Source organism: Anas platyrhynchos, chromosome 3, assembly GCF_047663525.1.
Source record: "Anas platyrhynchos isolate ZD024472 breed Pekin duck chromosome 3, IASCAAS_PekinDuck_T2T, whole genome shotgun sequence".
Lineage (NCBI taxonomy): Eukaryota > Metazoa > Chordata > Aves > Anseriformes > Anatidae > Anas > Anas platyrhynchos.
The window spans coordinates 105,880,624-105,994,346 of NC_092589.1; the positions used below are offsets into that span (position 1 = coordinate 105,880,624).

The 113,723-nt window shown below is 38.3% G+C and overlaps 1 protein-coding gene across 4 annotated transcripts; it reads right to left on the reverse strand.

Moving 5' to 3' along the window:
- Positions 1–2,590: 2,590 nt before the first annotated feature.
- ROCK2 (Rho associated coiled-coil containing protein kinase 2) lies at positions 2,591–105,624 on the reverse strand. 4 transcript variants are annotated; one of them, XM_038177773.2, is made up of 34 exons: positions 105,043–105,624; positions 62,014–62,095; positions 51,416–51,516; positions 44,385–44,522; positions 41,572–41,832; positions 35,979–36,123; positions 31,493–31,631; positions 29,701–29,792; positions 28,681–28,840; positions 27,895–27,958; positions 25,946–26,025; positions 25,610–25,658; positions 24,736–24,871; positions 24,518–24,609; positions 24,028–24,274; positions 23,579–23,685; positions 22,784–22,943; positions 21,536–21,696; positions 20,954–21,138; positions 19,652–19,721; positions 18,219–18,322; positions 17,895–18,081; positions 17,474–17,567; positions 17,264–17,358; positions 16,618–16,797; positions 16,214–16,382; positions 15,651–15,833; positions 13,091–13,161; positions 12,060–12,148; positions 11,417–11,495; positions 10,943–11,204; positions 10,083–10,296; positions 5,959–6,068; positions 2,591–4,732 (listed from the first exon to the last, which is right to left on the reverse strand). In XM_038177773.2, the coding sequence occupies exons 1-33, from the start codon at positions 105,214–105,216 to the stop codon at positions 5,972–5,974; spliced, it is 4,467 nt and encodes a 1,488-aa protein (XP_038033701.1). In that variant the 5' UTR covers positions 105,217–105,624; the 3' UTR covers positions 2,591–4,732; positions 5,959–5,971. The 4 variants fall into 4 exon arrangements, with proteins under 4 accessions (XP_038033701.1, XP_038033702.1, XP_038033703.1 ...); XM_038177774.2 differs by lacking the exon at positions 5,959–6,068 and having other exon boundaries at positions 105,043–105,622; XM_038177775.2 differs by lacking the exon at positions 15,651–15,833 and having other exon boundaries at positions 105,043–105,621.
- Between the last annotated feature and the right edge of the window lie 8,099 nt (positions 105,625–113,723).

Sequence of the window (113,723 nt, forward strand, 5' to 3'; positions counted from 1 at the left end):
AGCTGGCAAGCTGAGGGAACAAGGAGGATTGGCAGCGATCCCGCAGGCCTTGCGCACTCCTTGTTTGGTGGCTGTGCTTACCAAGTGGTGCAACAGCATCCTGGGGGAAAGAATTCCTGGAGAGCTGGAAGGGGTGATGACAAATGACAAGATGAAGTGGATTACCTAAGAGACACACTGGGATGTGACGGTGTAAATCTACGCGTACAAGCAGGCTCACATTTCTGAATGTTCAAGGCCTAGACCTCAAAATGGGGGTGGTACAACTGAAGTGTCACACTCAGTTGCCTTGGCTGTGAAGGCATTGCTACGTAGCTCCTCCAAGCAACCAAAAAAGGGCCACAGGGACATAAAATTGCTGCTCTCTGCCCTTTCATTTCAGGGGGAAGAGGTGTCTTTCCAGAGTTCTTTAGTTATGCAGGAATACATACAGTTAAGGCTTCGTAATTTTGCTCCCTCGTACAGCAGTTCTTTAACTTTCATTTTGAAAGATCACTTTAATCGTGTGGCTTCTGTAAGATTAATGGAACAAGAGCAGTATTGATCAAATCTAGCTGCACACTTGCAATAGCAAGTATTAGACAGTAACTTGACATTCATACCCTGCTAAAGCAACACTTCCTGCCTTCCAAGGGGCAAAGGTCCAAAACCCCAATCTTCGTAACAAGACCTGGTAATTAGCAGCCCTGTGCTAATAAATTACAGTTCCTCTCATCAGTATCTTGGAACTATGGTTTTACATTCATTGTAGTAATTTCTGGAGTGAACTAGACTGGATGTGTTTAGACAGTGTTCCCATACATCTCAGCAGACATGTCCCATGTTTTAGATGAACGTGTCTGAGTACAACATTGTCTACTTTATAGGTAACTTAACAAAAAGTATGAATTAGTCTCCAAACTGCTCTGCCAATATCTTTTACAGAGATCCAGATGAAAACTCCTTCCCACTCTCATAAGGGATAATTCAAAGCAACAAGCAAAACCCTATGATCTAATGGGACATTGATAATCCCTGAAGTAGTTTATAGTGCTGTTGCACGATCATATATACATATGCTCAAATTCCTAACAACCAGCTGAAGCTTCCTGCGACAAAGCACATTATTTCTAGCAGCAGCTTTGCTGGCCGTGGTGACTCAAGGGAGCCACTGAATGCCTGTCAAAAGTTCAGCATCCCCAAGAGAGCTAGTAAGAGATTCAGACACTTGCAGAGAAACTTCAGTGATGTTTTAAATTTGGCCACTATTGCCGACTGCCAAGATTCTTGAGCTTCTTGCATGTTTCCTAATGCTTGGTGGAACTATGTTCCACGTCATGTTTTGGTTACAGCATCAATCATGCTAAGAAGAGCAAGAATGACAAAGTTTTCTGTCCTACACAAGCTTGATGTACCCAGCATTGCTGTGAGGGGCTGAGCTTTGGCAGCGGTCCCTGGAAATAGGAAAGTGCAGTACACAACTAGGACAGAAGTGGAAATCTTTCAGGAAGGCCCTTGTGACAGCTGACACACACTGCTCTGATGGGGTCTTCCTGTCCAGTTTCTGTGCTGGTGAGCTGTTGGCTGGGAACCAAAAAGCAACTTCCCCATGAATGTCTTGAGTTTCTGGCTCCCGGTCTGACCCCTGATATTTCCAGAAGGTTAATTTGCAGCTTGGCTATGCCATCTGTGCACTCTTGCGAAACAATAGGACTTGGAATAAGAGAATTTCTATAGATAGATTGAGCCAGGCCATAAAAATGTCCTGTTTGCTGCAACAGCCCTGTTACAAAAGTGTTTAAACTTCAGTGACTTTAAAACAATGATTCCTTAGTCCGGTAATATTTTCCACACCTCAAGAATTTCAAATGGTTACTACAGGACAAAAAGGAAACAACACAATCCCCAGGAACTAATGGTAAAGAGTTCTTCGCAATCCACAGCTCAGCAGATGGAAGCCCCATCTCACACAGAAGGACAAGTGAGAAGGACAGAGGGAACTGTTTTCCCTTTTCTGTCCTGGGTACAAAACAAGGTTTGCTCAGCTCATACCATTGGCCAAATTGTCTCCATGTTACAGCTCAGTGTGGCCCACACCATTCCTTTGAGACAGGATTGCATGAAGAAGAACTGAGAAATGCTACGGTACTTCCATCCCCAGAGGCACTCAAAACCCAAATAGACCAGGTCTTGGGAACCTGTTCTATATTGGCCTTGCTTTGAGGGAGACGTCAGGCCAGAGGACCTCCAGGGTTCCCTACGAGCCCGTATCATTCTGTGATAGCTTCTCAATACAGCCTGCTGTACAAGTAGCTAATAACTCATTTATCTAAGTATAGAATGTATAAATACTATAATACAGTACATTTCCAAAAACGTCAGGCTTAACAGGGCCCCAGGGATTCACAGTGAACAAGGGCAAGCCATGCAGAGAAGGTGCACCAGACCCATCCCCGGTACCTGATGGCCTGCCAAACCAGCTCCGCTGAGCCTGCCCTTCCTCCACACACAGCCTTTGCTTGGCTTTCTTTTGAGCAGCCTTTGCCTCACATATCTGCTGCAGTAGTTGCCTATGTATTTAAATATTTTAATTAATTACCAGCTTGTCAAGTTCAGGAACTATTTTACCTTACTCAAATAGTTTATTTAAAAATATATATATAATACTCTCCAATTCAGAAAAGGATAGAACTTCCCACAATGTAACATTTTTTTTATATATATATATAAAATATTTATGCATTCAGTGAATGGAAACAGTTTTACTGTATACATTTTTAATGTTGTACTCTATGCAAATCTGCATTACCTAAAAATATACCGTACTTCTGTAAATCAAAACAAGCAGGGAAAAAACACCGTAGCTGTGCATTGGGTTATAATACCTAACAGAAATGATATGCAAGTTTTAGGTTTGGATTTAAGAACCCACAAACAACGTTTTACTTTGCGAGTGCATAAATAGAAGACTGAATACATTCTGGCTCCGTTAAGATGAACTGTAGTAGAGGTTACAAAATGCAAATATATTTATTCATTTTCAGTATTTCAGTGTTTCCAAGTCCACCTTTCATGATAGTGTTAAATAAATCATGGTCCTATCCTTCCAAACATTTCAACACTCTTTTAAAAAAAAAACAAAAACAAACAAACAAAACTTTAAAGTGAAATGTCCTCCTTCATTGAAGTGTTAGATCATATTTTAAATTACTGCACTCCCACACAATAGTTTATATATATATATATTTTAAATATATATATATATTTATATATATAAAGAGACCAAATAGGAGACTACATTTTTTACTGTCAATATGTTTAACATAGCATACTGTAGTTGTATAAAACATGCATTTTCTGGGATAATTATGAACACATCATGAATGAGCCCACATAAATTATATTTTTTGTACAACTCCACGTAAAAAAAAAAAAAAAAAAAAAAAAAGTCAGATTAAGTGCCTCTGAGGCCCTTTATTCCCAGCTATCAGTTCTCAAAACACACTACTGGAATATTTATCTATGCCTACAGCTATGTGCTGGAGAACCAGATTAAAAATTTTAAAATACATCTACAGTATGTTTTATTTTTTCTTTAAAGTTTGTGACAGTCCTTGGATACTGTTTTGTGAAATGTAAAAAATAATCACATATTCTCTTTTTTTTTTCAGAAATAAAAACACATCTAGGAGAGTATGCAAAAACAAGGCAAAATGAAGTTTTCATAGCACTTAATGAGGGTTAATATAAGTTGATAACTAATATTGAGGTTTGTAAAAAGGGCTGGATGAGCAGTTACACATATAAGCAAATGGTCTAGTAATTCCAATGTTATCAGACATTGTTTTTGTAACCAACACTTCTCCACCCTCAAAACCAGTTGATATACATTCAAAATAGGTTGACATTGATATACTTACTAGGTGTAAAAATAGTGCACTATTTTTTCTGCCACGAAGCAAAATTGCATCCTAAGAGCTGGTAAACCTTCTTTTCCTTAAATACAGAGAATGGGCAAAAAACTTGAAAAAAATTAAATTAAGGCAATTAGGCAAAAACAGGACTGCCCATGATGACAAGCTGAAACTAGTATATACTTCAAACTTAAAACTAGCTGCTTAACATTGATGTGCAGCTTCTGATAGACGTGTATGAATGATATAAACTTCAACATTATGGCTTTATACAAGTGCATAGTTGCAACTGCAATAAGTAACGGTATCTGATTAATAAGCATAAAAAAATAAAGTGGAAAGATTTTTAAAACCCTCTTGCAGTATTACAGTACAATATATATACACAGTATAATGGTCACTTCTTACAGATGCAGTCTATATCACTGTGATTGATCTTCCTCCTGTTCTTCTTGCAGACGTGCTGGTGGCATCTTTACGAAAGCTGAAAAGTCAGTTTCTTCAGTTTAAATATTCATTCCTCTTAATCCTTTTATGAAATGTAGTGTGTGTGTCTTGCCGAGAAAGCTTTTGTGGAACAGAGTTTAAAAGGTTACCTAACATATCCTTTTACTATTTACCAGCCATTCCTCATTTGATCAGTCACTCAGGGGAATACAGGAAAACCCTCAGAGATTAGTAATTTATATTGCAGCAAAAATGTAAACCTCTGATATATATAGCACAATCTCTCAGGAAAATATATATTTTTAATATATTTTGGGATATGTTTCAGTCTTGCTGTAACGGGAAGAAAATTATCACCTTGAATTGTGTCTGCATTCACGGAAAGCAGTTAGCTGAAAAAGAAGCAGGAAGTTTGGTCAGTAAAGGCAGTGAATGAAAATTGGACAAGAACATACTTCCCCCAAACCTTCATTTAGGATGGGCTCATCAGCATACTAGGGAGAAGTCATTCCTCTGCATTCAACAGCATCACGTTACTCAAGTATAGTGCATCCTTATGTATTACAATTCCAAATCAATTAACCCCCCTTGTAATATATGAGGGTCAAGTACAACAGCATAATTTAATAGTGAGTTATGAAAGATCAGTAATTTAAAGGTTTTTTATACATAAAGATGCATTATATTTAATTAACGTAATGATCTGGTATCTCAACTGAGTCCATAGCTGAGGCACAGCCCTTGCGGTGCTGTCATTGCCCATTCTTTTATAATGCTGAGACACACCTACAAACTATTTAGAAAAATTCTTAAGAGGTCACATTTTAATATTTAGGTTTTTCTGCAGTGTAAACACAACATGTAAAACGACTAAACATTGAGAACTATGAAATAATTTCATTAACTCTTTCCAGTACATTCACGTTGCATATTTGAGTAAGCCACAGGGTAAATTAGACCAACAGAACAGCTGTATCTTTTCTAAAGCACTCAAGGAAACCGTGTCACAGAAGCTGCAAAGCCTGCTTGTTTACATAGTTTTCAAATGCATTGTTAGGTACCCAAAAAGCACAGCACTGCAAAGAGAAGCCAAGTCAAATTCACTTCACAACACAGGTAGAAAAAGCAAAATGCAGAACTCCTGGGATTTCATGTCTGCTAGCCATGGACAAGTGAGTTCATCTTAAAAGTTTAAAAAAAGAAAAGCATTTGTAAATACTGACTCTAATTCAGGTAAATATTCAACTTTTAAAACCTCTCATTTAGGCTTCAGAAATTATTTGCAGAGGTTAGCACTTCTAAGATTACTAATACTACTAGTATTAGCACTACGGATGAACAACTACTCTGACAACAACAGGTATTTTGTTTTGGGGGCAGGCAGACATGAATTTTGAACAAAGATCTAAAATTAGAAAAATAAGAACATTGAAAAGGCAAAACCATCATTTTAATGAAAATAAGTCCTCTAAAATTTGTCACCATCAACAGAATCTCATTTTTGCTGTAAAAAATGTTAAAATGAGATCTTGTGTTTTCTCTACTTTGAGAAACAAAATCCAACATAGCATGCTGTATTCAAAGGCAAACAAATCCATTCCTCACTATTTAGATTTACCCCTTATACTTCTTCAGAAATCAAAAACATCGTCATCATCATCATCACCATCAATATCATCAACATCATCAAATGACCAATCCCAGTCTTTAAATGCCAGATCAAGTAATCTGCAACAGGAGGGTTTGATATTTAATGTGTGTCACGCTTCTTACAGAAGAGACTTCAAAATTCCATTTGTTATCACTAAACCTTTTTATATAAGACTGTCTTAAAAGAGGTGGGCTCCTTCCTTTGCATACCATGTAATATGAAGATTCAGTTACTGTTCATGTAAGCCACGAGTGCTGTATTCAAAGGAAATTTATCTCACAAATCATTAAATTCTACCAAACATTTCCCAGATTGATTTTTTCCCCAAATTTTCAGTAGGAAAGACCAACATTTACATTCCATAAAATTAGCTGCTGTTTTGCTGCAGCTATTGTTGACCCAGGTGCAGTTTTATGCTCAGCTGCCGCCCCTTTCCAGACAACAATGCAAGACTAAATTTTTCCAGCAAAACTCAGTAATTTGGTTGTTGAACAGAACATCAAACAGAACAGTGTCGTCTGAATTCACAAACAAATACAGTGAGATTACACTTCACAGCTGTCCTGCAGCTCATTATTTCACGTTGGGCAATGCCAAAAAAAGAGGATGTATCACTGTGTTCTCTATGCATCACTGCTGATGCTCCTTCTATGGTCACCACAGAATGGAGGAGAGAGAGGCAGGCTTTTTCAGCAAATGAGTCATTTCACCTATTTTAGGCATTCGTTTTGGGATGGGATGAATCATTGTCTAAAGGAATTCATCTTTCTGCTATTATAGAAGGATTTTAGACAAACATCTCAAGTACTAACTTCTCAACTTACAAGAAATGAAATCCAGTCTAGTCATTTCTCCTCTGAGCTCAGTGGATTTGAAATCAGGGTTATATGCCAACCATATGTGGCAGAGATGGAAACTTTATTCTAAAGAAAGCCTTCAGGATATTTTAACTAAAACATGTTACAATGTTTATTATAGTTAATTGCTTGCTTTAAACAAAGCATGTTTCAGTTTTTATTGGGATTTCAGCTCTTAGAAGTTTTTACGCTTAAATGATATATCCCTAAAAAAGCTCAATATTAATCTATTATATGAACTGTGGTTATCATCTTCCTAAAACACAGAAGTCATTAGGTATTATATTAGAGTTGATTTTTCTATTTTGGAACGATCCTTTTAGCACAATCTAGTTGAATGCAGAAATTATACAGTCTGTATGACAAAGTTCCTAGGACAGATGGCATTTATAGGACCATGTGGCTTCCAATGCACTTCAGGAAGTCTCTCGGCCGACCTTCTGCTCAAAGCAGGGCCAGCTGTGAGGTACAGCCATCGGTTCCTGAAAGCCTCCAAGGATGGAGCCTGCCCAGCCTCTCCAGCCCTTCTCCCTGCTGACTGTGCTCATAGGGAAGAGGCCTGGTGGCCTCTGCTTGATTTTCACCAGTTGGTCAAAGTCTTTCTTGAATTTGGGGGTTCTAAACTGGACGCAGTGTCTCGCCGTAGAATAATGAGTGGTATCTCCTCCCTTAATCTGGCAGCTGAACTCTTTTAGTGCAGTCCCAGAGCCTACCTCGCTGCCAGGACATGCTGCTGGCTCATCTCCAGCTTGTCCCCAGCCACTCAGCTCCCACATTTAGCTGGCAACTGGATCTTCATTCTCAGCGAAGTTTGTAACAGAAAATTAACTATTCCACACTGTAAGTGCTTGCACAAAAACCTCACGGAAGCACTGGTGAGATATTAACTGACTATAGCAGTAACAGTGATTTTTAAGTGTGTGGTTTCTAATTTAAAGTGTTTACATCTGTACAGATTTCCACAGAACTTTGACAAACCTGCATTAAGATGAGATGACCTCACAGAACTACACTTTCCTGTCTGCAACTCCTGAGGTGACAGGTGCATTTGAAAAGTTAACTTGGAAAGTTTAACTGCAAGCATAAAACTGCTTATACACAAAAATATTCATTCTCCTTTTTTTCCCACCAGTACTAAATATACAGACAGAAAAATACACTGTTAGGGAAAAATCATTAAAGACTGATTTGGAGTGGAGGAGAACCACAATAGAAAGAAGGGCAAGCTAGATACAGTTCTGAAAGCATTCTGTAAAGAAACATCATGAAGATTAAAAGAAGGGTGCTACAACAAGAAAAATTTCTTTCTGAGAACTCAAGCACAGCTGTGGAAAAAGAATCAGAGTATAAAATATACCCTTTATATGTCACCAATAAGAAAGAGAATAATGCTGATGAATTAGAACATAAAAATGCAGAAGAAAAGCATTTTACTTGTCCCCCAGGTTGTCATGAATAATGTTTCCTTGCTTCAATCCAATAGTTGATATTTTCATTGATTTTGCACAAAGAATCCCTTCAATAATTAATCTCTAAAATGTGGAATTAAACTTTTCACCTCCATGGCTATAATCAAAAAACCTAATCATTTAAAATTCAAATTATTAGGTCAGACTTTCTTTAAAGTATGGAAAATAAATCATCAAAAATTAGTTTGTATGGAAATTAGGAGGGAACTGAAGTTATTTTGAGTCCTTTCAATATTTATTTCCACATATTAAATATATATAAATATATAAATATATAGAATATATTTATATATATATTTTATTACTATCTAACTCTTTCTACCATAAGGTTGAAACAACATCACAACACCGAGCATTCTTGCACTACATGCCCCACTGTAAATCTGGTGACTCTTCCAACCCAATTTTCAACCAGCCATCTTAGATACTGGTGGCAGTCTGGTCAGAGGGATAAGGAAACCAATGCTAACTAGCCACTCCCAAATTGCTTCTTGAAGGAACAATTTTAAACCTTTGTTGGATTGTCCATTGCTGCTGGAACACTGCAACAAAGCATGTAAGACAGACCAAACCTTTCACAGGCTGTCAACAACGATTATTATGTTTAAGTATTAGCTTTATCACCTTAACTGTTCCTTCCTTCTTAACTAACTCTGCAGTACTCAGGTGATAGAAAAATGCAAACTGGAAAAATCCAGAAATTCTGTACTGTGCAATCACTTAACTGCAATCTGCAGAATGTTATCACTTCTATGGCTGCAACATAAGATTTTGCTCTTTAAAACTGATCCAATAGTAGATTACTGGGTTTTATATGCATATTTCTTTCCCAAATTAGAGGAACTTGATGATAAGACTACTCTTTTAGGAAACATGAGACATAAGCATGAGTACTTCTAGGCTAAATAAGGAATTGAAACCAATTCTCCCTCCCGTTGGCAAGTGCTCCATCTACTTGTCCAAATGGTGACCACCACTTCCCATCTACCAGCTCTTTCCAAAAGCATGAGTGATGCTCACACAGATGCCTCCTGCTGCAGAAAATGGCACCACACTGTGGATCCTGCATGGGCAGAGATGCAAAAGTGAGATTCATCTGAACTAATTTTTTGCTGTGGATGTCCAAGAGTGCTTTATGCTCCCTTTCTTCATTAGGATGCTGTGAATTCAATTCTAAAACCAACTCTTCCTAAATACCAACTGTAAGCAGAGTTAGACATACATTTGGTCAGATGAATCACACTTGAACACACAAATTCTCAGTCACAGTTCTAACCTCAGAATGGGGCAGGAATTCAACACATTCCTCAAAACCATCCAGTATGAAAGAAAAGACATGCAGTCTTTAGGTATGTGGAAAACCTTCTGGATTGCTTTTTAAAGGCACCAAGTTCTCTCCTAGGTTCATTAGAACCACAAATACCTAATCATAATTCAACCTCAAATCATGTACAGTAGTGGCCATGTTGAAAGTCACTAAACCTTTTTTTTTTTTCCTTAAAATCTTCACAACCCTCTCACTGACCCCTTGCCTAGTTAAACCCCACTTTCCCTACCAGCTGCAGGGAACAGTAAGATACATTATCAATGCATTAGGTTAACTATCATAATGGGTCTTATAACTTAAATCAGGTTTATAGAATATGACATATTATATCAAACATCAGTAGTCAACAACACTAGTGGTCAGTTGACCATATTGACAAGTATCATTGTAATTGCAGAATGTTTAAAATAATAAAGTAAATAGCAGCTCTTGTGTCACCTTGGTTTGTTTGGAGGAAGCTGTCGACTTGGTCGTCTGATGGACTGGTTTGGCTGTACCTTCATGGAAGTTCTGGGAGAAGATCGAGCAAAGGGGTCTGGTGCTGGAGGCTTCTTGGGTATTTTTTTCACCAGTCGGCTCACCCATTTTTGCTGTTCTTCCGTAGAATTAGCTAACAGTAGTAGATTCTTTGCCGTTGAAATATCATAATACACTGTAATAATAGTTTTTCAAATAAAAATTAATATTGTTGTTTTTCTAAACATCTACCCACATCAAAAATTAGTGGTCAGATTACCATACTCTCAGAATCAACACAATGAAATCTGCAGAGAAATCAAAAGCAAAGTGAGGCAGATTTTGCAAACTTAAAGTTTCCTTGCTGCTGAGATTGCCTCCTTATGTTTGTTTACTGCATAACAGTTTAGTACTACGGAAGACATATATTCATATGTTAAAAAACAAGAAAAGGTAACACAAAGGCATGCCTGATCACCAGAAACCACAACCTAAGTCACAAGGAGCAACTTCACTGAATATCATTCATTTCCTAACTCCCAATAACATTATCATGTCACATAGCAATGCTGCACAACACACAGCAGTGTGAGCAGTCTTACAGCTACTACGCTTTGCTGCATGAAGCTGACAACACAGCATGTATGTACCTAATTAGCTATAAGCCATTCACTCACAGCAGGGAGACGATCCTCTTGTAGACACCTTTAGGAAGCTTGACAGCTACATACCCATAAAAGAAAAACCTACCTATTCAAGTTTAGTTGGTGTCACACCACTACTAACATTAGAATGTTTTGTCATTCCTTGACTGTACACACAATCAAATACTTGCTAATTACCTTTGCAAGGTGCTATAATCTCTTCTTTTTTATCCATGTGGTCTTTGTGACACTTGATATGGCAACGACGACATTCTAGAGCAGGAGGAGGTTTAAACATATGCCACAGCGGCTTCATACAAGCTTCACAATTGGTTGGAAAGTGATAAAGAGTAGGTATAAACTCATGTCCTTTGTGACAAATGTAATTTGACTTCTCTCCCATAGGCTCCACAGGAAATTCCTGTTCCTTTTTGCTCTCTCCTTCATTAGCATATAGAATCTAGAATCAAGGCAAAATAACCTCAGTACTCCTATATGACAAACATATATTCAGAGTAATTATCTAATTAGAAAGATTGAGGAATTACACCAGAATGGATCTTTTCAACAATTTTGTAGTAATTACTTCATTTGATAAAGTTATGAAAATATTTTTGACAATGTGATATATCATGTGTGTTACATTAGAGACATTTATTTATTATTAAGTACCTGGAATATCCTTGGAATTTCCTTGGCATCTGCTCTGTACACATCAGTCTGAGTGACTGGCCGGACGTGGAATAGTTTGCTATAGGAAATTATTTCAATAAATACAAAAATTAATGTTACCAAAATGATAGGCCAATCTTTGAATCCTGCACATGAATTTCCAAACCCTAAATAAAAACAAGTCACAAGTATCCAGCTATACTTACAAAACAAAATTACAACACTGAAAAACTGACATCATGTGACTTGAGTGATTGCTGGTAGCTTTCTAACACAATCCGCTGCCCACGCTCCAACCTCTGAACAGCCACAATCTGTATTTGTTAAGGAAATAAATTAACTACACCACCTGCTTATAAGCGCATAAGTGAAAATGTACAAACACTGAAAATTACAGCTACAGATTTCTTAACGTTTCTTGCCACAGTGTGTGAGGTAAGCCTAGCTCAGCTAGTGGAAGCAGTTCAGTCAGGTCAGTTCAGTGGTCTGTGTGGGTTAACACACGTCAACAGAGCTTATTGCAAAAGTATGTCCCATTTGACATTGTGGTCTAAGACTGGGTCTTTCTAAAAGGCCTTTTGTCAAAACCTTTCTAACAAAGTCCACCTGCAAATCAGAGGAAGCAATTTTACAGCATACTTACTCTATATCTAATACCATATAGGGATTAGATTGTTCCTTATCTTGTTCGCTGTCATAGAACAGGATCTTCTTACTGCTTACAATTACATACTGTTCAGAGGCAGAAAAGCATACAACACACATTTTACTCCAACTCATCACATCAAAGATATCACATCAATTATCACAGATGTCAAAGCAATATTTCTCTATCTATTGTTTTGTTAAATGGTAACTAAAAGGACAGTAGTAGTACTGTATTCTGAGTCCATGATTTGCCAATAAATTCACTGGATTACAGATAAGATTTTTATTACTTCATGTATCAGTTTATGTTATCAGATTAATTGGTATTTAAGCAGATTTAGTATATATGAGGAGACAAAAATAGAAGTTGGGGAGAGAGTAACATAAAAGCTTTTCCTTTCTATTTTACAGACTTAATTTTCACTTGGACTGATAGAATAGTTATCATCTTATAATGCCTGTTTTACATGTGCAGTTCACAACCAATAGGCATCCTGCTCACAAAGATCACTTATCAGTAATACTAGCAATTTTCATAAAACAGCTATTTATTTGTAAGACCTCAAATTTCTAGAATTTTGTCCAGAACGAACACAATGATGGAGCAGTAAGCGAATTAGTATAAAACTGTGCAGGCTATTCTTTGGGTAAAGACCCACTGAAGAGGCTACTGAAAAGCAGTTACCAAGTGAGGGCTGCACACAGTAGAGGTGCAGCCACTAGCTTTATCTCCTAAATAAAGTATTTCTCCAGGGCATCTGCTCCCAGACTATGTTAAGTTCCAGATACACGATGCTATTCAGAATGCTTATCACTGATTGTACAAATGTCCAACCTGTTACTTTCAGACACAGCTATATTACCTAACATATAACATATATATTTACATATATACACATTTAAGTAATGAGTGAAGATGTATCAAAGATAAATGAAAGTGCTGAAAATCTGTGGTGAGTGTACAATCCAGACTACACATGAAAAAATATCATATATATATATATATATAAATATACATATATTTACCTTTTTAACCCATCCAAATTTTTTAGTGTTATTTCGAACAGGTAGTGATAACCAGCCTTCTAATCGTGATTCTGAAAATAAGAGAAATATTAAAGAACATAATTATTCACAAAACAATATTTTTGAGATTACTGTTCACTTAAAAATAGTTATTGAAGATCAATAATAAAGCAACAGAGCAAACATTCTCATGAACTAATTAAAAATATGATGTCTTGAAAAGTTTATCTCAGTAAATCTTCGGGAATAAATTAAATTGTGTATTCCTGAATACAGCAATAACAAACAACAGGATTATAAAAAACTAGTAGGTAAGAGGAAGAAGGGGGGAAGAGCAAACTTGCTTATAGCACACACATTCCCTTAAGTTTTTGCTGCTGGCTTTTTTTTTTAAAGACTTTACAGTCTACCTTTTCCACTTAGAACAACATCCAAAGATATTAGTACAGAACCCATGACATCCAGTTCTACACAAAAGACAAAATAATGCAAACTACCGTCAGTTAACATATATCCTCTGTGTTCCAGGTAAAATTTCAGAAGCTTTATATTCTTATTCATATATTTTTGCTCTATACATTTTTTCTATTTTTCTAGTTCTGCCTAAATGTCCTAGACTTTCTAATCCAAAATAAGTAATTTTTGGCTAAACCCTAGGCCTTGCCTGAATTCAACTATGCTTTCACACACTTGTGATATTTTATATTTCACCATTGCATTAGTCAAATGAGTTTTATCAACAGTATTAATAGCTGAACTGTTTTTTGACATACACATTTCAGCAGCAACTAAAAGCTCAACAGGATCAGACTTTCCTTGGGCTTGGTAACACATAGTAAATATCTCATAGATTTTGACACTATTCTTATAGTTCCACTTTATACAAGATTTTTTTTCTCCTATGATTTATTAAGAAATACTCAATTGTAAACATGATTGGTTTCCCACCCTAGCAGTTAACCTCTCCTGCTACAGACACCAAGGCTAAAATTACAAAGCCTTTAGTATAAACAAACACAAATCCATGAAAGGAGCACAAAAATGCCCCCAAAGTGCAAATGTTATTTTCTTTCTCATCAGATGGCATTTGCAATCCCATGCCCATATTTAGTATAGTGTAATAAATAATTATTATTCATTGATTTTTGTTACATCTAGAGAGACTTGAAGAGTGGTTATTTATTGAGAAATGTTCTGTCTTCAAATTTCATTTCTCTTTAACAATTGCTGCTGATGACACAGTTTAATGCCAAGCATGTGAAGCAGTTCTCTAACACGTCACTTCAAATTATTCCTCTCAACTACACCTGATATAAGGAGTAGCAAGCATAATGCTGATGCAAAACCCACATGCAGGAAGCATTATGGATTTCTTAATGTTGAGATTTTTTTTTTCTAATCTTTCTCTGTAGTCTCTCTAACTATAGCATGAAAGTGAACAAAATGAGTTCCTTATTATATTTTGTCATTTCTGGCATTCATTCTATATTAACAGACCAGAGAAAAGCCAAAATGTTCCCAAATTTTCACAGCACGTGTTTGTAAGAACTAGGAGGAAAAAAAATCAAACCTCAAATCTGCTGCAAATATCTTAGTGAACAGTCCTAGCTTAGCTATGATTTTTACTTTAGAACAAAATAAAACCATGCACATAACACAAGAGCAGCTAACAAGAAAAAAATATGTAAGTACTCAGTAATTCTTTCACCAGAAGCCTCACACACACACGAAAAAAAAAAGAGAATGAAGGAAATATAGGAAATGCCATATGCTTTACTCTAGTCTGAAGAAGTAATGTCTGTATTAAAAAAAATAAAATAAAAAAAGCCTTTGATTGAAAGGTATTCACACTTTAGAAAAGCCTCAAGTAAAATACAGAAAATTGAATGCAATTAAAAAGCTCCGCTTCTGACATTAACACTAAGTACAACTTTTATTCAAGACAGTGTTCATGTAGTCAAGTAGAATGAGTATATAATTAATAACACAAAGCTCTGTTTTACCAGAGCTCTTTAATTATATTCTTTATGCATCTAGAAAAACAAATAGAAGTAATTTTTTCTTGATTTATCATACAAGAATCAAATTTAAGATTCAAACTAAGGCAAAAAGAAAAATGAAAGGTACACTCAGAAGGACTGAATTTCTATGAACAAGTAATGAACACATTTAGATTGTGAGAAGAGGTATCTTGACATTTCACTGAAACACAAATAATTTGATGTTTTGGTATCCAGTACCTTAAGGTCATGCATATAACTTATATAACACATAAGATACTGCATAGAGGCTACCCATCTGAACAAGACAATAAGGAATAAGAATTTATTCAATGCTTTAATAAAAATGGTGTTTTATAAATGGCAGCAAGCATCTGAAAACATTTAGATGAAACAGGTGAATTATTTCTTCATGCAAAATTTATCATGCCTTTGATTACAATGTTTGCTGCCAATTTTTTTTTTGGTTTGTTTAAACATATAATGTATTAATAGTGTTAGTTTGAAATTGAGAAAAGAACACAATAAAAACAACACCAAGCAGTTCTCAGGAATGTCACCTGTACTATCAACTTCTGTAGGGCTGTGGGAACAAGACAAAGGTTCTTCCTCTGAGTCAGAATCAGAATCAGAATCAAGAAGCATGCGAGAACTGGAAGGCTTAGTGGCAATACTGACAGAGGTGGAAGAGTGCTGGTAGGTAAAAGACATGGATTCCACAGTGTGGGATTGAGTGATATGGACTAAACATAAAGAATAAAGGAGGAAAAAGGTAGAAAAGAAGTCAAAACAAAATTCCTAAGAAGAGAGTATTAGTTTTACATTTCATCACATAACAAAATGATTGCAAATTAACTACTGTCATACAGATGAAAAAAAAAATTAGTTCCAATGTGAGACAATACATTTTTTTCAAGATTTTTTTCAAATAAATTTAAGAATGAAGTTTGATTACATATAGATGTAGTTAGTATGTGGATAGTGAACACTATCAAAGCATTGATAAGATGACAGAAACACAAAGATAAAAAGCCCCAGAAACATCAGAGGAGTATTTCAATATTTCTGGTAAAACACACATATACAACCAATTAACACAGAAATATTAATAAAAATAACATACCAGGGAATCCATCATCTGTCTCAGTATCTCCAGGTCCACTGCCTATGCTACTGTTATCTAAACCAATGTGCAATGACTGTAGCTGTGAACGAAGCTGTTCAATGTCGCTATCTTTGCTGTCCAGAGTCATCTGGAGTTCAATGCGTATCTGACTCTCTTCTGCTATTTGCTGTAAAGATAGATGAAAAGATTTCCTATTGTTACTATATTCAGTTACTCAGAGAAAACTCGAGTAGATAATTATGGAGACTTTGCAGCCAGTCTCAATAATATATACTGCATGTTTCTTTCAGACATGCAAATTCAGGAATAGACACTTTATACGCTACCTTAAAAACATAAATCAATTCAACACGTATTACAGCAAATGCTATCAAAGTTTATATTTGCAAAGAGAATCTTACTGCCTGCATTTCATTGATTTCTTTCTGATATTTGATCATCATTTGCGTTAACTTCTCTCGTTCAGATTTCAGTTCCATATGCAGTTTCCTATTTTCCTTTTCCTTCCGCCGTACATCAGTGTCAGCTCCACGTTTGACTGGACCCTTCCGATTCATGATCTCAGCCAATTTATTCACAGCCTTCCCATGGAAGAAAAAGAAGAATTAAAAAAAAAAACCATCAATAAGTACATACTGCTATACTGTGAAGAAGAGCATTCTCTCCTAACCATGACCAGGCACTAGTAACCTAATAGTTCTCTTCAGTTTCTGTTAGCTAGCCCCAAAATACATTTTTGGATGAAAATGCCAAAAACTCTAAAAAGCAACTGAGATTGACATCAGAAATTTCACATTTTATAGAAATTACAGAGGAATATAAATTAAGAGGAAAACCATATGAATTTAACTGAAGTCTAGATTTATGCTAGTGGACTGCATCCATGAGGAATTAGGATTAGGACGATTAGGAATTCCTCTATGATGAAACATGAGATTGAAGTTTCACCACACAGTAAGTCTACTAAGTAGACTAAGTAAGTTTTCTACTAAAAATTATTTGTTTCATGAACACTAGCTCTTCATTCATTTATACACATTTGCTTACCTGGGTTTTCAATGTTCTTTCATTCAATAACTGTTTCTCATATTGTGCTTTAATATTTCCTATATTTGCTTCTTCTTCTTTTAGCTTCGTAATTTCTGTAGCAAGGTAATTAAAAAAAAAGAAAACAATTAAAGTTCATTACAAAAGAAACAGTACTATTAAAAATGATACTGTTCTCATTTAACTGCATTTGGTTCAAAGAATACATACGTTCTTGTACTTCCTTCAGTTTATTGTTCAGTTCTTCTTTCTCATTAGCCAGATTAGCCACATCGCTAGTTAGTGTTCTATTTGCTTCCTCCAACTGCAAACAAAAAGTACATGTGACTATGTAACTAAAAACATTTGTCATATGAAAGCATTACACTATGGAAGGAAATGCCTGAGAGCTAAAAACAGACAATGTAAGAGGACTAACTATAGAGAGGTAGGAGCACAGAAAACAGTGATCCGAGAGATTCATGGAGGAAACAGGGTATGAGATTTTGTTTTTAGTTAAGTCATAATAAAGAAATGTTTTTAAATATCATTTGTACCTTTAAGTATGCTAAACAGTGTTGGATAAATCCAACTGCAAATGAAACTATCGCCCACATAAACCTTTACCAAAATTAGGATGTGTATTACTCACAGAGGCTATGGTGGCATCTTTCTCAGTAAGTTCCTGTTTATGCCGAGCCATCATCTCCTTAATCTCCAGTTCTTTCATAATCTTCTCTTTTTCCAAATCAGAATACTGTTCTTCAGCAATGGAACGTGCAAGTTGTTCAGAATCTGCTTTTGTCAAAGTAATCTCTAGCTGAGCCGCCAAGGAATCTCTGCAAATTATTGGTACATACTATTAACTCAAAAAATAGAAAGTTACTTAAAAAACAAACAAACAAAAAACCATATGTGAACAAAAGCAGTAAAAAGCCATCCTGTTCTATGCATTAATAGCAGTAGTAAAATCTACCTCTCATCCTGTAACTCTTGTATCTTTTGCTGTATTTCTTTACAAAGTTTGGTCTTTTCTTCACATTCTTCTTTAAGTTCTCGAACTTGTGTCTTATAAAGAGTCTAGAATTTAAAGTAGGAAAAAAGGACGTGACTTGCATATTCTAGCTTGAAGGTACATAAAAATGATGTGATGATACAAGATGATGTAGTGTACAGCTCCATAATCACACACTCAGTTCAAGTACAACAGTGCAATGCTTTCTCTAAATTTAACTAAAAGTCATCATCATTTCCAAATATGTCTTCATTTAATGTTTTTTGTTTTGTTTTGTATTAAACTTGTGTTGTTTGTGGATGGATCTATGAGATACATTTTATATGTTTGCAAGCATACTGTGCATAGGACTCACAATATGAATTTTATTTTCTCTACTAATTTAAATCCCTGTCAGAGGTAGGTTAGGTAGAGCTTGGACTCCAACCATACAAATGTTTGAAAGCAACATGACAGCCCAAGAGATAAAAGACATAAAGGAGTAAGAGAAAAATAGATTAGTAAAGTATTTGAAATTTAGATTTTTCTGAAAGGGATACAAACCTAGAGATATAGAGGAAATGAAAGAAAAATTACGCTCTCTGTGCACTAAGAATGACTGAAAACAGACAAAGTGCAAGTGGATTTAGTGCAGGACTTAAAAGACAACTCTCAAAATTCTCTCTCTGGCCCATCCACAGCAGTCAACTGACCTCAACTTTCCCGTTCTGTCTCCTTTCAGATGTACAGCTTTTTGATCAGTTAGTCCTTTTACTCACTGACATAAAGACCACAGTAGAAGCATAAGTTTCCTTTAATTCTCAAGCAAGCTCTCTGGCCTTTCCATTGTGGCTGGCTGTGCACTATTAATATAAGTTAACCTTCATATGATAGCAATGATTTCTACCAGCAATACCTATTTACTCTATTGTACCTATCACACTGAAGCAAAAACTCTCAACGGGTCTTTGCCAAGTATAACTATAATGCAGAAATTTCCTTCAAAGCCTTATATGAATGTTTCATAATGCCACATGATTCTGATAATACAGTTTTTTTCTCCCATGCAGCATACATGTAGAACAGATGCTGAATGCAAAATGCTTGAAACAGGCACAAAATCATTTACATTGTAGAAAAGAAGGAAAGAGCTGCTTGACTACTTCTCCCTAAACTGTGCTTGGGACTCCCTTCCAAAGCTGTTAGATTTCTTAACACAACCTCTTTTACACTGCTCAGTGATCAAGAGCAAAGAGTGGTAACAGGGCTGCAGACAAGACTGAAGACAGACAGAAGGAAAAGAACTAGCCTAAGATTTGAGCGGTGAAATGACTCATGGCTGAGGAGGAAGAAGAAAAGCTAACATTACACCTAATAAACATTTTAGTATATAAATAAAGAAGCATAAAACATACCGAGAAATACTGTTCAGCTTCAAGTTGGTCTTGAAGCTCTTTCATTTGTCCATCTGCATCTTGACGTTCCCTAGAAAGGAATATAATACGTTTAAAGAAAAGATAGGGAGATATTCCAAACAAGTAAACAGAAAGGAGTTCATTTTCACTCTTAACATCCTCAGTCTGTCTAGATCAAAGTATGATCTGCAGTTAAACTTGACACCTCCTTTGGGTACCAGACTTCCTCTCATTTTCACCTGTGCAACTCAGAACGCTACACTAATGAGACACCAGTTTAATACTACTCACATACTAACTACAACAGTCTGACAGTTGAACCACTAAGATACACTGATAAAACAAACAGCCACTGACAGAATCTTATTTCCATGTAAAACATCACTGATCTGACAGACTGTTTTGTTTCTTGTTTGCTAGAGCTCAGACTCTGAGAATGCCTTTATTTTTTGTCAGGCATCATTTCTTGAATTTACCTTGTAAAACAACTCAAAGTCACTTAGTCACGTAACGAAGAACAGTAATGTAGTAGAAAAGACTTCCACTGTTATTTTATGCTATAGAAATCATCATACTTAGTCTTCCAAGTGAGTAACTGCATCTTGCTCACAGAAAAGACAAAGCACAAGGTACGTCATCAGAAGTCTAAAAGAGCAAGGAATAAAACACACCTGATCTACATATTAAACTTGTCTTTTCAGTCACAAGAATGTTCTTTGTGTAAGAAAACCTTAATATTTATTTTCAGTTGCAATAATTGCTTGTAAGAACTTGAAGAAGAATTGCTAGGATTTAACACAACTCCAATTTGAAGGTCTAATGTGTGATTAAACTCCCTTAGCACAGGTTATTTCCAATGGTTACACTTCACAGCTCTGTATTAGCATTACTGTCCAACTCTAATAACCTCTCCTAGACTAGTAATGACCGCATCTTTCCTCTTCACTGAAGCACTCAGTTGTTTAGAAGAAAATTTCCTAAGCGTTCTCCTAAATAAATGTTTCTCAACTCCTCACACTCTTGTGCTTAAGGTTTTTCTTTTCTTTTTCTCTTTTTGTTTCTGATTTTAGGTCTTCAGGGAAGCAAACACTTTCTACTGTAAATCCATCCATACGTTGCTCAATCACTAAGGCTAGAGTCGCTGTAAATTATATTAAACAACAATTAAATTTTGCATTATGGAATAGCATATTCTGTGTAAAAATCTTTAAAATTAATGTGGCTCTCAGCTTTTGCAAAAAGAAAATTACAAATCAACATTACTTTAAAAAAATAAAAAATAGACCGAGCAACTCTGCTTACTTGCGAAGTTCATTATTTTGTTTTTCCAGACTTAATTTGATTTCCTGAAGATGGTTATTCTCCTGTTTTAGCTGCTTCTCTGACATTTTTAAGGTATTGACCTGTTGTGTTTGCATCTTGAGGTCATTTTGAGTGAGACAACGCTTTTGTGTTTCTTGCTCTATTTTTAATGTCAGGTTTTTTACCTAAAAAAATAAACAGAAAGGTAAGTTTTACAAATCTACATAAGGAAGTAACAGTGTTTCTTATCAACTCTTTCTACATCTTTTTACAACTTGCACACATCTTTTGATAGACAAATCTATCTTGAATAAAGTTATTAGTATAGAATAAATAAGCTAGTTTTTCCATGTCCATCTCTTAGCATTTTACATTCCAGAAGAAAAACTTTTTAAAATCAAAAATGCCAAAATACTTCAGAGAAGTGAAAATACAGAAAGAAAATTTAAATGCAAATACAAAGGAGAAGTAAAAATTGCTGCCATTTACTTTCATATACATCCCTAAATACAGATATAACAAGGAAAATACGAAGACATTCAAAACAAGGTTCCAGAGAATTCTTTTGTCATTGTTACGTACATCTTCATTTAGTATATCCTTTTGCCTAAGGAGTTCATTTATTTTCTGTTGTGATTGTTTGAGATCACAGTCCAACATGGAGCGTTGTTTTTCAGCTTCTAACAAACGATTTTCTACTTTCTGCTTTAAAGCTCTCTCTTCCAAAAGTTTCTTCTCCATTTCTGTGAAGAAGGAGATTTAGTATCAATGTAAATCAGTCCATGTTTCAGAGGGTTTCAAGAGTGAGAAGGAGGTGGGAGGAAGGAGGAGGTCTAGCCCTTCTTAAGAACAAATAAAATGTTTGTTCTTTTAACACTGAAGAGAAAGATTGCTGAAGAGTAATTCATTAAAATTTTCACAGTAAACCATGAAAAAGCATCCAAGAGGATGCTTTGCAAGTATTTCTGCCTGAGACCTATTTCCTACTTCTGAGTTTCAAGATAACTTCTAGCTTATCCGCAACACATCTGGAATGGATAAAAGGGTGGTTACTTTTTAAAGAAATATTTTGTATCAATCTACGAAGCGTTGCTTTGACGATGATAATCTGAAATCAAAGAATTGAAGCTGTTCAGGAAACTGATAGACGAAGTGACTCATACATTACCACTGAATTGTTTGTGCTTTTCTGAAACATCTGCAAGCTCAAAATTTTTGTGAACGCTCTGCAATTGGAATGATACGGCATATAGGTTGCTTTTTAATCAGTCGCAATAGACATAAGCAATTCAATTAAAAAATAAGAGCCATCTTCTGAAGTTGTTTGCTAATTAGTCTTCTCTCTGAGAGACTTTAATTGTTAAGTGACACCAGAATACGCATGTTGACAATGGAAGCCTAGAAAAGGCTTTACTATTTTTAACACTATCCACTAACCTCAGGTGTTACGTTGCTGACATATTCTATTTAGGAAGACAATAAGAAATTTGACTACATAGATAAGCTCTTGAAAGTTTGTATTATTAAAACTGTTTGAAAGATTAAAGAAAAATTAGTTCAGAATACCCTAGCACAGAAAATGAATTAGTGATGTCAGCAAGAGAGAGCCTGCTTTACTCAGCAACTAACTGTCTTTAGCCTAGCAAAGCAGAGGGATTACAACTGATTTTTAAAACTGCTTTACAATGCTAATCGTATTTAAAAAAGAACAGAGGAACTGAAAGAAAGAAAAAAAACACACTACATTTAAATTCCCAGTAACATTAAAAGATTATATTACCTACATTCTATAATTTATACTTAAGTCAAACTGTAATGTCAAATAAATACCTTTCATGGCTTCAGATTTTGCCTCCTCTATAGATTCATAAATCTTATTTTTGTCTGCTAGTCGTGCTTTTGTGGCTTTATGCTCAGCTTCCTCTTGTTCAAGATTCTGCTGCATAACTTTGAATTTGTATGTCATATCTATTTCCATGTTGCTCTTTTCCTGTTAAAGAAAAAAAAATATTAAAATTTAAATACATCAGGTTAAATACAAAATTTTGGACAACAGTAATATCCTGCTTGGAAGTAAGCTAACAGCAGAAGAAAGACCCTAAGGTACTAAGAATTCTTTCATCATATGTTTTTCCGAGGATAACAATGTGCTCTAGAAGTTCACGGCAACATTACCAGTTACAAAACCATATAGAATTATAGACTTAAAAAACAGTGTTTTGTGAAAAGAGTTCAAAAATTACATTTATTGAAGAATTGTTTGAATACTTTTGCTTCAATAAAAAAAATCCTAAAATATTAGCAAAAAAAATTTTTTTTTTGGCAATACTTATAGTTCAAAAAAGGTCAGATTTTACACCAGAAACGATGTGCTATTTCTGCACTGCTAAGCTATACATTGGAGTACATTATTATGTACTTTAGAAGTACAATATATTGTAGTCAAAGGAAAATGGTGGTTTTTTTTTCCCCATTTTTCAAATTGCAAGAACAACAACAAAAGTGACACTGAAAACAAGTTGTTTTTTTTTTCACAAACTTTGTCCCATGTCTCAATTAACAAATGCACAAATTTTAAAATTAAATAAGAATGTAATACCAAAGTTTACTTAGAAGTGCTATTACCTTCTCTAAATCTGTAAGCTTTTCCTGCAATTGTCTCTTTTCCATTTCCAGTTTGGCTAATGCACTCTTTCCATTTTTCACTTCTTCCTCCAGGCTAGATATTCGACCTAAAAATGAACAAAACATCTATGAGGCCAGGCAGTATTTGAAAAAAGAATGTACTGTATCTACTTGAACAAACATTTCAAACATAACAGCAGCTTCCAGTTCTGACTATTAAGAAGAGCTCCCTTAAGGATGATTTTAGAAATTATCAGTAACACGCATTCTTATATATATCCTTACTCATGTTCACTTTACTGTGTCCTCACTTAAATAACACTGTATAAAACAGCAAACTAATCTAGTCACAGCAAACTAACCTAGTCACAGTTTGAAGCTCAAATAACATCACCAAAACCTATTTTTACTTCTGAAACTAGAAGAAAGCTTAACATTTGCTGTAATACCTTGTAAATCGCTGATGATCTCTGATCCATGACTTCGATCTCTCCTTTCTGATTCTAGAGCTGACTGAAGATTGAGAAAGTCTTTCTCTAGTTTGAGTTTAGCATTCTCCAGCAGACAGTTCTTATCTTGCAGTTCTCGATTATTAGCTTCCAGCTGCTGGATTTGCTTTGTACTTTCTGTCTGGTTCTTCCTTAACCTGGTTGCAGTATCAGACTCTGATCGCAGCAAAGAATTGGCTTCATCCAACTAAGGATTGATAAAAACATACTTCAGAAACAATTACAATGTAACATCTATTACACATAATTACACTTAACAGATTAAAGAAATAAAAAGGTTTATTTTTTAAGATTATTTTTGAACACTGGAACATGAAAAAAAGAATGGCTTTTAAAACTTCACTACACATTTTAACTCCCACCACTACTAACACAATCTGAACTTCAAAAAGCTACTATTTTAAAATAAACATATAAAAAGTTGACATGCCTGTCTTTGTAGTTGATTGATTTTCTCATTGGATATTTGAGAGTTCTGATTCCTCTTTTTTAAATCTTCAAGCTGGTCTTTCAAACTGTTAACTAAAACAAAAACAAATCAAAATTAATCAATGCAGTGAAAAAACTTTAAAGTGAACTATAACTCATTTATTTTCTCTTTTAAAAACCCACATCAAAATAGAACCCTTCAAACATCGTTCAACATACCCTCATTTTCTAAATTGCGTTTCTTATCTGCTTCATGTTCTGCTTTTCTCTGGTATTCTGTATTCTTATGCTGAAGAAGAGCCTTCTCTCTTTCTAGCTGTCTGACTGCAGACTCTACATTCTTCCTTGAAGTTATCTGGACATATTAAAAAAAAAAAAACCACAACACTAATTACATACAGAATCCTGACATTTTTTAAGTGATAAAGAACAGCTCATGCATTGAGTTTTGTTCACAGTGGAGAAAGACACGTTCCATTTGCTTACTGCAAACACAGCATATCAGAGCACATGTTCAAATACAGCCCAGAATAACTACAGCCAGGAGCTTTTACCATTTAAGACTGTATAATGGTTTGACTTCAGTGAATATTGTAATCTGTTAGCATCATGAAGCATAGAAACATACATGTACTGAAAGATCTCAACATGCACCTGAATGAACAGTACATTAAGTTGTGCATGCACTCTGCAGAAATGATAAATTTGCAGTAGCATTAAGGTCCAAAGCTGGGCAAAATAGGGTTCTTTCACTGACACAGTTTGGGCAGGTACAAAAAATGCTGCAAAGAATGGGCTTCCTTTTCTATCAACATCACTCTCATCTTCAAATATAATTACTAGAATTGTATATGGGATATTTACGTTATCCTCCATATTGAAAATTTGGAGATTCTGAAGATAATGAGATTAGGGAAATCATAATGAAAATCTTTCAGCAGAGGCAACAATTTGGTGCGTGTGAGTATCAGGAAATCAGCTGGTGTTACTTGCCATAAATATACAGCTACTCAAAAGTAATTTTCTGGTCCCTAAGGAAAAAAAGACACACATAAAAATGCTCAAGTTCTAATTCCAATGAGAAATAACTTACCTCTTCATCTAGCTCTTTCACTATCTTCTCTAACCGAGTATTAGTAGACCTGAAGGAATTTGAAAAATATTTTTAAACCTTACTGATTACACAAAAATTAGACTCTTTGGATATGTCTCATTGATTTTATGTAAGCTACCCTATTTTCAGCAATCACATGAAACTTTGATGGCTGGGGAAATTATTCAAACAATAGAGAGATTCTTATGGAGAGATAAGGAAAAAAAAAAACTAGCCATGGGAGTAGCAAGAACTTTTAAGTTTTTAATCATTCAGAAACAAAAGGTGTAATAACACTTCTATATGAACATATCAAATATTTCAAAATATTCTCACCTGTATTTCTGTTCTAGTTCATCTTTGGCTTGTAATTCATTACTGAGCTGTTCTTCTAACTTGCTTATTTTTTTCTGAAACTGAGCAAAATGTGAAGATAAGCATGGCCATCATATAAGATTGTAATCACAGTGTAAAACAGTTTAATAACAAAAAATGGAGAGCAAAGAAAACGAATTCAATCTACATTATGGTTTGTTGTTTGTTTTTTGTTTTTTTTTAACTATCACCAGAAGATTATTGCATTTCCATTTCTCATCTGTACAAGTTATTAATCTTGATAATTTTTAAAATACTGATGTGTAGTAACAGAATTTCCTACATGCTATGTTAAAGCTAACTATCACAGAATGACTGAGAGTCAGAAAATTTCTATGGGCAAAGAATGTTGCTGCTGGCCATTTGCTCTCCTTTTCTCTGTCTAGAGTCCTGCTGGAGCAGAATTTTTGGGATAGTCTTTTCTAAGTAAAATATAAACAATAAAATTAAATGGTGGGCACATAACCACATGGGACAATATTCAGAGAATATCAGACATTATTCAGAAAAGACTAAACATGCTCATTGATCTCACATATTCAGAGTATTTTTTCCATCTAGCACACACAGAAGAAACACTTGAAATTTGGGAATGTTTTGTTTCCCTCACTAAAATATTAAAAAGATATTGTGAGTCAAGTACCCCAAAATTAAAAAAAAAAAAAGAAAAAAGATTATAACAAGTCTTTTAAATCGACTCATGTCTTCAGGCTATCCAATTAATTTCTTTTCCTCCCTTTCCCTTCCTCCTCCAACCCCTAAACATAAAATGTAAAAATGCGGTTTTCTAAAATACTTTGTAATTGTTACAATTATAAGATTACCATAACAGGGACACTTAAAAAGACATCAAAACCCAAGACTCACTGCTTGAAAAAAGAAAAATTAAAAAAGTTGTCAGAACGAAATGCAACATTTTACCAACATTTACTCTCACAATATAAAGCAAGTATCATGAACATGGCACTCTGTATTTTAAACAGTTGCATTTCTCATTAAACAGGAAACTAAAACTATTATTCTGTTCACTAATTACAGGAAGGAAAGAAGTAGAGTCCAATAAACATTTGCGCTTAAATTTATGCTGCCCAATACATAATGCATTTCCTTTACAACTCCTTTTCAAAGTTTAACAATTAAGTAAGCTTTAACAAATGTTAACCATAAACTACCTACACTTGAATAACACAAATGTTTAAGTAGTATAATGAAGTAAGTTTGTTACATGAAAAAATCTGTAGCATTCTCCTGTCATCTGCATATTTAAATTCAGTTGGTAATCTTCAAAAACTGGATGAACATGCTTCAGACACTCACTACAGCTGAGAGAAAGATTTATGCTCATAAACATTCCTTTATCAACATAGGTGACAATTTACTTTTCCAAACTCTGGGTAAATCTGTCATGAATCACAGACAGTGTGCAGCCATGATTCACAACCTTTCCAAGAGTAATTCTGTTTGGAGCAAACAGAGCCTCACACATTTGTTTTCAAAACAAGTTCTGGACTCCAAAAGAAGTCAGGAAAAATCTGTATTCATTCATCTATACACAAGAGTACCTCAACACTTGAATATAACAACTCATTCATAAACTATTTCAAACACAATTGGTTTACTGTTAGCAAACTGTCGAATAAACATTTACGGTATTTCATGATAAATCATGTCCACACAAATTATGTGGGAATGATTTGCTTCCTTTCATAATTCAAATAATACACTCACCTCCTTGCTGTACTGTAGATGGAAAGCATATTTTTTATTAATGAACATTAAAAAACTAAAAGCCTCTCCCTCCCTCCCCCCCCAAAAAAAATTTCTTGACACCAGTTTTGACTTTGCTTTTTCGTAACAGACTTAACCAAATTAGTTAACCATCCATTAATACTTAGAAAAAAGGCACTAACCTCATTTTTACTAGATTGCACTGATTCATTTTCTCTGCAAGATTGAGAGGAGTCACTTAGCAACCTGTCAAAAACAAAAACAAATCCCTCCTGCTCTTATTCGAGTTTTCAACAATTCTGGCAACCTCACCAATCAAGGTATTTTAATCACTTCTCTCAAGTCTTAATTTGACCTAGACTATTCTCAGAATGAAACTTGTTTTACCTTGGTAAGAGCTTTCTAATTTGAATGTTTTCTAATTTGAATGTCTCTAATTTGAATCTTTTCTTAAGTGAAGTATAAAACGTTGAAGACACTTCTACTGTGTAATAAGCTGTAACAGCTTATTTTTTAATTAATACTTGCAATTATTTCATGACTATTCAAACACACTGAATACGACTAACAATGCTAAATAAAGGCAAGGGGTAGGCAAGCGATGCCTTAGCAAGCTATTATTTTGCATAAACTTTTTTCTAACTCTACTAATACAAAATTATTTTAGAGCTAAATTCCAAATCTAGTATTTTAAAATCTAGTATTTTAAGCCCCAGACCAGATTTACAAAGACTATATATTTTTACATATATAAAAATACTATTTATTTAAACAGAATTATCAAGGTAGCCACAATATATTTATATTCTACTTAAATTCTGCATTATGTATCTTCACAGTTGGACACAAATTAATATAAAGCAATGAAGAAATTATGTATCTAGGGTAAAAATAAAGGGGGAGGGGGGTAGGATATAAGAAAAATATGCAGTTTTACTTCTAAAAATGCATATTAAATTCTCACATACAAATTATCTCTATAGTAGGTAAATCCTATAAAAGGCAGCTGGTTTCCCACGAAGGCTTTGGGGATTGGAAAGGTTTCCACGTCTCCTTTGTCATCCTCAATGTCATCAAAATTACTGCTGTCTATATCACTGCTAAGTTCAGGAACAACAGGAGCAGCAGCTATAGAAGGGGGAGAAAAGATCAACTTCACTCCAGCCACTTGGCACATACTGGTACCTCTCTAATATTAAGAAGCATACTATGGAAGTTGTCATGCTAGTTAAATATGTATTAAACATGCAGTAGAGCTGTACATACTACTGTGATATATTACTGTGATATATCCCAGTAAATATTACTGGGATATAATATATATTATTTCCCTAAGGAAAAGTATTTTTTCATTATTTGCTTAATATATGGAATATTGAATGCTCAAAATGTATTTGCTAAATTAAGCACATTTTGGAATGGCACACTAAATGCAATCACCATTTTAAGAAACTTCAGTAAATACTTCAGAAGTTATGATCAAGCACAGGAACAGAAGTACTTGTTTTTCTGCCTAAAGCTATCAAGTTCTCAATACTTTAAACAAAAAGCAGTAAAACCAACAAGACCATTCTTAAAGCTAGTCTTAATTACAGATTTTAAAAAAGGTTAAAAGGTTAAAAAATGAATAAATAAAACAGAAATCAATCAGAACAACAATAACAAATCCACAAAAAATAGAACCCATTAAACATTCATTCTGCCAAGATTTCTAAAACATCCAGTTCTGCTGTTTAAATCTATAGAAATCTATAAATTCAAGCATGATAAATGTGAGAATAATTTCAGTGGGAAAAACATCTATTATCTCTTACTGATACAGATTTTATAATACAAATGATAAATAAGAAAGCTTGAGAGAGATTCCTGATAACAGAAAACATTTGCTTAATTTATAGAGCCTTAAGTGTTTTTCATATATGCTATTACTGAACAGTAGTCTTATGCAAATATTGAATAAAAATCTACTTCTAAACCAATTTACTTACTCTCTCGAATGTTGTCCCAGTTCCACTGATCACTCTTAAAGAAAGGGTGATGCTTTATTTCTTCTACCCCATTTCTCCCAAGTCGCACATCCCTAAACACAGCAAAGAAGCCAAATTCACATTAGGAAAAACAGCACTTTGCTTTGCTTTGTTTTTAAATTCTGACTTGCTCATAAGCAGCAGAGCAACTTTCTGTAAAGGCTGTCCCTGTAAACCACATTAATAGTCAAATAAAAGAAAAAAAGAAAACCAAAAAACCACCAACCACAGGTCTGTAGTTTCTTATATAAAATGTACTTGGTTTCTTAATATCCACTGCCTGCGACTGCTAAAACGTCCAGAAGTTGGAGTCTGCCACGTGGGGAGTAATGCAAGAGAGAGAGCAGTGAGGCAAAAAATAAGAAACTAAAAACAAAAACAAAACCCAACACCCTGGGGGAAGAAAAAATTGCTGAAGTCCGGTGTCTGCCAAACCACATGACAAACCTTAAGGCTCAAGTGAAGGAAGGTCTAACTTACTGCACAGAACAGTTATTCAAAGCTGATCTGAAATAAATATTTGAAGAATTCCATCCTCTGCCCCATAATTAACCCTGACACATCTTTTGCTGATATTTACAATGAAGCAAACCTAAAGTTCAACAAGAAACTTCCAGTTTGACCAAGAGAAGTTTCCCTTAAAATTATCTGCAGGAACAGAGCATAAAACCGAGGTGAGTAACATAACTAATAAATCACGGGGTAGATGCTTATTTCTTCTTGTCCCTTTAAGTGCCTCAGCAGTTATCACGCATACAGCAAGAAGGCATCTGTTTCAAATAAGTCGCCCGAGCACTGTATTAAATATAAACAGGAAGACGGACACACGTAGTGGAAGTACACCTCGCCGCATTCCCATTATTAAATTCTACCCCTCTTTTCTCTCCACCCTGCAGCTACTGGTTAGAAACACTTAACGCCTATCTTTCCTGAGTGTGATCCTGCTCAGTAGAACAAACAATTCTCTTTGAATGCAAAAAACATTATAAAACAACATATTTATGCATTTATTTTTACTAATCCCTCATTCCCTACAAGCTAGATTCTCTACGAGCCAAATTTGGGTGATCACTGGAAAGCATAAAAAGGCATTATCAATCCACAGTTAACTTTGGACCTACAGTGTTCTTTTAAGTCAAATAAATTCAACATAATCTGTGCTTTTTGATACTAAAAATTTAAATATTCAGGTCAAGAACAAGTTTACACGGCTAATATCAATAAACAGCTCAGCTCCACCAAGGGAGACCTCTATGATTAATTTACAGCCAGAACAACATCCTCTTTGTTTGCTAGCTATACTTATCAATTAGTACCATAAGGTAAATGAAAAAAAGTTCAAACCATCTATGAAAATTTAAACAAACTAGGTAAATGTATGCTTAACTTCATGAAAGTATGTTTTAATTTTTTATAAGCAACACCCACTGAGCACAACAATTTGGTCCCTGCCTTTAGGGGCTTAAAAATTACTTCCAACCTTACAGGTTTGTTGCTGTGTTTTACACCACACAACAGCTGGGAGGATTTGTTCAGCACAAATTATGTTGTAGCACGAGCCATCAGAACTAGTCACAGAAATAAAATGGAGCACCTGTAAAACACCCCAAAAGACAAACTAGAGCACAGATGATTTTGCAAAAGAGATTTGAATATAAGTTAGCAAAAGCAATGGAAGGAATTAATTTTTACAATGTACATGTACTAATACCATCTAAAATAGAGACAGTACCAAAATAATACATACACCTACCTGTCAGTTAAAAAGGCACAGATGAGGTTCTTAGCGTGCTTAGAGATTTCCACATCATCTGGGAAATGTAATGAGTTCTTATGATCCATAATTTTACTGTATGTTCCTACTAATGAGTCTGCATAAAAAGGAGTATCGCCTGAAAATAAAATAGTAAATTGACTGATTTCCAGGCGTGTTCAAGTCATGTAAATTGAAGAAGACAAAAAAGAGAAGAGATGTAAAGTCTACAAGCAGTTTAGCGTGAAATTGTCTTTACATTTAAGAGAGAGATGAGTGCAAGGTACAAAATAGCATATCCTACTAGAATATTCCTTTGTCAAAATGCCTGTGTTACACATTAAACCATTCTCTGTATGACATATTGCTACCAAACTTTTGCCCAGTAAATTGCATCTTTTGTTCTACCTGAATAGTGTCGCTGTGCTTTCTAATTTACACGATGGACGACACCCACCCTCTTCAAGCACTTCCAAGGGTGTAGGGGAGGAAAACTCAGTAAGGATTTGCTGAGGTACCTTCCTTGAAGAGACTCCACCACTGCTCTCCCAGGCCCCTATCCAGGGGCAGGAGAGCCTGGGGCAAGGCAGCTCTGAGCAGGAGCCTTCAGAGTGCATTACAGCACCACCAAACCCACATTCTCAAATCTTGTTGACTGACAAATTATATTGGCTTGGGTGCCCATATTAACATGGGCAGATGGCTTTTAAAACTCAACCCTTTCTCACTCAGAAGATTGCAGTGTAAGGTTTAGTTAATTTTAGTTTCTTTGCACACATAAACTTAGAAAGGTAAAACTGGGACAACTGAAGAAGAATCAGGATCAAGAAAGGTATCTGACATTGAAGTTCACGGACAACATGTATGGGTCAGTAACCAAGAGGCTGTAACTTGTACAAAAATCCCTTTTCACAACCAATCCATAGGCTTAACGGACAAGGTGAATAATTAATTGCTTATTAATTAATATTAATTAACAGTAAATAGTTAAGAAAGTGTGAAAGCCCACAAAGGCTTTTAAAAACAATTGTTAACTGTTTCTTGACAAGGTTACTTCAGAACTGAAATGATAACGCTAAAATTCTTTTATGCTAGGTACTGGTACTAGGGTGACAAAAACGAACTCTTCAACGGTCAAAACCCTGGGGGCTCAGCGCAGGACAGGAAAGGATGGCTCAAACAACACTTGAAAGTTCACAGGCCTTTTATTGGTGGTAAGTGAAAGGCAAGCAGGGGCCAGCTGAGCTAATGTACCCCCGCTTCCCACTGGTGGTAAATACAGAGTCATTCCCCCAGTCCGTCCCTGGCTGAACATTGTCCTCCTCAGGCTGTGCCTTGATGGTCGGCCCCCATTTTCTTCATGGGTGCTTGTTCTTGGGCTGGAAGTCGGCCTCATGCGTCACCATGGTGGTCTGCACCAGCTTTGTTGGTGGGTGTCCGTCTGTGGCCTGGACATTAGTCTTCACATTTTGCATTGTGATGGTTCCTCACTGACTTTGTTGGTGGGTGTGTCTGTGGCCTGGACATTGTTCTCAGGCTGCACCCTGCCGGTCTGCGCCAATTCCATTGGCAGGTGTCTGTCCATGGCCTGGACGTTGCTCCTCTCAGGCTGCGCCATGATGGTCTGTGCCAAGTCTGTTGGCAGGCATCTGTCTGTGGCCTGGACGTTGCTCTTCTCAGGCTGAGCTCTGACGCTTTGTGCCAACACAGGTGGTGGCTATCTGCACCAAATTGCCATAATTTTGTTAATGTCAACCCACGCTCTGATGGTCCACAAAAACTTTGTCAGTGGGTCCACTTCCATTTCTTCATCATCCACCTTTTGACGCTTATGGGGGGGTTGGCCATTGAGGTCATCCAGTTCTTGGGTGTATTTCCTCCTCCTCCCCAGCCGTACCATTTCATCCAGCCTTGAACGCTTAGAGGGGGGTTGGCCACTGAGGTGGCCAAATCTCACTTCTTGAGATTTCCTCTTCCGTCCGAGACGGAACACGACATCCATCCTTTGGCTTTTGCAGTGCACCGCTCAAAGGCTGGAAATTCCTGCCTGATTTCTCTGCACCCTGGCAACTCCAAGTCTCCTTGAACTGCAGGAGCGAGAAGCTTGGCAACATGTTGCCAGACACAGGGCAGCCCTTTTTATAGGGTGGGTGCCAGCGGACAGGGAGGGCAGCTGGCACCACAGAAGGCCTCTTTGTGGCAAAGGAGGCAGATACTGAGTACACCCAGCATCATTTGGCTCATCCTTACCACAGATCAAGAAGCAGTCATCTCCATTTCATCTCCAATTCATCCATCTTACATGGCTCAACAAATGGTCTACCTTGCTGTGGGAGATAGTGCCGATTAGGAAAAACTTCTTAGAAAAAGTGGTTAAAATTGGAAGGGGTTGCTCAGGGAGGTGGTGGAGTCAATGTCCCTGGGGGTGTTCAAGGAAAGGTTGGACGTGGTGCTTAGGGACATGGTTTAGTGGGTGATGTTGGTGGTAGGGTGATGGTTGGACCAGATGATCTTGGAAGTATTTTCCAACCTTAATGATTCAGATTCTATGATAATAGAAGTGATAAGGGTTTCAAAAGTCAGCTAGCCACTATCAAACACTCCAAGCCATCTTATTATAGGTGTCTGTTTCATAACAATATGCACGTGGGAGTAGATTTGTCTTGAATAGTTCAAATACAAGAACCAAGAAAATTAAAAGGTTATCTGAGAGGAGCAGCATCTCGATTCAGACACTATCAAATGGATGTCACATGAGCCTCAAATACTGTGTTTGTAAACAAAGCCACTGAAGGAAATCATGTTGGTGCTGGTAGACAGGAAATACAACTGAGTTAGAATAAGATGATGACTGTAGAACAACAAATAAACAAACAAATTACAGGGCATAACCAGGCTCTGTAATTTTCAGTATGAAGGTGAAGCAGGTTTTAACATTTCAAAAAGACTGCATGGATAGTAAATCACATATCCTCTTCAGAGGCAGGGAGGCTCAGATTAACTGCAAAAAAAAAAAGGGGGGTGGGGGCACGAGAAGCTCAAAGAATGAAGACAGAGAGTTCAGCAGAAAGGGTACAGTGTTAATCACATGTAGTAGTATGACATGGCTAAAACCAAAACAGAAACAATGCCATGATTTAACTCCCGTCAGAAAAAGTGTCTAAAAATCATAGCCTCAACGAAAGCAGAGATTGCAGTCTAGAATATACACAATAAAAATGATGTTGAGTAGTAAAGAAAAAAAAAAAAGTAGTAAAAATAGTGTAGGTTCAAATATTATAACAAGATAGCCTTTGGTAGGAAAAATACATGAGACCTCTGAAATGTTAGGAATTTTTCAACACACAACTCCAAACTTAATGAAAAACTACACCAAATAAAACACTTAAACTTAAATTACCTAAAGCCTGGAATAAAGCCACAGTGATGCAGTGAAATTCAGATGGATTTCTGTCCTAAGCATGTATAGGATCCCTTACATAACCAAGCTTCTGTAAAAACTGTACCTCTTCACTTCCACATCAAAAAATGTTTTTGCTAGAGGGATGAAAAGGTGAGCATCCTCTTAAGATACAGGAAAAAATGAAGTTCTGAAAAAACATTTCTGAGCAGCTATGTCCAGTATTTTAATACAGAAGAATTCTATTTATTGCTAAAATTGTTTATGAGATTAATAATTAAAAATATACTTTTTGTATATCAAAATGCCTTAATTCCCAAAGGCATGGAGATTTCAATAGCAGCATATATTGAAATGTTTTCCTGGCTCAGTGTGCCAGAAACATCAGATCTGCAACATTCCCAGAACATGCTGATTTGAATTTTGAGTAATTATATGCTCAATTCCATCCTTCTATAATCAGACTATAATACTGATCTTCAGTGTATTTTAAATCACAGATGACTCATCTCTTTAACAGATTATATTCTATGTTAGTTGCCATAGCAGTCCAGTTTGCTTTATTGGAAAATCCTGACCCAAGCACAAACGAAAGAATTAAGCTACACTTCCATAGTCATTTTGACATAACAGAAGCAATTGCTGGGAGAAGAGGGAAAAAACAAACCAAACCAAATACAAACAAAACAAAATAAAACAACCATGAAAACGATCAAACAAACCAAACAGTCTTGCCCTTCCCACTCTTTTCCCATCTCTGCATCCCTGACATCTCAATGCTGCCCCAAAGATGGGACAAGCATTTATTGAGATTGTGAGGTAGCTGATCCAAGTCAAAAACTATCCTAAGAATTAGTTTTAAGCAGAACCAAGTCAGGGAACTAATCGCTGTGCAAGCACCCAAACAGCTGTCGCAGCAGAAGAGTGACAGGAAGCCCAGGGCACAGGAATGAAACAACCACACCAGGCAGAAGCCAGAAGCTGTGAGATAATGACGCACAACCAGCCCCCTGGCAACAAAGCACATCTGAAGGCACAGTAAAGACTAAATGCCAATGTTATTAGCAGAAAGAAATTGCTACTTACCAACTAGCATCTCAAAAAGGAAAACTCCTACAGACCACCAGTCACATTCCCGTCCGTAATAGCCATCGCCCCCTTGAGATTTCAAGACTTCAGGGGATATGTAGTCGGGGGTTCCAACAGCCGTGTCACAGCGCACCATGCCTGTCTGTGCAAGAGCAGCAAGTCAAACAGCTCTATTAGAAATACTGCTGAGTCTTCACACAAAACTGCAGCTAGCTTATTGTTAACCAGGAAAATATAATTAAAAAAAAACAAAAACAAATATAACCCAGAACACTTGGTTTGAGGTACACGTTTGAAAGCTTCTGTTTTTTACTCCAAAAGCAATATGGACTGGAATGAGAAATCCTGATTATCTGCTCGCCTCTCCTTAATAAATACATCTCAAAATTTGAAAAGTTTTGTGATTTTACTCTTGTTTACAATATGAACAAATACATGCTATATTGGACTGCTCCTTATCTCACTAAATTCACAGACAAGTTTCCGAATAGTTTTGATTAGATGAGTTAGGCCCTGCAAAGCAGGTACATAACATTTTTGTGTAATTCAAACAATTCAGCAACTTATTGGTAAATTATTACAGTAATGCCTTTTTTTTTTTACTTAGAAAAAAGTTAAAACTATGTTTAAAGAACAGCAAAAAGTTTTAAGGAAAATAAAGTAAAATATAACTAAGTGATTTTTATTAACATATCCACTAATGGAGTGATTCTTTATCCTCTTTGCTTCACACTGACAGACTACAAAGGCAGGGGCTAAGTGATGCAGAAATAACACCAGATCTGCCAGCATGCTGGTTCAAACTTACAAGCCTTATTTCCTTTAATGAAATTCATTGCATTCATTCCAGAGAGACCAGATGGGTGAATGAAATAAAATCCTGGATGAAGCTAAAGAAGTACCAAAAATACATTCGTCTTTTACTATGTCACTCAGCCTCAAGTTTTTTCCAAGTTAGCATACAAAGTTCTCTGTGCATTTTGCCATCACCTCTGGCTGAATGTTAATACACAGTATCAGTAGGAACAACTGAAGCCAAAATCCATATCTAAAGAAATGAAAAGAATCAATTTTGCTTTTGGAACTATCTATACGTGGAAAAATTAGATACCAAATTACAGTATTTCTTTTCACATGCAATACAAACTGCCGGGAAATTTTATTTATGTACGAAAACAGGATCCTGGAAAGTCATGAACCAGTAGGCCAAAACACTAATGTGGTAATTAAATACTGCAGAGACTTAGGGAGTACTGAAGATCTCTTCCCTGTAAATGCTTATCTTCCTCTACAACTCCATGCTGAAGCTCAAATGTAAAGGAAGTTTAATTTTTCGGTTCCAGAATGAAGAGCAGGCTAACTTCTGTTTCCTGAACTATAAGCCAGATAAAAGCACTCCACTTGATCATCCTGGGCTAAGAAAACGAAGCAATTCATTTTAGAGGAGCTAATGCATTCTTTGGACAAAGAAAAATATTGCATTCTACATTAAATGGCATTATGGAAATAACACTGGAAAATAAGCTAACGCCCAAAGGCTCCAAAAATCTAAAGCCAAGAACACTCAAAAACGGATCTGGCACAAGAGGAGAACAATTACGTTGTCGTCCTGCTTCTAACAGCACTCAGGCGAGTAGGGCTGCGGCATCTTAATGAGGCAACAGCCTCCAGCACTGGTGCACGTCTACGCCTTCCTTACCCAAATGCAAAATTACAACAAGGGAATGTCTCTGCCTTCCCTCGGTGAAGCCTGGCTGAAGCCACCTGAATCCGTCCCCCAGGTAAGAAGCTTCGTTAAATACAGTGTCACCACAACAGCGCTGAGAGGTTTCTCTGAGGACTGCAGCTTCAGTCACAAGACCAGCTGCATCACCTCGACACCTAAGCACTTAATGACACCCCATTTCCCATTCGTCTGTAATTAATACAGCAAAACAAGAACACTTTTTAATATTTTATACATGTTAATGTTTTATGAGGAAAAGGCGGCCCTACCCAAGTCTGATGGCTGGTAGGTGGCGACAAGAAAGCTTCTTGTCAATGACGTTATAGATACTGAAGAATTCCACTTTGCAAGGCCTTTAGTTTTCAGACAAGATGTCAAAGAACAAATCAAACAAACAAAAATATTTCTCCAGGCAAAACAAAAGGGCTCTGTGTGCTAACATCAGCTTTCAGAGGGCTGTATTTCTCTTAACCATGTGGTGTTGGTTACGCTTTCTCCCCACAGAACTTGCTACTGTCTGTCTCAGGAGCCAATCTAAAAATGCATTATCACTTGACTAGAAACTTGGGTGTTGTCCTGTATGTATTTTTAAGTACTGGGTACTCTTACTACCATGGTCGGACCAGCTTCTGTGATCTCTGGCATCTAAGCCGAGTAAACAGGGAAGTCCTCTCTGTGCGCTCCATGACATCTTGACATTCTGTACATTCTGTGAGATGGCTTCTGCCTTCTGTATTTCATCAGCTGAGGAGAGATCTGAAGGGGGCCGTTTTCTCTGGACAAAGTGCTACTCCCGTGTTTCAAATCCTAAGCTGATGCTTTATGCCAAACACCACACTTATTTATAGCAGTTCTGATACTGAACTTCCTCTCAGTAGTCTCAGGCTGGCGTTTTTCCTGAGACTTTTCTCACCACCTCCAAAGATCAGGGTGGATCTTGGAAGCCCATCTGAGGGAAGCTCCCGCAGCTATGTGACAGATGTGCAGTGAAGGGCTTAAAAAAAAAAAAAAAAAAACACCACAAAACCAAACAACCAAAAAAAGAAGTTGTCAACAAGACAGTATGTTCTCACAGCATGTGAAGATTTGGCTGTGAGGCTGCTGTGTTTCCTAGGACCGATCGTACAAAACCATTACACTGCTGAAGGAAAAGCAGTTCTGGTTTCATCCTCAGCCAGACCCGAATGAGTTGCTGACTTGGACCAAGGCTGAGAATTAGACTTTCATTCCCTCATGAATTTCTTATCAGCAAACAAGAGCTGGAGCGTGCTGGTGCGGACATGTTAGGACAATGCAGATCAGGTGTTAATACTACCCTCAGGCTGCAGACAACAAACTGAAGCAAGAAGGATCCAGCAGAGTCTTGGAGGAGCATCAAGGAGAAATCGGTGTCCTGCTTAGCAGGGAGGCTGGACCAGATGACCTCCAGAGGTCCCCTTCAACCTCAGCCATTGTACTGTGTTATTCTGTGAAATATGCCAGGTTCTAAGAAGACGAGCATTTCTTCTTTCAGCTAAGCTATCCGAGCCGAGGCAATAATCCCAAGTGATAAATGGTTCCTCTTTCAGTCACATCTCTTTTCTAAGCCTGTGCTGTCCTGAAAGCACAGTTAGCACAAGCCAGAGCTACGTACTGAGCCAGGCAGCACTAGCAGTTTCTGGCTCTGCAACACCTACAGTAGTCAACCGTGCTACTGCCTAGTTTAGTAATTGCAGCAAACCCGAAGAATAGCATCTGGTGAAACATGCACCAGGCTTCTTTTCAATACCTACGTACCAAAAGGAACTACAATTCCTACTAAACCTCTGAGGCTAACTCCATCTTTTATTCAATTACAGATATTCACCTTGTTGCAGATTAAAAAAAAAACAACACAACATTCCCACCAAGAAAACATCACAACCAAGTTACATAAAGAGATCGGTTCCTTTCATGTTGGAAAACATCACTAAGAGACTTAGCAATTCTTTCCACAATCTGGTAAGGAGGAATTCTGCTTCAAGTGTCCGGAGTGGCCTGCACAACTTAACACTCATTTCAATTCCACAGCAAGTATCAAAAAAGTCTCCCTTCCAAACTGTGTCTCCCACAAAAATTGAAGCAGAATTTTCCTCAGCTCTCAACAGTGTGAGGAAGATGCTAATATGTACAACTGCTAAAAGAACTCCAAGTCAGAGAAAATAAATAAGTGTTGGGTAAGCATATATTTTCTAGAAATCATCCTGCCAACATCAATATTATATTTACACAGCTGGGATGTGTTCATGTTTTGTAAGAAGTAGCATGAGATTTGGAGACAGTCCAGAGCCTCTCAACTTCTAAAGCTTCCTGTATAAAATATTTTTGCCATTCCACTGAGTCTGAGAAACATGAGGAACTTAAAATGTAGCCCATTAAAAATTAACTTCTTCAAGAGATCACCAGTTCACTGATGATGCCCAGTCCAAACTGGAGCTTGCTATAGCTTTTTATGAGTTGTGCATGCAATTCTCACTTTTATAGCATGATCACCCACATTTTAGTATTCCATGCTTTTAGACAAAAACAAAACAAAGAAGAAAAAAAAAAGTTTGTGCACAAATTCTGGGCTCCCTAACATAGCAGAAGTGATTACCTTTTTTTATACCTAAGTGTTTTGAACTTTTTGAAGCTTTTTTATTGGCTCAAAATGAAGGATAATCTAAAGACTGTATTAAGAGATCAAATACTACTTTTGACTTTTCCAGTTAAAATAAAGGCTGTCCCCTACAGGCAGCTAAATAACAAAAGTGGAGGTAAACAATCTGTATGTCTTTGGAATAACAACTACAGTATCAGCCAAACTAAACAGACTATTGAATCTCAATAAACAGATGTGTTTGTTCAAGAGTAATATATTGTCACTTGAAGGGGAAAAAAAAAAATGACAGCATTTCTAGATACAGCTGAATAGATACTAACTTAACAATGCAAATGCAAATTAAGTAGATTTCAGAAACTATACCAAGCACTACCTAAATAATACAGAATCTAACACATTAAAGCAAATAAGCTGAAAAAGAATCATCCTTGCCAACATTAACATAGAAATCTTTCAAGCAAATGATAACATACATTCATACAAGTTTTTGAGTATGTTATAATTTCATAGGAAGAATGTATCATGTAAATTGCCTGACACTGTTTGTCAGGGAAGATTTGTGCAAACTATTAAAGATAGTTTTATTTCTATGTCTCCTTTAATAATACAAAGTAGTACATCTTGTTAAAAATACAATAGCTATTCTTACGCAACTTCATTAGAAAACTGTATTTGACTGTACATGATACAATCTAGACAGCTAAAATATGACATTTTGACTAATAGCAAACATAAATTTTAATCAGTAGATCACATTCCACTCCTGCCTTACTGTGACCTCATTTTAATGACCACTAGAGGATGCTATGAGAACAATTGGACCTAGTAAAAAAAAAAAAATATATATATATATAAAAGAATGTTACCTTGCCTATAAAATCATTTCATTTATAGAAAACTGTCAGCTTATGAACTGTTCCAAGGTTACTAATGTTGAAACTAGGAGTTGTCTCATAAGCTTTTCAGACATTTGGCAAAAAGATGAACCTCAGAAATTCATAAACACGCATGCTTTCAAAAATAACAAAAAGTAAGTTTATTTCCTTATTCCATGTGCCAAAACAGTTTGTTATAGAGAATGTTACACTATTTAAAGTATCGTGGTATTTAAAACTAGGAGACAAGGAACAGCTTTCCAACCAAGTGGACCATTTGATAAGTATTCCTTTGGGTGTTGTAACTCATAAGAAAATATCCCTAGAATTACAGTTTATAAATGATATATTATTCAGTTGCATACTTACTTCATCCATTTTCATGCAAGTGCCAAAGTCTGCCAGCTTCAGATGCCCATATTTATCTAAAAGCATGTTGTCAGGCTTCACATCTCTGTGTATCAAGCCCATGGAGTGAATTGCATCAAGAGCAAGAACAACTTCAGCCGTATAGAACTTGGCCCATTTCTCAGGCACATCGTAATTGCTCATAAGGTTTACAAGATCTCCTCCTGGCATGTATTCCATTACCATATACAAGTATTTGTCATCTTGAAAGGCACAAAAAAGCTGCAACATAGAAAAACAACAAAAAAAAGGAGCAATTACTTTTCAGAGACAGCTGGGAAAAATAATAAAGTACTTGAATACTTCAAGTTGCATTAAGCTTGAGCATACATTTTCAAGGATGTAAAATAACTTTATTTTATATATTCAAATCATCTTTATTTCCTATTAATTATTGCAGTAGTTTGAAATTTAGTGAGCTTTGAAAACTCTCAATTTCATTTTTAAGGAAATAAAAAAGATTTCCCTGTTATTTCAGTGGCATGACTATGTAAATCTCCATGTTTCTTGGCATTAAGAAGCATCACTATGAATCAATATGCCAAATATTAAATCTGAGAAAGGGGGTACCTTGTAAGGATTTGAAAATAGCTCAACAGTGAAGAGTATTTTACACACTTTCTGAATTTCATATACTATAAACATATATATGTGTAACATTTCTATGTATATTTACAAAAACAAAACAAAACAAAAACAAAAACTGTCAATACTGATTTTATCCTCAAACAACATGTATACTGAAATGAGAACAAAAATGAGAACAGAAATAACATGATAATAATAAAATGTAAATAAATTATTCTTAACAATGAAATTAACTGTTTGGCATGCATTACAGCTACTGTGTTTCCAACTGGCATGATAGTTAAGATACGTTTAGTCTTTTTAAAAGACCTAGAGCATTGAAGTTTTATAGAATTTCACTCAGCAATCACCAGGTCTGAAAATGACCTAAAGCAGCAAAAAGAATCACTGTCACTTTCTCAGAGAATATTGCTCATTAAAAACTAAAATTATTCACATCTTCAAGTTACATGTACTCACACAAAGTTCAAAGGCAATAAAAAAAGATGAATGGAAAGGAAGAAATCAGAACTAGGGAGTCTGTGGAGGACAAGGAACCCAGAAAGATAGGAAATTTATTACAGAGATTTGACCTTCATAGTAAAATTTACTGTGTATTACTTTTCACGCATACATATAGATAGTATACACAATACATAATGTGATCATGTATTTAATCGTTAAAGTCTAAATTAAAATCCAAAATAGGGCCTATATTCCCATACCTAAAGGCATTAATTTAACACAACGATAAATAACACTATGCCTTTATACAGCACTTTCACTATTGTTCTCTAGAGATTTCATAAAAGCATCAGTATCTAGGGCTCTGCTTTCACCTGTGTTTTTTTTTCCCCACACACAAAGAAGAAGACACAGAAAAGCAGTGTGATCTGTCCCAGTTTCTAGCTCTGAGAGCGGGACCTACATTTTCTTCATTTTCTTAAAACCGGCTCCAACCCCCCTGGACCACAATAGCTAAATATATCACTCGATACACTTCATCACAGAAAGCACAATTGCAACTATAACACAGTTGACATTTTCCATTTATAAATATACATACACATGTAAATATCATGCAATACCCTTTCCTGTGATAATAGTCAGACATTTTCTTTCAACTGCATGATCATTCAGTTCAACTGTAAAAAAATAAAAATACTTCTAGACAACTTTTGTCACTAGAACAAAACCAAAGTAATAAATAAATCATCTGTTCTGTTAAGTATGTCGCCTGAATACAGACAAGAACACAGAATATGCTCAGAAGAGCAAAACATCTAAATGCAAAAAAAAAAAAAGTGAAACATTGCTTGCAGGCATGATATAAAATATTATGAAAAATACATGGAAAGCTTAAGGCCTGTTTTTACTTTCTAAAAATACAGAAGCATAGCAATGTAACTGAGAAGACTTAAATGTATTAATTATTTAACAAAATATATTAGTAATACTTTTCCCTAAACATATACTTTCACTATGCATTTTATTAATCTGTGTAGTCTACCAATTATAACAAACTGCAGTATTTAGCACTAATTCTTCCCAAAAGGATAATCCATTTTACCAACATGATAATGAATACCATGAGACAGTTGCAAGCAACAGACAGCTGAAGAAGTCAACTCTCCATCAGCTGGATGATATTACTTCTGAGCTGAGAAGTGGCAACTGACCACCAAAGAAACGATGGTTTCAAGCAAACAAAAACTGTTATAATCTCCCATCTTGCAGGACACCAGGAGTGTGAACTCATCCACCTAGCACATCTCAACTTAAAAGCCAGAAATTTCTTCAGGCACTCATAATACCAATTTATTGTTATCAACTGACCGTATCATCAAGAAAGCCTGGAAATAATGCTGGCATTTGTTACTATATTCCAATACAGATTTTTTTCTAGCTGGAACTATAACTTCTCTTATCTCCCTGTTATTCCCAGTAATCATTTGGATACTTAATTCTGTTATTTCTGGATACTTAAAATTCTGTTTAATTCAATTTTATGATGCATTTTAGTGACCAAAATACAAGTTAGTCTATGTCCTAACATAACCACACGCACAAAACTCACTGAAACACGCATCTTTAAAAAGTACGATCTGAATCTAAACCATTCAATTTGGTAAAGTCAAAGGCAGCTCAAGACTAGGAATGATTTATGGCTTTAATATTATTATTTTACTCTTACATTTCTTCCTTACCTGAACCACCCATGGACTGTTGGCGAAGGCCATGATATCTCTCTCTTCCCAGAAAAAGGCTGAATCTGATCTCTTGATCATTTCAAATTTACTAAGTAGCTTCATTGCGTAAACCTTCTGTGTCATTTTATGGCGAACCTGTTAGTTGAGAAGAAGCAAACCAACTTTTTCAGTATGTCTCGAAAAATAAAATGATAATAATCAAAAAATCGAGTACCAACATAGCAAATTTCTCCTAGCTGCAAACTGTTTGTTGGGATGTGATGCCTCCAGATCTTCATATATCCAACTTACACAGTAAGAACTTGAGTACTTCTAAACCTGGAAAGAAAAACCTGACAGCTGCTCCAAAAAACATAGTAGGGAAGAAACACGGATGCCAAGCAAAGGAAGATATGCCAGAGCCTGGCCAACTGCTGCAGCTGCTGCTGCAACCCCAGAGGAAGAGTTGTGGGGCCACAGGAAGGACGTGCCCCAGGGCTGCAGACTCTGGGGTGTCTGCTTTTTACTGAAGATGCACTGATGCACAAACATATGTTCTTTGTTAATATGGCTATGACCATAAAAATGAGGGCTGTCTTCAGTAGCCTGCTTAATCCAATTGAAACTGCTAAAAGATTTTCTTAGAATCCAAAATGTGCCACCTTCCCATAAAGAGCAAGACTGCTCCTAACATTTTCTGAGTGAATACGCCTACTTCAAATCACCAGAGTACTAGAAAAAAAGAAAAAAAAAAGAAAATGATTATTTTTACAGAAGAAAAAGAAAATGCTTTTCTATGCTCCCTTTAAAAGTTTCATCACGTAAGAAGAAAAAAAGGCAACTCTGTTTACAACTTCTTATTCTGAACACTATCTCTGTTTCATTAATCTGTTAGAAATTCTGCAAGCAGTCCACTTCAGATTCTTCCATCTATTATGTTTTCATGAAAACACTGTTATTTCTTTTCTTGTTTTTAAATTCATTTCAAATGGTGTGAAATTAGTAATATGGATCTTGTTAGAAAACTGAAATTAAAACTTTTATCACCAAATCTGAAAATATTTTGGAAAACTTCATCTGAATATGGACATGAAAGAAAATCCTTATGACAGACTGTAAAGGCATTATCCTGTTAGTGAAATATTCGATTTATGTTACTAATGAAACAACTACTAAAGGGCCACTGTTGTAACATTTACAAGTGTTTCTTGCAGAAATCAAGGTGAGGACTATTCATCTATGAGATGTCTGAGTCAGCAGAAATCATAAATTAACTATATCTTAAGTTTTGGCATATTTTATGCATTAAAAAAAAAAAAAGAAAATTAAGTTGGCCTAATTTGTGACATCAGAACCAAACGGTAAAGCCTTTGTGTTTCATTTTAAAACCTAATGTGTAGTAAAATAAATCATATTACCCACCCTGTTAGTTTGATGCAATGTCCAAGTTTAATCATGATTCTTGAAATAATGTTCAATAAGCTCTTTTCCTGTACAAATTGAGTGACTTCAGGTTCATTATAACTGCAGTGCAAAGCTTCAGAGAAGCACTTATGTGGTGTACAAACACGGGAGCATCAGCCTCCTGCTCCTGAGGAGCCATAAGCTTGAGCTTGTTGCTCAAGCTAAAAGGAATGATTTGTAGAAACAGGTAAAATATTAGGTTAAAAATTAATTAAGAAAGTAAAATCTTAGAAGAAATGAAAACATGTATAGAAACAGGATTACCTATCAATTTACAGTTCTTGAAATTGGGTCTTTTTGCTTTCAAGAAACGTGTACAAAAATTTTAATGTCAACACCCTGCACAGTTTAACACTGACCAACAACTTTCTGCATAACTAAGTCAAAAAACCTCCAGCCAAACCCTAAGACAGAAACGCGTCACCTGCATGCTACGAACATTAACAATTAACCTGTGAGTGAACATGTCTTACAAGAAAATGTTGAAAACTACCTTCCTCCCATTTTCTAATCCCTGATGGAAGTATTTACAAAGAATTGGTGGTACACCACAAACTACACTCCATAACGTGAGCTTTTGTAATCCTGTTCAAAAACAGAAGGAACTCAGCAACAAGAAACCTCAAAGAAAATCTTGGTTAATTGCAGAAGCATTTTCTGTGAACCTGCATATACATCTCTGTAAGGCATTTTAGTAGTTTATGGTTCCTAAATTCATCGTGTACTCGTGCTTGGGTGTAGTTTATTATAGCTGCCTTCATTTACAGAAACAATTATCTCCAACTACTTAGAGAAAAAGACTCCAGTAGTCAGTACACCCCAAAGAAGGGTCATGCATAGGAGGAGCAAAAGAAACTCTTGCACCTCTCTAAAGTAGTGACATTGGGTTATTATTTGACTAATTTATTTCTTGAGAAAATTCAAGATAGGTTTCTTCTGGCACATCCAAAGGCTGACTGTGTTGGCTTGCTTCGCAGCTGAACAGACCTAGCAATTATATTACTTCTTATATCACTACCATGGCTACTGAAGACAGCCTGTTTAGATGTTCGCCACTGGGCTCTTCACCCAAGAGCTATATTTGTACATACATATATTGGCTCGTATAGCAGATTGTTCGTGTATTAAACTGTCATGATGTTTCATTTTCTTCCAACTGGTTAAATGAACTGCCAAATTTAAACTGCAGCTCACCAGTGTAACACTCAAAATAGGTAGGAAAATCCCTTCATGCCATCAGCATAAAGTAACATGGCCTCATTTAACTCCTAAAATACATTAAGGAATGAGAATTTCCCTCTACTCTGCCTCGTCATTGACAGACAAAAAATCACATCAATGCAGGACTTTCAGAAAATGCACAAAATGCATCCATAATTTCTACAGCATTCACATCAGATGATAATCTGTAGGCAAATAAAACAACGGAAGTATGTAGTGTGGACTGATAATGGTACCAACTCTTCTACCATTAAAGAAATGAAAATCCTAGAGTGAAGTTGTGAATTTAACCCTCACGTTTTGAATATTCTAAATTATTTAATAGAGCCATAGGAAATTACTGCAGATAGGGTCCTGAAGTTCACATCCTGATAAACTTTTGGTTAAGAGACCACGACTGCTTTATATGCACTTCAACATCAGCAGCGTTTGGGGAACAAAGCCTCATAGAGAAAGCATTTCCTGGAAAAGACTAAACCAGCACCTGGTTACATATGCTATGACAACCACTGGTTTGCAACACTAAATCACACCGTGTAGACTGTCACCCAGAGCATCCTTTACTACCCCAACACCAGAAGGATTTAGTTGTTAGTTTTCTGTTCCAGCATACGACCACGTCAGCCTGCTGCGTCACTGCAGTGTTACAGTACCGTGTAATCAGACCTGGGCAAAGGAACTGAGAAGTTTTGATTTCAAATCAAGAGGATTTTTCCTAAAGTAAAAACAAAAGAGGTACTCAGGATGTGCTTTCATTAATTGCTGTTTCTGCATGAACCACGAGCGACAAATTAAGCACCATAATTCGATTTTTATGTCTGGCCTAGACACCAGTCACTTTTATTCGCACCACTACGTATGAGAAGAGATCTGGCTGCAGACAGGGATTTCTTAGTTTTCTTCACCACTACAGACCCAGCAAAGAAGAAGGACAGAGGACAAGAGTCGAGTTTAATACTTCTCAAGTCCTCGGAAATTGCTTTTCCACCAAAATCAGATGCTCAGACCAGCGTCATCTGCTCTCTCTTTACCGGACTGAATTTGTGTGTGTTGGGGGGAAATCAAGGCTTTTGTTTTTTCTTTTTTAAAATCTAGCTATAACATACAACAGCAAAAAATGTTTTTCTTTCTTTATAATCTGTGAAGTTGATCTCTATGCTCTGCTTGTTTCACAAGAAAATGCCATTGTGAAGCAGAAAGCTTGGGGGAAGAAAAAAATTACATGAAGGCAGTCACAGCTGGTTATTCTATGCTATATGTTAACATGCTCATTTTTTGTCTTGCTTTATTTAAATAGGACAAATATTTAAAAAATATTTGTTCTACATAACTTTATGCACAAATGGCAGGCACTGATAACATGACAATCATGAATTTAACTCATACTCAAGCACATTTTATTTATGGTTCTTTCTGTAGCCCCCAGTGAAACAAATTTCTATTTTGATCACAGAATGTGTTGCAAAATATTTTGATTACTGCAAATCCATCATCTGCGACTGTGGTGTTAACATTAAGAATGGAGTAGAAATAGATAAAGCTTAGCTCAATAGTTTAAACTTGTATCATACCTTATGAGGCAAAACATCTAGGTATGTATGCCCTCATCACCAGCTAATATTAGTTCAGATGTACAGTTGTATTTATTAACCCATTGCTTTTTAGCTGTAAGACAATACAACATCATGGTTTCTACTTCTATGTTTACATTCCAGAAAAACAATGCTCTTTTAAGTTGGCATGAAGTACAAAAGAGCTCTATATGAACACAAAGAGATTTCCTTTCAGTACCAACCATTTTTTAGCTTTTTTTATTTTGGGGCTTCAAGCACCTGCTTAAAAAATAATAACTATTTTGGTCATGTATGACCAAGTTACTGTGTGTTTCAACATTACATTATAAATATTAAGCAAATGAGAACTGAAGTTTGTCTTCAGACCACTTGAACTACGTAGCTGAAGTATGTGCACTGTGAACAATTTCTACTTTAAAATTTTACAAAGGTATGCATGATACAGTACATTAAGAGGAAAAAAAAAGGTTTTCCTTCTAAGCCAGAACAAATTAAGAACATGAAAATTAAATGTCAAAAAGCAAATGAAAAACAAAACAAAACAAAACAAAACTTAATTATTTAGAAAAAAAAAAGTGCTTAGAAATGTATATAAGAAAACAATGTATTTTCATTTTTGAAGCACATTAAAAATTTAATTTTCTTGCATGCTTCCAGCAAATATGTCAGCGTAACATCCAAAAAACGCCAACAATTTCTGTTACTGGCATCTTCCCCTTTTCATCTCCTCCCAACAATAAATGGAAGAGGAACTCCAGTTGTTACAACTTGATTGTTCTTCGATTCCCACTTGAGCACATGGAAAAAGAGAATCTCAAAAGCATCTCGAGTAGATGCTCTAAGTGCAAATATACAATGAAAAAATGTCTAATAAAAGACTTTAATATGAAACAATTGACTATCACTGAAAAGACAGAGAGGAGTAAGAATAGACCATTTTCTTACAAAACTCTCTGCAGCAGTAGCTTCTCAAATACGTGGAGTTCTGCTGATGGTTTTGTTTTTGATCTCTTGCCAGCAAAGATATAAAAGCAATACACCCATTAATTCTTTAAAATCTTGATTGAAAATGGCATCTTTGGAAATATCCCTCTCTGTATTTCACAAATTCTTCTTGATAGAAACAGAGCACAACTGACCCAGAAAGAAATAGGGAAGAGGGAGCTACATTCCCATGTTGCCACACTTGGATGAAACTGCCTTAAAACAATAAAATAAATAAATAAAAATTGCTGATTCAGTGCTGTTAAGTGCCCCATGAATTACATCTAAACTTGCAAATTACCCATAAGGCACAGAAGTAGTGTTAAGCTAGCCATCGTTTTCCCCTACTCCATTTTTCATTTTACCTTGAAAAGCACGTTATAAAATTAGCCAGAAAGAGTATGCAAGCAAAAGCTTCACCTTATTTACATTACAACATGCAATCCACTATTCAACTTATCTAATTTGTTAATTAGATAACCAACACTTGCTGTAACTATTTTGAGATGATAAATATTGACTTATAGGTAATGAAGGCTCAAAACTGCATCTGCTTAAGACAACACAACTTTGATCAAGTCACTGCTGCAAAGTAAACAAGGAATAAAAATTAAATAAACAGTTGTAAAAGCTTGTATTTCTTCCATGTTTCCAACCAATTTCACCAATACTAGTATGGAATATACAAGTAATTTGTTAAATGGGTAATAGATTTATTACCATTATACATTGTGTGCCTCCTACAAGCATTGCAGATATAACAACTTGCAACATTTCTCAAGAAATCTCCAAAATATTGTGCTTTATAAAAATACCTTGTATTACCATTGATATGACTTTTCCTTCTTTTTAGTACAAAATTAGCACAGAACAGTAAAATGCCAGTTCCATGTCAAAAGCCCTAAGCAAAATAGTTTTTGTTACCTTCTGGTAATGAGTAAACTAGCTTTAATTGCTGCAAATTAGTTGTTCTCCTTTCCATTGACTTACTTCACATCTCTCACATCCTCTAAAAATGCTTACACAGAAAATTAGCATGGATCAGGTGATACACAGCTACCTGTTAGCTCACGGAAACTTGTTTGTGGTATTCTCAGATTCCATTAGCTGCTTACACCTATAGCATGTTTCAAAACAGACATATCAATCCGTCTCATGTGCCCAAATGTTTCTGCTGCTTATCTCACAAAATGACATGGAAATCCAGGACAAATCAAAATTAAATGCAAACTGTGCATGATATATTAAGTCAGACAGTGAAAACTTCTTTTTGTTTTGTTATTTGACATAGAATTTCTTTGCAATATAAATTTTAAAAGTAATCCATCTCTGACATTAGATATATAGGATCGGCTACTGGGTAGAAAATGTCAAGAGAAGAGTCTTAATGGAAAAAAAAATACACAAATCATATCAGTTAAATACAATGCAAAGATCAAAATTACAAGACGAAAAGAAGTTTTTTGTTGTTGTTGCTGCACTATTAGCTTATTCCTTAATTGGAGGGTTTCAAACATTATTACATGGTGATAACTGTGGCCAAAAATATCAAATTGCCATGAACTGCCTGTTTCATTCTGATGACAGTATGGCAAACTGTTTCCCAAGTTTCCCTTCCAATCCATCACATTCTAAACTTAGACTGTATTGGTTTACTATCCATAGAAATGACCTCAGGATACAATGAAATTTTGCTTTAACATCTATTCTTTGTAAGAACACATTTTTAGATATAAAGCATGCAAGACTGGGTAGGGTTTTGACTACAGCCATAAATCTGTTTAATCAATAAATCATCAGTCTTACCAGCTGTACTTCTCCAAAGGCCCCTCTTCCAATCACCTTAACAACATCATAGTCTTCAGCTTTCATTTGTAAAGCTCGTATTTTTTCCACAATCTTCTCATCTAAAACAAATTAAATAAAATGTGTTGTAATGCATGTGTTAACCAAATACAGTAATTTTCTTTAACACTTGCCATTTAGAGTCAAAATAAGACATTTGTATGCAAATGTTTAGAGCCTTATTGGTAATTCTTGAAATCTGTAGTCACCATAGAATCACCATAGAAAAGCTCTGTTGGAAAAACAACGAATGTTGTTTAGATGTAACAACTGAAATTTCTTTTGGATTTTGCCAGTTCTCATTCTACACCTCTGATAATCATAAACAAGCTTCCAGGAAGGCTCTGATAAGGACAAGAACCAGAGATACCCATCTCAAATTTTCACACGTTTACTCCTGGCCATATGCTGTGTCACCACAATCGATGGACACTGTACGGAGAACAAAGGAGTGAACCAAGTGAACCAAGTCCCTGTTACACACAAAAGCACTGCGGGTACAGCCAGCTTGTACACAACAGTCAGACGGTGAGGAATACAGCTCAGTAACCTTCAGGTACAACTTCAGGCTAGATCACACTAGGATATGATTTCAGATCAATTTGTTCATGATATTGTAATTCATTGAGTATATTTATTTAACTACTGGTCATCACAAAGATCCTCCTTGGTGTTCACCACTTCTGTAGCATACGCCAACACGTCTAAAAATTAGATGTACAATATCACGTTCTAGTATTCTCTGTTACAATATTCTGCAGCTAAGCTCTTTTTTTAAAAAAAATAAATATTTGTTTGCACTTGTGGGAATCTCTATGAAAGTCAATGGAAGGAAAGTCAATGAAATTCTGACCTTGGACAAATTCTAAAGAACTGCAAGGTCCAAGCCACTCTAATTTTGCAAATGCAGCATGCTAGTGAATGCACTCCTGGCTAAATGCATTTAAAAAAAAAATCTATTTACAATGACAAAAGCTAATGGAAGTAATCCAAAATACTAGAGGTGATCTTTCTTAAAAGTGACAAGTCTCGATATTGCCCTCACACATACTTATAGGAAGAGCAGAACTGTGCCAAAAAGGGCTGGCTCGAGCAAGATCTCTGCCAGGAAATATGAGATTGCATGAAGAGCTGTCTCACATACAGAGAGGACTAGAGGTGTATATTGTGATATACCTGTTTACAGTCAAAGACTGTGGAATTCGATCCCAAGAAAGGAATTAAAAGGGACTTCAGACTTAATGGAGGAAACAAAGGATTAGAGATGCAGTTAATTCAGTATGACATTAAAGATGGCATTGTCAGCGGGAAGTTAATGATAACAAATACCTGGTAAATAGTTTAACCATTCCTACATATTCCTGAAGGGCAACCTGGCATGCTACAAGCAATCTATGAGATTCCTGACCATCGAGAGCATTTCTTTTAACCCCAGTGACCAGCAAGCCCAGTCAGGGAGGCACCCTGATGTGTTACTCACAAACCATAAAGAACTGACCAGGGATGACAAAGTTAATGGCAGCCTTGACTGAAGCAAGTGTGAGTTGGTGAAATTTAAGATCCGGAGAAAACTGAGGAGGGCAAACAGCAGACCCTGGACTTCAGGAGAACAGACTACAGCTTGTTCAGGGGATTTACAGGCAGGATCCTGTGGGAAGCTAGAGTGGAGGGCAGAGGAGTGGGTTGATCTTTGAAGATGACGTGTTCATAGCACAAGAACAGTCTGTTCTAGTTAGCTAGAAATCAAGCAGGCATGGCAGAGAGCCACGCTAGCTGAATGGATAACCTCTGCCTCAACTCAAGCACAAAAAGCAAAGGTTTGGAACACGGAAGCTGAGCTGGGCTACCCCATACCCAGCAGCAATATCCCAGGCACATGAGGATGGAACTGGGAAAGCCAAGCTCAGCTGGAGCTGAAAACTAACCAGGGTTATGGAGGGCAACGAGCTTTTATAAAGCCGTAAAACTATCAATAAATGAAAGAATGATGCAAATGTTGGCCCACTGCTCCCAGTGGCGTAGGACTTCAGTGGCAAAGGACATGGAGAAGATCAAGGTACTCTTGTGCCTTTTTTTGGCTCAGGCTTTACTGGCCTGTTCACAGGCCTCCCACCTCCCTGAAGCTGACAGCAGAATGTCAGGCAGCCACACTAGAGGAAATCAGAATTAAGGACTTAATCACCTTCCCTGATAAGATGGAAGACAAAGGAAGAACAGTGTACGTGTCCTTTCCTTGACTGTAGCATGGCTTTCAACACAGCATCTCAGTGCGTCTTTGCAGTCAAACTGGGAAGAGAAATTACACGGCTAGTGGAAAACTTGCTGAAGCAGTGGTCAGAGGTTCACCTGTCCAACTGGTTGCTAATTCCAAACAAGATGAGTTAGGGATTGATACTGCCCCATATTGTTTAGTGTTTTTATTAATGGTCCAGAAGATAATATCAGTCTCCTCATTGAAGGTTCACTGATAACATGGCAAGGAGCAAAGTGGAGGGCAGGGCTGCTCTTAAGAGAATCACAGAACCACCAAGGTTGGAAGGGTCCTTCAAGATCATCTGGTCCAACCGTCCCCCTACCCAGGGGGTAGGGTGCTCCAGGCCCTTCACCAGCTCCGTAGCCCTTCTCTGGACATGCTCCAGGGCCTCGATGTCCTTCTTGTAGTGAGGGGCCCAAAGCTGAACACAGTACTCCAGATGCAGCCCCACCAACCAGAACGTAGCTTGAGAAATGGGATCCGAGAGCTCTAGAGAACAACAGGATGAATGAACACGAACGAGCATTAAGCCTTTGCACTGACTGGACACCACCAGGTTGTTCTGGTCAATACCCAGCCCGTAGGTTGAGGGAAGAAGGGAAGTGATTTTTCCCCTGGTTGTTACTCGTGAGACTGCATCTGGAATGGTGTATCTAGATTTGGGCTCCGCAGTGCAATAAAAAATAATAATAATTAAACACTCCCTAGCCCACTGGAAGACCACCAAGAAAGGTTGGACCACACAATGTACACTGAGAAGATGAAAGAGCTGGAGTTATTCAGCTTGGGAAGTCCAAATGGCTGGCCTAAACAGAAGCTGAAGGTTACAGAGCCCAGCTCTTCGCAGAGGTGCAGACTGAAAGAACAAGGGCAACAGATGAGTTGGCACATCAGAAATCCCACAGACTAGGAAAAAAAAACACACCAAGAAAGTGATCAGCACAGTACAGATTGTCCAGGGGAACTGCAGATTCTCCATCTTTGGAAATGTTAAAAATTTAACTGCACAAGGCCCTGAATAACCTGATGTAATGTCAAAACTGTTTTGCCTTCAAGCAGAGCTGGACCAGCTGATCTCCAAAGGTTCTTTCCAATCTGCTCCATTCTACAGTCCAATGATTCTGCTGGCTTTCAATGCTCACAGTACTGTGGCACACAAAATGCAGTGTACCAACAAGACTTGTGAAAGAATCCAGAGTGTGAACAGGAAAAGAAGTTGAGAGAATGCAGAGACCATTTTCTAGAGCTTAGGCAGCAAGTATACAACAGCAACGGTGGCTCTCCCATGCAAAATTTATTATTTTGTTCATGCTGTGAGCTGATTTTGCAGTCTGAGAAGGAAATGCACTTATTCAAATGCAAATCAGAAGCTTTGGCACAAGACAGGGAGGACCAATGCAAACTTACAGGAAGCAGCAGTAGGGAAGGAGTATCAGCAGATTTCATGTCAGAGAGAATATGCTGTTCTCTGACTTGTTTGAGCCCACAATGTTACATCTCACAAGGGAGAGGAATCACATCAATTTTATTTCCAAATGTTTCTGAGATGTTTCAAATGTTTTGAGATGTGTGAGATGAGATGGCATGGATTTAAACATGTAATAGTAGGGTGTAGATCTACATAGCTTCCTTACTGGTCAGAAACTCAGACGAATACTTCTGCTCTCAGAATAGAACAGAAACATTGTGAACAATTTTAATACAGTTCCAGTGAAACCCTTTAAAAATCAGCATTGCAGTTAATACATTATATATATAATGATATACGTATTTTTATATCTATAAATATATATATTGTATATATTTTATGTGTGTAATCAAATGAGGTACCAGCTGAGGAATTACCAGTTTTATCAACCCTGTGAAGTGTTAAACGCAGAATACTACTTACTCTTCCAAGATTTAATGATCTTTGAAAAAAAAAAAAAATCTACAGAGACAGATGTTGTGGGTGTTATATAGATGTCACTTATACAGATGGAGTTTCTGTTTTCTCACAAAGTTTAACAGATAGGGAATAGATAATCAAAGCATGGAACTAACTTGAAGCAAAACACAGGCTGCAGGAAGGCAAGCTCAGAGAAACCCTGAAGCAACGTCGTATCTGCAGCATGCTGAATCATATGATTTGGTTCATGTATCACATAACACGACCTAACTCAAGGTGCAGGAGACCTTTCCAACGCTATCCTTTTACTACAGAAAAACATTTCAGAAGGTTTCATGCAGCTCAGTTTGTGTGCACAGATACCAGAGATTATATCTTACACATCAATTTGCAAAAACAGGAAGTCCAGCAGAAGAAAAATATCAACTTAAAATGTAGACACTAGATGGACTGCCCAGTCCCAGAATAAGATGGCATTCTGACATTTGAGTTAAAATTCCTAAAATGTGAAAATATCATCACCTATGATTCAGGTTTCTTCATTAGGAAGGACAAGGAATGCTAGATAGCAAGAGTGTTTAAAGACAGCTTTTGATTTACTACTTGAAAATGGCACTATAACCTTTAAACAAACGAAGCTTCACTTTCTGAAAGGGCAGAGTGTTTGGATCAGTCACTGACAGCTGGCAGCAAGAATGTAGCTGAAGGTTACAAGTGCTGGTGAAAATGGAATAAATACCTAACTAGAAGTACAAAACTGGGGGTGGTGAGGCTGGAGAGGTAAGCTTTCCTTCCTTAAAAAAAAAAAAAAAAAGAAAAAAAAGTGTCATATCCAAGTTATTTCCTTGAAAGTTAAAAAGAACATGTATCAGGCAGATCTGGGGTGTGCATATACGAGGAATAGAGGACTAAGAATGCAATGGAGTGAAATTTGACTATGTCTGATCTGTAAGAATAAATCACAGAGTACTGCTATGAAGCATAGTAAGTCGAAAGTTGCTGCTGTGGGCAAAAGTCTAGCCAGAACTGAAGCTGAAGTACAGCCAGGAAGTGCTGCAATCTCACACCCTCCCTAAACAAAACAAAAAGCACAACAGAAATACTGAGGTAGGTATGCATTAAGTAAAGGTGTCTGGGGAACGCAAGCTGCTGGGCAACTTGTGGAAGGGGCAAAAACTAGGACTCAGCTTCAGACAGACTAACATCTCCTCCAGAGAAAAGAAAGATACATTTTGTTTTCCACAGATAAAATGAATAGAATATACAGAAAGAGAAAGTAGCCTTCCTCTGGCTCACAGAGGAGACATCCCTGATCTAATGAAAGTAAGCCAGAATGTACCCAAATGGACAAATTTTAATTTTCCATTTAATAACAATAACATATATTTCACAGCTCAGAGGAGGGCCACAAAAATGATCAAAGTGCTGGAACTTTTCTCCCAAGAAAACGCTTAACAGAATGACAGCATTAAAAATGAAAATGGAGCCAAACCTGCTCTGGTGGCTGCAGTGACCTGGCAAGTAGTAACCTTAAAGAAGCTAAGAGAAGATAAAAGGGGAAATCAGCTCATTAACTCAACATAAAATCTAAATTTCTAAGATTTCTCTTGGCATGCAACATTTTGCCTGTGTCACTGACACAAAGCACGAAACACAGAGTTACAATCATGATAAGCATTAATGCCATAATCAATTTCTGTTGGTAACTGTATAGCACCTTCAGTGACATAACAAAATGTAAGGGAAGGAATTAGAAATGTCAGTTTTGCAAGAAGTTCATCCTGCAATAGGAATCAATACATAGAACGTTGTTGATCAGTTTATGGAGTTAAACTGACCTTCTGGATTGTACCAGGAGTGTTGATGGAAACATTCCCTTTGCAGCTTGGTCTTCCTTAAAAACCATTCTTCGTTCCCTTCTATTCTTGACAATAGATTATCAACAATTAAATGTATTTTGTCCATAAAATTGTTGCTTAATTATTTAATTTTCCTTCTCCCAGAAGTTAGAGCAGCTAACAGGCTATGGTAGTACCTGTGTGGAAGACAGCCTGAAAAAGGCACAAGCCACCAAGACATGATTCAACACTTAGCAAATCTCAGATGGCAGAAAAAGAGACTTGGAAGAATTTACTCAATCTGTTGTCATAGCCTAGATGACAGGCAAGGAAAAGAAAAGGAAAGATTTATTACACCAAGACCATCCTGGAAAACTCAAGCTTCTTCTCTAAAATTAGCAAGCTAATTTTTGTTCTCAGAGGACTATGAAATTCCTCTCATTGTTTTTGGAATGAGATATTACGTTATGCTTTCCTGTCCCATGAATACTCAGAGAAAAAAAAGCAGTTTAAACAGAATCCTAACAGCAGAATAAAACAATTTAGAAGACTGAAAAGGAGTGGTAATACTTATGTGCCCCATGTGATAAATACATGCTCTGCTTTGGTTCCATGTTTTGGAAAAAATGGCAAGAAAACAGAATAATACGGCATGGTGGCTTTTACCCGTTTGGGCATCTGAACTCCACCTCAACTGCTCTCTGACTCACCCTCCTCAAAGAGAAAGGGGGAGTAAATAGGATGGAAAGGGCTTAAGGGCTAAAATAAGGACAAGGAGACCACTCAACAACTAGAGTTATGGACAAAACAGAATCGGCACAGGGAGATTAAAATAATTTATTGCCTACCACTTTCAGACTACAACAGTGAGAAACCAAAAAGCAAACTAAAACCACCTCCCCCCCCCATCCACTCACTTTCACCTCCTCTCCACAAGCAGCACAGGGGAACAGGGAATGGGGGCTGTGGTCAGTCCCTGACGCTTCATCTTGGCTGCTCCTTCACAGTCACTCTCTGCCCCTGCTCCCACAGGGCTCCATACCACAGGGTCCATCCCCCAGGAGCAAACTGCTCCAGCATGGGTCCCCCACGGGTGGGCGGCAGCTTCCCCCAGGCCCCCTGCTCCTGTGTGGGCTCCTCTCCACGGGCTGCAGCTCCGGCCCGGGGCCTGCTCCTGCGGGGGCTCTCCATGGTCCACAGCCTCCTCCAGGCCACATCCTCCTGCTCCTGTGGGGGCTCTCCATGGGCTGCAGCGTGGAGATCTGCTCCATGTGGGACCCCTGGGCTGCAGGGGCACAGCCTGCTCCACCAGGGGCCTCTCCACAGGCCGCAGGGGAACTGCTGCTGCCTGCCTGGAGCACCTCCTGCCCTCCTGCTGCACTGACCTTGGGGGCTGGCAGGGCTGCTTTGCTCTCATTTCTCACTCCTCTCCCAGCTGCTATTGTGCAACAGGTTGTATTTTTTGTTGCCCTTTTTTTTATTATTATTATTATTCTTTCTTAAATCTTTCAATCTGCTCTCCCAGAGGCCCACTCACCATTACCCACTGGCTCAGATGTGGCCAGCAGCAGGTCCCTTTTGGAGCTGGCTCTGATCTGACATGGGGCAGCTGCTGTGCTCTGCTCACAAAGGCTGCCCCTGCAGCCCCCCTGCTTCCAAATCTTTGCCACATGAACCCCATACATAAGGGAAAGCAGGTGATAAAAAAGTTTCTTGCATATCAGACACATGAAGAGGCTTCTTCTGCAAAGTGGTAACAGAAGCAGAATATACCAAACTCTTACAGTACAAGCAATTAATAAATTTTAACTCTGTGAAATGAGCTAACACTTGAATTTCAGCTTGAAAATACGTGTTGAGCTGAGTATCAATTAATGTCTCATCTGAGACGTAAACGTTTCAAATTAAAATAAGCCACCAATAAAACATTAAACCTTCTACTAATGACTTGCAGTAAATTTGAATTAGGGTATATTCAAATCCCTGGGAATATAGTAAAAAATAAATGTCCTTCTCAAAGCAGTATTGTGAAAGAATTGATTAAATTGACTAAAATCGTCATGATTATTGCACCATTTTGCACAAATTTTAAAGAGTCATACGATGTGGATAAAAATACTTCCTTTACTTTGCATTATAGAGTGCTTAACTCACAAAATGGCCATGACACCTCTCTGCAGCTGCCTCAGGCCGCCCTTCTGCCTGGAGGAGGGATGCAGGCTCCAGATTCCCCGAACAGACCACTCAGCAGAGGTCTGTCAGAACCTTTTGACAATAAAACTCATCCAGGCATTTGCTACAGCTCTTCAGATGCTGAGAAAAATGAGAAGAGACAAGAACTCGTTGTTCCCTAACCTAAGAGAAGAACTTATTGTTCCATAAATTAATGCTACTCCCAACTCCTCTTCTAACATCACAACAGCAAGAGGCTTCAACAAGCATGGGTACACTCTTCCCTTCAACCGATACTTACAATGGTTTCCAAAAAAGACATAAGATATTCAACTTTACACTGTATAAAATGGTAAGGACAGTAAGAATCTGATTCTCTTTCTGTTTTTGTTTGTTTGTTTGTTTGTTTGTTTTGTTTTTGTTTTGTTTTGTTTGTTTGTTTGTTTGGTTGTTTTTTTGTTTTGTTTTTTTTTTCCTGTACCTGATCAGATACTTTTTTGCTGGTACATATAGTGGAGAAGTGATATGAAAATCTGAAACTTGTTTTTTTTTTTTATTTTATTATTTATTTTGGCTGACTTGTTCTAACAGAAATAAACCAACAAAACTACCAACCCACCATCTGCATTAATTCAGATCAGTTCCCCAGCCTGGTTCAAACAAACCACACGCACCTGAATTGGACAAGACTGAAACAAATCGCAGGTTTCCGATTCTTTCAGTTGCAATGCCAATGCATTACCAGCTTCAAAGGTCTAGAAAATTCTCACTTCAAAACACTTTTTTAAAAATGTGTAAGTCACAGAAGATATGCAGCACTACTTTTCTTTCTTTCCCAGGCATACCAAAACACAAATTACATTGGTAAATTCTTTAAAGCGATGAATGACTTCACAACGTGTGAACCAGAATAGTCACCTCTTAACCATTTTTGGTTTCTTCTCCCCCTCCCCCTCCAAAGTACAACAGATAAGGATAAAGTGAAAACTCTTTATTAACTACTGTGAATTTAAAGACTTGTCTAACCGTAAGTGACAGATTTTTAAAGACACATCTGAGGTCTGAGGTCTCTTTATCTATTATTCATCTATTTCAACCAAAAACTGTCAGTTGGCTTCAAAAACAAAAGCAGTAATAAAACTGTGAACCACAGAAGATGATTGTGTTTCTGCCACTGCTGGTAGCATGGCTGCCACATCAGATGCTTAGTAATATTTAACACAGCAACGAGAGAGAAGCTGAGATAGAAGAAGGAGCAGCAGTCTTCAGAAAAGGGAAGAGACAGCAAGAATATTCAGGGAATATTCACTTACAGTTCACAGTTGCAGGTAACAAAATTACCTAAAATCCTGTTCCTGACCTTTTTTCTTTTAAAAATATCTACTTGCATTCATTTTAATTTAGGACTATGAAAAATCCCAAGGTATGCCTCCACTTCTAACCTGCCGCTTCTGATTTATTTTATATTCAAGCTATGAAGCTCTGCAAAACTTCACAGAGAAGCACTGAACTCCAAACATAAGAACTCACTACAAAGGACTACACCAGCAACCACTTATTTGAGAAGCATGGAAATTCAAAGAAGTCCTAGAGCAATGGAGAGCAGACTCATAATTCTTACTGGAAATGAATCAAAAGAGGAGTGGCTGATAGACTGCATTCACAGTAACCTTGACACATGCAAATTTTTTTAGTGTAAACAACAAAGAGTTACCCCAAAAACCCTTACTCGCTGCAACATATATTTTAAATCAAATAACCAACTATTTGTACAATATTTTGTTTACGTACATACATACATGGCTGAAAAACATTTTAAAAAGATAAAGTACAGTTACTCTTAAAATCAAAATAAAGTTAACTCTTACTGTAACAGTCTTACATTTTCACATGCTCAATAAACGTTTAGATCCTGTCTTCAATTAATTTGCACAGAATCAAGCATTTACACGAAGGTCCAAAAATGCACCCATAGATTTTAAGGTACAATAATTAAGTTTTAAAATCAACAGAAGACATCTGTGCTAGGTTAAATAAGACTTTATATACAGCGTTTACATTTTGCATAATTCTTACTTGCATAATTTATAATAACTGGGATATGTTTTGCAAATTACTTCACAGCACATAATCAAAATATTTAACACAGAAGGATTTTTCTAACTGTAGTTGTAAAAATTACACTCTACAGTCAGTATTTTCCAATACATTTTCACCAATATAACAACTCCTTAAAATGAAACATCTCTGTAACAAGTGGTCCTTCAAAGCTTTCTTTAACATCTTTCTTAATAAAGTCAGAGGTACAATAATTAGTAAAAAAAAATCAGCAATGCATTTGTGACCACTCAGTTCCTACAACTACAATCACAACAATGTCATTGTTAAAAGGCCGCTTGCAACTTACATCTATTTAGGAAATTATCAATATTCTTGTTCTTCCTCAGCGCTGGGTAATCCAGATCAAGGACCAAAGAATTCAAGCCATCCTGAAAAGAAATAAAAATATGTTAACTGAGTACTAAAATAATAATTACTACACCACTTTTCTTAAGAGATACTACACCGAGACTGGTTGTATGTTATTTAAACATGTGTTATATTCCTAGCAGGAAAATAAAACAAGCTCTCAAGTGTGCTTATACACCACTCACCCCAAAGCAGCACACAAAACACAATGACAGGTTCCAGGCTGGTCTAGAAACAGTGCAGATACACTACCACTAATTAGCGGCACTGGGACTTAGACTGAAGGAGTAGTTTTAATCTTAACCAATAAGCAATCTTAATGCTTAAAGACAGATTTAATTATCCACACTATTATTTTGATCACATTGTCTCTACCTTCTCATTCTGGCTGTTCAAAATCTGACAGCATATTTTTGCTCTTGGAAGGAAGGCATGAAGGTTCACCACATAATTCAAGCTCACAAAATGATACTGCTTAATTTTGAGGTGAGTCAAAAAAAGAAAGCAGAAGCCTGTGAACCATTCTGCTAATCAATGCTTTCATCAGCTATCAACGCTGCCATCTCCACACCCGAGACCTCTCAGAACAGCAAAGAACAACATCACCAAAGTCTGACCTAAAAATAGTCTTTTAAACGCCTGCTCTAAGGCTTAAACTCAATTCCACCTTTCAGCAACCTAGAAGAATTTCACAGATTATGCTCCATAACACACAGCCTTTTCCAGTAACACAAAGACAAATAAAAATAAAAATTAGTTTCAGCCACTAGGAGCCAGAGACTGCATTCATACTCAGCATCTTCAGCATTTTACCTAAACTGCCAGTTTTGTTCACTGCTCTAAGAACAAAACCCTGAGATTGCTTCTTAAGGTTTCTGAGCATGAGCAGGGCACAGAGATTTTAGCCAGAGACCTCATCATGTGTATTAATAAGCAACCAACAGAACTGCACAGCCTTTCAATACCCAACACTCATAAATGAGGCTATAGAATCATAGCTATAGCTACCAATCCACTCATTTATTTTTAAAAATGCCCAGTAAGGGATTGTTTCTGTTGCAAATCTCACTAAAATTATTATCATCTCTAATAATATACCTACTTGGATAGGTATATTTAAAGGCAGGGCCCAAGATTATTAGATACCCACCAAATGCCAGCCTGTGCTACGTATGTATATATACAAATAAGACAGCCTCATCCCTAGAGATGTCACTTTTCAGTTTCACCGCATAAAACATTAATGATTAAGCACATTTTCAAAACTGGGAGACTCAATTGCACTGTTTTTATATTTTATCTTATTTGTTTTGCCTCCTAGCAAATGAAAGTGTCTTGGGAAACATCGCTAGCAGCCACGAGACCGTTTATGGAAAACAGGAGTTGCTGAAGGAATTACAGATGTATTTGTGTGATTTCCTATACAGATGACTAAAGGTCAGAGACTACAAGCTTGCCTTTCCTCTTTGTTTAATTGGTGTGAAAACATAATTAGCATCTCATTAGGATCATCTGTAGGGTTCCTAACTGGACTACAATTATTGTATTTGACGTAATCATAAAACATCAGGCTCACAGACGCATTAAAACATTGCATGAAGCATAAAACTTCATCAAAGGCAAAAACTCTTGAAAGGTCATCCCAACAAGTAGGATATCAAACAAAGGAAGCAGGAGGCCTGCCTGGATGAGGAAAGAGCTGCACTCAGACATGAAAAGCAGTGAGGGCAGGTGACCCAGGAGGACTGATGTCCCATCGTGCAGGGACAGTGTCAGGAAACCCAAGGCTGACCTGGAGGTGAGGGAAGGGGATGGAGAAAACACTCCTGAAAACCAGTTCCAAACACATGAACAGCAAGGTGATCAGTAACAGTCAGCATGGATTTATGAACAGGCAATCACGCTTTACCAAGCTGATAGCTTTCTATAATGAGGCAACTAAGTTTGGTAGATAAGGGGAAAACAGTTGATGTTGTTTACCTCAACTCTAAGATTTTGGCACTGTCTTCCACTGCATGCTCATAAACAAGCTGACAAAGCATGGGTTACACAAGTGGGAGGTGAGAGGATTGAAGCCTGGCTGAAAGACTGGGCCTGGAAGACTTTGATCACTGGCAGAAAGTCCAGTGGAAGGCCAGTCGCTAGTGGTATACCCCAAGGCTCGATACTGGGGCCGGTAATGTTTAACATCTTTATTAATGACTTGCTGCACCCTGCAAACAAACAAAAATAAACTAGGGCACGCGGCTGACACACCAGAGGGCTGGGCTGCTATCCAAATGGACCTCAACTGCACAGCGAGAACATCAAGGGGAAATGCAGCAGGGGAGGAATAACCCCAGGCACAGGCTTCACTTTTTAGACCTTTTTTATTTTTCTTTTAGACATAACTTTTTAGAACCTCTTTATTAAAGCAAACTTAAAAGCGTCAGTCAGTAAGCCCAAAGGGAAGGCAATGAATAATGCACAGTATCACTCGTTAATTACTTTAAGAACAATAGTTATAGCCAGTACTTAAGTCTCGATCATAACTGCCCCTGCAAGACCCATTAAGGAGAAAGGAGTGATGCATTGGACATTGTACCCATCTTTCAGAGGGACAGAAGATAGTAGTACCTATTCTTAAATTTGATTAAATTTTTATGAAAGATACAAAAAATCTAAAACAAAGTAACAAAGCTGTTAAGTGCTCATGAATTAGTCACTGCATGGATTGTACAGGAGTTGTCCGATGACCTGGACATAACCAACTGAAAGTGTTCTGAGCACAGACGACTTCCTGCAAAATAACGTAACAGAGTATGTCATTCCAAACTCTTTATTTAGCAAGTGCTGGCTTCCAAAAAAGGACAACTCATTCTACCAGACAGAGTATGTCTGCATGTCAGCAGAAATACACATCTTTACCTTGCACCATGCAGAAAAGGACCCCAGTGGATGATACGATGGAGAACAGATGGGCCATCTTTTAAAATTTAACCTAGCACAATGAAGTCCCAATTCCAATGAGCTGGTAGTCAAGCTCTAACAACACGTAACTATGTAAATGTAAAAGCACTCTGTGACAACACGAATCAGTGAGGCACATTTCTGTTCTTCATATTTTTGATGGAGAAGAGAGGGAAGCTCACTTCCTATTTTAATGCTTTTTAGGCAAAGGTATTTTAGAGGCTGCCCAAGTAAAACATTGTTAGTGTGCTCTATTTATATCTTATTCACGAAGGTAAAATAACAAAGTTAGCAACCCCAACAGACATTTTAGTGAAGCTGGATGACAAGGTCCAAAAGAACCATAACTTCTAACTTAAACCGAGCTGTACATTATTTATTTATTGGGTGGGGGAAGGAGGTGCAGAAATATAAAAATATTGAGAACAATATTTGCAGATAATTTTTGATTAGCTGTCTCCTTCTCATGGAGCGCTGGTAACAATTTTCACAAGTATTAACAAACAGAAATTTGAGAAGGGCACAACTGCCTGGTAACTATTTGGAAGTCTCCTAGCTCTTGTGGATATTGCAATGCAGTTGGCATCAGAGAGGTGATTAGTATCAGCATCATAACAAACAGTGTCAATTTGTTTGTATCCCCGTGAACAAACCTTATAAGCACATTTCAAAGACAGGATTCTATGCTCTTAAACATAATTTTAAGTTAATGGATTGCAAATTCTTATCAACATGTACTTTATGAAAGACTTGTGTCTTGCACGTTAGCATTTTGTTAAAAAGCCTTTCCTTAAAGCTTTACATTTTCATTAAAAGGCCTTGTTTACATTACTTAACACTAAAATTGCACTACAGTTAGGTTGGGTCAAAAGACTACACAGTAAAACAGAACACTCAAACCAAAGATAAGCAATCCAGGAAATGACATCTCCTCTGTCTAGGCCTCAGAGATAAGTCACTTGAACCAGGAAATATGTTATTAAAGTGATTTCACTGTTCGCTTCCTCTTTCTGCCATTACAAAAGGTTCAGAAGCTAAACAGGACAAAAATAGCAGCTTCCAAACAAACACGCTGTTGGCAAAGACAGCTCTCTCTGCCCACACCATTCCATTAAAAGCCTTTTGCTCTTGGCAAACAGGCTGAAACACTCTCCCTAGATTGTCTTCCAACAGTAAAGTCCAAAGTAGATATTTTTGCACCACCATCCTACATCAGGAGAAGAGCTCCAGGCCACTGCGGTAGCAGAAATCTCCTCTGGGGACAACACGGAGTTTTACCTTCTCAGAGAGCAACTTGTACTGTTACAGACCTGAATGAAATCAAGAAAAAATAGGCGAGAAAAATTCAGGAGATATGACAACTAGTAAATGTTTGATTTCTCTCTCTGACAAAAGGGACTGTTATAGGGAAAAATAATGGTAGCTTCCAAGTAACCAGTTCAATGTTAATTCCCAGCAATGTCACTGAAGCCCTTACAGAATTAAACCATGCCATGCCAATTCTGATTTTTAAAACTGAAACAGCTATTTTAACATGTCCAAAGTTGACATACATATATTTTCCACAGGATGTCAAAACAGCTTTGGCTACTTCAATTTACTTCTCATTTTCATGACAAGAAAAAATAATAAAATAAATCAAAACCAAAAAGTAAGAACACTCAATAGCAGCAATATCAAATGCTTCCTTAGTATTCACAGGAAACAATTCATAACCCTGAAATATTTGGAAAAAAATCACTAAACCATTACATGTAAGAAACCCAAAACACTTTTCCTTTCCACTTTGCCAGCTTCCCAAATCCTCAAATAATATTTAATAAACTATGCTGCAGTAAGAAATAAGGACAGAAAAGTCTGTAACTTCAGACTACATTTTTCTAACTTGGCCTATGTGCTTTTTAAAGCAGAACTTCCTAAATCTATGCACATGTGAACTGACCACCTAATAATGCTTCACCATGATTAAATCCCCACTATATTCTTTTATATGCCAAATGGACCCTTAAATGATTCTGGTCTTTACTGACTAATTACTTCTTTCCATAATATAGAAGTATAGAAGTTACCTTTGAATATAAGGCTAACAGCTCAGTAAGAATGTACAATAGGAAAAAGAACTGATAGATATATGCAAGGCAAACATACTGTTTTCCCAAGTTTACTCCAATGATCATTAGGATACCTTGTAATTTGTTTTTATCTTACTAAAATTTAATTAGTATGTGAAGGAATAAGTCACATCATGATAATGCAGCCAACATCTATTGTCATAAGGTCTTATTTTTCTAGAAGTTCTTTAACATTAAATAGCAGATTTAAGGTTAGACATGTACCGAGCATATATATATATTTTAGGAACCTAAAAGGAGTTGCCACAAACTTTGTATGTAAATACTTCATGGGTTGTACTTGCCAGCTGATTTCTGTATCATATGGAGATAAGCAAGTATTGACGCATGATTTAAATGCTGCCTACAATTGAACAGATGTAGATTTTTCTTCATTGTACAAGAAATACCTCTCAGTGTCTGTCATCATGTGCTACATCCTACATGCACATTTTAATGGTTTTACAGTATTATGTTAAACTCTTCAATTGTAAAGATGGGATGACAACAGACTGAAAACAGCTTCATCCTTAAGGCCCAGCAAAAGAATAACCACAAAGCAATCTTTCAAGATGCCACAAGAACAACACAAAGGCAAAGGTGTATAATCACTTAGAGCTTACAAGTAGAAATGACAGAAGATATTTTACATAAGGATGATTAAAACAGAATCACAGAATATCCTGAGTTGGAAAGGATCCATCAGGGTCATCAAGTCCAGCTCCTGGTTCCACACATGACTACCCCAAAATCAGACCCTGTGCCTGAGAGCACTGTCCAAACACTTATTGAACTCTGGCAGGCTCGGTACCATGACCACTGCCCTGGGGAGCCTGTCCCAGTGCCCGACCACCTTCTTGGTGAAGAACTTTTTTCTGACACCCAGCCTGACCCTCCCCTGTCCCAGCTCCATGCTGTTCTCTCGGGTCCTGTCTCTGTCCCCAGAGAGCAGAGCTCAGCGCCTGCCCCTCCGCTCCCCTCGTGAGGGAGCTGCAGGCCGCCATGAGGCCTCCCCTCAGCCTGCCCTGCTCTGGGCTGATTTCAGCCACTCCTCATATGTATCCGTTTTTAGACCCTTTGCCATCTTTGTCGCCCTCATTTGGATACTCTCTAATAGTTTTATGTCTTTGTAATGTTGTGGCACCCAAAAATGCACACAGTGTTGGAGGAAAGGCTGCACAGTGCAGAGCAGAGCAGGACAATTCCCTTCCCTCGCCTGGCTGGCAGTGCTGTGGTTGATGCACCCCAGGGTATGGCTGGCCAGGACACACTGCTGGCTCATATTAAATTTGCCATCAAGCAAAACTTCCAGATCCCTTTCTGTGGGGCTTTCTGTGGGCCTGTTGTCCCCCACACTGTATGTGCAGCCAGGGTTGTCCCTTCCCAGATGCAGAATGCAGCACTTGACTCTTTAAACTTCATATTGTTGGTGATTGCCCAGCTCTCTAATTTGTCCAGATCTCTCTGCAAGGCCTCCCCATCCTCAATGGAGTCAACAGCTCCTCCCAATACAGTATCATCTGCAAACTTACTCAAAACACCTTCTGCTCCTACATCCAAGTCATTTGGGAAATCATTAAAAAAATGGAAAATAAAAGAGAACTGGAAAATAAAAGTCCATCATAGGTTAAGAAAAACAAACCAAACACAGAAAGCTCAGGCTTTCCATGCTTTCTTCAACCTTTTTTTCCTTAATGTTATACATCTGGACATACTTACAAGGAAAAAGAACAAAAGAAAACATCATAGTGATGTTCACTACAGATGAGAAAATGTCCTGAGAGCATCAACTGAAATTAATTCTAGAATACTTAAGGGGGCTGTCCTAGTCAGTCAATATTTTTCTGAGTACTCAGGAGAACAGGAGAGATCAACAGGACTAAAAAGAGTCATCCAAAGCATTACCTTCAGGGTATCACAGTATCAAAGCATTACCTATCGGGGGAGACAACCTGCCAAACTATAGATCTGAATGCTCAGGGAGAGGGAGCGTGAAAAAGATTTTAATCTGTAAACACCCAAAAGAGGTAAGATCCACACTGCAAGTTTTTTGTATCTCTCTCTCAAAGAAAACATAAAATAGTATTATGTAACTGATTTATGGTAGAACACAGAAAGCAGAGCATCTTACCATAGGAATAAAAGAGAAGATTCACCATTCTCTTAGAAAAATAAAGAATTATACTGTCCAGGGAATCATGGAGAAAATGTCTGAAAGGTAATTATCAGGAGTTTGGTATAAGACTTCGAAAAGCGTGTCAAATAAATTAACCTGGGTTTGTCCTGTTCCAGTTCAACGCGGTATTTTCATTACCACAATAAAGCAAGAAAATGAGTAATGTATCTGTTAAAAGCAAACAAAAATCAGCAAGTGATACCAAGGCACGGAATTCTGAGCACATGGCTTTTATTGTAATTTAAATGATCTTGAAGAAATATTAATTTAAATAACATCAACTCAAGGGGTGAGCACAAAAAAAAAAAAGAACCCACCAACATACGCTTTTGAGAGAACTGTAATTTAAATAACATGAAAATGGGAATAATTAGTAAACAGTAAGATAACAATAAAAGACACAGGGTTATAGCAGACCAGAAGTCAAATCTAGGCTGTATAAACAGGAGGTTCACTATGTAAAACCTCACAGAGGACTCATGTTGTTTATGTACTGTTATAGTCTAAACCAGAGTATTGTGTCCAGCTCTGTGAATCCCTATAAGGATTCCAAGAGCAGCAGCTGGAAGAGAACTGAGGGGAGGCTAACAAGAGCAGTAAGTGATAAGCAACATGTACTAGGGAACACTGTTAAAACCAGTCTTCAGTCTTAAAAAAGATCAGCTTAACAGGAGACATGCCATCTCTTTTCAGAATGTAAAAAGCTGTTATGAGCAGTGATGGATGGATGTTTCACTACATTACCAGAAACACTGTAAGAAATTAGCTGAGTTTGGAGTAAAGATTTAGGTTACAGATTAGGGAAAAAAAAATATCTAAGTAGCAATTGCGACAAACTGACATAATATGACATAATGAAGCAGAGAAATCTGCCTTACAAGGGTTAGACAAATAGCTGCTACAGCAGATCTATACAACCATGTATCCTACCTCTCAGATTACGACTGTACTAGTGATCCCTAAAATCCCTTCCAAGGCTACTTGGAAACTCTTCATACATGAGTTGAAGAAATGCATAAAAGCAGGAACTTAAGCCAGAGAGAGAGGACTGAGAAAAAGAGTGTATCGGGAGCTGTGGGCAAAGGTACAGCAATTTAATCTTTAAAATCTTATTCATTTCAATAAGAACAATGATTAAGCAGTTAACCATTGCAAAAATGCATGTTTTCTTCCCAAATACATTCATTAGTTGTTTCTCTGCCAAATCAGTTGCTGCTATTTTCTCCTTAAACCTTAGTAGAATAAAACAGGTCTGCATGTTTTGCTAGTTAGCACTGTAGCCATGGAAAATTCAGCAGTTCAGCATAATCTGTTTTTATCTGAAGTCACTGTACATTTCCATGTTCTTTAGTTAACTTTGATTTTAGAATTCTTTTTGCTTTCAAAAATTACTGTGTACTGAAGCCCAGAATTGCAAACCTGTTAAAGTAACACTGGGGATAATTTCCTATTAATTTGAATTCTCCAAGGCCTTTAATAGTAAGCTTAGCTTCTTAACAAGAGAACAAAAGCAGTATGGTCATTTCCACTGTTAACTCTCCTGCAGCAAGCCATTTATGCATCGATTCAGAAGTTCTCCCAAGCAATCAAGCAGAACAGCACAAATACTAGAACTGCAAGCAAACTATCTACAAATGCACAGAAAACAAACACAAACCTAAAACTGCTTCTCTGACACCCTGAAAAAGTGGAATTACCTACTGTTCCATAAAAATCCAAATGGAAAATGCCACGTCTTATTCATCTCTGTTTTCCTAAGCAGGACTTTCAAAGCCTACAGCTGCAGGAATCAGTGGTAATACAAAGAACCCAGATAAAAGGTCAGGGAGCTCTATGAGGTAGGAGACAGATGTACAGTCTATTCTTAAAATCCTGTTTTCACAAGGCCGTCCTTGTTTCATTTTAATTAAGGGCTCTGCTTCTCCATCATAAAAAATGTTTCTATTTATCTTTTCTTACCCTCAAGCAGCTCAATCTGTGAAGCGAGTTTCAGCAACAAGACGCTGCACCTTGCACCACCTGAGACATTTATCCCTCAATTTCACAATGAGCTTATTTTTAGATAAATATATTTCATATCTATTTCTTCATATATATGTTTTACTAATCTATTTAGCAGTCTTGGATAATAAGATGTAACAACCAATCTGGCAACTAAAAAGAATACTTATTAGAGTACATAATGAAAATTGCAACAAACTGCTTCATAATAACTAGAACTGTAAAAATGAGACCTGAAAGAAAAAAAAAAATCAAGATGCCATTTAGAATCATCCTCCTCTAAAAGTGAGATTAACTAGAAGTAACAAAAGGACTTTTATTTTTTCCCCCCAATCACTGATTCAGAACAAATGATTACAAAACCTCCCAGTGCTAAAAATATCAGCAACTGTTTAGAATTTTTCTGACCCCAATAAATAATAGTTTGCCTATCATGGTATCTCCTGCCTAACCTCAAAGTTGATGTCAGCATACTGATCAGCAGCACCACATATATCTTAAAATATAATTCCATGAACCCTGATTTCCAGTTAAAGTGATAAATAAAACTGAAGCAATCAAAACCACATCTAACTTTGGAGTAAACAATTTTCATGCCACATGGAGAAATGTAGAAGACTCACTGTCACAGATTGATTTTTTATTTTTATTTTTTAAAAGGTCAAGATAACCAGACTAATCCAGCAAGCATCAGAATGCTTTGACCCATAAACTAGCAAAAACAGCGCTGTTTCCACACCAGGGGAGAAACAATTCATGTCAAATAGAAATAGTCAAAAGAGAGTTTTACTATTTACTGCTGCATTACATACTAACACATGGATATGTTTTATGAAAAACAATCAAAAAAGGAAATAATTGTAAAAATGACTGCCAGGAGAAAGGGAGTCTGCAGGTAAGAGAGAGTATTACATACAAGACAATTAGCTTAAGATTTGCTTTGAATGAGTACCTACCTAGTAACAGTGGAAGAAAATTAATGGAATTTAAACAAAATGACTACACACAATAATTTATACCAACCACCAATATCTCAAATAATTGAAGCAAAAGTTTATCAACATAAAGAAAAACAGTTTTTATTTTTGCAATAATATATATGCATTATATATTGGTAAGGAGATGATTATTTTAATCCAAAGAAGCTAAGCAGCCCTAAAAAATGTCTCACAGAAATAAATTTGACAAAGGAAAATTACAAATCATTTTAGCCTATTTAATTAAAAGCATATTTCAAGAAAATATTGTATGAATGCCTTATTTTTTAAGGCAAACTGACAGTATTCGTACCCGTTCAAAATCTTAGCTAACACAGGGTTTATCTTTTCTATTACGAATTTTAAAAAGGGCATCTAATTCTATGGAATCAGTTTGAGGAAAGGTTAGTGACTTTCTTTAGTAGAACTGTGTGTTCCTAAAGCATAACTCCCACTTCATACATAAGGTTAACTTCATTTGGAGTTGCAAATAAGCTCATTGCGATATCCTGCTCCACCATCCAACATGCACCCTCCCCTAGAAACAACCTTCACTGATGACTTGCCTGCAATCAAATTTACTAATAATTTTGTCTCTCAAATAGATAATGAACTCTTCGATAAAATAAACTTACATAATGAAAATATGTTTAAATACCTAATAATACAGAAATACCAATTAAATTCCAATTCCTGTGTCAGGACTACTAATGAGATATTTTAGGCTTTATAAAGCGTAACAGGAACTTTTGTAGATGAGTTATGCTGAAAACTCAAAACATATGCTTTTAGGGCCTGATTAGACTAATCTTCCATCCTATGTAAAATTCATGAGGACTATTTTTCATCAATGAACTGAAATTTTCTCACCAACTTCAACAATAAAAAGGTATTTAAAAGGTCACTAGCCTCCGCTTCTTGCAGTGGAAAGGAACACCAACTAGATTTAATGGTAAGTTCAACTAGAAGTGTTTGATCTTCCATGTTTGTCTCTGGAATAAAAAGAATATGTCATGAAATCATTTGAAGAAATTTCCTATTACTGAAATAGTGACAAAAATAAAAAGAGAAGAAAACCACATAACTGGCTGTCCTGTAAAAAAAAAAAAAAAAAAAAAAAAAAAACAGACCAGAATTAAACTTGGCATAGACATTAAGTAGCTGCTTTGAGCAGGGGCTGAACCCAGATGACCTCCCGAGGTCTTCAAAGCTGAATTATTCTGTGATTCTACAATTACATTTGAACTGTGAATATGCAAGTTGGCACCATTGGTCCAAAAATGTCTGGTTCAGCAGAAGATAGTCCTTAAATAAGGATTTTCTTTATTGTTAAAAAAAAAAAAAAGTTTAACAGACTTTGGTTAACAGGAATCTCTTCTCTACAGATTTTGACAGACTTAATTCAGAAAGCCTGATGAAGTGAGGGTCTACTGTAATCGTCCACTGTTATTGCTAATTTTTCAAGTCCCTAAGCAAAAAGTTTATTATGTGCATAAGTAGATATTGATTAGGTATTTCATCTAGAAGATCAGTCAGGACTTTGACATTGAAAACAACTAACCCATAATGTTGGGAACAGATTTTGGTAACAGAGGTGGTCCAAAGGGGCATGGAAGAGATCAGGTAATTTCTTCTGAGGAATTTTTCAACTACTTCATCAATAAAAGAATTCAGTCATGGAAGAAAAAATGGTTGCTTAGTCACTAAAATCTGAAGATTTTAAAATAAGACTTTAAGGTCAAGATACATGCAGAACCTTGCTTTAGAAGTAAGAAAAATTCATTATAAAATACAAATTTCCATCACAGTCAATCACAAACTGGGAAAAACAACAGTTCTGGACTTCTGATCGCTTTATCTAGCCATAACTTCCAGCCAGTGCATCTTGTTATACTCTGTGTTATGAATCAATTTGCAGATTCCTCTTCCAGCAACTAAATATTGGAATGGCTGTGATTAAACCTACTTCTCTTGAACTTGAAGTTACGCTGCCCTCGCAAAACCACAATATACATGTATATGTAGACATGTATATCCTTGCACACAGACATTCATATCCTGGCAATGAAAGGATATGAAGGGCAGTAAGAAAGGCTGCTATTAGCGAATCATCAGCAAAAGTAAGTACACGTGGGCAGGCTTTCTCAGTGGGGTAGGAGAGCTAGTGACAGAAGGCACAGAAAAGACTGGGTGAGCTTTTTTGCTGCTGTCTCCTGGGACACACACCGCTCTCCTGCAGGGACTCTGATGGGATGCAACTGAGGGAGCTAAGGAGAAAGTCAGAGTCATTACCAGGCTGCTCTCTACCACCTTAGAAAGGTCACAGCAACTTGGGAGGTTGCTGATAACCGGAAAAAGGCAAGTGTCATGCTTGTCTCCAAGAAGGGCATGAAAAAGGATCTGATGAACTACAGGCCTGAATTACAGTTAACCTCAGGTCCCAGGACAATTATGAAGCTAATCCCTCTGGAAGCTATTTGCAGATAGATGAAGAAACAGATAACTGAATAAGCATCACAAGCAAATTGCATCCAATCAATCCAACCACACTCTAACACAAGGGGCAACAGACACAAGCTACCACATGGGAAACGCTGGGTGGACGAGGGAAAGGCTGTGGATGTGGTCTACCTTGACTTCAGCAAGGCTTTTGACACCGTCTCCCACAGCATTCTCCTCAAGAAACTGGCTGCTCTTGGCTTGGACTGGCGCACGCTTCGTTGGGTTAAAAACTGGCTGGATAGCCGGGCCCAAAGAGTCGTGGTAAATGGAGTCAAGTCCAGTTGGAGGCCAGTCACTAGTGGCGTCCCCCAGGGCTCGGTGCTGGGGCCGGTCCTCTTCAACATCTTCATCAATGATCTGGACGAGGGCATTGAGTGCACCCTCAGTAAGTTTGCAGATGACACCAAGCTAGGTGCGTGTGTCGATCTGCTCGAGGGTAGGAAGGTTCTGCAGGAGGATCTGGATAGGCTGCACCGATGGGCTGAGGTCAACTGCATGAAGTTTAACAAGGCCAAGTGCTGGGTCCTGCACCTGGGGCACAATAACCCCAAGCAGAGCTACAGGCTGGGAGATGAGTGGTTGGAGAGCTGCCTATTGGAGAAGGACCTGGGACTGATGGTGGACAATCGGCTGAATATGAGCCAGCAGTGTGCTCAGGTGGCCAAGAAGGCCAACGGCATCCTGGCTTGTATCAGAAACAGCGTGACCAGCAGGGCTAGGGAGGTGATCGTCCCCCTGTACTCGGCTCTGGTGAGGCCGCACCTCGAGTACTGTGTTCAGTTTTGGGCCCCTCGCTACAAGAAGGACATCGAGGTGCTTGAGCGGGTCCAAAGAAGGGCGACGAAGCTGGTGAGGGGCCTGGAGAACAAGTCCTACGAGGAGCGGCTGAGGGAGCTGGACTTGTTCAGCCTGGAGAAGAGGAGGCTCAGGGGCAACCTTTTCGCTCTCTACAGATACCTTAAAGGAGGCTGTAGAGAGGTGGGGGTTGGCCTGTTCTCCCACGTGCCTGGTGACAGGACGAGGGGGAACGGGCTAAAGTTGCGCCAGGGGAGTTTTAGGTTAGATGTTAGGAAGAGCTTCTTTACTGAAAGGGTTGTGAGGCATTGGAACAGGCTGCCCAGGGAGGTGGTGGAGTCACCATCCCTGGAAGTCTTCAAAAGACGTTTAGATGTAGAGCTTAGGGATATGGTTTAGTGGGGACTGTTAGTGTTAGGTTAGAGGTTGGACTCGATGATCTTGAGGTCTCTTCCAACCTAGAAATTCTGTGATTCTGTGATTCTGTGAAATGATTTTTTCACCAATGGGAGCAGTCAAACATTGGAACAGGTTGCCTAAGATAATATGGAGTCTGTATTTGTAGATTTTAAAAACATAACTCACCATAAAACCATCATCATCTAATGGGACCTGCTTAAGAGCATATCAGTGGCTTGGGCCAGAAGACCTCCAAAGGCCTCTTGCTTCCTAGACTACTCTATGATGGGTGCCTTTACTCAATTCTGTAAAAAAGTTTCAATCAAACAGAGCTCAATTACTGTCAGGATGCCATGTAAACCTTCAGAAATGCCACAAATTATTTGGCTAGACAGTGCTGTTAGAAGAGCTGACAGGAAATTTTGGAAAACAATGCTTCCTCGTGAGCTGTATTGTCACAGCATCATCGATCAGGGATGATGGCCTGTCTGCGGAAGATCGTGACTTCGTTTTGTTTTGTACTGCTGTCAAATCTAAGATAAGAGATGGATAAACACAAACTGGAATACACAGAGCATCAAAGGCAATCACCTTAGATCTGCTCTCCTACATATGTGGTGACTCATTAAAATAATTTGCTGTTTGGATCCCAGTTAACAATAGGATGGAAGGCAAATGAAGCTAGCATGCAAGAGACTCATCGTGGAAGATTTTTTTCACATCACAGAGTAAAGCTGGAACTTATTGTCATGGAATGTTTCTGCTGCCAAGAAGCTCACGTTGGTCTGAAGGCTATTTGATTCAACAGAGATGGAGCTGTCAAAAGCTACGAGACAGAAAAACACTCCCAACTACCTCAGGAAGCTCCTGAACTGTGTTGCCTCCACAGGCTGAGAGATTTTAACAGGATAGGAAGTTTCCTTCTCTTACACTCTCTCCTAGGCATTTATAGCAATTGGCTACTGATGATAACAGGGTATTAGGCTAGACAGATTCTTGGTTCAATCTAGTTTCCATTCTAGTCATTCATTTTCATGTTATTACTCTGGGCAACTGTCTCATTATTCCTACAGAAGCTGCTACGATCCCAACAAGTAATTACAAGGAAATGAAACAGAGGCTGTTCTTCAGTTCCAGTGTTATATCCTCTGTACAGAAAAGGACATTAAGGGGTCAAACTCAAAAATACCCAAGGAAAAGGAGAACAGCTTATCAATAAAGACCAGCACTCTGAAACTAGTAGTGCACTGCATCTTACCTTAAATGTAAAAAACGAAGGCTAGGTTCAAAAGTCACTTCTGGCAACAGCCAAATCAAGTGTCATTGCTATAAAGCAGGTTATGAGCTTAACAAAAATATTTGAAAGTACCTAGTATTGGCTCCAGATGGAATAAAATGGGTTTTCTCATCTGAGTGATACACAGAAGAAGAAAACTCTTTATCATTTAGTGATGTTTTTAAGTAATAACTCATCTATTTTAAGCTACCATATGTATCTGAGAAATAGTACTACCAATATATACACGTAAAATTTTATATTAAAAGTTTTCCAACATTTAGATATAATAGACTGAAAGCTGAGCGTCCAACATTATTTCACTTCTCCTTTCACGTGATGATAATCCTTCCAGCATGGAATGGGTGGATATGCAATCCGGCTTTGTACGCTCTTCCCGAGATGCAACTTCATCTCTCATTCAGTGAAAACAAAACCAACAGTACTGAGTGTATAAAATTTCTCTTTGGTTGTTTAAAAACAACATTCCAGGTACATTCGATGCTTTTAGGACTTTATTTTCATTACTGCACAGACAACGCAAAAAACACTCACACTGCAGTTTCTGAAATAGCATGACTGATTATCAATTTTACAGCTGGTTAAACCTCATTCTAGTTAGAATAGGCTATTTGTTGTGGTAATACTCTAGATGGTAATTGTGAAATAAAGTGGGACACTTGGTCTGCCATTTGCATAACAAGTTCCCAGAACATTTTTCTTCCCCAGTATCCCAGCTGTAGGTGCAATCAAACAGTTGGGTGCACTTATGTATACACCAGATCATTTTGTTTGCATTTCTGAAAATGAATCGCATCAAATTAGCAAAGGAAACCGCAGCCTTCTAAAAATACCCCGAATCATACTGCAATTCCCTAGACTTTTACTGCTAAAAGTGAAAACAGTTGTAAGTTGTAGCAGAGTGTTAAATGTATTATTCACCTTCAAGAGTACACCACTGTCTTATCTTTTAAGAAAGAATGCCTATTTCGATCTTCAATTTTCTGTTTAGTTGCACAATTTCACCAACTTTGGAAACCAGACTTCTCAAATACCAATTCCAAATAAGGCTGATCTCCAATAACAAATAGTATTGTGAAATTGTTCTGAAATCAGCAGTACTGGAGTAAAAATAATTTTTTTTTTTCACAAAGAGTTATGTTCCTGAGTCATTGTACAATCTCTCTTCTGTTCATTACATATAAAACTTTTGTACATATGCACATTCATCCTCCTAGCCATGAAAACTAATGTGGTTTTCAGACGGCCATACAAGTGATACATTCTTGAGAAACAATCACTTCCAAAGATACTACATTTTGAAGTCAACATTTACCTTCTTTTACTCTTTAAGAGAATTCCTGCCCTCTAACTTCCTCAACACAAATCATGAATACTTATATATCACTGCATATCTTCATAACATTCCCTTTTTACTTGCAACTTGCATGAAAATATTTCAAAGCTAATACATAAACACAGCATTATAAAAATTTAGTGTGTTGACACAATGCAGCTTACTTTCTAATACTTATTTCTACATTTTAATATCACCTTGTTCTACATACTATGCAATTCTATATTTAAGCCATCTCTTCACTCAGAATGCCATCACTCTCAGTGGAAATACTTGAGTTAGATACCAAAATAGAACTCCTAGAAGCATTAATCCCTTATGCTGACTCATTTACCTGAAAATATAACTTCAGTTCTTCGAAAGTACAAACCTAACTTCATTAAGAATTCAAATCACAGATGTTAAACTATACTTTTCAGAAACATTTATTACAGTTACTACTTTCATCACAGTAACAGCTATTTATGATATTTGGCTAGTATGCAAACCATGCTATTTTGTCTGATCCTACTTTAAATCATCCTGAACAATAAACTGACCATGAAGTGCCTGTCTAAAAAGTATAAACCAACTGCATTTGCTATGCATCAGCAAGTAAAACCGTTTCCCTGAAGGACAGATAAAGAAGATTTCAAGAACCTAGGAAATATTGCAGTAATCAAATTTGGAGATATTAAGGTCCCAAACATTAATCATCACAAATACCGATGCAAATTTAGCTTCAAAACTAGACCCCACTTGTTCATGAAAAGGATTTGGGAGAACAAAAATCCACAGACGAGTTTCTACAATAAATCACAGTACTGAAAATGAAGGTTTATAGTAAAATGACCAGAAGAAAAAAAAAAAAAAGGCCATTTTTTTTTGTAGACAAGACATAGACAAGAAAGGAGGTCAACAGTTGAAAAGATGTAAGGATAGAAAAGGATTGCACACGGAAATGCCTAGCATCATTCCAAAGACATTTTGAAAGGAATTCTAAATATTGTTATCACTCAGAGTTGGGCAGAAGGAGGAGAGGACCAGATAAAATTGTTACGGCCTTTTCAATCTGAACAGCTATTTCAAATTATACAATAATGCTTCTACATTCACTTTAAATCCTATTAATCACTGAAGTTTGTGAGAAGCTGCAGCTAGATATCAAAACTTTAAAGAATGTCAGCAAATGATAGATGGATATTCATCTCTCTACCATTGACCAATATTGTGGGGAAAACTGAAGATGCTTATTTAAAAAGAGAGCTTTCCTGTGAAATTATAAAATGCTACTAATACATACTATTTTTTATAGATTCACTTAAAATTTTTGCTGATAAATTTATTTAGCAAAAGGACAGTGCAATTTTTTGCAGATATTCCTATATACAGATATAAAAAACAGCGTATCAATAAAGCATAAAAAATGACTGTAAGATGACCTCTTTTCTGAGGCCTTCCCAGTTTCAAATAAGGAAAAAATAGGAGTCTTAGAGTTTCTTGTTGAGTTTATAAAACGGATTCCTTTCAGATCCACCAGCAACCCAGCATCTACAAAGTGAGAGTTTGGAAGGCAGCAGCTCAGACATGAAGGCACAGAACATCCTCCTGGTGGACTTCACAGGCCATGTGCGGTACAGGTCAACTGAAAAAACAAAACCTTAAGCGGTCCTACTATCTTTCCAGAAGGCAGCCCTGATTTAAGAATGACACATGTTCCAAATTCCCAGAGAAAGGTATTATGGAACAAACAAGTCAGTGCAATCTTCTGCAGCAAAAATACCCAAAGCAATGACTTAGACCCCGTGTAGACCGTGGAGCTGTATTTTATGCCACTGTCTGTTTTAGAGGAGTATAAGCAGCAGGATTACACCCCACAGAATCCAGTACAGCTCTTTCTTGCTCTTCCCATCATAAACTGAAATGCAGACTGAGACTATGGCTTGGAGTAGGTGCACAATCATGCTGGGTTGATGACACGCTTCCCTTCTCCTCCCCCTTACTAATCTTCAGTGTCAAAGATTATTTCCCATTCATGACTCAAACTCACAATGCTGGTAATCAACTGATTTCCTTCACTGGAATCTGTACAGGATCTGCTTTAATGCAAAAAAAAAAATAAAAAAAAAAAAAGCAAGCTATATATATGTATTTTTAAATGCCCTTTATTAGACAAAACTGGAGGACATTATACATTGGGAACATGAGGGGTAAAAGACCTCAAGATCAAAGATAGGTTTGCCAGGTACCATAAATTAAAACAAACATCCACCAGTATCACTCATTAGTGAGAAACCATTCACCCATTCACCTTTGCTACCAAAGCAGTTTACTAGCATCATTTTCTGTTATATCACCTCCTTATCCCCATTTTTACAGCAGTTTCTACAGTTCAGGAACATAAAAAAAAGCCTTTAATCAATACTTAGAAACCTTGCCCTTATTTGAAGTGTATTTATAATATGGACAACGGACATTTGTTCAAAGTTTAAAGTGCTGTATATAGTAAGAGCACTCCAAAACATGAAAGCAGGGCCTCTTTTTATGAAGTATCTTCTAAAGTAACAAACGCCATAATTTATTTAAGACTTCGAAAGAATCTTCACAGGCCATCATTGGAAATATTCATCATTGCCCCATCAAAGCGTCCAACAACCATTGGAAGTGCTCGAAGTCTGCTGGGCAGGGCTTTGGCCAACCCGATCTAGTGAGAGACATCCCTGTCTGCTGCAGAGGGGTGATCTTTGTGATCTGTGTGATCTTAAAAGGTGCCTTCCAACCCGAAGTCTTCTATGGCTCAGTGATCACTCAATTTTCACACGCATGGAAGTTGACCCTCTTCCTACACTGTTCATCTGCTGACTGAAATTTTACAGATTCTTACTTCGCTTTTAAAAACTCGATTTTAAACAAATATGCCAATTTTACTATATCCAAATACACGTGTTCAAGTGTTCTGTTGCTTCACCAATACCAAATACATTTGGTAAAACCAACAGCCGTTCACATGTCTGCCAGCTGAGGTCATGCAGAATCGCATCCCACCGCAGCAGCAAGGAAGACGTTTGGCAGAGAAGTGAAGCTGTGCCACCAAGGCACGGTGCTGGCAGCGGAGCAGAAGCGTGGCCATGGCCAGGGATGACCAGCGCTCTCCTGCAGCTCCGCCTTTCTGTTTCAGGCAGGAGTGTGCCTTCCAGCACAAAAAACACAGGGATCTCCTAGAAAGAATCCAGCGGAGGGCCACAAAGATGATACGGGGCCTGGAGCATCTTCCCTATGAGGAAAGGCTGAGAGACCTGGGGCTGTTCAGCCTGGAGAAAAAGAAGACTGAGAGGGGATCTCCTCAATGTGTATAAATACCTGAGGGGTGGGAGACAGAGGGATTTGGCCAACCTCTTCTCAGTGGTTTGTGGGGACAGGACAAGGGGCAATGGCCACAAAATGGAGCCCAGGCAGTTCCGCACCAACATGCGGAAGAACTTCTTCACGGTGAGGGTGACGGAGCACTGGGACAGGCTGCCCAGGGAGGCTGTGGGGTCTCCTTCTCTGGAGATATTCAAGGCCCCTCTGGATGCCCCCTTGGGCAGCCTGCTCTAGGGAACCTGCCTTAGCAGAGGGGTTGGACCCGATGATCTCTGGAGGTCCCTTCCAACACCTACAGTTCTGTGATTCCCAGCTCTCCTCTCATTCACCAAGTGGGGTGGCCAGACTGCAGTCTGCCAGTGCTGGGAGGAGTGGTTGGGTGCTGAGGTGCCAAAATCTACCATCCCCTCCCTGTGCCCAAAACCCTTCATAGCCACTTCCCCCTCCAGTATTTGCCAGCTCTTCCCTTCTAACCCACACCAACATACATATGTGTTTGAAAACTGCAATGAGGAGGAGAAAAAAAACCCACACTGCAAGCATTTTCCAAACTTGGACACCATCCTTCAGTTACATCTTAAAGCAAATTCTGCCTTCAGAGTGCAAGCCTTACCTTCCTTTCTGACACACACTTCCATTCAAGTTGAAAAAACACACTACCATAAATAAAAGCCAATCTTTTTTTGCCAAAATGCAGTTTACCAGGAATTAGGGTTGGTTGCAAGGACGTGTGTATCACTTTTGCGTATCAACTTGACACGTACTGTTAACAAGAATGCTAATAAAGATACAAACTCATCCACTTTGGTATGCAGAGATATTTTAATTGTGAAACTTCTTATTAACACAATTTTAGGTATTTTCTAAATATAAATACATAAATTCACAAGAAGTCTCCCAAGTTCTGAAGATATTTATAAATACGTGATCTAATCTTACTTTATTACATACATGCAAACTCACAAAAATGCTTGGCTGTATGTTGATTTCTACCCTTTCAAACACTGCAATTGCGATTGTATGTGCAAAGTCAACAGAATCAAGTCTTCACCTTCTAAAAATGTTTAGAAAAGTATCATCATACTTCATTTTAGAAACATCTTCCACTCATACAGAAAGCAGTTGAACAAAGAACAGATCAGTGTACCTGTCCACCCCTAAGTACAGCTGCTCAAACAGGATCCTGTAGTAGGTAGATGATTAGTTGGGAAAATCATTTAATTTCCTCATCTGTCCCAAATTTCAGATGATATGTAAGGTCCATCTGCATGAGCTATTATGCAAACATTTGTGTGAAAAGCAGGATTTTTTAACAATACTACAGTGAACTGCAACTTATCCAAAATATGCCTATGTAAACTTTAAACTCAAAGTGTGACAGCATACACATGTGAAACTCTGACATTCCCGATAGAAGAAAGTGAAGTTACACTCTATGATACAGAAAATTGCAGTGCTCTATTCAAAATTACTTCAACTACATAATTATGTTACACTGTAATTAAGCCTATTCTTCCAACTAGCCATCACCTCCATAAACCAACTCACTCCTTTTGAATGTTCCTACTAAGCCAAAACCAAGGAAGCATCCAGAGACCTTCAAGGAGCTCTTCAGAAGCCCCATGACACAGCTGCATCCTGCTGGCACCTCATATCACACTGAAAGAGCTAAATCCTTCCCTGAACAGAAAGGGGTTGAATGCAAATGTTCAAATAATAAGCACGAAGGGCAACTGAGATGTATGCCATGACTTTCCGGGCAACTTTGAGGAACATGAAGCACTGTAGCTGTAAATGCAGAGGGAAGCTATGCTCTCCATGGGACTTGAAAGTGAGACAAACGCTTTTCCAAGTTCCACTTGGAAACTCAGCTGCATCACTTCTGCTACTGAAATAAGGATGAAAAAGTGAAAGTTAATCGCTACTTTGTACTGCAATAAGATACTTCAGTAAAGCTTCACCTCATTTATACTGAAGTCAGTGGAACTCTAATATTCAAGGCTTTTTGAAAGTGCGTTTTTTGTTTTTTGTTTTTTTTTTAATGTCAAAAATAGTTATTTAACTAAGATGTGTTACTGTATACCTAGTCCTTTGCAGTTTTTTACCTTGCTGGGGCTCCACCTCAGCTTGATTTTCAGTGAAACGCCATTTTCTCAAAGCCAATTTTGCATTATTTCCATAATTTGCCATTAATTGATCTTGTGATTAATACAAACACAGTCATGTGCCTTCTTCAAAGCTGCCATGGATTATTCAGCCAGCACATTTTCAGCTTTTTTTTTTTTTTTTTTTTAAACTCATTTTATTTACACAGCCCAGCTTGCCATGTCATTTTTTCCTACAACCATTTTTTCTCTTTGTTACATGTGAACAGGTCTGCTGTATTAACAATGTGTGTTGGCCTTCTCAGCAGACCACACAGCAAAAGACCTTTTCAAAGCTTCAGATTGAAAAGACCACAAACTTTTGAAGACTGGGGACCTTTTTGACAAAGAAAGTCAATCTTTTAAACAATAATTTTAGGAAATCTATACTTCAACAGTTAAGCTGTGCTTCTCCCCCCCACATGCACATACAAACCTGCAGAGGACTTTGGATTTTTTTTTCCTTGAAGTTAGTGACTCCTTTATAGTTTAGACTGCTCTCTGAAATTGTTTTTCTCTTTTCAACCTACTCAAAATAACAGTCAAGTCTATTTCATGGCTAAACAATAACACTAAGAATTGGCAAAAGCAAAGAAATTCTAAAAAACTACTATTAATAACCATTTAAAAAGAGGTTCTGAAGGTCAGTCACTTTGAATGATACTGCTATCTCAGCATATTTTTTTTTGAAAGTATTAAATCTACCATACAGTTTTCATTAAGTTGTAGCTTTATTATAAGTATTTTACTTCCATGTGCCTCAAAGAATTGCACTACACAGTGAAATTCAACAGAAGTACCCAACTTAACTGAAAAATTCTGTCAGCTAATTAGCAAATGTTTGATAGAACTGTTATTTAAGAGCACTTCAGAAACTTGACTAGGGAGCAAAAGAGGTTCTGTCTGGCACCATCTCCCAATGAGAGGCACATCTCTGAATAAACCATTCAGGTTTTGGAACACCAACATTGACAGAATGCCTGGGTGGCCATATAAAGTTGCAGCTTTATATTCTTAGTATTTATTTTCCATAATTTCTTGGAATGCAGTTCGTGTTTTGTAATAGAAGTCTTTCTAATCTTCACATTTTAGCTGTGTGATGTCATTTCACCCCTTTAACAAGAGACATTCTTCAGCCAATTAAGCCATTTTATTAAAAAGGTATTAATGTTCTCATTTACATAACAAGCTCTCCATTGCTATGTATTCCTTCCCTAACATGACAGCCTCACATTAGGAACAATGCACCTAAGAGATTTAATTATAAAATCTATGCAGTGCATCCCTCCCAAACCACCTACCTCCAGGTCTCATCTCCAAACAGCTGGCTTAGACAAATCGTAACACATACTATATACATTACCTATACAGAATGTATGATTTTTTCAAAAGAACTTGGATTTTAAAATAAAGTGAATAAATTTGCAACACATGATAATGTATTAGTTTATTAAAATCATTTAAACGTGATTGTGTTAGTGTTAAAATGAGTAAAAGCCCAGAAGTTGTAGTAAGTCTCACTCTTGCAATACACGATGAAGCACTTATTTGCTACACCTTCTAGCAAAGTCTGAAGGTCTTCCACAAATATCAGACCTGAAACTACTGAAATTGTAAAAATGTTGGTAAGTGTTTTGTTTTAGTTCGCTGAAGAAAAATAACCAAAATCATTTTTTTTGAGAGTGGTTCTGAGATAGAATTTAGTGAACAACTTGCACTTTTCCATAAAAAAAAAAAAAAAAAAAAATCTGGTAACTTTCATAGAAGGTAATAATCAGCATATGACATTCTAATATACATGCTCTATCAAGGACAAGTAAAGAAATACACTTCAAAAGGGTCTTCTATGTTAACCCCAAACTGTAAAAAAACAGCCACTATATTCTTGGCACTGTCCAGAAGCATTTGAATAAGAACTGCAGAGACATCAGCAGCTCAAGCCTGTGCTATGGTTAAGTGGTATGTGATATCCACAGCAGTTAAGATGGATGTCTCAAGCACTTACTCCATCTGACGTTTCTCAAAACAAACTACGAAAGCAGGTTAACATTACCCTCTGCTTCCAAAGCTGTGTATGTTGAAGGCGTCTAACAATGAATAAATCAATTACAGCAACTGGCAGTAATTTTTCAGGGCTGCAGATTAACCAGTCAAGCAGCATGTATTTGCATATAGCAATAATCTATTCAAGGTCTGAGGATGAAGTTCCAGGACAGTCTAAACCAGTCTCCCTGTCCCCTAAACAAAAATCCCCACCCCTCCTTTGACTCAGCAGCAGCGTGTTTCTCATCCTGAGCAAGCCAGTTCAGGGAGCTAAACTGGACAGGTCTTTTGCACTTTTCATTTTTGGTCATTTATCTCCTTAAAGCTACTCACTGCAGCTACAGTTAAGCAAAGACAGCAGAAAAAAAATAATACAGCAACCAAGACAAATCAGATTAGATGCATGAGTAATCATCCCTGGTACAGGATCCATTCATTCAAACTTGAAGGGAAAAAAAAAAAAAACATTGTTTCTTTTAAACATTGTTTCTTTTTTAATACAATTTCAGTTGAAAAAAGATGTAATTGAGTCTCTAGAACTAATTGTTTCTGGTTGTACTAATCAGTCTATTTTAAGTACAGAAAATACTTTTGTAACTGTGTAAGTAAACTATGCTAAGCATACTATCAATAGCCATTAGTTTACCCATAAAAAATGTTTTGCATTTCATTGAGTTATATTGCACACTGAAGAGGACTGATACATTTCTCTGAAACAAAACACTCCCTTCGTATTTATTTATTTTTTTAAAGTTACTTAGTAAGTTCACTCTTAATTTCCTGACTTAAAAATGTATAGTGTCACAACAGGGAATGTTTCTATACTTAAATATGGAACTGTTCAAACATAAGTACAGTACTTTCTTCTGCTTAGAGGATAAGAAATTTAGTGAGTAAATAAAAAAGGTAATTCTTAAGAAAGCCATATTTAGATATTAAGCAAGGGCCACTTTCAGCTGTAACATACACAGCTGTATCAGTAAATAGGTATTTTGGGAAGAGAGTCATCATAAAGTACCATGATTTAAAAGCTTCCATTCCAAATTGATTCATCCTCTATCTAGGAACAGTAACATTACTTCACTTCTTCAAATAGATTTTTCCCCATCTTATTTAAGACTGTGGTCGTGACCTCCTGAATAAAAGTGCTGTTTGGATTTATATTAAGTAGTTTGAGTTATTTATCCTGGGTTTTGTGTAAATATACCTTGCAAAAAACTGAACACTCTTCCTCTTCAACTTCCTACCCCACTCTGCAGATAAGCCTTATTCACTTATCTCAAATCTTGGATGGGGTACTGCCATACAATTTCGTTGACGTGAAGACTTCTGGAGCCCAGTTGTGCTGTACAAAGCAGTGCAGTATTCCTTGGCAGGCAGACGAGCTGTCTCAGGCTTGCCTTTGGCTCCTGTGGTTGATTTACACTTTGAAGACTCTGACCTTGGCATTCCTTGGGAAACAATGTGTGCATGAACCATACCTTATAATATCACACCGGTGGAATCTCCCACCTCAAGATCATGGTTTATAACCACATTCCTCCTGAGCAAAGAGGCTTTCTACAATTTGAGGGACTGGTCCAAAACCTGGGGATGAAATTCCACAGAAATGAAGGATCACAGAAAAGCTCAACAACTTCCCAAGTGCAAGATGCCTTTTCCTCATCTGATGCTACTTATTTGCTACAAGCATTACAGTGAGGAAGCAAGCATAACAGCTTATGGAAAAAGAGAATATAATTCCTTACATTCTAAAGATAAAGAGAGCTGACAGTAGCTATGAAGGCAGTCAGCCCTGCCTGTCAAAAACAAATTGCACCTCTTCTGACTTATTTTTAATTAAAAAGTTCGTTCTTCCAACAATATTTGAAGTTTGTTGAAGAAACCTTCTCCCACATACACCAAAAAGGTTAGCAGTTACCACAATTACTTATAAAATAAACAGTAAGGAAAAACTTTCAGAATTTAAAATAAATACGTATTCTTTAAAGATGGCCTGTGCGCATACTAAGAAAAGGTAGGAGGAAAGAAAAAAAGTAACTGGTTATTATTTGATATTTTGTGTTGAAATTCCTCTTCAAAGACTAGGCTAATGAAGGTAGGACGGCTCACACTAAGATGACCAAACTATATAAAATAGAAGTACCTAAATGCTTGACAAGATGAGATGAACGTGACAGAACATCTGTCAATCAGCATCACCTGATTAAACTTACTGAATAGTTCAGAGGAAAGAAAAGACAAGTAATGTATGCGTTTTTCTCACTAAAAATATTGAACACATCCATATTTATTTTTATCACCTGTATTATTCACTTAATTACTTAATAACAGCGTATATGAAAAGTAGCACATTTTTGTAATAATTCAAGTCATGCATGTGAAACAAACCTCAGGCCGAAGTTCACTTTCTACAGCAGAAAAAAAACAGTAATATGAAGAAATATTAACTTTGAAGAATGCATGTGCATGCATAACCATATACACTGCAGCCACTACTGGGAACCTCAAAGAAAAGCAGACAGTACTATAGAAAGCATACATTATCTTTAAAAGATAATCCTTCAAGATGGGTAATGAAAAGGTTGTAGCAACTTTTTTTTTATAATCAGAGAGGTGATAAATTCATAATTCGAGTTCTGCAATTTTCATCCCAGTGGCACCACTGTAAATACGCTCGTTATGCTCCAATTTAAGTTTCACATGGCTAGAAACAGAACAAAACATCTGGAGTCTGAGAAGAAAAATTAAGTCACTGGATCCAGGACATCTGCCTTTTCTTTTTCCTAGAATTATTCCTCCATGAGGCGCACAAAAATCACTCAGAAATACAATGACATACCTGAGAAACAAGGGGTGGAATTCCACAGAAATAAACGGAATGTATCACTAAATTTCATGTAAACTGTTTTATTTCAAAGCAGCAATGACTAAGCTTACAGAACTACGTGCTAACACAACACACATTCAAACATTAAGACTAAGATGTCAGGAATTTGTTTAAGCAAAACATATTTTTATTAGGAAATAGATTTCATTCGTTAGTCTCAACAGAAACGGCTCCCTGTTGCTCTAAGATGACAAGAAAGATTAAAATGAAGTGGATACAAGTATCATACATATCAAAGAGATGACAAAAAAAAAAAGGCAACTGCAGACTGTCACTGACAACTACCACCAAATCCACAGCCCTCTGGACAAAACCACAGTCCTGTGCCTTATTATGGGCACATGAGTAATCCTATCTACTTAATTGCATTTGCTAAAACATTTGCAGCTAAACATGAATGTAAGTGCCTGTAAAAATGGACTCTAAGAATATTTCTGAGAAACATCTATTAAAAAAAAAAAAAAGTGCCTTTCAAAAGGCATTTAGGATCCAGTTCACTTTTACGATTTGTTAGATAATAAAAAAATTACCTAGTCTAGCTATCTAATCTGTTTATCTTGGGAATTATAATAAGAGAGAGATAAGAGAACATATAAATACAGAAAGAAAGACTCCCCATTATGACGGAGAAATGCATTTTGTATTTTATTTATTCAAGCTCTCTAATACAGATCAAAAATTAAAATTTTGAGAACATGTGAACAGGAAAACAACACAGATTTCAAAAGTGTTTTTTTTTTTTTTGTTTGTTTGTTTTTTTAAACATTGTCAAAAATGTATCTTTCATGAAAATAACTGAAAAATAGCATCCCCTGGAGTATATACATCTCTGAATAAAAATTTACTCTAGGATGCCAGACCAGGAGATTCTGTATGTATAGAAAGGGATCCTGCTGCAGCTCCTGCATTCTTATGTTGAAAGGTACTTTTTGGTACCACCAAAAACATTTGTTTTGTTTCCAAACCAGGGCTCTGAACTGCTTAGTATCAAGCTACAAATAGGAAATGAATTCTATATAAAGTAGACTGAGATGCTGCTGCTAGTGTCTATTCCCTCAATTCAGCATATTTGATGTAGTTTTATAAGATTTTAAGACAAATAATCAAGGAAACCAGTTCCAGTTTAACTCCATCAATTTATGGGACTAGCCTGAAAGACTTAAGCAGAATGTAAAAAGGCAGCCTGCATCAATACCAATCCCTTTCTTAATAATTTAGAGATAGTGCCAATCATTAAAAATACACTTTTTTTTTTTAATCAATTGCAATTAAAGCATGCTTTCTGCAAAACATGAAAATACTTTTATCTGTAATAAACATATCCACCTCTGCATTAACAACCTGGAATTAACTCCTTTTTTTCCTTTAAACCCAATTAAGCCTCACTCAGCATTAACACCACTGATGTAGCTGATGTTGTAGCCCCGGTGTAAGACTATTCCATCAGAAAACCCTAAGTATAACATCCAAGCAGCATTTGTACAATTTAAGCCAGTCAGCTATCAAACTGAGCTGCACAGCCTGCTTTGTGCCAGTGTAACATGCTGTCTGCATCCGAGGTTTACACTGGTGGAGCAATGGTAACATGGCACGAGGAATAATTTCCAAATAAGCACTGGCAGATAAGACCTCAAATTAGTCAGTCTGGCATTTCGCATGTTGATGCATTCTACTATTTACAGCTATTTTCAGAAGAAAACAAGAGCCAGTATGCGTCTTTAAAACGAGCTTGTTTACACCCACAATTATGTTGTTTCCTAAAACGGGAAGAAACAACAGATTAAAGCAATGGGCGACAACACAAAAAGCAAATTTAAGTTACTCTAATTTAAACACAAGCAAGCACTGATAGGAATCAGCCTTTTTCTCCCATGCAAGGGTTGCTTAAAACAAGTTTCTTCAAAATAAGCCTTTCCATTTTCAATTATTTTCTCTGTATATAGGCTAGGAAGACAGCATCCTATCACCCTGTTTCTTTCTTGCATAGGCCTGAATGTGATAACTCATCTCACTTTTAATCTAATTCGCTTATCTTCTGAATTTATATTATCTCGGTTAACTTTCAAAAAAGTAGCTTTGGGAGGAAACATCTCGAAACATCGCCTTTTCTAGGGCTTCAACTGTCACATAACAGTTAAAAAGCTGATTCTATCTGAATTGTTAAGCTTCTCTGTAACTTTGAAAGCAGGTAGAGTATTTGCACCGCTGTGCAGAGCTTTGTTCTTGTCACCAAGCTCCCTCCATACTTGTGGGTGCACCCCATCAGGGCCCATGGACTTGCCACTTTGCTCAAATTTTCCTTGACTTGATGCTCTCCCACCAACGGTACATCTTCCTTGCTGCAGCCTTTCAGCCCGGTCTCTGGGATTCCTGAAGGCCAGTCTTGCCGGTAAAGACTGAAGCAAAGCTGGCATTCAATCCCTTGACCATTTCACTGTCCCGGGTAGCCAGGTCTGCTGTTTCCTTCAGGAGAGGGCCCATATTTTACCTTGTCTTCCTTTTGTCACTGAGGTACTCGTAGAAGGCTCTTCTTCTTGCCCTCGGTCCCCTTGACAAGATTCAATTTTCTCTGGGCTTTGGCTTTCCTAACCTACAACCCCCCCTGCTTGGACAATGTCTCTGTATTCCTCTCAGACTACCTGTCCTTGCTTCCAGCCTCTGTAGGCCTCCTTTCTCTGCTGGAGTTTGGCCAGGAGCTCCTTGTTCACCCATGCAGACCTCCTATCATTTTTGACTGACTTCCTCTTTCTGACCAGCTTTCCTGGGTCCCTTTTTGCTCCAGGGTTTTAACCCATGGGGCTCTACTAAGCTGATCACTGAGGAGGCCAAAGTCCCTTTCCTAAAGTCCAGGGTTTGTGAGCTTGCTGCCCTCAGGATCTCCAGTGGTGCCCAGTGCCAGGACAAGAGGCAATGGGCTCAAATTGGAACCCAAGAGGTTCTGCATGAATATCACAGAGCACTTTCTTAGCATGAGGGTGCCCAGGCTGCCCAGCGAGGCGGTGGGGTCTCCTCCCTGGAGGCCTGCAGAAGCCGCCTGGCCATGGTGCTGGGCACCCTGCTCTGGGTGGCCCTGCTGGAGCAGGGGCTGGTCCCTGGGGGTCCCTTCCAACCATAACCATCCTGTGATTCATTACCAGTATCGGTGTAGGACACCCAGATGACAATCTACATTCAGAAGCAGCATGCTTTGATTAATAAGCAGACCATTCAACTGAAGCCTAGGTCTTTGAGGAAAGGAGGCAGTATAGATTTTCCTGTTTGTTTTTGACAAATTCAGGATTCTTATTTAAGTGACATAGTTTTAGTTACAGCCAAATTCTGCCAGGGTTAAATAGGAAATTTATTTGGTTTAATTTTAATCAAGATTAGTTACTCAGGTCAGTTTACAACACACTAGCACAAGCACTTGCATCACTCTAAAGGTGGTGCCCCATGGAAGGCGGTGGAGCTATTTCTTTAGCTGATAGTGAAAGTATTTGTGGAACTTGACTAAGCACCTGTGTGTGTTTGTTTTTGTTGTTGTTTGTTTGTTTTTAAATCAATATAACTAGGAAGGTCAATATAACTAAGGGAGAAAGGTGGAAAAAAAATCTGTAATTGCTTGGCTGCAGTTTCCCACACTTATCTTCTACTTCCTCAGATTTTAACATTTCTTTTTCCAATATTAAATGCCGCTTCATTTCTTCCTCAAACGATGTATAATTATATTGGTTTATCTGCATTTTCAAAGGTAAAATTATTTTTATTAGGTATATATAAATTTGATTGTGACTATCCTTAAAGCCCTTAAATAAATATAACAATATACACACCTTTAAAAAATTAACATCTAGATTAGAGAATAACCCTGCAAAAAAAAATTAATTATTTCAAACATAAAGGCCATAACATCTATTCCTCTTCTAAACACGCTGCTACTGAGTCAGAAGAGCCACACTAGTTCCATCAGTGGCATTTTTTACATATAAACACCATTGAGAACGCACGTCTGTGCTCTGCTGTGCACGTGTCTGACCTAATTCCCAAGGGATGTTTTGGTGCTGCGCACCCGGACAGCTCGTTGGGCCACGTAGGGCCCATTTAGTGTAGTCACAGTTTCTGCCTTAGACCAAGGAATCTTGTGTCCAGCTTTCTAAAAACAAAAGGATCGCATTGTCATACCTTCTTTCAGAGTGCCGGAATTACCACTGTAGACTACCTGAAAGCAGGTAGGCTATTATTAATTACTGCTGTATTTACCTCCACCACACTGCAGGCCAGTCGTCTGGCCCAAGGACCATACTCATCCCATTTAATAAGCTTTTGTCTGCACCGTGTCATCTCTTCCTGCTTCTGAAGTCATTCAGAAACAGATACTGTATCCTACATTATCCTAAGGTTTTCCCAGTCCCCTGACTACTCGTGGATCTTAAAAGGATGACGACAGAGCTAATCTGAAAAGACAGAAAGGCATTCAAAAGGACTTCACTTATGGTCGATATAAATCTTCACAAAGGAACCGACGTCCTTGGGAACTTTGCTCAGTCAGACAATTAAGCACCTCGTGTCTTCGTAGCACCTTGTGTCTTCATACTTGTAGGTGTATTTCACAGTCTTCCTCAGGAGCTTTGCTCTCAGCCAGACAGCTAAGTATCTTGTGTATTACAGTGAACGACCCCTAGGTACTACAAGTCTTAAACCAAGTAGGAAGTTTTACTTTCGATACACAATTGCCTTCAAGTTTATGGTACTATCTCCACACACCTGGGCAACAAGATTTCGTCTTAATCACCATATCACTGAAGATAAGATAAGCATATCTGCTTTTAATGAGACAGTTAAATGGCAATTCTACCAGGATTTATTTACATACAGATATCAAAATATCAGCAGAGATTACAGTAGCTAAAAGAAATTTTATAATGGAAGAATATTTTCATTCATTTAGCTTGCATTTACTGCAATGCGATTAGTTTCTCCCTTCTGTGAAAACTGAACTTTGGAATACAAAGAATTTTATATATATATAAAAAAAAAAAAAAAAAAAAAAAAAAAGCACAAAATTCAGGACTAAGTGAATATCCCAAGGTACTTGGAAAAGCAAAGCAAAATGAATAAAATAGATTTCATGTTCACTGCGGTCCTGTAAGTGGAAATAGTTTTTCCATGGGTGATGTTTCCTAAAATTTCCTTAAGATTTGGCAGTAGGCATTTCCACCTCTGAGGAGAGGCTGAAAGAGCTGGAGGAGGCCCCAGGGGATCCCATCGGGGTCTGTCAGTGCCTGAAGGGAGGTGCTGAGAGGACAGGGCCGAGAGGCAACGGGCACAAAGTGGCACACAGGAGGTTCTGCCTGAACATCACAAAGCGCTTTGTTAACATGGGGGTGCCGGAGCCCTGGCCCAGGCTGCCTGGAGAGGCAGATTTACCTGTGTCTCTTGGAAAAGTACTGTGTGTGGCACACATCCTATAAGGCACATGGCAAGTACAGAGCACAGACCCATGAGCTAACTAGAAGCAGCAGAGCCCCATTCAGTGCAGTGCCATCCTACAGAATGAGGAGGATTGTACTAAAGCCACATTTAGATCTGGTGAAATAAAATCCTTACATCAACAAAAGCAGCTTGTCAGCTTCACCACACATCATTGAAACAAGAGCACGACCTGATCATTTCGAGCCATTCCAGACCAAGTAGTGTCCCCTGAATAACTCCGGTTTCTTCTCATTCCTTGCTACCCTTCACGGAAAATCCGTGTACAACCGCTGTATGCATCCCATTGTCAAAGGGAGTTCAAGCACAAAAAAAAAAGTCCAGTACTTTCAGAAGGTGAACATTGGAATATGGCTAGATAATTGGAGTGGCATTACTTTAATGACCTCCTTCTTTACTGCCTCCTGCTCTGCTGGAAGAGTGGTGGTACCCAACTTTACCAGAATACTAAGCCTGCTCTGTCACACTGTATCCAAGCCAGTAAGTCAAACCAGTAAAATAATCATCAATTCATGCTTAAAATAAACCCTGAGAGTACTCTGGTCAGGTGATGCACTTCAAGGCTTGGCCTGCAGCAGCAGGTTAAAGAAGAGCAGCAGCTGGGCTCACCTGAAAGAGCCCAGTCCCACACCCAAACGCCCGTCCCCGCAGTGCACTTTGGACAGCTGCAGGCTGTGGCTTTAAGCCCACGGCTGAGGGGAAACCACACCGGCTGGAGCACGGCAGGACCTGACCAGGGTCTGGGTCACTGCTATAGATGCAGACTTACAGACAACAGAAATATTTTTTGGTGATTATTTTACACACAATAAAACTTAAAAAAAAAAATAAAAAATCATGATCTTCCCGTGATTTGTATGTACCTTCAATGTACCTTCAGCATCACTGGCCCTACTATTACAGTGCCAAGCATGTTTCTTCTCTCTTTTCCTCTCATCTTTTCAATTCTGGAGAACATCCATCCAAATACTGATAAGATTTCATACAATTAGAAATAAACCAAGCTATTATGACAGTAAAAGCAATACCAATTCTATAACAGAGAAAATGATTTGATATATAAAACCAACAACAATTCCTACGTGCCAAGAAAGGAGTTGAATCACATGGCAGTGTACACTGGTATTTATGCATTAGAAATTAAGATTGAAATAAAAACACAACTAAAAAGTTCTAAAACTTAAACATAACACCTTTCCTCTACGCCCTCAATTCACCATCTGTGTGATGTACACTGTTGATAAATAGAAATGACTTTATTATACATTGATTGCTTATGACTTAATAAAAAAAAAATATTTGGATTGTAAGTAGAATGAAACTTCAACAACTTACATCTAAGTCTGAAAGACACACTGTGCATATTCCCTCCTACACTCAGTGTGATTTCAAAAGAAAATTAAAAAATTACAAAACGTACTTTCAGCAACACAGTCTAAACCAAATGTACCGTACTGTACAGAAAATTTAAACTCTACAGTAAGGCTCAACAGTGCCTGAGGCATTCTGATTCACTGAAATATAACCTGCAGGGCAGTCATACAAAATCTAGGATATTTTTTTAATAATGATCAATGTCACATTTTACATAACTGCTTTTAAAGTTTCATTCTCGGTATTTAATAACCTAAGTTTTGATAAAGATGTTTTGGCAGGTAGGAAGGGGACAGTTGCGACCTCTGGCACTTGAGAAACACCACGAGGCATACATGCAGAAGAAAACTGGTATTCCTTTTGAAAATGAAGAGCAATTAAATAGTTTATTTTGACAACTAAATTGCCTTTCTTCAGAAACAGCCAATCATGAAAATAGATGAAATGAGTCATGCCTCATACTGCTACTGTTTCAGCCTTCCACATAGGAAGGGGTCTTCATCATACTGTCCATATTTAATGTTTGCTTCAGCATTCTAACAGTTAGAAATTATTTTCAGAGCAGAAAACTAGCTGGATGTCTACACTTAAAAATATTATGGTGGCAAATCCTTTTAAGGAGAGCCAGCTTACATTAGTGTATTGTTAGATATTTATCTTTTCCTCATTCAAGCTGAAATTATTCCTGACATAGAACAAACATCACACGTACATAAAACAGTAGTTCTGCTCCTTTATTTGCTGCTACATCCAAATTTTGCACCAAAACTCTGAGAACTCGGGTTCTGCTATTCCCTACCACAACAATGTTGGCAGAGTCAAGGCAAGACCTTAAACTCTGCAGATATGAACTCCGGGGAAACCCGCAGAGATAGGGATTAAGGAAAATAACTGAAAAATATAATTAAATTAAAAGTACATTTCATGTAAGAGAAATTATTTATTTACAGTAGTACTGACCATTGAACTCGACAGAAGCAGTGAAAAAACAAGACTTTAAAAAACTTTAGCAATCATCTTGATAATGTAGTTCTTTCTAGCTTATCCTACAAGATCCATAGCTTAGTTCAGGTGCTTATAATACCAGCATGGATATCTCTTAATTTTAACAAAATTACTAAGTATTTTGTACCCCCAGAGAAAATACTGAACATAGAATAATGTTCAAATTAACTGCAGGAGCTGCAATACAAGAATAAACTGTCAGGATCTCCCTACCACAGGAGTAATTCAAGTAGTTGTCTTCAGTTACCTTTCATACGGAAGAATTAAAAACAAAAAGGGGGGGGAGGGAGGAGTTATAGTTTACAATCCAGGATTATACAACTTAAAGAGGTCATTAAGTTAAATAGGCCAAGAATTAAAAGTTATGGCTTAATGCCTAAATGGGCTGACTTTTACTGTTGGAGGAAGAGGCCTGAAACGTTCACTAACAGAAACAGGCTGCATGTACACAGCTGGCACTAGAAAGGTTTTTCGTTACTCACTAAGCCCTCAGCTTCCAACGTGGTATTTTTACCTGCTCTTCTCCATTTTCCTGCACTGTTAGAGGGAATAGATCTACTCCTAAGGGGGGACTTCATGGTCATTCTATCACAAAGGTTTAAAAAACCTGCAAAAGAAGCATTTAGAAGTCAAGGATAATCACACGGTTGCATATAAAAAGGGGCAGAAACAGCAGTAAGTAACTCAGCAGTATCTTATACCTACTTACTACAGCTTGTTCCACGTGTCTTCAGCTGCACATATCAGAAGTCTACCACAAAATACGCTCCCCTGTACACCAGCTGGTGATAAAAGATTTAAAAATCAAAACCTGTGTCCTAACAAATGACAACGCTTGTCTCCTTGATCTTGCGCTCAGCTTAATCAGTGCTAAACTGAAAATGGCAACCAGAACAAACCAGTCGCAGAAACCACAGGGAAAACCAGTTTAAAACTAGTTTCTGCATGGAATGGAATATTTTCATAGCATAGGCAAGCCAAACTGAATGCATACCCCTCTACCGAAAACTTTGCTACTGCAAATTATTTTTAAGAGAACAATCTCCTTCAAGATATGCACACACACACTACAGTGAACTTACTGATGGAGCCCTTTACTTTGCACAAAAGAAAATCATGGAGGATCAATCAAGTTGTACAGCAGCAACAAACATGAGTAGACTAAGTTGTCCAAATTCACAACTCGTTCAATAAAAATTAATTTCCAAGAAACACCCAAAGGTATTTCTCTCCTACATCACTTCAGAGTAAACCTACGCTGTTGAGACAGCGATATTTGATTTTTAATCAACAGCTAAGCTACAAACTTTGGATGATTACATGTAACAGCAGTGACAGCTGTGGACAAAAAAAGATGAATTATAACCTCAGAATAGTAATTGCAATTTTAGTTAAACTTTAAATACCATTCAGAAGAAGTGTAGAACTTCACTATTTTCTCTTTCAATTTACTTATTTATTCAATAACAGTAACAGTCAACACTGTTTGTTTAGAGATTGAAAAGAATAGAAGGCATATTTAGTAAAGATTAGCTTGTCTTCCTTCCTCATGGTTACAAGCCTTATTTCATGTTTGTATCTGACCTCCACTTCATTTCCTCCTGAAGAAAAGCATAAAAAAAAAAAAAAAGCTATGTTTGGATCAGTCACCCAAACTTTATCCTGCTTAATGCAGGATCCTGTTATTCTCCACTTTAAATGCCGACTAAAAGTCAGTACCCATGACTTAGAGCGGTCAAGACAAAAGGCAACCACTTAGTTATCCAGCTCCTCAAGATTCAGAATTAAACACTTTGTCATAAAGTTTGCTCACAATCACCCTCTTTATATCACGTTAAGTCCATTCTAAACATTAAATTCTTCTCCAGCACAGGAGGAAAAAAAAAAAAAAAAAGCTTTTAATGAAGCTGGAAACTGAGAAAGATGTGCCTGATGACATGCAGTGCCAACACGGGAACAGAGCACAGGGCTTCCTGCACCGCGAGCTGGTTGCTGATCCCTGTCTGCAACATCTGACCACCACCGCCCTGCTAACAATATGACCACAGCAGTAACGGGGCAGGGCTGCACATTACCATCAAAGCCCTACCGTTTAGTCTGGGTGCACAATAAACACAAGATACGCAACTGGTGACCATTTGCAAATGATTTGACTTCAGCAAGTTGTTCTACATAAAATAAAATTAATGGCAGATAGAAATAATGAAAAAAACATTTGCACACAGATTTTCTTCTCACATTTACCACCTTCCAGATCCTACAACAACTGAGGCAGAGACTGAACAGAAGGGCAAGTGGGTGATGAAAGCTACCCCCATCCCTTGATGGGAAAGAAAAGCTCAACACCAGGATATTTCACATAAGAAAAACAAACCCACTCTCTTAGTAGCAGTAACCATAGCAGAGGAACATGGAAAAGAAGATGAAGCTAAGTCCACACCACATAAGCAGCTGCTACTGATCGATACCATCCAACCTAATAAAATTTTGCCCAAATTCATACAACCGCCATCTTCCAAGCACAGTTGGACCCCCTGCACATGTGGTTGTGGCCAAATGACCCCTTTAAGCACAGCATCTTACAACTCTGTTAGCAAATAATTAATACGATGCTCTAAAGTAAGGCCACAGGTGGCACTTCACCTGCGCTAAGGAAGCGGAGACTTTGCTGGTTTGGAAGACGAACTCCTTCTGGCTGTACAGCGAGCGTTTCTGCAGCTCCAGTGCTGTAGCAAAAGAGTCACACACAGTAGGTACAGCTTTGGAACCAAGCACCACGTTCAGCATGCTGTTTACATAGCAAAAGACTCATTAAAATAAGTTTATTGCTACCAAAGGCTGCCAAAATAAACATAGTATTCTTGTTCTTAACCAGCATGATGTATCAGGAAAAAAGTATTTTGGGTAAATTTTTCACTGGAATCATTTGGTGCTTTTAGGAGTAGCAGTTTCAAACAACCTCTGAGTTCACACAGCATCTCCCTCCCCACACCTATACTTATGGGTTATTAAAAAAAATACCTATATATAAATAATAAAAAAAAGCACATATAAATTCTTCTATTCTTTCATTACATAAAACTCTATTACCAAGTTTCAACCCCTCTCATCCCTATAATCCACGGATAATTCCTCCACAGTAGCAATGCAATACCGGTTATTTTTATAGATCAAACATTGGCAAGAAAACATCAGTTGAGAGCTGCAGAGATTGTTTACTGTGCTAGCATTTTTCTTCTTCAAATTAGGCAGCTTTTGGCATGGAGAGCATCACTAGACAAATAGCCAAGTGCTTTGGCATTGCTCTGCCATTAGCTCAAACCTGAAATTTTATTTAACAAAATGGTTTTTAATCAATATTTGCTGGTTTGCGGAATCCCCCAGTGGACACTGAGGCTACTAATACTTGTAAAAAGAAATTTTTTTTTGAAGAAAATCAGAAAATGGTGCTAGCTGTTACAAAGGCTGAACAGCTAAAGGATACTAATGACCCACTCTGCAATCTGATCAATACAGGCAAAAATATTGGGAGCACGTATCGTTCTAGTGAATGCACATGAAATCTGGCTGCATCATACGTGTGGCATTAAAGGCAGAGAAAAATGGCTTTTTTCCCCCCTTTCTTAAACTAAGTGAAATGCTTTAATTCTGGTGTGCAATAATACAGAATATAACAAGCGTCAGAAAATAGAACTGTCCTTTTCCAGCTAAACTATATTGCTATATATAAATCACCACCCAGGAACAAAGAACAAAAGGCAATTCTGTTTCTTTAAAGCTCCTCTCTTCAGGAGACGTTCTGAAATTACAAATTAAAAATAGAAAGTTTCTAGAAAGAGTTAGGAGCTAAGGAAGAAATAACAGCACTAGAACTATAACAAACAAGGAAAAAAAAATCTTCAGGAGCAGAGAAACATTTGGCTTGTCCACTTACTGGGCAATGAGTTTCAGATCAGATCCTGATAGCTGCTACATGTTCAGCTTTTCACTGTGCTAGATGGTTGAAATTAACACAATAGATTGTTCTTACTCATCCAAAATTACGTGACAATAAGCTCAGGAAAGTGAGTGACTTTAAAATTAATTCTGAAATCCTCTGAAAGCTCCTCAGACCAAAATCTTGTGACAGGATAGATGCGTGTCAGCCATGAAGACCTGGAGACCCTGTACAAAGAGAGCTCAGCTGAGCAATCTGCTAAGTTAACACTGCTGGTGTCACATTGGTACCCACCCAGGTGATGAGACAGCTGCAGAGACATCTACTGAAAGGGTGACAGTCACAGCTGCACCAGTAATGCATTTTTCATCAGAAGCAATGCTCTAGAGTCTTGATGGGAAGGCTGAATTTCGCTGAACTTCTATTCCTGTCCAAACTGGCATAAATACAGCATCTACCCATCAATTTTATCTTAACAGAGAAACAAAAAGCCATTTTTCCCCAGTTTTAAGGCATGTATATTCCAAGACACTGAAGCACGCCACTGCCAACCGCCTCCCTGCTCTGCAGCGTGCCACAAACATGCCCACAGCCAGCACCGTGATCATTGCCTGACAGCAAGAACTGCTCCTCCTGACAGCTCACACCACCACGGCAAGGCTGAAGCGTAATGCTAAAACACCAGGGCTCGCACTGCACAAAGCAAAAGGCAGCTGCAAACTCCTTTCTCTCCCCAACTGCCCTCGATCACAGCCTGCAGCGCGTGCACCCAGCGGGGAGGAGGCCGGTAAGATTTATGGGAGCTGCTCGTCACCACCCTGAAATTCTGCGCTGGAGTCCAGCACGTGCTGAAGTCACACAGTGACACGGGGCAAGGAAAGGGAAGTCTGGGTTAGTTGTGCACAGCGCACATTGACCTGTCTGCTCTCCTTCTGGAGAACATTCAGTCTTCAGATAACGCTTATCAGCGCGCCCTTAAATAACACATATTCGATACCATATAAAACAGCTCCATTTGCATATATGCTCTACCTACAGCACTGATAAATAAAGAAGCACATGTAGTTGAGGACTGTTAAGCTCTTCTTCAACGTAGCTGGCAGCTCAGAATCATTCAGTAGGGCTGTATTTATAGTAGGGTTTCTTATAGACCACCCAAGGTCAAATGCCATTGAACACGATCATCAATGTGTACATGCAGCACACATAAAGGCGTCACCTCACAGAATTAGCGGATGACACAAGCTGGCAGAGGAGCCAGTCACACCAATACAGTAGTTTTACGACCCGACCTGCACAATCTGATCATGATACACCAAAAAGGTTTTCCTAACTGCTGCTACAGGACCAAAAAGAGTAAGACTGTATCACAGAGGTGTAACAAAAAGCTTATTTATCTTCCGACAGGCAACACAGGCTTTCAGCACATTACAATGGGTGAAGGAACAGTCACCAGATGTCTAAATAAGGCTGCAGAAACCACTTTCCTTTGTAGAGGTTCTCGCCTGAGCCTACAATGGCATCGTGTACACAGCTCTAGTGCTGCCGTTTTCATTTTCAACTCTTTATCAGACCAAAACCAGAAGAATCCACCAAGTGCAGCACAGGCTGTGCATCTGAACCACCTTAATAAGTTCTCTATGGTAACCTTTTTTTTTTTTTCTTAAAATTTAGCAGGAAAAGGATGGCAATAAGCACACCACATATTTCAATAATTCTGCCCTCACAAGTTAGCTACCACGACAAACTAAATGGTAAGCTCTGAATTAAGGCTATGTGTCTTCTCCAAATATAAATCTTATTCAATCACAAATGATTATGCTTAATACAGGCAAAATAGCAAAGTATTAAGTCATATAATATAGCAGTGGCCATATTAGAAAAATCTAATGGTCTCTGAGCCATACAGGGGTGGAGGGAAATAACCAGTTATCTGGCCTCATCGATGCTGCTGTTGAAGCAGACGATGTGGTGAGGAAGGTACACAAAGAAAACCTCCTCGTTTGCAGCCACCGCATAAATTAGCTCCTGATAGGCAACGGAGCTGATATCTAGAGACAGACAGCTTATTACCTCTGCTGTTCACTTTGTTCAAATTTGCAGCATGTGTTGTAGATTAACAGTTACTTTTTTGCTTTTTACAGCTTCCCAAAAATAAAACACGCACACAAAACACAGAATAGCAGCTGTTTATGACTTTTTACAGCGTAAGGAAATGAATTCCATTTTGAATTCCATTCCACATTTTTAGTTTTGGTTATGTTATTTTTGGAGGATGAAATAGTAGCATTCCAGCCAGTCTTTTTAAGACCTTTTCCCTGACTCTTAGTTTCTGTTGCTGTATTTCTACTTCTAAATGAAAACACATTTCCACTTATGATAATTTACACTGAAAGTGAGCTGTTTACCAAACAAGTCAGTGTTGCAATTTGAATATGATTTTTTCATATTTGGATTGCAATAGTCAGCCTAACAAAACACCGATACAAAATTAATGTCAAATAGCATAAAGCAACAATACCAAAGCCCCAAAGGCTTTTACAGGAAATCCACTGCAAATTTCATAAGGTCAATAAAAAAACCTAACCAATTCATTATTTCATACACAGGCATGCAGAATGCAAAACTAGGAAACTTGATTCATTAATGTTATATTTTCCTTGCTGTTAATTATTTAAACAATACTTACAGAGACCCTCTCTGCACCCTGCAGAGAATAAACTGATGGCCTTTGCTACAAAAATATGCATTTACAATCCAGTTAGGATACCTCCACGGTTTACTGATTTGTCCAATGTATGACATGAACCGGTCTATACTATAAAATTACAAAACTTATCTTTTAAAAAAAATGCGCAAAGCTGCCTAGCTTTTGCAATTAGAATTTCTTTTCAGAAACATACACAGTTTTTAGCGTATCTAATCCATGTCCACACCATGGGAGGCAAGAGAATAAAAGTAACACTCCATTGAGTATAAAAGCAGAGTGTGAAAAAGTCTGCTGGGGTTAAACGTTAACCTGATGCATTTTTCAGAACGACTGTACTATTTTTAAACTGCTCTTTTTTGGCCACAGGTCAAAGTTTTCCTAGCAAAATACCAATGTGAAAACGCTGGGAGCGAAGCCCAGAGGCAGCTCTCTTTGCTTTGGCCTAGGCCAGAACTTATCTGAATCTAGCTAGATATGTTGCACTGCTTCCCACTCCCCTTCATTGACTGCTACGGGTAATATGCCTCGTTACGCCTCTGAACGTCTCCGAGCGGAATAATGCAGCACTGAAGCCTTGAGAACGACATTTTTCAGATGTTATAGGAAATTCCTATACTCTCCACACAGCACAGGCATACATACTGTTCAGTCAGTTCCTGTCTTTTTGGCCAAACAGAACTGAGTCATTTGAAAGAGGGGAAAAAAAAAAAAAAAAAAAAAAAGAGAGAGAGAGAGGCTCAGTGTAAGTGCCTTGAGCAACTCTTGGAAATGCTGCGATTCTTCCCCCCTTTTCTGTTCCTCTTCACTGGGACACACTGGAAATCTTGGGAAAGAGTGGAAACATCAGGCCTGAAGACCCAGAGCTTCGGTTTTAAAAAAATATATTGATGAAAATAAAGCGGGGCGGCTCTCACGGCCTTTTTCCAGGGTTGAGATGTTTTCAATGGGGAAGCCTAGCTCCCTTCCCACTCCTTCCTGAGGGCACGGATTTCTTGCGAGGGGAAAGTCAGCTTCACGGACTTCCTCTGCCAAACGCGGCTGGCCAAGGGAGACGGGGCCGAGGGCTGGAAAACGAAGGGGACCCCAGGGGCCTGCTGAGGGCTGCGTGAGGCGAGCCCCCTGCCCCAGGGGCTGCTTTGGGCAGCGGGCGGCCGAGCCCGGCGCGGTGTGGCGGCTCGCACAAAGCCGGGTCCTGGCTCCCTGCGCTCGGCAGGCGCGAAAGGGAAGGGTGGGAGCGATGCTGGAAGCGAAGCCGCCTCCCTCCGCCGCTCCGGGCTTCCCACAGCCGGCTCCGGGCTTCCCTCACCCGTCTCCCCCCGCCTTTAGCTCGGTGTTGAAGCACAGCGCGCTGCCCCCCACCCCCTTCGGGCCGGCAAGGAACCTTCCCCGGCCCCGCTCAGCCTCCTGCGGGATGCCGGAGCTCTTCCCTTCCTTCCTCCCCGCCTGCCGAGGCGCTGCCTTTGTTCCCCCCCCCACCCCTCCTCCTTCCCCGCCGCCGCCATCCCCTCACCAGCAGGCTCTCCACGTTGACCGGCGAGCGCGGGTCGCGGATCATGGACTCCAGCTTCCTCTGGCGGCCCTCGAGCATCCCCGCCGCCGGCTCGGGGAGGGGGGCCGCCGACATCTTCGCCGCCTGCTGCTGCTGCTGCTGCTGGGGCTGAGGCTGCGGCTGCTGCTGGCTCATCCTGCCGGGGCTCGCCCAGCGGCGGCGGGACGCCTCCCCTCGCGCTGCCGGGGAGGAGGAAGAGGAGGAGGAGGAGACGCCGAGGGGTCGCTCCGGGGCCTAGCGCGGCGCGGTTGGGCCGCCCCGCGGCCGCCCGGCCATGAAGGAAGCCGGGAGGGGAAGGGAAAGGAAGGGAAGGGGATGGAATGAAGCGGGGCGCAGCGGCTCCCTTCCTCCCGCCGCTCAGCGCCGGGGCTGCCTCCCCCCGAGCCGCTCCCGCTCCCTCCGAGCCTCCCTCTCCCGCTCAGTCCATGCTGAGGCGGCCGCCGCTGCCCCTTCCTCGCCTTCTTCCCCTGCCGCCGCGCCCGCCCCCGGCCCGGCCCCGTGAGGCGGCCTCCATTACCCACAAGGCTGCGCTGCCCGTAGCCGCCTCACTCGGGGCTCGCTCCCCGGCCCGGCGGGGCAGGGGACTCCTCGCCGCTGCCCCTTGTCCTTTGAGGGGGGGGGGGGGGGATCCCAGCGAGGGGACCCCCGGGCCCGGAGGCTGTGGGGATGTGGGATGGAGTATGTGGGGGTCGGAGCTTTTGGTGGGTGTGAAGAGAAAAATGGGGGGGAAACGGGTTGGGATGAGGAGGAGGTGGGCTGCGGGGTGTGGTGGGGAAGGGGGGTGTAGTCCCCAGACTGAGGAAACAATAAAAAAAAAGGAAAGCTTTGAGAATTAAAAACTTTTCGTGTGGATTCTGTCTCTGTGTGCTTACTGGCGCGGTGCACGAACATCCCACAGGCAGAGCTCGTGTGGTGCAGAGGGGGAAAGGGCCGCGCTGCCCTGTGGGCTTGCTGATAGCTGGATGGCAGCGGGCTGATGTCAGAAAAACGGGCAAATGCTTTGGCTTGAAAGGAAGAGAAGAGTTCAAAGAGAAGTAAATACATGACTCACTCGCATGGTTCGGAGTGAGATCACCCCGCCGTGTTCTGAGTCAGGACCCTGGAGCCCAGCAGCCCCCGGTGCCAGGGGGACTCGGGTCTGGCTGCCTGGTAACCCCCAGCCGCGGTGCCAGGCTGCCTTGAGTAAAAATTGCATCTGTGCGTGTCAAACTCACATTTCTTTTACTGAAATTCCTTCAGGAGTTTGGGTTTTCTGATGGAATCAGTGACAATATGCTTGGGAGATGCTCTTTTATTTGCATTGTAAGGCTACCTCACTCCCAAAACTGATTAGGACCCACTTTGCTGTAACGTGCACCCAAAAAAATCACATCATTTGCTCAAGCAGTTTACGTGGAGACAAGATAAAAGATGTAGGTCCAAGGGTTTCCACCAGGATTAGGATGTGGATGCTGGTAGCATTGTGAAGTTATATGAGCTAGCACTTCAGCCATTAGAAGCTCTAAATTACTTAAACATAATTTCTTCCCATATGGCCTACTTGCAAGTGAGTAGGCTAATTTCTTGTAAGCGGCAGAGCAGAAAATGTGTATCTTTTTTTTTTTTTTTTTAATGAGATTTAAATAGGTTGGGACAAAAGACCAAATGCGCAGAACATGTTTCCAGTGATCAACACGCTGGGTTTTGTTACTGTCAACAGGAATCTTTGGGGTGATTTCAGTGAGCTTTGAGTCAAGCACCAGATGATTTGAAGATATCGGTTTCCCGTTGACTGTAGGCAAGCTGTGCATCTCTCCTCATTTTTTTAATCTATAAGGTTTGTCAAAACTAATCTGTACTTTATCTAGCTCATATGATTTATGGACATTGTTTAGGGCAGCGTTTAAATGACCTTAGCAAAGAAATTCTTAAATAAGCATAACAGCCCTTTTTGCATACAAAAAAAAAAAGTGCGATTGCAACTTCAAAAGTGAGTGTGTAGAAACAGTCCCTTCTTGAAATTCTTGCCCAATAGATCTATTCCTCCAGCCTTCAGGACATAGTTGCTTACTGACGAAACAAGTTTTACTCTGTTAATGTTAGAGAGACAAATTTACAATGGCAGCATCAGCTGAATTCCTTTGTACGACACAAATCCTCAACAAAATCATCAGCTCAGTTCTAACAGCAAGATCTTTATTACTGGTTATAAATGATTAAGTGACAGAAAGAGCACTTTGAAAGTCAGATACTGCTCTCAGTTTGTAGCCTTGGTATTTGGGAAAACACTGTTTTAACATGTTGAACAAATTGATACGGGTGTCCTAAAAGAAAAATAACACCACCTTGAGTGGTGTTGTTGCAATGCTACCTTTTCTGTCTATAGTACCATATATCTCATAGGATAACACCTATCCCTGATAGCATTTAAGGAAGAACTGGCTTTATTTATTCCACGCACAATGGTTCTGAAGTCTGCTGCAGTGAATTGTCAACTGTTACTTAACCATGTTTTGCAAGGCAAAGCCCAAGACTCCCTGGGTGCTCTGAAAGCAGGCTGCAGCTGTAAGCATGTGAAGCCACAGCTGGAACCTTCTCTCTCTCTCTCCTCCCTGGGGTGCCATTTAGGTGTCTAAATCCAAATATCTCTTAGGTGTCCCGAAGCACTCATGAGTTTGTTGTTGACCATTTTCGGAACAGTCTGAAAGTTTATAAAAAAATTTGTAAGAAGCTGGTAAGCCGGACATTCATCTGCTTCAGAGCCTCATGCAAAGCAATTTTTAATCCCCCAGCACAGCCCTTGTAGGAGCGTCACACACTTTTAATCCACAGGGCTGGGGATTAGGAGTCACCATCTTCAGATGTGAGGGTGGTTAAACATTGAAACAGGCTTCCTATGGGGGTGGTTGATGTCCCATGCCTGTCAGTGTTCGAGAACCATTTGGACAATGCCCTCAATAATATGCTTTATGTTTTAGTTGTCTCTGAAGTAGTCAGGCAGTTGGACTCGATGACCTTTGAAAGTCCCTTCCAACTGAACTATTCAATTCCATTCCATTCCAGATTGTTCCTTCAGGGTACTTCCAGAGGGATCACGGCCTCTCAGGAAGACAAGGAATTTGAATCTGGACCTCAGACATGCTTTACCTACCAGCTATTGCAAAAGAGGAGAAAGGAGACGAGCCACTCACCTATGCATCAGCTTTAGTAGAAGGGGCTGCTCTGTTCTTAACACTTTCAGCTGGCTTCTTTTGTGAGTGTTCTTCCTAGGCTACCGCTCTCTACCATCCATGCAGAGAAAATTAGATGTAATACCTCCTGTAGCCCTGCTCTGTGTCTGGGTTTTACATATGAGTTGTCAATGATATCACGTAATACTTCTGTGTAGAGGCATTGGTTGACTCTAATCACAAAATCAAAGAATGATCTGGGTTGAAAGGGACTTAAAGATCATCTGGTGCATCTGCATGGACAGAGAGATCTTCACTGGATCAGGTAGCCCAAAGCCCCATCCAGCCCAACCTTGAACACTTCCAGGGATGGGGCATCCACAGCTTCTCTGGGCAACCTGTTCCAGTGCCTCACCAACCTCATCATTGTGACAGCAAAGTAGGAAGGACAGTAAAAAAAAATAGTCCAAGCATGTACACAGTCTTTTAAATCTGCCAAGTGTAAGCTATGTCAAACTGCCAGAGGCAAAGGTGTGCAGCTGTCAGCCCTCCCCTTTTGGGAGCCTAGGACACTGCTCTGACAGCTTGAACATCGCAGTCAGTTGTCGTGATGGAAACAGGGCAAGAGGCCGTGTTTTAGGTAACAAGGTCTTGGGACATTAGAGGTTACAGCTAAAGATTGTCATCCCGCCTCCAGAAAATGATCTACATTGATTTCACAAGCATAACAGGTGCTTTATTTTTAGATTCATAGATATGAAATAGGGAAGGAAAGGAATATACATTTTATTTGTTTTTATTTTTCCTTTTTTCAGATGGTAGTGTTTAATCAGTCAAAGGATTAAAAAATTAGTTCTTCTGGATTAAAAATTAAGCCTTTTTTCTTGATTTCTGGTTAATGAAGACAGTAAGAAAGGTACATGACTTTGTATCTGGGAAATGTACATGTAAGAGGACTTGTTTTAAGGGAGCTGTAAAGTTAAATAGCCACAATCATCATTGTTGTTGATTTTCTGATTACACTGTTGTCTTGGTGCAAATATTTTAGTTATGCAAAGTACATACACAGAAAAAACATTTTTTAATGTTCTTTCATTTATTTTGTGATACAGCCTCTGTTGAATTGCAACTAGCAGCTTTAAATACAAGCAGCTTTTCAAAACCGATGCATTTCCAAACCAGCCCTCAGTAAGAATGACACCACCACATCAATCCCTGGCACAGGCCAGCTATAAAATTACAAAACCACTCAGCCATCTGTATAATTAAATGCAAACCAAAGTAATCAAGCAAATGTTAAAGAAAATATCTTCATTTTGTAAACTTTGTAGGTGAAGGCCTACATCTGCTGATTCTGATTGGGGAGAAATGTATGCCTCCGACAAATATGCCTTATTGTAGCTTCCCACTCTTTCAAACAGCATAGGCTGCTAGCAGTTAAATGCAGAAATATTATTTGGTACTGTCTGCTCTCTAGAAGTCAGTAATTTAAATCACAAATACCAACAGATCAGGTAAAGGAGGTGTGAAAGAAAAGTAAAGTGGCTGTGTAAGGACTGGGTGTGTCCTGTTAATGCAGGACATCGCCTCTGCCTCTCTGATTTCATGCGTTACATAATTTTCCCCAGCTAACTACGGTGGCTTTCGTTAATAAGGTAGTTTTGTAGTCTCTTGGATGCATCAGGAAGACCGAAGTAAAACTGTGAATCTAGGTTAATTGAAATGCTTACGTGATGTTGATGTGCTAGATTCTGTGCTGTAGATCTCCGGAGGAAACATGTAGTAAGCATAATTTGGAAAGTAAGGACAAAGTGACCTAAAGATTTCTTTTGCTGCTTTCTACGTTTAGCCTGAAGTTTGGAGCTCTACAGCCCGTAGACATGAGTCACAGCAGTTCAAGGGGCTGATTTATGAAATCCTCCCCGTTGTGCTGTCAGTAGGCTGCTCACAGTACACTAGAGCTGAGGAGCATTTCTGCTACTTTTATTTCTGCTGCATGCATCATCTCTGGTGCGTCCCTTGTGTGATACACTGTAAAGGCTGCAAAACTGGAAGTGTGCACATTGCAAATCTGCTGGTCCCTCAGAAGTGCTGGCCATGGCTTCTCAAAGCTGTTTCAGCTCACTTTTAATTCTGATGAGGAGACAAAGAGGATCAATTCACTCCTGCCACTTGCATGCCTGCAATACTTGCCTCTCTAGTGAACACATACCAATATGAATATAAGCATTTCTGATCATTTATCCTGGATTTCAGATCAAACATTTAAATATCTACTCCCCAAAGTGGAACCCAAAGTCCAGAGTTGGGCAAAGAGGCTGCTTATATAAAACAAGAGGAGAATCAGCTAGTTAGTAAGCAAACTTATCTACACAATAATTGAGAAGACTATATGTGGATTACACTCTTGGGTTTTGGTGTAAAATCCATTGTAGTCATGTAAATCCTTCCTCTGATCTGGCTTTTAGCCATAAGTATGCAGCAACTGTCTTGGAAAGACAGTAAAACCCTGGGCAACAAACACTCCCGGCAATTAGGGTGAAATGCCAGTGGAAGATGACTCGTATATAAGAGGCTAAATAAAGATGAGTATTGCTGCAGTTCTGTGTGCATCTCTGAATGCCCACATTATGTATCTCCATATTAGCACTGTCATTCCTACGATCTGTTTTTCATCAGGACTTAGCTACTGTGAATTGTGGGGAAAACAAGCCAGTCTAGCTGATGCTGGGGGGTAAACAACTATGGTTGCTGTGCCTGCTCTTGGGGAGCTTGCAGAGGTCGTAAAATAAGAATAAAAACAGTCATGAGCGTGCTAGTGAAGGCATAGCTTTGCAGATAGGAGTTTACATGCTTGGAGAGATTGTGTCATTTTGTATTTAAACAACAGTAAAGTCAAGCAGCAAAGTCACAACAGCATTGGGAAGGAGGAAAAGAAAAAAAAAAAGAATAACTAGACACTTTAATATTTTCTTCTTAAAAATGTAGTTTTCTTGTTTTCTCATTTTGTCCAACAAGAAGGACAGTCTTGTTTAAGAACTGGAATGCTGCAAGGGCTACAAGGGGAGGGGGAGGTTGCAAAGAGCTGCCTTTGAGAAACAGCCACAAATGGGTTGAGAGCTGGTGGGTAAAAATTAAGGACTGGACCAGTAAAGGACACCTTGTGGTTGGGGCCTACTACAGGTTGCCCAGTCAAGGGGAGCCTGTTGATGAGGCCTTGGAGGCGTCGTGCTCGCACTCTGTCATCCTGATGAGGGACTTCAGCTACCTGGATGTCTGCTGGAAAAGCCACACAGCTTTCTAGTAGGGAAAGCGAGAAACTGGGGTGGCTGAGCCAGGACCTGCTGGTCAAACTGATGTGCAATAGGGAAATGCACAGGCAGTGGCAGCAGGGACACGTGGCCTGGGCAGAGAAAGTGGAGGCTGTCTGGATGTGCAGGGATGGGATCAGGAAAGTGAAGGCATGGATGGAACTGAGCTTGGCAAGGGATACAAAGAATAACAAGAAGGGATTCTCTAGGTACATTGGACAGAAAGGATAGGAAAAGGAGACCATACCCCCTCTGATAAGTGAGAAGAACTGGTAACAACAAGCATGGAGAAGGCTGAAGTACTCAACAACTTTTTTGCCTCAGCCTTCACTGCCAGTCGGGCATCCCATATCTCTTGTTTCCCCGAACCTGTAGACAATGGCTGGGGGAGCAAAGACCCTTCCACTGTAAGCAAAGAGCAGGTTCGAGACCACACGATGAAACCAAACATATAAAACAATGGGGGGACTGCAGCTCATTTACCTTCAATAAAATAACTTGATATGGTAAAGCTGGAGATTATATGAATTGATAAGGGAATCCATAAAATGTTCCTGAATGTAGCATTCTATTCTAGAACTACAAAGACCTGACTGTAGACAGAAACGCCTTATTGGGTGAAATAGGAAGGTTTTTGTGGAATCATTGAAAGTTCACACTGGTTGGAATTACAAGGACCAGTCTTGGTCAGTGTCGTTAAACATTTTTGAGTTAACATTTTTGTTTAACAGCATGAAATCAAGGAGTGTGCTGATGATCTTGGCTGTTTGCACAAAGTCAGAAGACAGCATCAAGCAATCAAGAGTCGAGGACTAGGATATAGCTTGGGAGAACTGGATCATCTCAGTGACGGGAATGACAGAAATGGGATGTAACTAAACAGGACAGTCTGTAGTGGGATGCGGGTTTGGGGAATAGTAATATTGTACTTAGTGATGTAAGGTGGGAACTTATCATTTGGAAACAGGTGAAGAGAAAGACCTCAGAAAGACCTGTTAGTTGGTAGAACGTGGAATTAAAATGTGTAAATGGTGCTCTAAAATTTAACAGATACTCTAGTAAGATAGGGTAAGACCAAGATCAAGTAAAATTACTGCTGGGACATAAATAGTTCTATTCATATGTGTCGAATGAGAGGAGCTGAAATGGGAAATTGGGCAGAGGTACAGGACCAAGGGAGCCTGTTTTATATGAGGTTACTATGAAGTGAAGCATGCGGGTGACTGAGAGTATGGTGGTCTCTGTAGGTACACCAACAAAGTCAACACCAAGGAGCCTAAGAGCTGTTTAAGTTACAGAGCAATGCTCACAGACTAACGTATGCATGGAAACTGGCCACAAATAGATTTAGATTGGAAAGAAGAAGCTCCTAGCTATGAGCAATGAGTTTTTAGTACCACCTTCATCCGAGTGAAGCAGCAGGAGAATAGTTGTGTTCGGCAGGAGCAGCGCGTTTCTGAAGGGCTGTGTGACTGGAAGGGCAGGGGCTGCGGTCGGGAGCCCTACAAGTCTCTCTCAGCTATTTGTTTCTGTAGCTGCAGTCCTAACAGCTGGTAAAGAGAGTAGTAAGGCCTGGATGAAAGTGAAACCAAATGATTTCACGACTGGTCAAAGACTTTGTGAAGACGGCATTTTTGTTCAAAAGCCACAATGAATATGACAAAACCAGCATGGTTTGGATGGAACCAAACTGACTGTTTTCTTTGCTGAAGGAAAATAACCTGGGGGGATTTCTTTGCACAGACCAAAGTTCTGCTTGAGCAATGCAGACCATTTGTTCTGGATGCTTGAAAGAAGAGTGACAATTGCTTTTTATCTCACAGCGCAGAGATACTCGGAATAAGGAAATCCTACTTGTGGCCAAGGGAATTTGAAGCAGAACCCTACTCTTTAGGAACTTGCCCAAAGACTGAGGATCCCTGGAGTGGAAGAACGGGGAAATTTTTCATGCTGGAGCTGTTCCCCTGCACAAAGGCATCAAGTTGGTGGTGTCGGTGAGGAGAAGCACAAGAATGGTGGCTTCCCACCCTGTGCAACATCCAGGAAGGAGCAGGAAGGATTGGGTGTACCCTGCCTCAGGACAGCATGTGCGAAGGGGGCTCTGCTACCTATGGAAATGCTCTGATCAGTGAACTGGTGGTAACTGGGGACTTTCCTCCAACAGAGGTCACCTTTTTTTTTT

Coding starts and splice junctions, on each gene's coding strand:
- ROCK2 (XM_038177773.2), bottom strand. CDS start 105,216: ATGAGCCAGCAGCAGCCGCAGCCTCAGCCCCAGCAGCAGCAGCAGCAG. Junction 24,610..24,735: donor ACGCAATTTAGAAAATGAGG/GTATGTTGAACG, acceptor TTTTTGTTTTAG/TTAACAGTTTGAAAGACCAG. Junction 17,568..17,894: donor AAGATGCCACCATAGCCTCT/GTGAGTAATACA, acceptor TTTTGTTTGCAG/TTGGAGGAAGCAAATAGAAC.